The sequence below is a fragment of the Rosa chinensis genome, chromosome 1 (genome assembly GCF_002994745.2).
Source record: "Rosa chinensis cultivar Old Blush chromosome 1, RchiOBHm-V2, whole genome shotgun sequence".
In the NCBI taxonomy this organism is placed as follows: Eukaryota; Viridiplantae; Streptophyta; class Magnoliopsida; order Rosales; family Rosaceae; genus Rosa; species Rosa chinensis.
The window spans coordinates 56,808,328-56,928,261 of NC_037088.1; the positions used below are offsets into that span (position 1 = coordinate 56,808,328).

At 38.0% G+C, this 119,934-nt stretch overlaps 11 protein-coding genes, 2 long non-coding RNA genes, 1 other non-coding gene and 2 pseudogenes across 24 annotated transcripts; 10 read left to right on the plus strand and 6 right to left on the minus strand.

The window, feature by feature from the left end:
- Positions 1-9,239: 9,239 nt before the first annotated feature.
- Positions 9,240-10,074, plus strand: LOC112194784 (zinc finger protein ZAT12). The gene has a single exon (XM_024335017.2). The coding sequence runs from the start codon at positions 9,350-9,352 to the stop codon at positions 9,920-9,922; it is 573 nt and encodes a 190-aa protein (XP_024190785.1). The 5' UTR covers positions 9,240-9,349; the 3' UTR covers positions 9,923-10,074.
- An 8,712-nt stretch (positions 10,075-18,786) lies between these two features.
- LOC112184636 lies at positions 18,787-19,432 on the minus strand. The gene is made up of 2 exons (XM_024322889.2): positions 19,340-19,432; positions 18,787-19,205 (listed from the first exon to the last, which is right to left on the minus strand). Exons 1-2 carry the CDS (start codon positions 19,415-19,417, stop codon positions 19,116-19,118), a joined length of 168 nt encoding a protein of 55 aa, XP_024178657.1. The 5' UTR covers positions 19,418-19,432; the 3' UTR covers positions 18,787-19,115.
- LOC112184615 (pentatricopeptide repeat-containing protein At2g39620) lies at positions 19,304-23,896 on the plus strand. Its single transcript, XM_024322875.2, has 3 exons — positions 19,304-22,460; positions 22,559-22,674; positions 22,822-23,896. The coding sequence occupies exon 1, from the start codon at positions 19,654-19,656 to the stop codon at positions 22,300-22,302; it is 2,649 nt and encodes an 882-aa protein (XP_024178643.1). The 5' UTR covers positions 19,304-19,653; the 3' UTR covers positions 22,303-22,460; positions 22,559-22,674; positions 22,822-23,896.
- Positions 23,897-24,083: 187 nt separating this feature from the next.
- Positions 24,084-24,155, plus strand: TRNAC-GCA. Its single transcript has one exon. It is a non-coding gene; the product is annotated as a tRNA-Cys (tRNA).
- A 1,050-nt stretch (positions 24,156-25,205) lies between these two features.
- LOC112182593 lies at positions 25,206-26,027 on the plus strand. The gene is made up of 2 exons (XR_002929512.2): positions 25,206-25,392; positions 25,618-26,027. It is a non-coding gene; the product is annotated as an uncharacterized LOC112182593 (long non-coding RNA).
- A 404-nt stretch (positions 26,028-26,431) lies between these two features.
- On the minus strand, positions 26,432-27,107 carry LOC112182592 (annotated as a pseudogene).
- Positions 27,108-29,755: 2,648 nt separating this feature from the next.
- LOC112170409 lies at positions 29,756-32,490 on the minus strand (annotated as a pseudogene).
- Positions 32,491-39,701: 7,211 nt separating this feature from the next.
- On the plus strand, positions 39,702-48,612 carry LOC112182640. Of its 2 annotated transcripts, none has more exons than XM_040508799.1 (11): positions 39,702-39,947; positions 40,507-40,600; positions 40,938-41,906; positions 41,993-42,108; positions 42,593-42,769; positions 42,889-43,846; positions 44,134-44,661; positions 44,738-45,063; positions 45,391-45,489; positions 45,570-45,695; positions 46,414-48,612. In XM_040508799.1, the coding sequence occupies exons 1-11, from the start codon at positions 39,831-39,833 to the stop codon at positions 48,178-48,180; spliced, it is 5,277 nt and encodes a 1,758-aa protein (XP_040364733.1). In that variant the 5' UTR covers positions 39,702-39,830; the 3' UTR covers positions 48,181-48,612. The 2 variants fall into 2 exon arrangements, with proteins under 2 accessions (XP_040364733.1, XP_040364734.1); XM_040508800.1 differs by having other exon boundaries at positions 44,738-45,012.
- Positions 48,613-49,549: 937 nt separating this feature from the next.
- Positions 49,550-54,546, plus strand: LOC112182641 (elongator complex protein 1). Its single transcript, XM_024321153.2, has 5 exons — positions 49,550-49,816; positions 49,898-50,237; positions 50,411-53,456; positions 53,639-53,737; positions 53,814-54,546. The coding sequence occupies exons 1-5, from the start codon at positions 49,655-49,657 to the stop codon at positions 54,127-54,129; spliced, it is 3,963 nt and encodes a 1,320-aa protein (XP_024176921.1). The 5' UTR covers positions 49,550-49,654; the 3' UTR covers positions 54,130-54,546.
- Positions 54,547-67,833: 13,287 nt separating this feature from the next.
- LOC112182887 lies at positions 67,834-69,819 on the plus strand. The gene is made up of 2 exons (XM_024321445.2): positions 67,834-68,914; positions 69,334-69,819. Exons 1-2 carry the CDS (start codon positions 67,889-67,891, stop codon positions 69,667-69,669), a joined length of 1,362 nt encoding a protein of 453 aa, XP_024177213.1. The 5' UTR covers positions 67,834-67,888; the 3' UTR covers positions 69,670-69,819.
- A 3,454-nt stretch (positions 69,820-73,273) lies between these two features.
- Positions 73,274-76,195, minus strand: LOC112181667 (39S ribosomal protein L46, mitochondrial). 2 transcript variants are annotated; one of them, XM_024320050.2, is made up of 7 exons: positions 75,936-76,195; positions 75,499-75,564; positions 74,643-74,717; positions 74,003-74,132; positions 73,787-73,912; positions 73,528-73,681; positions 73,274-73,434 (listed from the first exon to the last, which is right to left on the minus strand). In XM_024320050.2, the coding sequence occupies exons 1-6, from the start codon at positions 76,094-76,096 to the stop codon at positions 73,538-73,540; spliced, it is 702 nt and encodes a 233-aa protein (XP_024175818.1). In that variant the 5' UTR covers positions 76,097-76,195; the 3' UTR covers positions 73,274-73,434; positions 73,528-73,537. The 2 variants fall into 2 exon arrangements, with proteins under 2 accessions (XP_024175818.1, XP_024175817.1); XM_024320049.2 differs by having other exon boundaries at positions 73,274-73,681; positions 75,936-76,194.
- A 4,403-nt stretch (positions 76,196-80,598) lies between these two features.
- LOC112170412 (THO complex subunit 4A) lies at positions 80,599-83,446 on the plus strand. The gene is made up of 5 exons (XM_024307700.2): positions 80,599-80,880; positions 81,068-81,199; positions 81,835-81,903; positions 81,991-82,181; positions 83,086-83,446. The coding sequence occupies exons 1-5, from the start codon at positions 80,671-80,673 to the stop codon at positions 83,444-83,446; spliced, it is 963 nt and encodes a 320-aa protein (XP_024163468.1). The 5' UTR covers positions 80,599-80,670.
- A 3,129-nt stretch (positions 83,447-86,575) lies between these two features.
- LOC112178682 lies at positions 86,576-87,332 on the plus strand. Its single transcript, XR_002927494.2, has 2 exons — positions 86,576-86,981; positions 87,139-87,332. It is a non-coding gene; the product is annotated as an uncharacterized LOC112178682 (long non-coding RNA).
- A 763-nt stretch (positions 87,333-88,095) lies between these two features.
- Positions 88,096-96,853, plus strand: LOC112182857 (putative disease resistance protein RGA4). 7 transcript variants are annotated; one of them, XR_005801768.1, is made up of 16 exons: positions 91,259-91,827; positions 91,962-92,336; positions 92,503-92,774; positions 92,917-93,240; positions 93,324-93,462; positions 93,928-94,047; positions 94,306-94,487; positions 94,636-94,734; positions 94,977-95,043; positions 95,136-95,300; positions 95,377-95,471; positions 95,571-95,649; positions 95,747-95,860; positions 95,967-96,111; positions 96,197-96,288; positions 96,424-96,853. XR_005801768.1 is itself a non-coding variant. In XM_040508828.1 (9 exons), the coding sequence occupies exon 1, from the start codon at positions 88,373-88,375 to the stop codon at positions 91,169-91,171; it is 2,799 nt and encodes a 932-aa protein (XP_040364762.1). In that variant the 5' UTR covers positions 88,096-88,372; the 3' UTR covers positions 91,172-91,183; positions 91,473-91,827; positions 91,962-92,336; positions 92,503-92,774; positions 92,917-93,053; positions 93,155-93,240; positions 93,324-93,462; positions 93,928-94,047; positions 94,306-94,487. The 7 variants fall into 7 exon arrangements, 6 of the variants coding, with proteins under 6 accessions (XP_040364762.1, XP_024177187.1, XP_024177186.1 ...); XM_040508828.1 differs by lacking the exons at positions 94,636-94,734; positions 94,977-95,043; positions 95,136-95,300; ... (4 more) ...; positions 96,197-96,288; positions 96,424-96,853 and adding an exon at positions 88,096-91,183 and having other exon boundaries at positions 91,473-91,827; positions 92,917-93,053; positions 93,155-93,240; XM_024321419.2 differs by lacking the exons at positions 94,636-94,734; positions 94,977-95,043; positions 95,136-95,300; ... (4 more) ...; positions 96,197-96,288; positions 96,424-96,853 and adding an exon at positions 88,096-91,183 and having other exon boundaries at positions 91,473-91,643; positions 91,745-91,827.
- A 346-nt stretch (positions 96,854-97,199) lies between these two features.
- LOC112182650 lies at positions 97,200-108,830 on the minus strand. 3 transcript variants are annotated; one of them, XM_024321165.2, is made up of 19 exons: positions 108,330-108,830; positions 107,353-107,432; positions 106,769-106,819; positions 106,054-106,551; positions 105,650-105,907; positions 105,218-105,283; positions 104,858-105,037; positions 104,620-104,671; positions 104,212-104,493; positions 103,031-103,141; positions 102,339-102,530; positions 101,687-101,962; positions 100,626-101,261; positions 99,639-100,123; positions 99,461-99,533; positions 99,305-99,373; positions 98,288-98,682; positions 98,030-98,173; positions 97,200-97,733 (listed from the first exon to the last, which is right to left on the minus strand). In XM_024321165.2, exons 1-17 carry the CDS (start codon positions 108,555-108,557, stop codon positions 98,596-98,598), a joined length of 3,624 nt encoding a protein of 1,207 aa, XP_024176933.1. In that variant the 5' UTR covers positions 108,558-108,830; the 3' UTR covers positions 97,200-97,733; positions 98,030-98,173; positions 98,288-98,595. The 3 variants fall into 3 exon arrangements, with proteins under 3 accessions (XP_024176933.1, XP_024176934.1, XP_024176932.1); XM_024321166.2 differs by having other exon boundaries at positions 98,030-98,682; positions 99,461-99,521; XM_024321164.2 differs by having other exon boundaries at positions 98,030-98,682.
- A 1,760-nt stretch (positions 108,831-110,590) lies between these two features.
- LOC112196961 (enoyl-CoA delta isomerase 1, peroxisomal) lies at positions 110,591-111,622 on the minus strand. Its single transcript, XM_024337469.2, has one exon. The coding sequence runs from the start codon at positions 111,458-111,460 to the stop codon at positions 110,762-110,764; it is 699 nt and encodes a 232-aa protein (XP_024193237.1). The 5' UTR covers positions 111,461-111,622; the 3' UTR covers positions 110,591-110,761.
- Between the last annotated feature and the right edge of the window lie 8,312 nt (positions 111,623-119,934).

Sequence of the window (119,934 nt, forward strand, 5' to 3'; positions counted from 1 at the left end):
CATTCTGATTCCTTTATGTGTTAGTAAACGCATGAATGTTTTTACCCCGTAATCATTCTCTTTCCTTCTAAGTAAGTAAACGTGCCCTGAATCTTTCTTCAATTACTAAGTCCAAAAAAAATTTCTAGTATGGTATGTTGAGTATGGTATGTTGGTAGAACATCAACATCAGAAAAATGCTTCCAATTCCATCTTTAGGATAGAAGTATTTATTAAAATTCAATTGGAATTTATTACAAATTGAAGTTCAGAAAAAAAAAAAAAAGGTAAATGGATGTGGATGGTGCCTGGATCGAGTCTTATAGCATTCTGCACGGATCCACCTACACGGGCCTAGATCAGCCCACAGCGTTTTTGGGCCCAATAACAATGACAGTTTAATTAACCTATACGTTCATCCTCTTGTGCGGTACTGATGTTCCTGTTTGTATTTCATGTTTTCTACCGACTACTTTGGTTTACACATTCTAATCAGATCTCGAGTTACCCAAGTTTAAGTAACCAATTGATATGACATGGTAACATAAGTGCTTAAAAGTTTTTGTTTTGCACATATTTTTTTTCTTGTATTTTATATATTCATCACTTAGAATTTGGAGTTTAGCTCTCGAAATTTTAAATTCTTAACATTAGTCATACAATGAGAAAAATTTTATACATGTAGGATACAAATGACAAACAATTACATGGTGTATGCAATTTACATATACAATTTAGGAATCCAAAGTACATATTGCCTTGTTGACTCCCCTTAATTAAGATAGAAATCTATTATTGACTAATTAGAATTTTGCATCCATACGCATAAACACCAAAACTATAGTAAAAAACCTGCATGAACTAAAGACCTTGCTATTGTAAGTTAGCAAGTAAAATCTCACCAACTTTCGAGTGAGTTCCCAAGTACTTCATCCGAAAATTTGGTTGCGCAGGTGCTATGTCTAAAGTTCTAAGCAAGCAAAAAACCAGTCATAGAGAAATTTATATGATGTAAATCTATTGATGTGATATGTGCATGCAACCTGGTCATATTAGGTCATGATCGATCAATAGTTTTGGATAAGTTAATTGGAAGATACTAAGAAATGAAAAATCAACTTGATTAAATGTAAGTTGACAAGCTACCAAGCCTGGCTTTATGCAGCACTTGTTTATACTTCTTGTTCAAAACGCGGACAATGGTATTTTCACAGCTCATTGTCAAAATCAGCAACACGTTCATGTTATTTCCATAGTCCATACTCGTTTAGTTTTACTGTGTTTAATGAATGACTGTCCAAAACAAACGATCAAGTTAATTAGTATTAATTAAACGATTTGCGCAGTAGAATTAGAGTTATGTTGAATGAATTAGTTTCGCAGAGCTAGTGCAAAGCTAGAGTTTATAATATGTATGTGTACATACGATGATAGAAAGTTCACTATATATATGGGATCATTATACAAGAGATTGAGTACTGATCAAAACTTATATACTTAATTATATGTGCATGTGTATTCTTTCGTTATTTTCCCCGTGTATACACACATATACATATTTATATTGGTGTGGGCTCATTATACGAATGATGAAAGGGTAGCTGATCAAATTTCTTACATAACATGTAATGTTCTTACAATTACTAAATTGGAACATGTTGTTAATATTAATATTCAAAGCATGTTGGAATAACATGGAGTGTACGGATCAACCTATCTAGCTTATATATTATACACATATTGCCTAAATAATGTCTCTAACTTGCCAGAGTATTACTTAGAAAAAGCTTTATAACTACCTGAGTGTGATAGAGGTACTTTGATATATATGCAAGAAGAAGAATAAAGAAGCTAGATTGCAGAGCCTAGGCAATTGTATAGTTGACCAGGCATGAGCAGCTGGTTGTTTTATTTTCTAATTTCCATGTCTAACAAATAAAAAAATAAAAAATAAAAAAATAAAAAATAAAAAAAAGGTTCTTGACCCAAAGCACTAAAATTGGACAAAATTATCCCACTTATCCCACCAACATATTTTTATTTAACAAATTACATATAAGTTATTGAGAAAAGATGACTTAACAAATATATCATTTAAAGATTGAATTAAACATATAAGGACTAAATCTTACAAATAAGGACAATTTGCTCTCCACTTGTCACATGTCATGAGTTAATTTACTTTTTTATCTTTAACTACTTTTTTTGACTTCTAATCCCTTTATAAAGATTAGGGAAAATGATCATTTACCCAATTTTAGGCTAAAAATTGCCCACTTGCTCCACCAACTGTTTTTTAACCCCATTTACCCAAAACACTCTAAGGGATTATTTCCCATTTACCCAATTAATTCTTTTTCTTTTTTTTTTGAGACTTTTTTGCCCTCTCCTTTCTCACTTAGAGAGAGAAGTCACCCTCCACCTTGCTGTGCTCCGGTGACAAGTGGCCGGCGCGGTCTCCGGCGACCGGCGACCGGTGACCGGTGACCGGACTCTGGCGAACGGTGACGGGGTTCCGGCGACCGGTGACCGGAATCCGGCTATTATTGCCCCCCAGTAATCATATTACTGTCCTCCAGTAATTATATTATTGCCTCCCAAAAATCATATTATTGCCGTCCAGTGAATTGTATGAACTCCAAAAACCAAAATGAATACACTACAGGAACAATTGATCAATTTGTAATCATATTACTGCCCTCCAGTAATCATATTACTGCCTCCCAATACAAAGTCCAATGTCTCTACTGCCTCCCAATAGACCACCAAAAATGCACATTTTTGTAGGATTCACAGATAATTTGACTTTAATACACAGAAAACAACATGTAACTTATCAAAACACCACACTATAGTGATCCATGTCCCTCGTATCAAAGTCTACTGGGGGCCAATAATGTTTCTACTGCCCCCCAGTAGACCATCAAACAAACCCCACATTTTTTTTAGTGGGGGGCACCCATGCTTCTCCAGCCTGATTCCGGCACGATTCCGACCGGACTCTTCTCCAGTCTCTCACCTGCAGCCCTTCTCCGACCGGTCCTAGCCCCGACGTAGCCCATCTCCAGTCGCTCACCTGCAGCGCATCTCCGACCGGTCCCATCTCCGCCTTCGTCTTCCCCAGGCCCTCTTCTCCAGTCTCTCACTTGCAGCCCATCTCCGACCGGCCTCAGATCGGTGATCCGTGATTGAGGATGGTCGGCACCAGATCAGTGATCGGCACCAGAACGGTGTTCAGTGATTGGCAGAGGTCGACGAAGATGGGGCTTGGGATGTGCTAGCCGGCGCCGAGATCGAGGTCGACGAAGAAGATGTTGAAGACGTGGTCGCCACTGCCGGCTAGAGAGAGAGAGAGAGAGAGAGGAGGTGGAGATCGGGGGGAGAGCGAGAGAGTTTGGGAAGGAGAGAGAGACTGAGAGGAGATGGATGGGTTTAAATTTAATTAATAGGGGCTAAAATGTCAATAGATGTTAGATTGGGTAAACGAGGTTAAAAAACTCTTGGTGGAGTAAGTGGGCAATTTTTTGCCCAAAATTGTGTAAGTGGTCACAGCCCCTAAAGATTAAATCTTGCAAATAAGGACAATTTACCCACCACTTGCCACTTGTCATGAGTTAATTTACTTTTTTACTCTTAACTACTTCTTTTAACTTCTAATATCTTAATATTGCCTTCTTTTTTCTTTTCTTTTTTAGAATAATCTCTCATGTTACCATGTGTCAATAAGATATTTACAATTTTAACATTTATGCATGGATAACTAAATCTTAATTATTTTCTTTAATCCAAACTCTTGCTACTACACCCACTGCACTCATACTCGTCCAGTTCTGCTACTGCACTCATCATCGCCTAATTCTACTACTGTACTCATACTCATCCAATTCTGCTACTGCACTTGTACTTGTGTTCTGCTACTGCACTCATTATCGCTTATTCCTGCTATTGCACTAGTTCAATCCTGCTACTGCACTCATACTCGTGTAATCCTGCTACTGCACTCATCAATCATCATCGCCTAATCCTGATATCCAATATCACCATTCAAAACTAACTCAACCAACTTCCAAACTACCATCATAATAATAACAATTTGGCAAATTCAAACATGCAAGTTCATGTAATCAGGGAATCCCATTTTCAATCACATCAACCAGGGACATTCAAACCCCAACCAAAGCAACTATAATTCACCCACAAACTCCAAGGCCTTTTCCAATAAAATTTCAACTCACCTTATTTACAGTAACAAGAAATGGACCTTAAGCTGTTGTCCTCACTTCACGACAAGAACACAACAATTCTTGAGAAATTTCATTCTCCTCAGTTTCACCAACTCTGTAAATTAAACGTATCAAGCATCAGTTCTCATGCTAACAGTAAGAATCGAGCTAGTAATAACCTAAGGAAACCCGAAATCAACACCATGAACAATTATTCAAACAGAGACTATAAACACCCAAATCCAACTTCCCCCAAAACATAATCGAATTCAAAATCTATCTACACTAGCATGTAGAGCTCAGAGAGGAGATTAAGTTTCATACCATACATGGCTCAGTCTCTACCCGAATTTGTCAGAACATTCCTAAAAAGCTCGCCTGAAAGCTTGAGACTTCCCACTTCGATTCGACTTCATCTGAGCTTCTCTGTGAAAACTCGAACCGTACACGTGATCGAGACACCGATACCATTCGAACATTGGTGGTCCTCCTCCGCATCACAGCCGGAATTTGCAAAGAACCCGCCGAGATACTCAGAGCTTTCGAGCTTCGAATAGTCGTCGTCTAACGTCGGGTCGAGAAATTAAGGACATGGATCACACCGCTGAACATATGGTTCGATCTCTGTCAGGTAGATCGATTGGGTCCCTGATCTGCAGAGGTTGCAGCCGAGGTAGGGCTGGAGAATGGGTCGAGGTGTTGAGCTATCTTAATGCTTATCTGTTTTGGGTTTTCGTTTTGGGTGTTAGTATTTGGTCAGTGGCATACGCGTAAATATTTCATAAAACTGAGTATTTTGGTAATTTTCCATTAGAATTGGGAGTTAGACTTGCATCATTTGGCTTTTGGGCCTGGGCTTATGTCCTTATTTGTATAAATCTTTTTTAAAGTGAGTTTTCTGTGTTTACATCTTTGGTCATGTGCTACTATGTAATTTTCTAATTTTTATTCCCCCTAACCAAATTCAGAGAGAAATGGCAACTTTGCCCTTAACATAATTAAGAAACCGCAACCACTGTCACTCATCTCTCTTTCATCCCGATCTCACTCTCTCTCTCTCTATCTCCCCCGTCTCTCCTCCGACAAGTCTCTCTGTCTCTCCTCCGTGCCATCTCTCTTCTTTCTAACGACGAAACCAACCTCAATCCACCACAATTTCCTCTTCTCCTTCCTCTCTAGCTTCTTCTTCTTCCTCTAGTTCTCAAATGCGGCAAACCACCCAAGAAAGGACTCGATCCGGCAAGGACCTCAGCTCCGTTTTGCAGAACCACTAGCAGCAGTCGTTTCAGGCTTAGGCTCTGGCGACCTGTCACGGCCAAATCTGTGGTTGTGGGGGGAATCTAGCTTTGAATCACTTTCCGATCAAGTGTGGTGCTGGAGGTGGTGGTTACCAGAAGCATCGGGCTGCTGTGGTGCTTGTGATGGTCACCGGAGTACGTCCGGGTCTCTGTCTCGGCGGTCGCATTCGTCTTGAGACTGATACGTCGTGAAGAAGGTGATGGATCTCCTGCTCGATTCAACTCAGATATCGACTTGGGTGCCCAGAGCATTTTCTGGGTGCCCATATCAATTTTTTTATTTTAATTTTATTTTTAAGTAATGGGGCAGAAGGAAAGAAAAAAAAGTTTTAAATGTCTATCAGGGAGCGATAGATGTCTATTGGAGGGTAATAGACATTTTGAATTGATGTAATCTCCCCGTTTTATTTTTCTAATTTTAAGAACATTAGTTCATATTCCTGTGACCAAAAGTTCTATTGGGGGAGGGGGGCGAATATACGTCTATTGGGAGCAATAAACCTTTCCAGCGACCTATGAGATCACCGACGACCTCTTTTGGGACCTCAGGTGAGGTTTTCAGAAAAGTCCAGCGGGCGACAGCCTGTGACCCGAATCCGGCAACAGGTGACTAGATTCCGGCAAAGTCTCCTATGGTTTATCTCTCTTCCATTTTTTTCTCTCTAAGTAACAAAGGGTGAGGGTAAAATAGTCTTAAAAATAAAAAACTTAATGGGGTATTAGGGAAGACTTCCTTAGAGTGTTTTGGGTAAGAGATAATTAAAAAAACTTAATGGGGTAAGTGGGAAAAAAAATCTCTATAAATGGGATAAATGGACAAAAACCCTAAAAAAAAAAAAAAAAAAAAAAGACTAACAAATTAAATAAGACTAGCTAGCTAGTTGAATTCTAAAAAACACTAATTTTCTCAATTTAGACTAGCTATTGCATGCGCTAATTAACAAGCTACTTTTATATCGATCATTTTCAAAGCTGGAAAAGTGTTTGCAAAGAAAAAGCCCCATTGTTGGACTTGGCGGAAAGCTCGTCATCATTTTCGCAGAAACAATGTACGTAGCAACCCCATCAACAACTCCATAATTGATTTCTGGTCATTGAGACTACTATGAAGTAGCTGAAAAGAGATATATATAACTTTGTAAGTAGCTGGGAAATATATATACAATCTAGTCATCTTTGACTCGCGAATATACGTCTATTGGGGGGCAATAAACGTCTATTGAGAGCAATAAACCTTTCCAGGGACCTATGAGATCACCGACGACCTCTTTTGGGACCTCCGACGAGGTTTTCAGAAAAGTCCAGCAGGCGGCAGCCGGTGACCCGAATCTGGCAACTGGTGACCAGATTTCAGCGGCCGGTGACGGGGCTCCGGCAAAGTCTTCTATGGTTTATCTCTCTTCCATTTTCTTTCTCTCTAAGTAACAAAGGGGTAAGGGTAAAATAGTCTTAAAAATAAAATATAAAAATAAAAACTTAATAGGGTATTAGAGAAGACTTCCTTTAGAGTGTTTTGGGTAAGAGATAATTAAAAAAACTTAATGGGGTAAGTGGGAACAAAAAATCCCTATAAATGGAGTAAATTGACAAAAATCCTAAAAAAATAAAATAAAAGACTAACAAATTAAATAAGACTAGCTAGGTAGTTGAATTCTAAAAACCACTAATTTTCTCAATTTAAACTAGCTATTGCATGCGCTAGTTAACAAGCTACTTTTATATCGATCATTTTCAAAGCTGGAAAAGTGTTTGCAAAGAAAAAGCCCCATTGTTGGACTTGGCGGAAAGCTCGTCATCGTTTTCATAGAAACAATGTACGTAGTAACCCCAACAACAACTCCATAGTTGATTTCTGGTCATTGAGACGACTATGAAGTAGCTAAGAAGAGATACATAGAACTTTGTAAGTAGCTGGGAAATATATATACAACTTAGTCATCTTTGACTCGCAAAGTCAGACTCATGGTTTTGGCTTTCTATTCACACATTTGAGTGGAAATGAAAGTAGCTAGCTAGCTAGATCGATGATGATGAATATGATGATGATCATCATCCTGATCCACGTCAGAATTAGATAGATAGATGCACCTTATAATTGGCATCGATCGAGACTTTGAGTTGCCCCCAGATTGCAAGGCACGTAAAAGAGAACAACCTTTACACACGATACGCCACGTACACCCTTTAATTCTTCACAAACCAAACTAGGGCAACTACTAGGGATCACATTCTGATTGAGTTTCCTTAGACATCCATCCCTTTTAGAGAAGCATCGTATATTAGTCATCGCTTCAATAGGAGCTATCCCCTAAAACTAGTCGATCTCTATTGGGAAAGTGGGCAACCACAAAGGTGTGAGGCCGCACACGTTTATAGACAGCGGATGATCAAAAATGCATGGTCATTGATGGTTGAAAATTCAGGGATTTTATCGATTTTATTTAACTTTTACTTTGTTATTCTCTACTATAAAATTTAAATTTAATAGTTGAATTTCTTATACACAAGGGAATCAGGAAATCACCATACTCGTTCACAGTTATGTCCGACATCTATCTATATATATAAACACAATAATTTTAATTATAATTAAAATATTCTCCAATAAATGTCCTTAATAAACTCCATATCTATACTATTATTAAGAGAATAGAGTTTGCTCTCCAAAACTGAATTTTTTTACTAATTTAATTTGTATATATTAAAAAAATATGAAATATAATTAATCAATAAGGATAATATGGTAAATTAAAAAATAAAGAAAAAAAATTTAAAAAAAAACAAAACAAAAAATGTGATAGTTGTACAAAATTTTTTTCCACTATCTTTAACTTCTCTCCCCGCACAATATAGTGGGTGGGCTCTCAGTTAACAAATGTGTTTCAACCATCCGCTGTCAAATATGAATTTGGTTCCAACAACTAAAATGACCTTAGCACGTACGTGCTTGCATACGTCACTTCTAGTGTTAAAATCTAAAAGCTAAAAAAAAACAAAAAAAGACAGACAAACACGTTTCCTCGGAAATTTTCTTCTTTCCACATGTATAATTGGGCGTACGAAACACACGTGATTCAAGCCATCATTTGTGCTCATTCACATGCATGATACCTTTTTCGTTTTTTCTTCATTCAAACCGTAGCATGTCTAATTCATGTGAACCATTTCCAGCAAAGACAGGATACTTACTATTCCAGGCCAAATGCTAAGAACGGCTGGCAATTACCTCGATACTAGGGCACAGCTGACCCCTTAGTCCTTTTGTTTTATCTTGATTAGTCACTATAGATTTTTCTGCTGACTCATCCTTGAAGCTTCCTCTTTCATAATAGAACAGAGCCAAGATCTGGAAGGATAGAAATTAAGCAAGAAAATGTGAGAGAATCTTCTGGAAGTTGAAGATTCCTGGAAAAAATGATATTGACTCACTCTTTCTAGCTCACCACAGCAGACTTGTTCTGCTGTGTAAGCCAGGTGTCATGCTCACGCCGTTAGTTGTTAACTTGTTTTATATACCAATTTGTTGGCTTTTTCACACTAAACAAACAAACAACTAGTTAAAGCTTATTTTTTTATTTCCTAAAATTCCCTCTTACACTACTCTCTGTTTTCTTCTTATCCGATAAGAGAAACGAGGTCTTAATTGTCATTCTGATCAGATATGTCAACTATATCTCACTGACTAACGTACACACCAAGTTAAAGCACCTCCCTTTATTCCCTATAAATACCAAACCCCCTAAACTCCAGTGTTCCATTCCTTTGCTCATTTCATTACATAACCCAAAAGAGTAAACTACCCTCCTTCCTTAAAAGCACCCCTTTTGCCAAAAAGTTCAGAACGTCACCATGAAGAGAAGCATCACAGAGCTCGATCACAGCGTAACCATGGCGAATTGCTTGATGCTGCTCTCTCGAGGCAACGACTACGACTCGTTGATCTCCACCTCATCATCTTCCTCCCCCAGCCGCGTCTTCGAGTGCAAGACTTGTAATCGTCAGTTCCCTTCGTTCCAGGCGCTTGGAGGACACAGAGCGAGTCACAAGAAGCCGAGGCTAGCCGGAGGAGACGGGTCGAGTTCCGACAGCCAGTCGTCTTCGCCGAGCAAACCCAAGACTCACGAGTGCAACATATGCGGGTTGGAGTTTGCTATAGGTCAGGCCTTGGGGGGTCACATGAGGAGGCACAGAGCAGCCGTGACTGATAATAACAATCATCACCAGAAAAATAACGGAGTACAATCGAATTCTATGATGGGTTTGAATTCTAATCTGGGCCAAGTAGTTGTCCCGGTTTTGAAGAAGACGAATAGCAGCAGGAGAATTTTGTGTTTGGATCTCAACTTGACGCCCTTTGAGAATGACATGGAGATTCTTGGAATAGGGAAAAAAACTCCTCCTCTTGTTGAGTTTATTTTCTAGATAGGTCATAGAATTTGAATTCATTTTGTACTGTAAATCATCACATAGACTCATAGAGTTGCCCAGGGATACCGTATACGGTACGATGACTACGATCCATTTGTATTTGTTCATTACAATTTACATACAATAAGAGAGATTATTTTCACGCATAGGCTTTTTTTTATCTTTTTTTTTTTTTTTTTTACAGAATATCATGCATAGGCTTTGTTTAGTTACATCTTTGCTTTCTTCAGTTAAATGGGTTTGACTTTATAGTTTTAGTTTATATAATTGAAGAAGATAATGATTAAATTGATCTGAAGAATAACTAGTACTGATTATGAGATAAATAACTAGTTAAATAGCTAAAGATGGAGATAGTATTCAATGCACTTATGTGCAATTGTATCAATATGAATAGACTACTGGATAACATCAAGTACATTTTTTAGTTATTAAAAAAATATTATTTATAAATATCAATAGCTCAAATCTGCTACAATGGCTGGTGCATAAGTAGTACTTAGAAGAATTTTACTTAAAGACGGAGAAGAGAAAAAAGAAAAGAAAATATTATGTCGAGTAGTAACCAGCATCACTCAATGCATGTATACATATAATATGGGTGACTTCTTTTTTGGAAAGGAATATGGGTGACTTCTATGCATTAGATAATTTAGAAAAATTTATTGATCATGATATGGGCCCGTGGTAATTAATGAAATCATAGGGCTGCCGGGATCTGTGGAAAAATAAAGATATTTTACGGTTTGACTATCTCAGTACTAGCTAGACCATAATGAGAACAAAATAAAAACAAATGAAGAAGAATTCTTCTTCTTCCTTTTTTTTTTTCTTTTTCTTCTTGAATGCATATAACAAAATATATTATTATCTAGAACTTCCTATCATAAATGGGTAATTAATCGTATAACGTCCACACACACCATATCAACTAAAAATTAAAAATGCTGGCTCATTCAAATAAATCTATCAATTAATTAATTTCGGTGTGTTGACATAATAATTTTAGGGAAATGAAAAGCAAACCCAAATACTACAAGATGTTGAATTCTAGGTTCGCCACTGGCCAAAGAGTTTCAAAATTTTATTTTTCAATGACAGTATTAACCATGTACCATAAACCCTTGAATTAGGACCAAGTGGTGAGGGTGAGGGTGTGAATTAAGTTAGGACGAAGTTAGGTTAGAGTCCGATTTTCTCCAATGTAACAAAAAAGAAGTAACAACAATGTATAAATATTTTTTTTTAGTTTAACTTGTTCTTAAAAAAGAAAAAAATTAAAAACTCGCTGTATCTCTTTTGACGCCTCTATTACACGAACCAAATCAAGGGGTGTGTCGTAGCTTCCAACCTTTTTGTAGAAGCTAGTGCGCAGTACATCACTCTATTTCGACTTTCAATAGAAAGTTAGAACTTGGAATGTCCAAGTTGCAGCTCTCTAGAAGAGAACTTGTTTAGAAGATTAAGCTGCAAAAGTCAATAACTCCTCGGTGCCGTTTCAAGACATATAATCGAAATCTTATCTTAGCTAGCTATGGTTGCTTTCGATTGGGTAAGTCTTTATTTAGATAACTTCTTATTAATGATCGTCTACACACGTCGTTTCAACATTACTTAATATGTTTGATGTAACTTAGGAACAAAAATGAAGAGATTGATGTTATGACGCGTATGTATCAGTTGGTTGGTTTACTTAGAAGATGGGTTTCCAAGAGTTGGTATTTGGAAATTTCATGAGTGGTTGTTGTTGAGTATTGAACCCGGTTTTACAATACATTCCAGTATTCCACGTTAATGATCATAACCGTGATTTTTCTTGAATGCTATCTTTTTTCTAAAAATTACAACATATATCAAAAGTTGTTTGATCAATTATATATCTCTATTAATAAAGAAAACGATCAAGCTTCACCAAAATAAGAATTGCTCAAACTACCTTCCATAATAAAAAATTATCGTAAAATAAAAAAGAAAAATACATAAATATAAAATATTCAATGTGATAAGAATACTTTCATGTTCTTTTTCCATTCATCAACAATACATTCATTGCACGGGTATGAGGCTAATCTATACTATTATTAAGAGAGCTTGCTCTCCATAACTAATTTTTTTTTTTGACCAAATCACCTCTTATATATTAAAAAAACTTTGAATCAGAATAATCAATAGGGACAATAAAGTCAATTTACAAAATAAAAAATAAAATAAATGTAATAGAATTGTGGAAACATAGTGGTGGTTTATGTGAGAAAACTCTTAATATTTTTAACTACCTTCCTACACACTCTTGAAAAGAAAAGAAAAAAAAACGAATTCCATATAGACGTCGTGTGGAGGACCATGTTAGTATTAAGAGAAGATGCTTTGCTAGCTAAAATGAGTGTGAAATTACATATGAATCCTTATACTAATTAAAAATTATATCTAGCTAATAATTAAGGGATAAGAAGGTAAATAATAAAATCAAAATTGAAATCAAAACTAAAAAAATAAAATAAAAGAAAAAATATCACTTCTCTGCAGGTAACTTCCCACTATGTGCATTTCACCCATGAAAGAGTGTACTTCTCATTATCTGTAGTAAATCCCATTTTTTTGATAAATTTTCCTACATCCATTTAATTAATTAACCACACCTATTGAGTCATTTGAGTGTGTCTTTTCTAATTTATATCTATACTATTATTAAGAGAAGAGGCTTTGTTAGTCAAAGTGAACGTGAAAAGACACGAAAACCCTCATACCATATATTATTTTTAAATAATTTCTAATATTTGAAGGGTATTACAGTAAATAATAAAAAACTGATTATCAGTTTTTAAAAGAAAAAAATAGGTTCCCACTAACCCATTATGTAGGTGGATAACTTCCCACTATCTTATTATGCAGATAACTTCTCAAATTTATTTAATTTCAATAATTTTTAAGACATAAATATTACAAAAAGAAAATTTAAAACGAAAAATCTGCTTTACATATGCATAGCATATGTGGGCAAGACTAGTTATATTTAAGAGAAGAGATTCTGTTAACCAAATTGAGTGTGAAAAGACAATAAAAATCTTAGACCTTATATTAATTTTATATAGCTTTTAGTAACTTAGTGGTAGCATGGTAAATAGAAAAATAAAAAATTATATGAAAAAGATTTTTTTTTTTCCAGACAATTAACTAACCATGTATGCAATAACCACCCATAACTCAGGTGACCTCCCACTCGATCTCTTTCATCTAAAATAACTTCTATTTTTTTTAAGTATAATAAATACGAAAATGTTCACCTAATCAGTTATTGACTCATAAAATAATGTTCAACCACCTGTATATGTAAATTTAATGGCAGAGAGAATTATTATTAAATTGAGGTGTTTTGTTTCCACCATTTGATGTAAATCTAAAAGTTGTTAAACATAAATTTTCTGGCCAGCAATTAACCAGGTGAACACCACTAATAATAAATAATAAAATTTTTACACATGCACAACATGTCTTTTTTTGCTCATATACTCAAAAATAGGTAAGCTATATACTCAAAAATAGGTAAGCTATATAAGTGTCTCAATATCTAAATTCTAAACATGCATGGTTAGATTCGTCAACCTAACTAATAGCTCAATAGTACGATCACACGGAAAAATTCAAGTTCCATAGTACTAATGCTAGTATTATATGTACGATCAAACGGAAACTTCCAAATAAGTTAGACACCGTGTTAATTTACCAAGAATTGGACAAGAGAGTGCCGCTCTTATTAAGTTTGCTGACTCGTTTGCCTAATTGCCTTGATCCATAAATTATCAACATAGGTAAGACAGTCCTAAAGGTTGTTAATTACCTGAGCTTATTTGATGTCTTGATGACTTGACTAATAAGATTGTCCCTTTGCCAAAAAAATAAAAATAATAATAAGATTATCAGAGATATAATTATATTGATATGAATGATAAGTAAATACATTTGACTTCGCCTTCTTAATGTCATCATCATGCAGCCATCACTACTAACCTCATTATCGATCATCTTCTCCATCATTGTTGTCGATCATTATTTATAGTTGCCCTACGTCTTGTCCCATAAAGCAAAGAACTAGTTCGCCGTCTGTCACAAATAAACTAATTCACGTATAGAGCACGTTAAATATATAATTCATCGGTCTTTTTATTTATTTATTTAATTTGTTGAGTTTAATTAATTTGGCTTTATTAGAGTATGAACATTCTGTATAAGAGATTTGTTGCAATAACTCAGGGTTCAAGAAAGACTCCAAATACTAGGATTCGACAACTCTAATTCATTTATATATTGGTAATTGGTGTGAACTTGATCTGGTCTAGGATCAAATATATGTGTGTATATTTATGTGTCATGTGGGCATATAGATAATTTAAATTTTCTAAAAAAATAGGGTAACCGGTGACATATGTATCATGTATGATTATGAAATTTAACTCATACGAAGTCAGCTAAGACTACAAGTAATTGATTTGAATTTGTAACCTCCCAACTATATCTTAATTAATTTCAATACAACCGATTTTACTCTTTGTCCCCACATCGTTTTCCATTCGAAATTTCTATTTGAATTTAGCATACTTAATGTCTCAATTAGCTATCTAAGCTTAAACATCATCCCAACACTAATCGAGTGAAGTTCAAAGTCTGCATGTTCATTAATATAATTCCAATAATTTGAAAGGAGAGGTTCGAGAGAGATTTTTGAGCATTAATAATAGTGTCGAAAATTCCCGGAAAGTCATGCATATTCATATATTTATCATACTCGCTCCTCTTAATTGACAGCGTCTCAACTTCTAGCTAGTGTGGAAACTTGACTAGGATAGTATTGACTAGTACGTGATACCGAAATGCTAGACTTAGACTGGCACCAATTTTCCAGTTTCGTCATACTCAAGAGTTGGACCAACACAAGTTGGGGCTTGGGACCTGAGGTCCATCCAGCACTTTGAAAACTAATAGAACTTACTGAGATATTGATCTTAAGAATAATTCTGGTTTTTGTCGGCCCGATCTATAGTTGCAGTTAAATTGCAATTTTAATTTAGTGCGTTCATGTATTCGAGTATGGTTTCTTACTTTCTCATCACAATTTTGGCACCAAGGTGAAATAGATGATGTTGAAGCGAGAAGCAGAGGCTAGAGGGATGATAAATCCAACAATTAAAATGAAATTCTTTTACTGTTAAATTAATGAAGATGACCCAGAATGGTAAAGACTTTGTAACATATGGATCACAATTGCAGACCTCGATCAAAACAGTTTACAAACTGGAAATTTAAGGAATAAACTGTAAAACACGAGAGACTATATCAACGCGCGTGTGATGTAATTTTACTCAAATTTTTGTGCTTCGATTCAACATCAAAGATTCAAAGTTGTTGTTTTAGGAGAACAAAATCAAAAAGGATGCTATATATACGTGGCAATGAGTGTAAATGCTGATTTATTAATTAGAGGATGCCCAGTTAGAGTTTTGGACCAAAGTCCAACTATATGTCAATTTGTGTGTACCATATATTGAAAAGTACGATTCAATAACAACCCCCACACAATCTAGCTAGCTTGTAGCTCACTCCATATATAATCCAAAATTAATGGGACGAAGCACTGCATAATCAGTGAGCAGCGGCCAACGGAAACAGGTCCTTGTGTAAAGATAAGAGCAGCTATTCACCTATGAAACAACTAATTACTATAGTTAATTGACTTGATTTATTAACTACTTTCTGTCATCAATATTACCATCTGCAGGCACTAAAATGATCTCATTGTTGATCTCTGATTGCTTGTCCATGTTAAGAAACCCCTAAACCGATAAGTATAATTAATTGGTTACTAATTTTTAACAATAAGAATTGGGAAATAATTAGTAGCTAGGTTAATTTCTGGCCAGTGGCATAAACAAGGTCACAATACTATTTAGTTAGGTGCCGTTTAACATCTACACAGCTTGAATTGTTATACATACTTCTTCTTTTTTTTATGAATTTTCTTATTTTCCAACTTCAGAAAATCATCAAGAAAAATTTAGTCAAGATTTTTTAGTTCTGTCAGTTCCAAAAGTGCTTAAAAATCATGATTTGAATGTTTAAAAAAAAATTGTGTCAAAAATACAAACATTTGATTTTGACCCTAAAAACGTGTGTTATAGTCCATAGTTTATGATGAAAAAATAAAAATTTTGGACAAAATTTTGTGGAATTTGATTTGAATGTGAAAACACGTTCTTTCTTCTTCTCTCAAACAGAAAGAAAGGACATATGTTACAACTTACAACGATGGATAATATAAACCATAAAATAAAGACCAAGAGACTATAATCTAACTATCTAAGAGCCCTTTTGGTCGATCGACCCCCTGTGTAACAATAATGAGTTTGCTATGTGCTCGACACATGACTTTGTGTTTTTATATTCTTCGATCTGCTATAATTTCCCAGAAACATGTATATGATCGAGCAAGTAGTAGTACTCTAACATGGGTTTGGATAATATATACATACCATACATGCATATTCTAGTTGTCAACTAAAAGAAAAGTATATCTAAGACTACATGTATGCTTTAATATTAATATCAACTGGACATTACTTGCCGACTGATCTAACTTATTACTTGAGAATTCACACCAGAACCCTAATGCAGCTGGAACAACTAGTACTTCAAAATAGCCAGACTCATTCATTTCCAGTGTGAATAATGCTGTTTCTGGTAGCTGAACAATTGGTGCAACTGTATTTTGGTCTAGGTCTGACTTTACCTAACAAGATTATGAATCAGGACCTTTTATATATCTCAATTTCTTCAACTGGTTTTTGCTGCCTGGTCAAGCTATAGTTAGCTGCTCCAACTTTCCAAGTTGACTTCCTCATCATTATTAGAACAGTAGTAACTAACTAACCCAGTTGGGATTTGAGAATTTGAATCTGGTAAGCAGTCTCCAAATTGAATTGAATATGCTATCTCAGTTGTATGTGAACCTTGAGCATATTTTTCTTGTTTGTTTATAGTGCAAGCAAAGCGCCGCCGCCTCCGATCTGGTTAGTTTATGACTTTATGATTATGCGAGCGCTGACGGTAGAGAAAGGGAGTCGGTTTCAAGATGAGACAAGAAATAAGAATAATGTGCTTCAAGATTAGACCAACGACATGGTGTGGGCTTCTAGATGCACCACACTCCTATTACAACTTCAATTCCTTGAAATTCATGTGTTGAAAGATAAAAGATTAAAAATTCATGTGTTGAAAGATAAAAGATTAAAGGATTAAAGAAACATTTCTCATACATCAACTATTGAATTAAAGTTAAATTGTTATGGTTTTGCTGATATTTGGCAATTTAGATTTGGATTCTCGAAGAGAAATTTTACGAGAACAATATGATTGGTATATTGTGCGATATATTAACAAATTGATATTCGTTTCGGGATTATAAAGCGATTGGTTAATTAACTAGCTATTAGTAAAGTGATATTTTTTTACCCACAATATCAATTGAGGTTCTAAGTTTTAAGAGGAGATGAGCGAAGTGTATCATGCGAGGCCATATAAGAGTAGTTTCCATGATTCTTTTTTTATCTTTTGTTTTAGTTTTGATTAGGGTCGACAAAAGGTCAATTTATATACAATAATCTGATTGCAGCGGTTACAGTTCGAAGGTATGTGATTCGTTCTATAACCCCTTATATATTTAAACTTTTGGTTTGATCATGTGGATTGCTATAGCGGTATTAGCATATGAATTCAAGGAACTTTCATTTCCAGAGATGAGAGGTGATGCAAAATGACCTTTTTTTTTCTTTTTTTCTTTTTTTTTCAAGTTACTCATTACCCACTAGCTACTCCATTATTGGTTAAAAAAAAACCGAGGGTAACCTTGAGCCGTGGCTGTCTAAGAGGAGCTACTCCATTATTGGTTAAAAAAGGGTTTAGATGCTTCTTCAGAAATGATTTTAAGTGAAACAAATTTGAAATAACATAGACATGCGCAAGAGAGCAAAATATGATTGTCATCCCTAGACTTTGTATCTTTGAATTTCATTACGAACTTGCAGAGTTGGAGAGTGGGGAGAGATGGTCCTCCATCCTTCTTATAGACTGGATACCATGGAAGATGTACCAACAGATCTTTCTGGTACTGGAGCACCAAGTATACAGGGGCTAGTCTAGAACTGCAACTATGCATAACAGATCAAAGACTTTTGGGGAGAAGAAAGGAAACCAAATGCCAGCAACTTATCAACAGGAGAATTCTACCCATACACTCTTCTATCTAGACCACATAAGGGGTACAAACAAACATAAATCCTGTCTTTGAAAGGAGTACTGGATGACAATGACAAATGCAAATGTGAAACAAGTTAAACACATGGATTGGTTTATTTTGGTTACTCAATTAGGTTTATATCCCAACAGTTCTTCATGACTCAGCACAAGACGAAATCATATAGCACCAAATGGTCTAACATAGTTAGTTAGTTACACAATCTTAACTTCTATGAGCAAAGATTACAGAAATGATATGCAGAGCTCTGAACATAGTGATAGGAAATTGGAGATCAACATGAAAGAATGAGAGCAAGACACCAACATGAGTCAAATTTCATACACCCCCATTCTGCACACAACTCAAAGTTCAAACCGACAAATTTCATGAGAGTTACCACATGATTCAGACACCAAGGCATTAAGCGCACGCAGTATGCAAGGAAGTCTTATATTCTGATTCAAAGTACCATTATTTTCCCATCCGACTTTTTCTATACCATTGCTAAGAATTCTACATTTGCACAATCAGGCAGAGGTAGAAGTAGACAGTTACATGAATTGCTTCAATAAAATTCAAAATAGTGCCAAGCAGTAACACTAAAGTACACAAATACTATCACTATAGTAACAGAATCCATCATCAGTTTTGCAAAAGTTGCAGCAGGCACAATTTTCCTGTCAATATGCAGCTTTGTTTCCCTTTATAGTTTATACACCCACAACTTTTATTTCTACATCACAGTGGATACCTCCACAAACTAAAACTTCACAACTAAAATCAGACTACTCCCTCCCAATTACACAATGCAACTCAGAAACAAATCACACAGATTGAAAAGAACAGAACTTGGGAATTGTTTACATACAATTCTGATGGTAATGGCTCAAAGCTTAGAAGCTAATTATCAGCATCATTGGTATTGGCTTCACTGAGATCCCCAAACTTCTCCTTGAAGGAGTCTTGTCTCTGCAGCCACATCATGTGCCCCTGAAACTCACAAAAGCTCCCAACTTTACTTCCACCACCCAATTGATAAGTACCAGAATTAAATTACAACCCAAAAATCTCAATGCATGTGTGTGAGTTGCAAGAGAAAGAGAGGTGTATAACAAGAGGTATACCTGAAGAGCAGCAGCCCATCCAATCAGGAATGATGCAATCCAGAATTTCTTGTCTTTTAAAAGCTTCCTGGCCTCCATTTCCCAAAAACCCTTAAACCCTAATCCCAAATTCAATCAGAATCAGTTCCAATTCCAGAGACAGAAACCTTGAAAAGGGTGAAGCTTTTTGGGCCTATTGGATCAGAATCAGACATGGGCCTCCAATAGAATTCATTATTTGTGGGCTCAAAACCCAAAAGACTTGAACTTTAAACCTCAAAAGTTAAAACCACCACAAAAGCAGAGCCATTTTAATAAAATTTGGCACCATAATCATGAAACAATTCCATGCAGCTACCAAGAATTATCAACACTATCTTGGCCTATTCTCTTCATGCAAAGATTTGAAGTCCCTGCTTCAAATCCATGCCCAATTGATAGTCTCAGGTCTCCAACAACACCCTTCCACACTGACCCATCTCATAAATTCCTACTCTTCCTTCCAAAGATGTAATTTTTCGCGCTCAGTTTTCAATTCTGCGCAAAACCCAAGTGTTAGATTATGGAACTACATGATCAGAGCTCATACCAGAGCAAAAGAATTCAAACAAGCTCAAGAAATGTACCATTCTTTGTTAAAGCTAGGTCTAGAGCCAGACAAGTATACCTTCAACTTTGCCCTGAAGGCTTGCACTGCTGCATTGGATTTTGAAGAGGGTGTATTGGTGCACCGTGAAGTAGAGCGTAAAGGGTTAGAGTATGATGTGTTTATTGGGACCAGTCTGATTGATGTGTATTGTAAAATGGGGGAGGTGAAATGTGCAGGAGAGGTGTTTGATAGAATGCCTGAGAAAGATGTTGTGGCATGTAATGCTTTGATTGCCGGGTTGGCGAAAAGCGAGGATCCTAAGGAAGCAGTGGAGTTTTTTAGGAGGATGCAATGTTGGGGGATGGGGGTGAATTTAGTGAGCTTGTTTAACTTGGTTCCAGCAGTGTCTAGATTGGGGGATATTGATTCTTGTAGGTGTATTCATGGGTATGTGGTTAGGAGGGAGTTGGGTTCAGAGGTTTCAAATGGGTTGGTTGATATGTATTGCAAGTGTGGAGATGTGGATGTTGCTCGCAGGGTTTTCGAGATGGTGCAGGGTGGTGGTGATGATGGTGGTGTTTTGTGGGGGACAATGATGGCGGGGTACGCGAGTAATAGATGTTTTGTTGAGGTTTTGGTGTTGTTTGATTGCTTGAAAGGGGAGGGGTGTAGAATGAATAAGGTTTGCATCATGAGTGCACTTTTGGCTGCTACTGAGATGAGAGATTTGGAGAAAGGGAGGGAGATCCATCTTTGTGCTTTAGAAGTAGAAGTCGATTCTGATGTTTCGGTTGCTACTTCTATAATGACCATGTATGCAAAATGTGGAGAAATAGAGAAAGCAATGCAATTGTTTGAGAGACTTGGGGAAAGAGATTTAGTTGCTTGGTCTGCACTTATATCTGCTTGTGTCCAGTCTGGTTTTCCTGAAGTGGCATTGTCTCTCTTTCGAGATAGGCAGAATGAAAATCTCAAACCATGTGGCATAACATTGGTCAGCGTCCTTGCAGCATGTGGGGAGCTTTCATATCTGAAATTTGGTAAGAGCATACATTGCTATGCTGTTAAGGCTGATATTGATTCTGATATTTCTACTGGGACAGCCCTAGTCTCCATGTATGCTAAATGTGGATTCTTTACTCCTGCCTTGATTATATTCAACAGAATGCCATCTAAAGATGTTGTGACGTGGAATGCACTTATAAATGCATATACCCAAATAGGTGATGTCTACCATGCTATTGATATGTTGGATGAGTTATGGTTGTCTGGAATAAAACCTGATGCAGGAACGATGGTGGGTATGGTCTCGGCTTGCAGCTTATTAAATGATCTAAATCATGGTACTTGTATTCATGGACAAATTATAAAGAATGGGTTTGAACATGATGCACCTTTGAAAAATGCTCTTATTGGCATGTATTGCAAATGTGGTGACATTTCGTCAGCTGAATTTCTATTTAATAGAACAAAATTAATGAAAGATGTGGTATCCTGGAATGTAATGATTGCAGGATACATGCAGGGTGGATATGCCAGGGAAGCTATATCTGTGTTTCACCAGATGAAATTAGAGAACTGTCAGCCTAATTTAGTCACATTTGTTAGCATCCTTCCTGCAGTGGCATATCTAGCAGCATTACGAGAGGGCATGGCTTTTCATGCCTGCATTATCCAGAATGGGTTTCTATCTAATACACTTGTGGGAAATTGTCTTATTGACATGTATGCTAAATGCGGACAGCTCGATCATTCAGAAAAATGCTTTGAAGAGATGGAACTCAAGGACAAAGTTTCGTGGAACACATTGCTTGCGGCGTATGCAATGCACGGACAAGGGGATCATGCTATTGCACTTTTATCGCTGATGCAAAAGAGCTGTATCCAACTTGATTCTGTGTCATTCATCAGTCTCTTGTCTGCCTGCAGACATGCGGGTTTGATAAAAGAAGGAAAGGAAGTTTTTCAGGTCATGTGTGAAAAGCACCATCTTGAACCAGAGTTGGAACATTATGCTTGTATGGTAGATCTTCTAGGCCGTGCTGGTTTCTTTGATGAAGCTTTAGATTTGATTAATACGATGCCCATGGAGCCTGATGCCGGAGTCTGGGGAGCATTATTAGGGGCATGCAGGATGCATTCAAATGCAAAGTTGGGAGAAGTTGCGTTGAGTCATCTTGTTAACCTTGAGCCTACAAATGCAACCAATTACATAGCTTTATCAGATATACATGCACATTCTGCTAGATGGGGTGATGCTTGCAAGACAAGATCAAAGATGAAGAGCTCTGGGTCGAAGAAAATGCCAGGATGTAGTTGGGTAGAGGTCCAAAACAGGGTTCATACGCTACAGGCGGGTGACTACAACTACCGCCAACTTGGAACAGAGAGCTGAGAGATGAATGCAAGTTAATCGGCGTATTCTATAGGTCATTACAGAGAGCAGTTGACAGAAGAATTTATCTTCTTACCTATGGTAACACATATGGATCTCCTACTGGAGTCTGGCATTTTCCAGAAATAGCTTACGAGTCTGAGGGGACATTGTGGAAGGTAATGGCTGTTATATGATGCTATATATTCTCTTTTTCCTCTTCTCCCTCCACATAAATCACATTTGGCTTTGCTAAGATATATCCCATTATTTTCAGTCTGCAGGATCTACATAAGTCTGTCCTACACATATATTTTTTGGAAATACTCTTATGGGCCCTTTGCGATGGAGTTATCAGAGAATTTTACCTATTCTCACTCTCCATCTTTTAAGGTAGGCTTTTGGAATCATTTCTGTGTCTTAAAATGGTTTGTGCATAGTGCTGATATACTTATATGCATACTGATGTTGCCTATGATTTCTATTATTAAATATTGAATAATGGTGACAGTTTAATCTTTTTTTTTTCCTTTCTTTCAGCAATTCCTTCTTAAGTCTCAAGTGAATGCGATGAAGAAGTTAAAAATTGGGAAGTGTGAGGATTTTGTTTGGGTGACCAAGGATGGATTGATGGAATGTTTTCCCGATCTTGAAGATTCATTTTGTGAATATGCCTAGCTTTTTCTACCATACTTTCATCAGATTGTGCATAAAGATATACCAGTGTGTCGTTTGTCATACAGAGGCTGAAAATCTCGTAAATGATCAATCAGGATTCAGGAGTCGGGCACTCATTTTTGGAACCCCACGTGACAAGAGCTAGGAGCTAAAAGTTTTGCTATTTACTTGCTGTAGTATGCTCCCATTTAAGCTTTTCAGGTCATCTTGAACCAGCAGATCAGTTGGAACATTATGCTTGTTTGGTAGATAGATCTTGTCAACCCTGCTTGTTTATTCAATGAAGCTTTAGCTATAATTAATTCAGCGGCGATGAATCTTGATGCCGGAGTATAGGGGAGCGTTATCAGGGGAATACAGTGCATTGCAATGTGAAGTTGGGAGTAGTAGCGTTGAGTCATCTTGTTAAAGCTTTATCCTTCAAATGCTACTAATTACTCATCTTTATCAGGTATACACGCGCATTCTGCTGTGATGAATAGCCATGATCGAAAAAAAGGCCAGGATGTAGTTGGGTGAGGGTCCAAAGCAGGCTTCATACATTTCAGGCAGGTTACTACAACTAACCCCGACTAGGAGCTGAGAGCTAAGAGCATGTGAATTTGCTCTGGAAAATTTTACAAAGATCGCCAGGACCTAAGAGAGCTGCACAATGCAGATTATCATACAATGTCTGTGGAATGAGTACTCGGGCGTAGTTGAAAGGAGGACTGAAGCTTTGCAATGTTGCTGAAATTCCCAATTTCATTCAGGCGGAGAAGTGGTTTTAGTCCAACTGAATGGCATCACAAAGATATTGATGATTGACAGAGTGGCATTTGGTGACTTGGCCCTTGTTAAGAATTAGGGGTCAGCAAGAGAAAAGAAGTTGGATAGGCACTAAAAACATGACTTCACAATTTATTGAAAATCCGAATGCACTCACATAATGTTGTCTTAGTTATTGGTGTCATTTCAAGGCTCTAATTTTTTTAAATAATTATTTAATTAATATATTAAATATATTAATGTTCGAAGGTCTACTCAAACATGAAAATATTAATTAATTTATAGAAGTAAAAAAATACTTTGATATAATTTGTTACTCTGATATATTTATTAGTATTGATATTGTTGTCACTTATGGGTCCATAGCTCAGTGGTAGAGCATTTGACTGCAGATCAAGAGGTCACCGGTTCGAACCCGGTTGGGCCCTATTTTTTAAAAATTTATGCATTTGATTTTTATTCCCCTTTCCAAAGAAATAACAAATAATGCATTTGATTTTTTCTTCCCCTTTCCATAGAAATAACAAACAAAGAAGTATAGGTCTCAAAAATCTGTTCATTTGACTTAACTCGTCATATTGATACAAAATCCAACTAATTCTCTACACTACAATTGACATTCTTGCATGACTTAAGAAAAATTTGTGGTCATTAATTTAGCTATCAAATACCAGTAGTATTTTAGTGCTGGTAATTATATGTATATGAAAGATTAAAATACGGTGTTGTAATCGACTGGATATAATTCCAGTTCAATCGACTCGATTATGGTAGCTCGATCAGTTCGTAGTTCATGTTTTGATTCAATTTAGCAAGACGTACATCGATCAAAACAAATTCATAGAAATTCTTCGTACTCACAATCTCTTCTCTAGGTTAGAGTGTTGGACCTAATCATACCTGCCACAGCGCCACCTCTTATGGAAAAGTTGCATTCCAAGTTTTAATTTCCTCAAGACTAATCAAATTAAAGTCTGCTGTATTCTCTTGAATTCTCCACATTACACAAGCTAAAAAACAGGTTTTTTCACTTCATTTCATCTTTAAACTTAATAGTCAAACATGCATCCATTTATACGTACTCGGTCAATAAGGATGAGAACAAAAATGAAAATAATGGATTATATTATAGCTGGGGGATATATTTGTTTCTTTTAGAAGAATGAAGGCATGCATGAGTTGATCACATAATGCGGCAGTTGACGTATTAATTAACAATTTTATGTTCTCGCTCTAAACAGATTTATCTGCCACATTTGTCTCACGCACCGATTAAAAAGTGTCGGACCAAATCATAATTGAACTTTTGAGATGACGAATTTCATTACAAATTTTCTGCATGTACCTTTTTTAAAGACCTTGACTTGTTGAATTTAGCCATCAACAATATGACTTTGTCAATACAAGAGAAAACCAACTAGTATATAAAGGCCCCGAAACATTGAGGCTGGCTATTTTTATTCCCTCTTTACCTGTAATTACATGCACTTGTGAAAATACGTAGGTACAGTTAGAGAATATATATATAGGAGCTAGCAGGGAGACCTGTATTTGGCAAAATGGTTCAGAAGGCCTGCGTTGTTTTCATGATTCCCTTCATCTTATTGTTATTGTTCTCGTCCAACATAGTCCATGCTGAAGTTTTCGATATTCCAAAAACCAGCAGTTAGTCTATCGCTCTTTGCTATTGTTTTTATTTTTTTCTCTTTCAAATATTTTCTTAACAAAAAAGAGAAAAGAAAACTGAATCATTGGACTGAACAATTTTCAAAGTTAAACGGCTTATCAGATTTTAATTTTGAGGATAATTTCAGAACAGGGCAGCTAGCATTAATTTCCTTCTTAACCTCCTCTTGTTATCGGTCTTAATTTTCATTATTATCATTGCAGAAGAGAAGGCGAAGCTGCATGTGGACATGGAGGTTATTAGGGTGAAGAGAATAGGCGTACCAGTACCTCCTACACCTAGAGCGGGTCAAGGCCGGCATGGACGTTGACATACATGCATGCAATTAATTTGCAGTTCAATAACTCAAATTAATAAAGGAAAAACAAGCAAATGATAAGCCTGGCCGTACTCATATTGCTCACTGCATGTGAACAAAACTATGTACTGCATGCCGGGCGAAAATTAGATCCCCGTCATTGATCGAATTTGGTGTGCAATACTTGTAATTAGTCTAATATGATTAGTCTTTTAATTTTTGCTGTTGATTTTAGTCCAAAAAGATCTCTTTATTCGTTATCTGTTTTTTCCCTTTTTTTGGCAAGACAAGACAATCTAACCTATGTTATATTTAGGGAAATTCGTCCAAACAGTATTTGAACTTTTCCAGACTATTAATTTTCATACCTATATTTCAAAAAACATCAAAATGGTACCTGACGATTTAAGCCCGACCCAACTTCCGTACCTAACAACAGTAAAATCGTTAACTCTGTTAACTTTTGAAGGGTATTTTCGTCATTTTACTATTCATCTGATCTGAAACCATCCTCATCTCCATCCTCTTCTTCTCCTCCACTGAAACCATCACCAAACCAGACTCTCAGCAACTTCACCCTATGTTCTCTCTTCTGATTTAATAGACTCTCAGATCTATTGAATATTGTTCTGAATTTTTACTTCATTTCACATAAGAGCTTCATGCTATATTTATCATTGGACACCACACAGCAAACCTACCATACAAGAAAATTTTACTCACGTATTTCCAACCTTGGCACCAATAAAGCCTCCAACTCCGTCACGAAATCATGTATCTCCTTGTCCAATACACACCTCAAACACCCCGGAAACAGTGGCTTTGCTTTAACCGAGTAGGTACCATTCTTCAATTTCCTCCTCTCCGATATCGTTGGAGCATAAACCTGAAAACCAAACCACAAAAAAAAACTTAACACATTTACATTACAAATTCGGCAACACACCCAAAAACCACTACTTCGATTAGGACTGAGCAAACTCCTTGAAATCCATATGTGGGTAGTTCCTGGCGAGCAACCGAGCGATTAACTGAGCAGTCTCCTGGCCCTTGACTCTAGAAACTCGAACGATCCACCACTGTGGGCCCTCACGAGCTAGGTTGTTGATGTTGAGCTCTTCTTTCCAGTGAGCGAATTTCTGGGTGAGCTAATTCTCCAGAAGCTTCTCCTCGACCTTTTCTTTCCAGTTGGTGCCGGCTTTGCTCTCTCTCCTCTTGTTTCTGAGCTGCCTTCTCTCTCTGGCGGAGAGCTGCTGCTGCTGTTGTTGTTGGGTGGTGGATTCTAGAGTGGCGGAGATGGAGAGAGGGAGGTGGGTGTGTTTGGTTGTGGGGATGGAGATGGGGAGGAGGGAGAGAGTGGTGGCAAGGACTCCATTGGAGAAGTCCTTGGGTCATCTTTTTCGAGCTTTGGAGAGCTCTGCAACTACTGGGATAAGGGTCGTTGTGGAGTTTTGTTCGGGTGGTTATGGTTTTGTTGGGTTTAGTCAGTCTATGCTTAACAAAACCAACAAAGAAAGAAAGAAAGAATCAGTTATTAATAGATCTGAGAGTCTGGTTTGGTGATGGTTTCGGTGGAGGAGAAGAAGAGGATGGAGATGAGGATGGTTTCAGATCAGATGAATAGTAAAATGACGAAAATACCCTTCAAAAGTTAACAGAGTTAACGATTTTACTGTTGTTAGGTACGGAAGTTGGGTCGGGCTTAAATCGTCAGGTACCATTTTGATGTTTTTTGAAATATAGGTATGAAAATTAATAGTCTGGAAAAGTTCAGACACTGTTTGGACGAATTTCCCTTATATTTATAACTTATATATGGGAGCCCTTCCATTGAGAACCACTAAAATGAGGACCTAGTTGAAGTTTAAGTTTTTTTTTTTTTTTTTTTTTTTTTTTTTTTTTTGTGACTCATTTTTCGATTACATTTCCGCAAATCAACCATTAGATGTTTAAATATTTATGTGTAGATCATTTATGAAATGTTTCTACCAAATTAAAAATCGTTAAGACATTTATAATCGTGATTTATCAGTCATGAACATGAACGGTTCATGTTTGACAAATTTAGTTCGTCTATTGATTTGATCTAGTTCAGTACCTTAACGATTAACAATATAAAAGAAATTTTTGCAAGTGATTTACTCGTGCATACATAAACATCCAACAATTAATTTGTCGAAATGTAATAAAAAGTGAGTTTTCTAAAACATTGATTAGAAAGTCCTCAACTAGTCTGAGTCATGGGGTTTAATGACTGGTTTATCCATTGCCAGGGAGTTGGGTATTACACATATTGAAGTTGAAACTGACTCAGCTGTTCTTATACAGCTCATGATGCATTGTGATATTGATTTTCATCCTTTGGGAACCTTGTTATCCAACTGTCAAACTATGCTTAATTCCTTTGAATTTCATTCCATACAACACATTTGACGGGAGCGAAATATGGTAGTTGATGGCTTAGCTAAAAGAAGTATTGATCAAGAGCTTGGATTATGCAGGTGTCCTTCAGCTCCTTCCTTTATTTGTCAAGCCATGCTTGATGACATTGATGGCTTTGCTAGGCCAAGAGTGTCAGATCAGTTGAGGCTATTTAGCTGTTAGTCTTGTTTTCCTGTGCTGGGTCTTGGACAATATATTGTAGGGCTGGGCACGGGCCGGGACGAGCCGGTTACTGAGTGATACCGAACCCGATCCCGAAAATATATTTCGGTATGGGTCGGGACGGGATTTTGATTTTCCAAAGGTGGTACCGACGGTACCGAAACCGAACAGGTTCGGTACGGGCCCGGGTCGGGTTCGGTACTTAAGCTTCTTTTTTTTTTTAATGAAAAAATGATCATGCTCTCATTTGGAACTGGAAGGCAGTCTAGGTTGGCTCTAGCCATGAATTACAGCCAACTGAATAACATGAATTACAGCCAACTGAACAAAACAAAGCAAGCAAACACCGATTTACAAAGAAATAGACTGTCGAAATCCATATACAACTCAAATATCAATTTTTACAAATCCCGATCTCAACTTTTACGAACCTGGATCTCAAGAAAAGAAAAAAAATTAAAATTACCCAGCATAATTGCAGATTTGCAGATACAATTTCTTTCATAGAACATGCATGTCAAACCCAGATCTTAAAAAAGATATTAAAATCGATGGGAACAGATCTGGAAGGCGTTCCTTGTGCGTGGTGCTGCGATTGTGGCGCCACCGAGGTTGACCGAAGATGGCGGTGGGCCGAGGATACCGAAGTGCAGTGGTGATGTCTCTGAAAAAGAGCAGTTGAATACAGGGTGAGGAAAGAAAGATTAGAAAGCCACATATAGGTGAAGACGGAAAGAGGGGGGGGGGAGGGAGAGAGAGAGCAAAGAAAAGTAGAAAACTATAAAGAAACTGAGAGGAATAAAGGGCCACAGAGAGGGAGGGAGTGTTGCCCTTTTTGGAGCTGCACGTGGTCTCCATGACCCATATTCCAATATAAGACAGACAAGATATATATATATAATATTTATATATATATAAATAGGTACGGGCCGGGCCGAATAGTGATTTTCATATTTTTGATACCGTCCCGTCCTGCCTATTTTCGGTACGGGTTCGGTATTTCGGTTTTACCTGCCCAGCCCTAAATTAACCCACTGCACACGTGCACAACACATGACTCATAATGAGTTCTCCTGCTCAGAACAAGAATGCCTATTTAAGCCTATTTCATAACAATGCAGCCCTCTTAACAGAAACTTGTCCTCAAGTTTCACATTCTGAGTCAAAATCTGGACACCTCTAACCAATGCCTTGAACTGATCAAGATGAACCCTTGCAACAGTCACACTCTCACATGTAAAATTTTCCTTGATCAATTCTTTGTCCCTGCTTGAGAACTCCAGAACATCATCAACTTTAATTATCACCATGGAGAAACAAACGAAACTAATAACAGTCATTTGAGTCTGTACAGATTTTGTATTCTCCCATGTCCAAGTCTGCAACATTTTTCTAACCAAGTCTAGCAAGAGTTGCAAGCAAAGTATATCATATATAAATCATTTTCCCACATCAGAAATTCCATGTGGCAGCAACATAGCTTTCGCAGCAAATTCATCAATGTGTACTTTTGCTATAGTCTTCATCACACCACAAGTAGTAACACACATGACTACTGCCACAGAAAGAAGAAAAGTAGTAACGATTGAGGTAGCTGAAGAAGAACAATACCTCAAAGGAGTTGATGCAGACTTAGTATGAGAAAAATGTTTAGCAAGTTCATCATTGATCACTTTGGTATAGGTAGCATAATTTTTTCTCAGGCAATGGCTACTATCTTTATCAGCAAATTCCCCAATGGCTTCAAAGCTAGAAGAAAGCAATATAGCCAATAAGTTGTTCTGTAATTCTTTGGTATTAATAGAACCAAAGATCAGATTAACTGCACAAACAATATCTTCCTCATTTGCCAAAAGGAAGTGATCGCTCTCCAGACCCTCTGCTATCCAGCTCAATATCTCCAAATTTAAAGATTTATATATCACTGCAGAAACATCTTCACAAACTTTACGCAATGCAGATGCACAAGAACTCAAGGACAGGGGTTCTGATATTCTAGCAGCCCGTTCTCTATAAAAGACTGTTCGTTCGATAGACACTACGGACTGAACTGTTGTCGAATTCTTAATACCGAGAAAGAGAAGCGTAGCATACATAGAACCAATTACATTGAAGAGTTCCATTAGAGTTGTCTTGCCAAATAACTCATTAATTATAATAGCATTCTGCCCATACATCAAAGGTGATATCCAGTAGCCTCATTTCCACCATTTGTTTATATTCCCTCTTGACAGGATAAAGCCTCCCAAAGCCACATATACGCATGTTGTGAATGAGACAAGTGTATTAGCAATAGTTCAGCTTCTACCAGTTCCAGCAATGGATTTGAATAATGCATTAGCCATTTGATGCATGAGTAGGAGGATAAGGTATTGTTTGAACAACCTTCCAACATTTGGATCATATCCAATGACATAATAGGAAACGAATACCCAAACACCAACTTCAACACAAGTGAGAGGGATCTTGAGGATCCACGTGGGAAGTGCATATGCCCATGGTGGAAACAAGAGTAGCTTTCTTTGCTTATAAAAAACTGGAAGCTTCGCTACATTCATCGATATCTTTGCCACTGCATTGAGCACAACAATATACAAGGAGAAGAAAAAAGCACCAGCATAAAGTCCTCCATTAATCACTGTGTCATGGTGCATCTTAGTCCTTAGGAATAGTGTCATTGTAATCAGAGCCAATATTGATTGTTGGGTAGGCTTGAAAAGGTAAACAAATGAGTTCCTCTTCATCAGCAAGAACTCCCTTAAGAGACAAGCTTTCACCAGTTCTGCTTTTTTAACCCCATACATATTGGTTGATAATGCAGCTGAGTGGCTCTTGGTCTTGTCAAATGGAGTTGCAAGTTCATTAGTAATTGTGCCCCTACATGAAAAGATTGGAATGCCTAAGAGAATTCTTCAATTGTGATGAACTTGTAAGGATCATCTCTGCTTCCCCGATACTGCTCCTTATCTTTCTTTGATGTCACTTCTTGCAGAAAATCGGCCACACATTTTCTCTCGGGACATTTGAAGCCCATGGATTTGAAAAAGTCAAGAACATATTCACGGGGACCTTGGTACACGATTTGACCATCAGAAAGAAGAATAATGTCATCAAATAGATCATAAGTCTCAGGTGGTGGCTGCAGCAATGAGATGAAAGCAGTCCCGTGGAGAATGTGAACAAATTGCTTGATTGAATTTACTATCTGATAAGTTGTTGAACTATCCAAACCAGTCGATATTTCGTCCATAAATAATGCCTTAGCAGGTCCAACCGACATCTCACCAGTTGTGACACACTTCTTTTGTCCTCCAGATATACCCCTTATCATTTGATCCCCTACCAAGGTATCTGCATAGCCATCCTGTCCTAAAATCTTAAGAATATAACTTGTTATAAATACTGCCCTTTGGCTTTCTGATGCTATTCCCTTCATGTAGATATCCAAGTCTATATCCAGCTTAATTCTTGCTTCTTTCTCTCTTCTACTCAACTCTTCTAGCATCTCATAACGAGTTCCGGCGCCTTGGCATCTTACCGACAAAGCCAAGGTTTCTGCAACTGTCATTTCCCCAATATGAACATCATGTTGACTGCTATATGCAGCACTTCTCTGAGGTACAAATTCATGCATGTCATGACCATTGTAAGTCACACTTCCTGAAACCTGCTTCTTATCTTCAGCGAAACCATCATCGTCCTGCTTAGCATTGACAGAACATATCACCATCTCATCAGAAGCATCAACAACTTCACGATGAGTAGTGAGTCCTCCCCCTTTGTCTCGAATGCTTATAGGAGCAATAATGGTCCTTCTTGCATTACACAACCCGGTGCTTCTTGCATCACACAACCCTTCTGAGTTCGGCATTTTATCGAACAGTTGGAGGGCATGAAATTCTAACATTCCATTGATGAGCTGCTGCTTATCTTCAATTAAACCTCCCTTGTCCTGCTTAGCACTAATGCTCTCAAGCTCATGGAACTCTATACCAACCCTACTATTCACCTTAACCATCTTATCAGAATTCACTCCCTCCTCAACATCTAATTTCTTATCAAAACCAGTTAATTTGACAGCACCACAATCACCATTCAAAGAGAATTGTGGCTGTTTCTGGTTCACATTTCGATCAAAATCACCATTTGAGAGGGAGTGGTGGGTGTACCTCATGTGGGCTAGGGATGGTGACTCACCCAACGCATGGACGGGGACTGATGGTCTAGGCGGCGGAGGTGGTGGTTGTTGCAGCTCGTAGCCGTAGGGATCCGCGTGCTGCGGCTGAGGGACTAGTGTTCTAGATGGCGAAGGAGGTGGCGGTTCTTCTGCTGGTATGGGTATGGATCCACTGTGGCTGGTGGTGGTGGTGGCGGTTTGTAAGATTCGATGGTCCCAAATTGCAGCCCCGAAGAGACAAACTGAGTCACTGGCAGAGATATGATTGGTACGGAAGAGTCGGCACCGACGGCTCCATCACCTGAGCTATGAGCTCCAATCGAAATTGCCTCAACTCATTTAGTAACTTGGACTTGAACGACGCCATAGTTTTCTCGAGTTCACGGTGCCACGCAGCTGCCTGTTCTCTTGCCATTTGGATCCTTTTCCTCCTGACTTCCTCTAGGTCAGGTGGATGCGGAGGTGTTGACGTGCATGGTGGTGGATTCCCAGCGCTCCTCGGCCCCATGATGTGGGCTCTGATACCAGATGTTAGGGTAAGAACCCCAATGAAGAAAGAAATTGCAGAAGGAAGAAAATAACGCAAAGAAGAAATATTGAAATATTGATAGATGATGAAAGGAGTACAAAGTTCTGGTTTATATAACCCAAGGATGAGCTACCTACCATTGGCTACAATAACAACCCAGTTAATTAACAACTCAACCTAAATTAACCTGATCAACGACTAATTAACCTACTGCACACGTGCACAGCACATGACACATAATGAGTTCTCCTACTCAGAACAAGAATGCCTATTTTCATAACACATCTGAGATGCCCATCTTTGCAAAATGGTTTCTTTTGTTGCTTTTAGTTAGGGGTTGTAGTATTTTAAGCTTTAGTGATTAAAGTTTGTGACTTTAGGTCCTGCCATTGGCATTGGATTTGGAACTTTGAGATCGAGCCTGCTTTAGCTAGACTTACATGTGCTTGATGAATAGACTATGAGGATATGATATTGTAGCCACAATTTGGTTATTTTTTACTCAGTTGATTTCAGTTACAATTTCTTACTAACTAAGGTTGTTTTAACAAGTTCCCAGCTTTTGTTTATTTCAAATATCACTTCCTAGATCCGATTACTCACATTTATTTACTTCTGTTTATTAGGAAACTGAGTTTCAAGTTTGCGGTGGTTCAAGACTTCAAGGTATTACGGGATATAAAATAGGACTAAAGTTAGTTTGCTCCCTCAAACTTCATGACAAACATCAGTTTGGTCCATGACTTCTTTTTTAATCACGATAATCCTTACATTTCTATTTTTCATCACGCACGTCTAAAATTTAAATTTGTATCCAAACATGACGTCAGATGCTGAGCTGGACCCTACAGCATGGCCCACTTTTCAGACTTGTCCCTTAATTTTAGATGAAATGTCCAAACTACCCTCCTCTCATCTCTCCTCACCTCCTAAATCCCACAACCCTCTCTCTAACCCGAAAAATCCAGATTTCTTCTCAGCTCCGCTCAACCCCCACCATGAATGCAACCCAACCCTCCTCTCGTACTTCACTTCCCACTCTCAATCCTCTTCACCATCAAAACTAGTCTCTGACTACACACTCTCTCTCCTCTCTAAATCTCCCCAAACCCACTCTCTCTGTACGCTCCAGAGGCATCCCCACCTCCATTCAATCCGTCAAAACCAAATTTCACTTCACCTGCACCACCCAAATCATCAAACCCAAAATTCAATTTCCCTTTACCATTAAAACCAGATTTCTCCTCTACCTCCAATAAGTAACACACCGGCAAGTCAACTCAGCCACTGGCAAAGTCCACAAAGGTCCAGAACCCAGATTCCATAACTGAGCTAACCTGCGCACAAAAAAAAAAAAAAAAAAAACTGAACCAAAGATTGAAACTTTAGCCAAAATGAAAGAAACCCAGAAGAGAAAGATGAAAGCTTTAGAAATGGGTTACCTTGAAAATCGATTGGGGGAGTTTTTGAGATTTTTGAGGTGGGTGTCAATTGGAGTTGACTCGAATTAGAGTTTTATGAGGCTGAAGAAGTCGACGAGATTAGAGGAGAGGAAGACGTGGATGGATATGAGACCAAAACAAACAGAGCACCACTGCTACACATTTCACATTTGCACACTTATAGTGAAATTCAAGAAAGTGAGGAACACAATCAGATTAGAAAGATAAATGGGAGGCGGGAGACCTTCATATTCTTCATCTTCGTTTTCTTGTTCTTTACAACCATGTCTGCCTATACCACCACCTCGGACTACAAAATTCCACTCACCGAATAGGGCCAAGCATAGGCCTAACTCGCAGGAACCTAGCTCCGGCAAGTCATCTTCGTCGACAGCGACCCCAACTACCCAGATTGGACGGTCCTTCTCCTGGATAAGAGAACAAGATTTATGCAATTTTCAAGTGTAGGAGAGAAGAGAATAGGCATTGTCGGCTGGGGAGAAGAGAAGCGAGGACAGAGGAACTGGATTTGATCTAAGGGACAAAAAATGTCGATCTGAGCAAGCCCCATATATTCTGTTTTTTTTTTTTGAAAGAATTATGGGGTTTATTATTTATTAATTTTATTTTTTGAGATTATTGGGTTTAAATGTCCATTATGCCCTTCGAAGTCTGAAAAGTTGGCCATGCTATCGGGTCCAACTCAGCCATCTGACGTCATGTTTGGAGACAAATTTGAATTTTGAACGTGCGTGATGAAAAATAGAAGTGTGAGGACCGTCATGATTAAAAAAAAAAGATCAGGAACCAAATTGATGTTTGCCCAAAAGTTTGAGGGGACAAACTGAATTTAGTCCTATAAAATACAAGAAAACATGTGGTGAAGTAAGTATAGAATTGGAATTGCATGTTGCATTAATTTAAAGTTGCTTTGTTGTGCTGATTTCGTGCAAATAAGAGCAGCATTTAGAACATTAGATTTACCCTTAAGCTTGGGGCGATTTTTGCTCTCTATGTTGTTGTTTTTAAATTTGCTTTACTGGGTATATCTCTATTTTGCTAATGGTGGCTATTGACTCATTCTTTTATGTGATCTGGGTTTATATATAGTCGTACCTATTGACTAACTTACGCATAAAAGAAAAAAAGAATAGTTGTTTCAATTTTTCATTATGCAAAAGATTGAGGATTTTGGGGTTACATTTGCTATGAACTGTGAAATTGGAATCTTGATTGTCAATATGAACAATGTTTTAATGAGTGAAACAATGTTTTTCTTTTACTGGTACGGTGGTACCAGTGGCCGAGCCATAAATTAATTTCAAGTGGGTCACCCAAAAATTGAAACTTAAAATATATCAAATTTTAATAAAAACTAATAAATTAAAATAAAGTTACAGAAATATCAATTATTTTTTAAAGACAGTTATATATTTTTTAATTAATTCAATAGTTTTCTTTATGATGGTAACATATTTTATCTTTGATTTTTAAAATTATAAGAAATAATTTTACCCAAAAAATATTATAAGAAATAATAGTGTTAATGTTAAAAAAGCAAGAAATTAAAAACAATACTTAGTCTAATGCTGCAAAAGGTCTCGAACATGAGACCTGTAGTTGCATAAGTAGCGGAAAAATAAGGCGGTGCCACTACACCAAATTGGCATTCATTTGATGGATACTCAAACACTACTTATTCAGTAATCCGTAGAGAAATTAAAAACAAAAAACCAGTGGGGCACGAGATCCACGAGTCCCAACGTGGCTTTGCCCCTGTATAATACAATATGCTCTTTATGTCCTATTAAGGTACCAAAGTTATTCGCATGTAAATATTTGTGGTCCAATAGTACCACGTGTCATCAATGTTGGTATTACCTTTTGTGACACTAAATCAGAGTTGAGAAAAGAAGGCAAAAAAAAAAAAAAAGGCTAAATAATGTTTACTGATTGAACTTTCCCGGAAAAACAATTCAGTCCATCGCCTTTTAATTTGACACGTTTACTCCTTGTTCTTTCAATTTTACACCCAATAGGTCCATTCCGTCACTCTCCATCCAAATCCTCTGTTAACTCCACATTTTTAATGATAAAATTACTATAATACCCCTGACTTTCTCATTCTTTAATTTTTTTAAATTGTTTTTATTCTATCTTTTTTTCTTCTGTTCGACATCAGACCAGTATCTACCATATTGAACCCCAGACCTAACATTACTAATCCTTCTTCCAGCCATGGCATCACTAAATCACTCTCAGCCAAGCAGGAAATCCACTCCTAATTCGACCCAAAAATCAACCCCCTTATCACCCTGTAATACCCAGTATCAGACTATCAGTCTTCGATCAAAACTCATTGAAATCCCACAAGACCAACCTCTCTGCATTTCAAGCCATGTCCCCCTTTGGTGTTACACTTCACCTCCAAAACACACCCTTTTCACTCTCCCCCTTACTCTTAACCCAAATTCCCTATTCCCTATTCCCTATTCCCATTCCCATTCTCAACTACCAAATCCTCCCATAGCTCCTCCCCATTCCTCCTCTTAACCAGTTTCGGCTCCCCAACTTCCAGGAACCAGTGAATTCACCGAATCCTTCCTTGTGCCAACATGAACTTCAAATCATCCTATGATCAATACGCATACTCAGGTAATTGAATACCAACTATACAACTATACATATACACAATATCATCCAAAGCCTCCAAGGAAGAACCTAATTAACTAACCTTGATGCCAAACAACATCAGAACAGATGAAGTTGTCCCTTGATGAAGAACACAGTAGCTGGGAAAAATTCTCCCTTTGCTCACGTCTCCACAAATTCACCAATCTTGTAACTGAAATGCAGTCATCATCGTAGAAATCAGAATTCGAGTTAGAATTGGCCGAATAAGAGACAAAACCACCACTGAACATAGTGGCCACAACTGTGGCCGTGTGCACCCAATATGCAATTTCTCCAAAATATAATTGACTTCAAAAATTCATTATAGCCCGACATAGAGTACGATGAGAGGATTGTTTTCATAACTCATGCATCCAAAACCGCCATCGGAGTCGCCGGAAAAGGCATTTGAAAACCGAGAGCTTCTCTCATTTGATTTAACTCCTTCTTTCGTCCTTCGGAGAAACCAAATTCAGTAAGCTGTAGGAGGCCGAGGACTTGGCTATAGCCACGAGGTAGTTGATCGTGACGTGGGTTAGGGTTTCGAGGGAGGAGATCTGGGCGACGGCGGTTCTGGATATAGCCGTGGTCCGTGGAGAACTCCGATAGGGTTGGGTTTTCCGGTGTGGGAATTATGACTTGTTTTGGGTTTTTGCACTGCTGAGATTTTGATTTTGGAGGCATGATGGTGGTGGAAGAGAGGGTTTGGAGAAGATAGATCAGGGTTCTTGTGATGAAGAGGCAATCTGGTCTGATGTCGAACATAATAAAAAAAGAGAGAATCAATTAAAAAAATTAAAGAATGAGAAAGTCAGGGGTATTATAGTAATTTTATCCTTAAAAATGTGGAGTTAACGGAGGATTTGGATGGAGAGTGACGGAATGGACCTATTGAGTGTAAAATTGAAAGAACAACGAGTAAACGTGTCAAATTAAAAGGCGAGGGACTGAACTGTTTTTTCCGTGAAAGTTCATGGAGTAAACAGTATTTAGCCTAAAAAAGAAGAAGAAGAAGACACAATTGGACAAGTCAACATCAACATAATTCCATATTGGTCAATAAAATTGTCTCGAATTCGAACAGGTGGTAGTCCGAAACTATTTTATAATTTTCTTTAAATTAAGTTTATTGAGAAATTTCGATCTTTTGACTCATGTTCTTCTCAAAACTTTTCAAAACAAACCTTGAAATTAAATAACTCTTTTATTTTCGGTACTTTAAGTTAACGGGAATATGAAAAAAGCTCCGAAACCTGCGCCTCATGTTGCCTCAACTCTATTTCCTCCTTCGTCCGGCGGCACGTCCTAGCGACTTCGTCGTCGGACTGGACACGTTTGTCAGGACCCTCTTGGCTGCTCTTTTTGGTATGTAGTGGGAATTTTTGGCCTGAAATTTGTTTAAAAATGGGGAAGAAAATCTTTTCGACGGAGCGTGTGTGTTTTCGGGATTGATTGCGGCGGGATCTTTGGTGGAAAAAGGATGCGAAGGGTCGGATCACACCTGTTAGCATCGTCGGGGCTCGAGGTTTGGGTATTTGGCTCATAGGGTTGAGGCGGAGATCGGAGATCGATCTAAGCTTGGTTGTTTGCAGGTGGGATCAAGGATCGTCTTGGTTGGGAATGATTGCAGGTGGTACCGGAGATCGATCTTCTTTGTGTGGATCGGTGGTTGGCAGGTTGGGACTGGAGATCGTTCTGGTCCAGCATGTGGCAAAACGGGAGCAGCTCAGATTAGGCAGATGGCTTGGGCTTGACGGTGTTGCAGCAATGGTGGGGAGGTCTCGACGGTGGTTGTGGTTCTGTTTGGATGGTGGTGCGACGTTAGGGGTGAGACAATAACGTTCATGGGCCAGTCATGGTCTTCTCCAAATCTTAAACGACTATTAGGCTTGGGTTCAGAAATTGGGCCCAATTTGGGCAGCTACGTTTTTAGCTTTCATTTACTTTGCTTTGTTAGTTGTTACTTATTTACTGTTTTCAATAAGAAGAGGTGGGAGTTGTCCCGATATGGGCACCTTGCGTGTCTTGATTGTCCTAGTTAGGCAACGAGTTCCTTGCTTTGTCAAATGGTCGCAACCTTCTAGTGGCAGGATGAAACAGAGTGTCGCTGGATTAAATTCCATGTGGCAACATAGTAGGAAAGCTTTGCTATTTGTTATGGTGCTTCTCCTTTGTAGAGTTATCTTTCCATTATGTCACCGCTTTGTCAAAGCAAATAGAGTTGCTAGATGTGCACTCTTTGCTAATTTGTGCATGTTAGAATACATTACATTTTGTAACATGAGGTTTAGGCCCTATGTCTCCCCTTGTATTCTATGGTTTCATTAATCAAGGCTTGAGGGCAGCCGTACCGGCCCTCTTGTCAAAAAAAAAAAAAAGAGTTCACGGAAATAAGAGATTAGATGAATCTAACAGAAAAATGAAATTAGAGTCAAGACTCAAGAGGGAAACAAGAAAAAGAGAAAAAGAAAAAATACCTCCATATTATTTCTCACATTTATAATTTTTTATTAAATCATATATTTTAAAGGGTGTGCTGGCCCAATTCCGGACCGTAACTTTTCTGGATCCCCTTGATCGGTTTGCAATTCACATCTCACAGCAATAAAGGTCTTCCCTCTCTCACTCTCCAAATCTCACACAGTCACCCAAACCTTGACCCCCTTATATGCTCGCCGTAATCGCCGCCTGAAATGGAGCCCGACGGCGCAGCGCCGATGCAGGTCGAGTCCGCGGCGGACAAAAGCCCTAACTCGGAGCTCCCTCCCAAATCCAGAGAAGAAGGCGAGCTATCTTCGGATGATAATGACGTAAGATTATTACTCTCCCCAAACCCTAGCCCCATCTGCAACTTGTGTGTTGATTTTTGGTTCTTGATTATCTGTTTGAGCTTGTTGTTTCGGTGCATGAGTATTGTGTATAGATTTGGGGAAATTCTGGAAATTAGAATCGGATTTTTGATGTTAGATTGTTTCAGTTCCTGGATATTGGAGTTTACTTTAGTTTGGGTAACTTATAGGATTAGATTGAGTAAGAGTGTTGAAATTAGTCTCTGTGTACATGAAATTGTGGTTGCACGGTTTTGAGTTTTAATTTATCCGTTACGCTACCGGAAAGCTCTGGATTCAATGAGGGTTTATGGTTAGAACTTAGAAGTTATGTTGGAATGAGTGATAATATAGAGGTATTGGTTGGTAAGATCATAAGGTTCTTCACCAGATTGACTCTGCTTCCGAGCTTCTTTATTAAAACGGTTCTTACCTGATAATGCCTTTCTACCATTTCTATTTTGCTAATGATTGTGTGTTGTGATTATAGTCAGTTAAGGAAGATCCATAATTGTCATTAATGGGTGCTCTTTATCCACAGGAAAATCCTGTTCTCTCGGTTGCACGTTCCACTAGTACTACAGGGCCCATGCTGGTTCCACCAGTGAACAAATTCACCCATGGGAATCAAGCGGGTAAGTCTTGCTTTTCATCACAGGGAAAGATTTCTATTTTGTTTTGTTTGAAAGATTAAGATGGAATATTTCATATATATCATCTTGTCGAGCTCCCACTCCTGCCAAATTGGCAATACATCTGAGGCTGATAGTTCCCAAAATAATTTTTTTTGACAAATTTTAAGTTGGTCTTAGGCATGTGGGTGAAATGAAAATGTGCAGATGTGAACAAATCATGTATGTAGCAGACTAGTGTACTTATTGGTGACTTCCTTTTGTCGCATTAAATTTCATGGTCCCTCATGATTCAGCATCGCGTACTAGATTGTCTGATGGACTTATGTTTATCTCACAGGGAAGGCTGTATCTCCTGCAAGCTCTGCTGATATTCAGTGCCAAACCTCCAAGCAATCTACTTCCCAGAAGAGCAATGATGCAAACAGAGTACCCTTAAAACCTGCTACACCTGGATGGCGTCCTCCACGTGCCCACTCGGGGCCCAACAATAATCTTGTGATAAGCTTCTCAGATGATGACAGTCAGAGTGATTCTGAAGAAAAAGAGCGTGGGAAACTAAAAGCTTTACAAACTAAAAGTAATATGGCTCGAGGGAATGCTAATGGAAAACCACCCATTTCTTCACTTGCAAAACCAAACAAGTTGGGACAGCCTGCCAGAAATGTGAACAAAGTAATGCCCAAAAAGTTGTCTATGAATCGCACATTTATGACATCAATGGCGAATATCCGTGGAGTGAATTCTAGAGATTCTGTGCCTTCATCAGTTGAGCAAGGATCTCGAGCTGGAAATTTCAATTCCATGAACAAAAATATAGTGAACAGAGAGCGTGGATATGAACTTCAAGACTTGCGACAGCAGATTGCACTGAAGGAGACTGAACTGAAGCTCAAGGAAAGTGAACTGAAGCTTAAGTCTGCCCAGCGAACTAAGGAATCAGTTACATGCAAGGATGAGAATGCTAAGGGCCTGCACAGAGATGGACCTGGTAAGTACAGTACAGGATATTCTGATGGTATGCAGACAGAACCAAAAGAGCCAGATAAAAAGCGTATAAAAGTCAGCGGTGCTTTTTCGACTCGGCTAACTACAATAAGCCCACAAGAATTACCTGTTGCAAAACCTTTATTACCGTCAAAAACCCCAGCAATGGAGGACGATACTCAATTGAACACCAGTAAGATTGATCATCTCCAAAAAGAAAATCAAGTGCGTCCAACAGAGTCGAGCATTGTAAAATGGCAAGATCCTAATGATAAAAATGTTGCTGGAATGTTGGGTAATATACATACTGGACTGAAAGAAGGTCAGTAACTTGCTTTCCCTCTATGCACTTAGCCTGGTTAACACTTTCGAGATGCTGCATCAATAAGAGCGGTTTTTGATATGCAGGTGCTGGCATCAATGCTAAATATATCCAGTCCGATGGGAGGGGTAAGCAGATGGATTCTGTTAACCAGGCTAAATCACTGGCAAATATGACGTGCATTGATTTTCCAAATAACTTGGTAAGTGAATATGTCAATTACTACAGTATTGCAGTGTATTAGCTTACTATAACTGTATTGTAGGTTGACCTATTGTATCCCCTCTTCAGCCTGGCCTAGTAATATATCCATAATTGACAGTGTGCTTTTAGCTAAACTATTACAGTCATATTGGATCCTTATACTTCAAATTAATTTAAATGTCATAGAGGTTCAATAAACTTATAGAATAGTATGAAAGAGTTTCCATAATGGTTGAATTAAGCTTGCAGAAAACACTGAGTTTACCAGGGAATAGCTATCATCGCCTTATGTAAATAGGTTTTGCCTCGACTTCCATCCACACTTGTCATGCATATCATATTGTATAATCTTAATTCATCCTGAATGATTTTAACATCAATTTGCCTCGGGTTTAAATATGGGAGACCTGACTTATGTATATTGTGAACTTTTCTAGTCAGTGTATTTAATTATAAGTTTTCATTGTTGTTTGTTAATACAGAATAGTGTGGAGTTGAATCATACAAATACTAACACAAACACAAATAGCGGCCATCCAGAACCTGGATCCTTCTTCAACAATCCAACATCAGGAAAGAATTTAATGGGAAGTGGTGACCATCAGGAAACCATATCCATTGACAAGAGACTTGAACCCTCATTCTACAGTAAATGTCAGGTTTGTTTCTGGTCACTAAGTTTTCATGTGAGGTCCCTTCTTCTGTCCGATTGTATTAATTCCCTCTATCTGTTATTTGTTAACTATGTTAATACTTATTCTTTCTATTTTCCTTCTAGGCACTCCTAAACAACACAAACCTCTCGAACTGTTTTGGTAATGCAAACGTTACAGGAGATGACAACATGAAGATGCAGTCATTGGTTCAAATGGAGGAAATGCTAGACAAGAATCTGGAGGATGCACAAGAGCATAGGCGAAGGTGTGAAATTGAAGAACAAAATGCTCTTAAAGCTTATCGTAAAGCGCAGAGGGCTCTTCTTGAGGCGAATGCTAGGTGTGATGTTCTTTATCGGAAAAGGGAACTATATTCTGCTGACTTCCGTGCTTACATTATTAACAATCCCAGTTTGTTATGTTCCTCAAGGCAGAATGAACAAGCTGGACTTGGGTTGGATCACCCTAATAACTTGTCTGAAAATGTGAATTTGATACCCACGTCAAGCCATCAGATGCTGCCGGACCAGAATGACTGCAATCTAGCGGTTATTGATTCCAACATCCAATGTGTTAACAGCTCTCAGATCCCGAATCCCTACCAGCATTTGAGTGGAGAAAACATTGGCTCAGAACCATGCAGTGAACCTGACGCTAGTACATCTGAGCCAGTGCCTCTTCTGGGCAATACTGGCACAGATGGAGTTTGCTCTCCATCCAATGAACCAAATGGTTCAGCAAATGAAGATGATGATACATTTTCATTCGAAAATGAATCTGTTCAACCCAATGGTGAATGCCATCTTGTAGACAAACAAAAGGAGACAGATAATGAATCAAATAGGATAATGTCTATTGACCCCAACGAGGAATCTTTACTTCTCGAAAAAGCTTTGAGGTCTACACTATTTGCAAAGCTAGGAACAAAAAATGTGTTGAAGAACAGTGTTGTATGTAATGGCACAGGGATTGCAGTGGAACGAGAGGCTGAAAATGATGCGAGAAGTGAAGAACCACAAAAAGTAAACGGCAGTTCTCCCGTCTCAGAGGTGGAGAAAAATCAACAATCTGATATTGAGGGTAATCTCATTTTGGGCTCATATTCTCTTTTAAAAGCACAAAAAAAGGTCCATTTTTCAATTATTAGACTTCTTGTGCATACCAAAGTGTTAATCTGAGTTTAACATGTTGGTCAGTGCCCCATGCTTTAAATTTTTTTGAACTAAAGGGTGAATGTGTTGATGAAGGGCATGCAGAAGTGGTGATGAAGTTACATTTGAGACAATATATGATTTTTTATTGCTCATCACGAGGTCTTTTTTTATCATGCTGTTATTCAGGTTTTGATATTTGTCTTTACCTTGTAGGCGTTGATGTGCATGAAAAAAGTTTCACTGAGGCTCCTCTTGAGATCCAGAGAAAGCATTCCATCGAACATTTGTCTTTGAATTCTCATTCCAGTGGATATTTTGAGGACAGATGTTCCTTTGGAGGTGACCACTCATTGACTTCTATGATCTTTTCGCCTTCCTACATCTTGAGTAGTGCTTTTGGGTATATGAAGGTTATAGACCCAAACAATGTGATGGAACATCAGGACAGAAGTCAACAGAGTGGAACTCGTGATACTAATATTGAAGAAGGTGCTTGTATAAACTCTGGTAAAGTGCAGTTTAGCAGTACCATGGTAGACACAACGAAAAAGGCTCTGGTGAAATTATGTGATAGAGAAGATGGCTCTTATACCACTGGTCCTGCTGTTGATCCCTTTTGGCCACTTTGCATGTATGAGCTACGAGGAAAATGCAACAATGATGAGTGTCCTTGGCAGCATGTTAAGGACTACTCTACCACCGATATGTCTCCACATCAGCATGATCATTCTGAAATTGCTGGTATGTCTAATCCCTTCATGAAATTTTGACTAGCATGTTGTTTTTTGCATTCTTGAAAAGTTTTTTTTTCCTGCAGGTTGTCAGGTTGGACAAACGTTTTGCAAAGAAAAGTGTGATGGTTCAGCAAAAGTTCCCTGGCGTCACAATTGTATGACTTTACCAACTTACCTTGTTGGCTTAAGTACTCTAAAAGCTGATCTGCATTCATATGATTCTGTTCTAGCACGGAGAAATGGTGAATGCTGGAAGAAGTGTTTCAGCCTTTTCTTAGCATTGTCAAAGTCGTTTCAAAAAGATTTTCCTACAGATGGACCGGTCTCGCATGGAAATGACGGCCGCATTGAGGTCCCTGTGAGTTGGAACAGACAGTCATCGTATTTCCAGAGTAGAAATAGCGGAGTGGTTTGTTTATTGATTTCCTCTTTTCACTCATTCATTTGCCTTATCTTGCATGCTTGTATTGTTCCTATACTTAGTGTGTTGCATTATCTAGTGCTGTGAAATATTTTGTAGTTTCTAAACTTCTATGTTCCCTGTATACCAAGCTTCTAAACTTCTATGTGTCTTTTCAATCCCACCCTCTTCCCTCCTCCTTTTTTCTTTTCTATCTGGCTTGCGTATCAATCATAAATAATCTGCAATCTGTAATGCTCTTCAACTGTATTGCTGTTTCAATAGTCCATCACCCTGTTTTGTACTAACTTTCCTTCTCACAATTTGATTACTTAGAATCAACCGGATCAAGCTTTGGCTGACAATGAGCAATACCTGGAAAAGGCTCTTTTAATTTTCAGTCAGGAGGTCAATGCACTTGAGGGTATGAAAAAGGTAACAAATGCTCGTGTGACCACAATTTTTTAGTTCTGATCAGAGACTTTAGTATTATCTTATATTTCTTACCTTTGCAGGCTCTTCCTGTATTGGCACGTGCTCTTGAGGCTGATCCAACATCCGTAGTTCTCTGGGTCTTTTATCTACTTATTTACTATAGCAATATGAAGTCAGTAGGGAAGGATGACATGTTCTCTTGTGCGGTATGCTATTACATAATTCCTACTCTTGCAATCTTTTTTTCTTTTCTTTTTTTGAAGCACGAATACTTGGGGCAGTTACACATGTGGATACATCCCTATAGACATTTTTGGCATTTAGGAGTTGGTGATACTCATTGATAGCTGGAACACGCAAGCTATGCTTATCTTCATTTACTTTATCCCTTTTAAAATGTTATACTTTAATTTTTGTGAGCTTAGGTTTAACCCCCTGGCCTCCTGTATGGATATTTTGATTCTTAGTTGCACTACTCTTCACATTGCGTTCATTAAACAATTGTTTTTATATCTTTCCATCCAAGACCAAGCAATCTGATTGATATGCTGTAGTGTTTTTGGGGTGCATATTAATTTCTGATAGCCTGGGGCATACACATCATGCAGCCAGATGATGTGTATGTAAGGAAAACATATACCTATACTATATTTCTTACCTAGGTAGTAAGACCCCCCTTCTCTGAATTATATTCCATTGAACAGTCTATAACATGATTTATGCAATTTTTGGCTTGATTATCTCTCGAAATAAGTTTCATCCTACAAGCTTTTCTCTTCCATTTTTGAGGTTTTCTCCCCCTTTTTCCCACTCTTGTGTTAGTTATCTACTATTCTAGTCTTTTTCAACATGCTGTTTCTTTGTGCATTCTAGATATGAAATTTGAAACTTTTGTCTGGAAACACTTCTCCTCTTCTTCCTCAGGTCAACTACAATGATCAATCTTATGAACTTTGGATTATGTTCATCAACAGTCGGGTGCGGCTAAGTGACCGATTGGTTACCTACGATCTTGCCCTCTCAGCACTGTGCCGCCATGCTTCTTCTGCCAAAGATAAAGTGCATGCTAGTGCTTGTATCTTAGACTTAGTTTTGCAAATGGTGGACTGTCTATGCATGTCTGGGAATGTTGAGAGGGCCATTCAGAAAATTTGTGGACTCTTCTCTGCTGCCACAAATATTTATGACCCCGATTCTCCATTGCTTACTGATATGCCCAAATGCCTAACAAGTCATGACAAATGTATTTTGGGGGTGTGTTGTGTTTACTTGGTTATCTATAGGAAACTTCCTGATGCTGTAGTACTGCAGTTTGAATGTCAGAAAGAACTGTTTGCAATAGAATGGCCTTCTATTGAATTAACAGATAATGAAAAGCAGAGGGCTGTCAAACTGATGGAAGCAGTAGAAGATTCTGTATGTCAATCGCTGGATAAAGGTGATTTTAATCTCAGTTTGGCACATTTTTTTGCTCTGAGCCACTTAAGGTGCATGGCAGCTATTGACAGCTTAGAAAGGTGTAGTAATCTTCTGGGTAAATATCTTAAAATGTTCCCGTCCTGCTTAGAGCTTGTTCTAATATCGGCAAGGGCCCAAAAACATGCTCCTGGTGATTCGCTTTTTGACGGATTTGAGGAAGCCCTAAATAATTGGCCAAAAGAAGTCCCGGGAATTCAATGCATCTGGAATCAGTATGTTGTATATGCCTTTCAGAAAGGACAATTTGATTTTGGTAAAGAACTTATAGGCCGTTGGTTTCATTCTTTTTGGCAAGTTCATTGTATTCGAAATGGTACATTAGATGACATGGAGTGTGATAACTCAGATGGCTCACTAGGATTGGCTTCGGATTCATTTCTGCAGACACTTAATACTGATTCTAAGCAGATGGACGTAATGTTTGGATATCTTAATCTCTCGCTGTATAAGTTAATCCAAAATGATCAGATAGAAGCTCGCTTAGCCCTCGAGAGGGCATTGAAGGCTGCTGTGCCAGAATATTCAAAGCATTGCATGAGGGAGCATGCATTATTTATGCTAAGTGAGGAATCAGGATTTAAGGAGAATGGTTGTCCTAGTGTCATGGAGAAGATTTTGAAACGTTACATAGGTGATGCCGAAGTTTTCCGTTCATCTGAGCCATTATCTAGGCAGTTTATTGCCAACATCAAGAAGCCAAGAGTACGACAGCTGGTTAGTAACGCATTCAGTCCATTCTCATCTGATTTTGCTCTTGTAAATTCAGTTCTTGAAGTGTTGTATGGACCTTCTCTTTTACCGAAAAAGACTGGTAAGACAAAATGTCTGGTGGATTTTGTTGAAGCTATCTTGGATATAACTCCATCCAACTATCAGTTAGCTATTTCTGTCTGTAAGCTGTTAATTACTGGCAACAATGTGACTGATATTACTTCAGTCAGTGTTTTGTTCTGGGCTAGCTCAAACTTGGTCAGTGCAATCTTTCGTGCAGTCCCAATTCCGCCAGAGTATGTATGGGTAGAAGCTGCAGACATATTGGGCAATATGGTGAATGTTGAGGTTATTTCTGAGAGGTTTTATAAGAGAGCTTTATCTGTATATCCTTTCTCTGTCAAGTTGTGGAAATCGTATTACATGCTTTCTATGATGACTACAGGGAATATGAACACTGTTGTGGAAACAGCAAAGGAAAAAGGTATAGAACTTGATTAAAGGTTCTTTCTCTGCATTTCTAAAGCTTTTGGGGCCACGTTTTTGAGTATATGTGGCGTGTGGAGGCTTGATCTTGTATATGATACAGTGGTAAATTGGAAAGTCGGCAGAGTTGATTTTCTGATGCAATTTTGCTAACAGAAGGTTAAATGTGAAATTAGGAACTACAGAAGCTTGTACATGATAGGAGCGCAATCAAAGAGATTAAGGGTTCAGCAACTTCGCTACACTTTCTGAAATTTGATAGAGACAAAGGAATCTCTGCACATGAGGTGCAGTGTCTATTTTGTGGTGAACTTACTTTGCTTGCTTTATATTTCATGTTGTCTTCCTTCTTCTTAGTAACTTCACACAATCTGTTGATTTATTGTAGCTGCCAGATTGTTGTACATGAATCACAGAAATGAAATGGGAATGTGTTTAGTTTTTGAATTTCTGTTGCCCACCAATTTTTAACTTTTTATGCAATTTTTATATACATTTCACTGATCGAACCCTGTAGAAGTTGGGTGTAAGTTGAGGTAGTTCTGCATGTATCCTGGTCTCATGACCCTCCTTGTCTTCTCCTTGGTCATTGTACATTACAAACAGCCACTCTAATAATCGACTTGGAAGCACTTCTCCTGGAAGTATGGTCAGGTGAAGCATTGGAGTTTTTCTAAAGCGTGGGATTAGATGTTCATCGCCTCTCAGGTTTTCTGGCAATCTGAACCTCCTGGTGCAGTCTTCATGACTCATGATACTCACGTTGTCTGTCTTCTCTACTGGGCTCTTCTAACATAAACAGAAGCACTATAATAAAAATATGCAAACAGTCTTAACATGTCAGCACAATAATCTGAACTAATGGCTGATATTTTTCCTCGGTGATCTCACCTCTTTGGGGCTTTGTGCATAAAATCCCTCTCCCATTTTAAAGGCAAGGGTTTTGTGGTTTGGAGTGTTAAAGAATCGACTCTTTGACAATAAAATCACAACTTAAAAATGTAATGTTAATTGTTAAAGACAATTTAATGAAATTTCATGATGCTGACGTTATTTGATTCAAACATTGTTCAGTTCAACAAATTAAATTAGTTTAACACGAAAATTTAAATATGTGCTTAATGCGACTTCATTAGAATGAACAATTAAAACCACTAGAATACTAAGTTATTAACATTCTTTCAACTAATTTTCATTCAGGTACCAATTACTTAATGATCTTGCTTAACTACAACTATACAAGTCCTCGCTATTAAACTCGGCATTGTTTATTTCCCATTTCCCACAAAAAAGCCAGGAAAAGAAAAAGCGATGAAGGTTAAAAAAAAAAAAAAAAATCGGCAGCGACATGTCGTTCAATACCACACCATAGAGTAGAGACATCATCTTCTCTTCTCTGTGGAAACCATTTTTGCTTGGGGCTTAAACCCTCGCTGCAAAACCCTAACCCCAGTCGGTGTACGACTAGCTAGGGCACAGATTTAGCGCCATGAATAATCTGAAACTCTACTCGGAGGTCTCTCTGAACCTCCAGTTACAGTCCCCACAAGAAGAGCTCATCCTCTTCTCCGCCTTCGACATCGAGCAGAGCCGCCTCTTCTTCGCCTCCTCCGCCAACAACATCTACGCCACCCACCTCTCCTCTCTCCAGGTTCGCCTCCCCTCCTCAATTCCTAAACCCTAATTTCTGATTCCCAAAACCCTAATTCGGACTCTTAAATTTGCTTTACAGCATGAGAGGGCGTGGAGCAAGACCTCGATTCCCGCGCACGTCACTCGGATCGAGCTGGATGAGGCCGAGGACTCCATCACTTCGTTTGTTTACCTCATGGAGAAGGAGGCACTCTTGGTTGGGACCAGTAAAGGCCTTCTGCTGCTGCATAGTGTCGATGACAATGCCTCGCAAGTCGTCGGCGGAGTCGACGGCGGTGTGAGGTGTGTTTCGGCTAGTCCGGATGGAGATGTTCTGGCTATAATTACAGGGACTGGGCAGATACTGGTGATGACTCTGGATTGGGACTTGCTTTACGAGACTGCACTTGAGGATGTTGCTGAAGATGGCAGCCGCATATGTAAGGACCTCTCTCTCTCTCCTTTGCTTATTAATTTTCCGATTTTCGCTTTGATTCGATGCGTAGTTGCTATTGTTTGATTGGGGAAATAGAAATGTGTGAACTGAAGGTTAGTTAGGGATAACTTGTGTGGCATTGATGTGTGATCGAAATGACTGGACTATGGTTTTCAGGTGATCTAACATTGTCGAATATTGAAAGCCCCATTGCTTGGCGCGGTGATGGGAAATACTTTGTCACACTAAGCGAGGCGTTGGATTCTACCTCTATGCTTAAGAGGCTTAAGGTTTGGGAGCGACATTCAGGGGCGTTACATGCTGTTTCGGAATCAAAGTCGTTCATGGGTTCAGTGGTGGACTGGATGCCAAGTGGGGCGAAAGTTGCGGCTGTTTATGATAGGAAAGCGCAAAATGAGTGTCCTGCAATCGTGTTTTACGAGAGGAATGGGTTAGAAAGAAGCCTGTTTAGCATTAATGAGCAAGCTAATGCAACCGTAGAATTTCTCAAGTGGAATTGCAGTTCAGATCTTCTTGCCGCCGTTGTCAGATGTGATAACTATGACTGTGTCAAGATTTGGTATTTCAGTAACAATCACTGGTACTTAAAATCTGAAATTAGATACCCAAGACACGACGGAGTGAGGTTTGTCTGGAATCCAACAAGGCCACTGCAGTTAATATGTTGGACTCTTGGCGGCCAGATTACATCTTACAACTTCATATGGAATTCAGCCGTGATGGAGGACTCAACTGCATTGGTAATTGATGACTCCAAGATACTTGTAACCCCCCTTTCTTTATACTTAATGCCACCTCCTATGTATTTATTCAGCCTTAAATTCTCGAGTGTTGTCCGGGACTTTGCCTTCTACTCCAAGAATTCTAAGAACTGCTTGGCTGCTTTTCTATCAGATGGCTGTTTATGTATTGTAGAGCTTCCTGCAACTGATACATGGGAAGATCTAGAAGGAAAAGAGTTACTTGTTGAAGCGTCCAGTTCTGATTCACCATTTGGTTCAGTTTTGCATCTAATATGGTTGGATCCCCATAAGATTCTTGCTGTTTCTCACCATGGGTTCAGTCATAGTAATTACTTGCCTCAGACTTCACTTGGTGAGGAAGACCTTGGTTTTTATTTGCAGGAAATTGAGCTTACATGCTCTGAGGATCATGTCCCAGGTTTATTGACATGCTCAGGTTGGAATGCTAAAGTCTCCAGTCGAAACTCTCTAGAAGAGACCATTATTGGAATTACTCCTAATCCTGCTTCAAAAGGTTCAGCATTTGTTCAATTTGATGGTGGAAAGGTTTATGAGTATGTTCCAAAGTTAGGCATCTCCCGAGGGGCTTCAAAGCTTGATTGGAGCTTCTCATCAACTTGCCCTTGGATGAGTGCGGTTCTAGTTGGAGATAGTGTGTCATCGAAACCTCTGCTTTTCGGACTTGATGACAGTTGTAGGCTGCACGTCAGTGGAAAGATAATATGCAACAACTGCAGCAGTTTTTCATTCTACTCAAATTTGGCTGATCAGGTGATCACACATTTAATTTTGGCAACTAAGCAGGATTTGCTTTTTGTTGTTGAAATATCAGATGTATTGCAAAAAGAACTTGAGATAAAACATGAGAACTTCATCCATGCTGGTAAGAAGAAAAGAGAAGAAAATAGAAACTTTATAAACATATGGGAAAGAGGTGCCAAAGTTGTTGGTGTCGTTCATGGAGATGAAGCCGCTGTCCTGTTGCAACCATCTCGTGGCAATCTAGAATGCATTTACCCAAGAAAGTTGGTCCTGGCCTCTATTTGCAATGCATTGGTCCAAAGGCGTTTTAGAGATGCACTTCTCATGGTGAGGCGTCAGAGGATAGATTTCAATGTCTTGGTTGACTATTGTGGTTGGCAGGTGTTTCTTCAATCAGCGGCAGAATTTGTCAAGCAGGTCAATAATTTGAACCACATGACTGAGTTTGTTTGTGCCATAAAGAATGAAGATACTACAGAGACGCTATATAAGGAATTTATTTCTTCACCCTCTCCTAAAGAAGCTAAAGATGTGCAATCGCAGGACTCCAAGGGTTTTGATTCCAATAACAAGGTATCTTCTGTGCTGCTGGCCATTAGGAAGGCTCTTGAGGATCAATTACCGGAAACTCCTGCAAGGGAGCTTTGCATTCTGACCACTCTTGCTCGTAGTGACCCCCCTGCACTTGATGAGGCTTTAGAGAGAATAAAAGTTATCCGTGAGGCAGAATTGTCAGGTTCCAATGACCAAAGGAGAATGTCTTACCCCACTGCTGAAGAGGCTTTGAAGCATCTCCTATGGTTATCTGATTCGGAATCTGTTTATGAGGCAGCTTTGGGCCTTTATGATTTGAACCTTGCAGCTATGGTGGCATTGAATTCTCAGCAGGACCCTAAAGAATTCCTTCCTTTTCTTCAAGAATTGGAAAGTATGCCTGATACTTTAATGCGCTATAACATTGACCTTCGGCTGCAGAGGTTTGAGAAGGCCCTCAAGCACATTGTTTCTGCAGGAGACACTTGCTATGCAGATTCTATGAACCTGATGAAGAAAAATCCTCAACTCTTTCCACTGGGACTTCAGCTGATAGCTGATCCTAACAAGAAGAGGCAAGTTCTCGACGCTTGGGGAGATCATCTTAGCAATGAAAAATGCTTTGAGGATGCTGCTACCACTTATTTGTGCTGCTCCAGTTTTGAGAAGGCTTTGAAGTCGTACCGTTCTTGTGGTAATTGGGGTAAGGTGCTTACAGTTGCCGGGCTTCTAAAACTGGGTAAAGATGAGATAATGCAACTGGCTCATGATCTATGTGAAGAATTGCAAGCTCTTGGTAAACCAAAGGAAGCTGCCAAAATTGCGCTGGAGTATTGTGGTGAAATTAACAATGGGATGAGTTTGTTGATTAGCGCAAGGGACTGGGAGGAAGCTTTAAGAGTTGCTTTAATGCACAGTAGACAGGATTTGATCTCTGAGGTGAAGAATGCAGCTTTGGAATGTGCAGTCTTGCTGATTGGTGAATACGAGGAAGGTTTGGAGAAAGTAGGGAAGTACTTGGCTCGCTACTTAGCTTTAAGGCAAAGAAGGTTACTCCTTGCTGCAAAAGTCCAGTCAGAGGAACGGTCAATGAACGATCTTGATGATGATACTGCTTCAGAAGCTAGCAGTAATTTCAGTGGAATGAGTGCTTACACCACTGGGTATGTCTTTTACATACTTTTATTCATACAGGTCTACCTCTTTAATTCATTGGGAGGATGATTCTCCATTAAGTCTCCATTAAGTACATCTTAAAGTTTGTATTTTAAAGTTTGTACATCTTCAAGTTTATTCGCACATCTTAAAGTTTGTATTTTAAGTGTGTGCCTAATCTTGTGAGCAGGACTAGGAACAGCTCTGCCACTTCCATGAGATCAAGTGCAGCTAGCAGGGCTAGAGATGCCAGGCGTCAGAGAAAGAAAGGAAAAATCCGTGCTGGCAGGTAGTTAAATGCTCTTTTCTGGAATGTTTCCATTGTTCCTCCTCATTCAGTCTCAAATAACTACTTGACATTGCAGTCCTGGTGAGGAGATCGCTCTTGTTGATCACTTGAAGGGGATGCCTCCAACAAGTGAAGCACTACAGGAGCTAAAATCCTTGTTGCATACGCTTATGATGCTTGGCGAGGTTGAAACTGCAAGAAAGCTGCAGAAGGCTGGAGAGAACTTTCAACAGTCGCATATGGCAGCAGTCAAACTAGCCGAAGATACAGTATCCACTGATGGCATAGATGAGCAGACACAGACTTTGGAGCATTATACACAAAGTACTAGAGATGTAGTGCAAAACTCCGAGGCTTTCTTTTGGCGTTGTAAAGTATTTCTTTCTCCTTGAGTCTTCTGGTAAATTTCTACTACAAGATCTTTTGAGACAGCTTGGAGACTCATTTTATGTGGATGAAATGTACATCTCTGCTACCAAGGTTTTACAACTCTGCAGACTTCTATATGATGCCTGTATTGGGGTCGGGCAGACGGTGAAGAATGATCCTTATTTGAAGTGATGGGCACTTTGGGACATTTCTGGGGGAGCTTGCACTCCTGAGTCCTGATCCTCCCATTCCGCCCCGATTCGGTGCACTCCATGTACTGTTTTCTGAAGGAGCATAAAGGGAAGGATCCGGAAAAGAGCAATTTCGAATTCCAGTTCTATCAATATAGTAATTGACGCTCATTTTTATCTCATTATAATGAATACTTATTTTCATTAACCTAGATATGCATTACCTCTATATACATAGATTTTTTCTTTCTTTCTATTATTGTTGTTATTGTTATTGTTTATTTGTTTTTTTATTTTAACGTACCATATACATATACAACCTATAAGAACAAAATTTCATATATGTGACTAGCTCTATCAATTAGGGAATCTTTCTAATAAGAATCACTAAAATGAGGATTAGTTCATGAGGACTTTTTTTTGTTTTTTTTAGTACAATATAATGTTAATTAGTAGTTGATCAGGTTAATTTGGGTTGAGTTGTTAATTAACTAGGTTGTTATTGTAGCCAATGGTAGGTAGCTCATCCTTGGGTTATATAAACCAGAACTTTGTACTCCTTTCATCATCTATCAACATATCAGTATTTCTTCTTTGCGTTATTTTCTTCCTTCTGCAATTTCTTTCTTCATTGGGGTTCTTACCCTAACAAGATGAAGATGCAGTCAAACTATTCATGAAGATTAGTTCTTTACAATAAAGTAAAGGTCAAAGAAGCAAAATTCAGGGACTCACTAAAAAGGGGGAAGGCTCAACAAACAGAGCATTGCAGCTGGGCCTAGAGTTGATCTTCGGTTCTACATAAGGAGGAGGTCTCTCTTCCCTTTCTTCATGCCCAACTTCTGTAATCATCATATTGCTTGCTCTAACCCCAAATTTTCTACTTTTTGAGTAGTCGGAGCAAGCTTTATGAGCAATACGCAATCAACTGTGGAGCTTAACTAAAACACATTATAGAAGAAGTCAGACAAAGCAATTTGCTTAAGCTGACACTCGGACGAATAGTTTTCGTCAAACACATGGCAAGCAACTATCAGTCTACTCCTGAACAACAGAAGCAGGCAAACGACTTGTTGGCTACTATGGCCACAGGTGTTACTCAGTTGGACATCCCATTGATGATGGCAACAGAGATTGAAGAAATGTCATATTTACTGTGCCAATAAGAAGTTAATTCCAACTCAAACCCAAGTTTAGGATTAGACGATATGGGTTATCAAAATCTAGAAAATGTTATGGAAGCGTAATGGACCCACACGACACTTCAGCAGAAATGACAACAAATAAAGAGTCTTTGGTCGCTTCGAACCCGGTAGAAGTTTGTAGATAACGTTAGGTGTCACTTTGACCTAACCATGGTTGGTGACTTGATAATTTGTAATCCTAGTTAGGACAATTTTGTAATCATAGTTAGTTAACTAGAGCTAATTTTCAATTGTATACGTAGGACTCATTGTTGTGAGAAGAGGATCATCGATCCCTTCACCTCTTTAGCTTCCTTGTAGTTATAAAAACTTTCCTTCTTTGTCTATACCTCTGTAAGAAATTTCTAGCTACATCAATAAAAAAGTTCCTTTGTGTAATTGGTATCAGAGCTAGCTTACCAAGTTTTTATCCTTTTTGTATATATCCTACGAAGCTTGAAGGCTTGAGCAAACTCAAGTACAAGTTTTATCCTTGTGCATATCCATGTAGCTTACCAAGTTTCATCCTTGTTCACACACACATATCTGCTCTAACGCCCTAATCCTATAATGCAACCCTCCAAGCGCATGAAGTGGTGAATTATTTCGAGCTTGCTACTTGCAAATTCAGTTCCAAGAACAAGCATCTTATTGCTTCAAGTTTACCGCATCATGTATATTTTTTCCAATCCATTCAAGTAGAGAAGGACACAGTATAGGATGATTGGGGGCTGTGGCCCCAGTGCAATTTTGGCTTTTATCAGTTGGGGTTCACCATTTTTGTTCAGCTTCGCCCCCATAACAAGAAAATCATGCAATCATCTCAAAGCAAACAAACAACACAAAAATGCAAAAGACAACAAACAAAGTGCCAGTCACAGTGAGATTGGACAGAGAAGAACCAATACTCAATTGGCAGGATCAATGCAGTACCACAAAGATTTCCCACATTAAAAGACCCATGACAATTTGCCAAACAAATATGTAGAACCAAAAGAAAGAAAGCGCTGAGAAAGATCGCAATTGGAATTCCAAAAATATGATAATTGCATGGCATCTATGTGAAAAAAGATCGGAATGGTTCAACATCAAATTGAAAAGTGGAACAAGGATGATGGACAAATTTTTGGTTGCGATCAGAGGTAAAGGACTAAAGGCGGTGGGTTGGGTGGCGGTTTATGGTGGGGAAGAGACGGGAGAGAGAGAGAGAGATTTTAATATGTATAATCTCACCTTTTTTTTACGTATAAATTCAAGTAAAAAAAGAAAGACAAACACACGCATCACACGGTCTATTACCTAGTGTTCATCTATTTACTTAGTGATGCTTGCCTCTTTAGCACAACATCAAAAGACCAACCAAAGACTAAAGACCTTATTTCTAACGCCATCTTTTGAACATTTCTTTGCTTGGTGATTGAATCATATAACTATCAATCTGCATTAACTAAACAAGCATCAGGAATCAACAGGGAATATGAAAACAATATACCAACACAATGGGCGATTATGAACAGGGAATCAACAAGTGCCAACACAAGTTACTTGGTCCACTGATCAGGGTTTACATATATAAATTGACCTACTACTAGACACTATGAACACATCGGGAAATATCCTGATCATTCCACACGCTAATGTGAAATTTAGTTAAATTGGCAAAGACCCCCCAACAATAAATTTTATATGCGACTGCACCTTTAGGATTCAGGATTAGATTGAGGGGAACATCCAATGTGCCTGATAAAAATAGAATTGAAAGAAGCACCATTGCAGAGTATGCAATGCAATTGTGATCAAGTAGCGACATAAATTACAATAAGCAATCAACTTTCAAATCAAACATCAACTAGCATTGGAACTATCTAAAGTCGCCACTGAAACTTAGGTGGCGTTCGGTAATGTTTTCAAGTCATCTTTTTCATTTTATAAAATGAAAATGGCTTGAAAATGTGTTCGTTGGTCTGTTTTCAAAAATCCAGAAAATAATTTTTGAAAATAATTTTTTATTTTACTCGTAAAACAGGAAAACGACAAATAGACGTTTTCACATTTTCATTCTCATATTTTAGAAAACATGGAGATATATTTTCCAAAACGAAGAAAAAAAAGAATGTGCTCTCTTCTTCCATATTCTCACGTCGTTATCTTCTTCTCAGGTCTCTCTCTCAGCTCTAGTCGCAATTTTCTCTCGTTTTTGAAAATTATTTTCAGAATAAGCTACCGGACACATTTTCGGATCTCAAAAATCCAATCTTGTTTTCTCGTTTTTATTTTCAAAATAGGTTTTTGAAAAATCATTTTTAAAAACGTTACCGGACAAGCCCTTAAAATCCCAACTACAATCATCTCATAAATAACTAGTTTTGAACTATAATATTAAATTGGGCACATAAATCACGGATTTCTTGCCTTTCAAGCTCAGAGGTCATGGGGGTGTCATGGATCCTAATCTGACCACCAAAGCCTAATGGTCGGATTTCATTCACAACAACCACCATTTGCCTTAGTGTTGCCACTGTAATTACTGGAAGAGTTGCTAAACCATGCCCATACATCTGCACTCGTTCCGAGGCTCCATCACGAAGGGCCGCAAGCTCTTGTACTCTACCTTTCAACTCGGCTAATTCTTGATCAGCTTGCTGAACTCGGTGCTCGTAGTGGTCAGCGCGACCTGCGTGAAAATCACGTTGCGTTCGCAGGTGTAGGAGTTGGTTATTGATAGCTGCTCTATTAGCTAGGAGTACATTCCTTTGTTCCTCGAGTTGTAGTCGAGTTTGTTCGTGGTCTGCCGCTGCCTGTTGATGTTCGCCAATCCTTGACCTTGCGGCAATCAAGCCTGTTAATGAAACTAACGATTGTGGGGCATTGTGAACATGATTGCCCTCAAGAATGTTGTGTTGAGCCATATATAATATCCTGAAAACTCAGTAAAGAACAGCAGGCATTTCACAACTAGTGTAATAATTCATTACATATATATGCTTCTGAAAACCCAGTAGGAAACACCAGCCATATCCTTGTAACCACCAATCACATAAATTAAACACGAAGGATTTGATTATGCAACTGCGAATTGAAAAAAAAAAAAAACAAAAACGAATTGAAAACAGAAGAGGAGCAAAAAGTCATACCCAAGAGGTTAAACATTTCTATGAAGAGGGAAAACGGCAGAAGAACCAAAACAAATTTGGGATCTGCTCATTTCATTTTAGAAAAACAAATTTTGAGTAGACAGAACTCAGATCTTGATTTCTTGACCAACAATAAAACCCAAAACTTTGATAGAGAGAGAGAGAGAGAACCCAGATTTGTTCATTATCAACGAAAAAATTACCAAAATTTAATCAAGGAAATTGAGAGAGAATCTGCAGTTACCTGAGACTCGGTGATTTGATTTCCACCACCGAAAGAAAGAAATAGAGCAGAACACAGCCGCGTCTCAATACTAATGGTTAATGGAGCAGGGGGTGTCCATTAATAGGAGTCTGGGTTTAAAAAAATAGAAATTGCAGAAGGACTGGAGAAAGAAGAAAACGAAGAAGGCAAATTCACGTTCCTTGTAAACAGCAGGGAATACATGACTTATAGAGGTCACGAGCCAGTCATGCTCAAAAGGGACAGTTGTCACCATCTACATCCTACATCAGTAACTAATTAAACGCAAAGTATTATGAATGAAACGGTACACCATCTAGAATGGCCTCACTGGACAAGTTAGTCCTTTAATTGGTGGGAGGCCCATCATCCATCTTAGAATTCAGCCGCCGTAGTGGCTATGGGTGAATAGTTAATGGAGCTTAACTACTAAAGGTGTACAGCGGTGCTGCACAGGGAAGGGATGATTGGAATGGGCTGGGACACAGGTGGACCTTGGGTTAGGGTTTTCTTTTGGGCTTTCGGGTTTTTTTAAGGTTTTTTTTTAAATTCCAATAACTCCCTAGTTTGTTTGGGGAAAATAGTGGGTTTTGGCCCAAGTTAGGCCTGCTTTATTAGTGGGTTTTAGTCTATATTGCTATGGTTTCTTCTTACACCAAGCTAATGAATCTCCTGAAGTACCACAATTGAGTGCATTGACGAAGGGAGATTCGAAATAGTTTTCTTAGTGTACTATGAGATTTGTAGTTGTGTAGGCTCGTAAAATTCAAATGAGCATCATTGTACTAGTAGATGGTACCCGTATTCCCTTATCTGCTTGACCACTGATTTAGGGTACAAGTATATAAGATTTATTTGTATGTGCCGTTCTGGCTTTGGGAATGAATGAAATATCTATTACTTTGTCAAAAAAAAAAAAAAATCAATAATGATTTGTTAATTGATATGATCAAAGTTAGGGATTTGTATTGAACCAACATAATAAAAGAGCCAAGGAGGAGAATCGCTCGCTGGAGTGAGGGAGGGAGAGAGAGAGTTTAAGTAGAAAGAAGAAAAATAATAAAGCTGTTAATAAGCAATAATTAGAGGCATATTTGGAAGAAATGAAATTCAGCTTTGACAAAATTAATATTATGGTTTTGAGTGACAAAAGAGCACACATAGCGGTTAATAAATGGAGAAGGTTACTAACATTTCTCATTCTGAAATCTCACCAACGGGTAGTCCAGGACAAAGCCATTGGGTGCCCTCATCATTCAGCTTTGTGAATTCTATCAAAAATGTTGTTTTGTTCCTCATGACTAATACTAGCACCACTCGACTTGACTTAGAATCAATGGACAAACTTTGCTTTATCCAATAACAAGATGGGAGCAATGTGTATGTACGTCAACCTTATATGGAGGTTAATTCCCAACTTGAGTCGAAGCATGGTAAAATACCCCATGTTTAATCCAATTAGCCTAACTAATCCATAATGCAGCTTATTACCATTTGATCTACTAGCATAAGTCTCTCATTTTTAAGTGAAAGGTTGTGAGCAAGGTTCTAAATCTCTGCGATATTTCTGATATATCCCCCGATATCTCCTTTTTTGACGGACCGATATATCTAGGGGGGAAAATATCTTATCTGTCACCGTTTCTGCGAAATTTTTCCGACATCGTCAAGTATCCCCAATATATTAGATATTTGCGATATATCCCGATAAAGTGAAAAAATATCTGTAAAATTTGAGGTAAAAATAAAAAAAAAATCAGTAATTCTCTAAATGAAAAATATGTGTGAAGAGAGATTTCCTAAAGCCAAATTTGAGTGAGGAGAAATCCCCTCAAGGTGAATCTAGGTGAGTAGAAAATCCCCTCAAGGCGAATCTAGGTGAGGAAAAAAAATCCCCTCAAGGCGAATCTAGGTGAGGAGAATTGGATAAATACCCTCAAGGCGATTTTGGGTGAGAAGTAATTATCTAAAAGTCTAAATGCAAATCTGTGTGAGGAGAGATTTGGAACTGTGTAGTCTGTGACTATTTCTGTAACTCTGTATGTAGTTTGTAACTCTGTAGTTGAATAATAGAAAGAAGATAAAGCCATAAAGGTTCAATTATTCAAATGAGGCCAAATGACATTGCAGAAGGAAGTCAAGGAACCATATATGGATAATATGATGAGAAGAAAGTGCAGAGTACGGAGTATTAAATTTTGGCTATGCATCTTGAAAAAGTGAGGAATAACGAATCTACTGTGTAGTATGTGTCTTAAACTTGAAATTTTTTTTTTGGAAGTTGTCTCTTGTTTTAGTGGATCAACATAATTAAAAATAGAAAGTGATATATGATATGAAGCAAACTACAGACGGTTAAATAGTTAAATGTAATTCATCTTTTTTATTGATTTTATTTTGTTAAGTGCAATGTTTATAAAACTATACAAAGGGCCCCAAATTGATCAGGGCCTCAAAGTGCCACCGGAGATCAAAATAGAGGTGATAGCATGGATAAAGAGAAAAGATTCTATTAAGCAAGAAAAGGCAGCTGTTCAAGATGATATTAGAGAAGAACTCCGCAATGATTATCTTGACAATCAAACAAGTCTGTACAATGACGATGACGACAATGATGATGATGATGATGGATTTCAGTATCCACCAGACATGCACCCTGCAGAACGACAAGATTATCTTGCTGCAGTAAGACGATCAACCGTAGATTGTGATAAGAACTCTCAGTTTAGTAGAAGTGCAAGATTTCAATTTCCAAAACTATCGAGAGGCGGTAGTAGCAGTCAACAACCGCAACAAGTTGATCGATCAAAAACCTATCGGTACTCATTTTCTGAGCCTCCAATAGCAATGCCATCAAAAGATAGTCGATCAAAACAAAGCACAATTAAATCATTACTAAAAGGTGGTAGAGAACTATTGGCAACAATGGTGTCTAAATACCACATATATGATGCTGTCCCTTTTAACAAAGCTGATTCTCCACATTTCCAAAACATGTTGACTACAGCTGGAAGCGGAACAGGTGGCGGATGTGAAAGATATGAATATGGACTATGTTCTGTGGATGGAGAATTCCAATTTACCTGTGAAGGTAATTTTGATCATGTCACCCAAGATGAAGACCACGAAGTGAGAATAGCTGGTCATGGTGCTCAAGAGAAGACCCGATATGGGAGGAGGACTAGAGGTGCAACTGATGATCAAAGTATCCCATAAGATGTTTCTTCAATTGCCTTAAGTTTTGACTCTATCAGTTTAGGCACAGAGCGCAGTGGGATTTCAAATGAATCTCATGAAAGCAACAATCAATTTGGTTATAATGCTTATGGATATAATTAATATGGAGAAGTATATGATCAGTCATCTAGTTGGGTTCATCCTTATTATCCCCTTATAGGGAAAACAGTCGGCAGTTCTAAAGAGATCTATAACTATCATGTTCATCACTACAATTCGCACTATATGGGTCATATGTCTTGGTTTGATTATTGCATTTTCGTAGACCAGCGAGCGGCTTTTCAACCGCCTAGAGTCTCTTTTTGGATGTAGATAAAGTTGACATTCATATATATATATATATATTTATATGTAGTTCTAAATTTCTAATAAATTGACTTTTTTCAAAAACGATATTTTCGTACACTGTATCCCCAATATATCCGATATCTCCCTTTTTCAAAATATTGATAGATATGAAAATATCGATATTTAAAACCTTGGTTGTGAGATTGCTTCACGAAATGCTAGTTGTAATTATCATAGATATAAAAACTAGAAAATGGGTGGAGAATGTACAAAGGAGGGCAAAACTATTTCATCCATGTTTCTTCAACATATGTTGCAGGTTTTCGTTCCTATTTTGATTAGGTTTTCTATTTTTATTTTGATTAGAACTTCTTTTTTTGACTTATAGTTGTTATGTTAGCAAGTTGATAACACACCCACCCAGTCAGTATTCAGACCGAGGTTCACGAGAGTATCCCAATAAAGTCAGACTAATCTCCCACTGTAGGCACATGAACTCGAAAGCCCCTCAAACCTTACTGGTCACAAATTGGTTGGACTTGAGACTCAAACTCTAAACATGGGGGTTCCATACTAGGTATAGCTCAACCAACCTTACTACATGCGCCAGGTGGTTTTGATTAGGACTTCTATTCCACATAGATTATGTTTGGTCATAATATAATCTATAAATACCTACCTTCAAGATAGAAGAGAAGAAGAAACAAGATTTTGATTTCCGATTGCACCAACGAAACCCAGAAGCCGATTTCTACCGAGAAGACCAAAACACGTACAGACAGACCAATACCGAGAGAAAGAGGTGCTCTGTGATGGAGATGCTATGGACATGGCTTTTGAGTATCTTCTTCATCTTAACTCTCTTATACCTTGTGGGTTATCAGCTTTTGTGCCTAATGGACCTCGAGGACGATTACATCAACTCATATGATTCATCATCTCGGATAAACCGTATTGTTTTGCCAGAGTTTATCGTTCAAGGAGTTTTCTGCGTCATTCTTTTTATAACGAGACATTGGTCTATGCTTCCATTGGCTCTCCCGCACCTATATTATAACGTCAATTCGTACATGAAGGGGCGGCACTTGGCAGATGTGACTGAGATCGTAACCTGCTAAGCTGGGAGAAAAAACAACGCATCTTCAAGATTGCCTATCTGTTCATCCTGGCCATCCTCTCTCTATTCGGGTTGTTTTGGAGCATTGGAGATGAATAAGATTAACCATGCACTGTTGCTCCCACTGAGCTCTACCATTGTTTTTATGAAGGAGCCATAGTGGAGATGGTCTCGTGTGGATTTGAAATTTTGAATCAGTACTTGTGCAAACTCAGCCTGATTTTGACACCTGATTTCTCATTTTTGTGTTGGTAGTTAGGTGCTCCACCTATTGTATGTATATTACTTGCACTCGTCCCTTTATATATGGACAACTTTTTTTCCATCATTTACAATGTCAAGCAGTATAATCTTTTAATGGTTGCAAATGGGCGAATGGCACTGCCTCATAGTGATTCAGAAGTTCGTGACATATAATAAAATTTTCACCCCATAATTTAGGAAGAGACTACTCTGACCCCAGTATAATTTAGGAAGAGATCATAAATCAATGTTATTGTCAACTGCTGCAAGCTAATAACATAATATGCATGTCTCGTCTTTGAGATTGATGCACGTGCTGCATAATGTACTATAATGCACGTGCTGCATAATGTACTATAATGCACGTGCATCTATCTTCCCTAACGATAAAGCATGAGTTTAGATATAAAATAACTTCATGAGGATCCCATTTCCAGGAAAAACTTTAACTAGTTTGATTAGACTAGTTACTCGCCAGAAACAAATAAACATCAACTTTAACCACCTTTAAGGTGTGGGAGCCATTGAAACCAAAAAATAGACTAACCTAATACTGGACACAATATGAACACATCGGGAATCAAAAATTTCCTGATCATCATGCACGACAGTATGAAATTGAGTTAAAATGGCAAATACGCCCAAGAATACTTTTTACTGGGAAATGCACCTTTACGATTCAGCAATTAGAACAGAAGGCAAAAGCCACAAATGTGCTTGATAAATTAGAAATAGAAGGAGGGCCATCATTCATATGCAATGCACTTAATTGTGATCAAGTAACAAATCCAATAAAGTAATCAGCCTCTAAAGCTCACCTAGCATTAGACTTGTCTAAAAGTTCATCTGGATATCTGCGTTGATATTGCTGTCGCCACCGAAACCTACAATCCCAAAGGCCAAAACAACAAAGTAACATGAGCTCCACTAAACAAAAAAAGCACACCACTCACAGAAATTGAATCAAAATTCTACCAATTCAGGTATCACCATAGTACACACTTATTAAAGCAAAACACTGAATTGGCATTCGTCAATCTTCTGAAACTGTAAAACTGCGCTTAGCCCCAGCTCAAATCAGCTACTCCATACACTCTTCTACCATATAAACCAATCAAATTTTCAAACTTTTCTTTCACTTCTCTTCCAAAACAATCAAAATTTCACTTTTTTCTTTCATTAATCAAATTCCAGAGCAAAACACAATCATCAAATCGCATCTCAATTCAATTTCTGAGATTAAAGACAAGAACTTACGATAACTCCTTAAATGCATAGACGATGGGGTCGATTTAGGGAATAACAACCAGGAGCCTCTCGAAGAGTACGGACGGGATGATTTTCTCCGGCGACGAGCTCGTGCTAAACCCTCGGCAAAATGTCGAGGGACCCACCCAGGCTCGCAATCGACCTCCGCATTCTAAATCTAACTCCGGTGAGGATCGACTGAAATTTTCTTTCTGGCAAAAAGCCCTCGTTAAACCCTAAATCACTCTCACAGTGCTACGCTGAGAAGTAATAACGGAATGAGAACACCAATTTATAACAAATTGAACTCATGATCGCTGTGACTTCTCCATAATTATTTTTCTTTTTGTCTGTCGTATCTATCAAGATAAGTGCAACAAATCATCTAAACTATATTTTTCTCACACTTGTCCATTGCAAATCAAGTGTAAAATTTTCTCTGAAGATGGGTTTAAAGTTGCTTGTTCTGCTTTGACTGAACTTCAAAGCATCACATTAGAGAGATAGAATGACCATGCTAGAGAAGTTTTTGATGGAAAAAAGAATCAAAAAGAGTTTTGAAGTCCTTTATCCCTGCGAGAAAAGAAGGGCACATTTACTTGGAATTGGAAGGAATGATTACGGGGTAAAAACATTCCTGCGTTTACTAACATATAAAATAATAGGAATGATTCCGGGTAAAAGAATTCATGCGTTGCGTTTACTAACACATGAAGGAATCAGAATGGGTGTAAGTCCCACCTCCTTATCAGGAATCGATTTCTGAATACTTAGGAATTTGATTACGAAGGGGGGAGATGTGTTTAAGAATCAATCATCCGGAATCAATACCGATTCCTTTCTTCTCTCATTCCACTTGTCTCCGATTAATGATTATTTTCCATTCAAAGTAAGTAAACATGTCATTAAAGGTTTAGGATTTGTGGATGATTGAATTGCCAACTAGAAAAAGAAAAAAGGAAAAAAAAAACTTAATTGCAAGAGAGGGTAGTTGGGGTAATTTATAAAAAAATATTATTTAAAGTAATCGAAAAATAGAAGGGGTGTGTAAATAAAGAAAATAGGTGTGTGAATAGCACCACCCTTTTTTCTTTCTAAAACAAATTTGTTGAAGGTGAGTACCATTTGGTCTACTAAGACTTATTTTGTAATAGACTGACTGTTTATGTTATAAATGAGAGAGAAAAAATTGTCCGAGAAAAGAAAAAGGGTTTTTGTCCATTTACCCCATTTCTATGGATTTTTTTCCCACTTACCCCATTAAGTTTTTTTTAATTCTCTCTTACCCAATACATTCTAAGGGAGTCTTCCCTAATACCCCATTAAGATTTTTTTTTGTTTTTAATTTTTTTTAATACAATTTTACCCCTCACCCCTTTGTTACTTAGAGAGAGAGATAGAGAAAATGGTAGAGAGAGAAACCATAGGAGACTTCGCCGGAGCCCGTCACCGGCTGCCGGTCGCCGGAATCCAGCTGCAGGCCGCCGGATTCCGGTCACCTGCTGCCACCAACCGGAATTTGCTGAAAATCTCACCGGAAAGTTTTTTTGCCCCCTAATAGACGTCTATTGCCCCCAATAGACGACTATCAGCCATGTATTGCCCCCCAGTAGACGTCTATTGCCCCCCAATAGACGACTATCAGCCATGTATTGCCCCTCAATATACGTCTATTGCCCCCAATACACGTCTATTGCCCCCCAATACACGTCTATTGCACCGCCAGAATATAAACAAATCTTCTTAAAATTAGACAAATAAAACTTTAATTAAATAAATAAAAGGAGAAAATTACATCAATTCAAAACGTCTATTGGCCCCCAATAGATGTCTATTACCCCCCAATAGACGCTTTAACAGATGTCTATTGCCCCAATAGAACTTTTTTTTTCTTCATTTTTTCTTTCTATCTGGGCATTCTGCACCAGTAGCACCATTTACCCAAAAAAAAAAAAAAAATAGAAGCAGCACCACTATTAGGCTATTGGCCAAGAACCTGTACACCACAAAATTTCAAACCCTGAGACTCAGAAATGGGCGACAGCTCCTCTGCCGCAAAGAGACGGCAGTGACACTGGACGGAGCTCCCTGACATTGCCACAGAGTCGAAACTCTCGCGGCTGGGTGCCATTGACATCTTGGAGAGCGCTCAGAAGGTTTGCAGGAACTGGCGCAAAATCTATAAGAACAACACTTGGATTTGGCGCACCGTCGACATGAGAAATGATGGTGATTTTCCATACGACCTGGAGATTATGTGCGGCCAGTTTGCCACGCCGTTGATCGCTCCTGCGGTGAGCTCGTCGATATTAACATCGAGCACTTCGGCACCGATGAGCTGCTTTGATCATTTGTACACCACAGCTGCCCGGAAATGAAGAGAGGGCCGGAGCGGACCCAACCCGGAGATCCCCGCTTAGAAATCCCCCGAAATGGGACCTGAATCTCACCGGAGATGACTGATTTGCGGTGGCTGCAGTGGAATCGAGGCCAAAGAAATCGCCAACCTTCTGATCGCAAAAGCCGCCGTCGGCAATCATGGAGATCAGCGCCTTCGAATGTCCGACTCCGACGAGGAAGGAGCGACGGGGAGAGGGAGGGACGGAGGGGGAGGGGGGAGAGAGAGAGAAACCGGATCGGAGGGAGGAGACTCGAAGAGAGATGAGAGAGTGGCATGTTGGAGTTTTTTAATTATGTTAAGGGCAAAGTTGTCATTTCAATTTAAATTGGGTTAGTGGGATCAGAAATTTCTTGCTGGAGTAAGTGGGATATTTTTCCCTCATTTTGGGGCTAATTAACCTATCCGACTCATTAGGGCAAATCTAGAGCGCGGCCATCGAGTCAAAACTCAAAACTGAATCGGCACCCATAGCCACTACGGCGGCTGAATTGTAAGATGGACACCCCCTGCTACAAAAAGGCCGGCCGGGGAATTCATCAGGAGAGGAATACAGTTGAAATCTTTGGTATTATCTTGTCCCGGTTGTCACTAAAGGATGCAGTGGCTACTAGCAGCCTTTGTAAGGAATTTCGATATATGTGGAGGTCTATTGACTCGCTAGATTTTGATGCGGCTGAAATCCTACGGGGATTCTTGGCGGAGAAGGACCGGGAAGTGAGAGACCGGAAAACCCTTGATTATGTAAACTGGGTTACTCGTGTCGTGAGACAGCTTAAGGAGGAGGATGGCAATTTGAAACTTTTCAGGGCTTGTTTTTGTGGAATCGATGAGAGGTATAGGAGTGAAGTTGATGAATGGGTTCAGTTTGCGATGATAAGGAGGGTTGAAGTTCTGGTATTGGAATTTCTGGCAGATTGTTCTGCTAACTTTTACCTCTTTCCACACAAGTTAACAGGCTTTGACAGCCTCAAAGCTCTAGAATTGGAATTTGTGGATGTGACACAAGATACCCTCGACGACTTGGTGCGTAACTCCCCTAGTCTTGAGAGGTTAAGGGTGTCGTTTACCCATTCTTTGATCAAGGTAGCGATAATTGGCAATCGGAACCGCCCCGTTGCACTCAAGTCTCTGGTGATGAGTCGTAATCGGCACCTAAAAGCAATTGAGATTCGTAATGCCCCTCTCCTGGCTTTACTGTCATATGTTGGGCATCCTATAGATGTGGTTGTTGAGAATGTGCCACTATTGAGTGAGTCCAACCTTTCCTACCGTTCATCCAACAAAGATTGCATAGCACTCCCTTTCAGCCAACTTTCATCTTGTATTTCTCAGCTGCACACTCTCGTGATGGACATCCATTGCATGGACGTGAAGGTCTATAAGGAGAATCATGAAATCCCTGAATTACCAAATCTCAAGTGTTTTGATTTGGTAGTTTATGCAGATAAATGCTGGTCTAGTCTTCGTATGTTGACCTCTTTCCTCAAGGCATTCCCTCGTTTGGGCACTCTTGTGTTGAAGGTATATTTTTGAAATTGAGTTATTGATTGCACAAATTGAGTTATGATAGTTTTTGTGCACGTTCTGCCATCATGTAGTGGTTAATGACTATAAGCGCCAATGCCAACATTGCACTCATATATAAGACATGCATTTTTTTCTTCTTCTCTTCATCATGACTGTATATAAAGTTTTAGTTCTAACAATGCTACTGGAGGCGGTTTTAATCTAGCTGGTAATATACCCGACCCGGCCCTAAACTAGTTTCTATTGGTCTGTTTGAGTCGAGAACTTTCAGTACTAATCTAGTGTCCTTTGTCGGCCTAACCATTCAGTTGCATGCATATCAGTTTCTTGTTAGGTTAATGATGATTCTATCTATTCAATGGTCCCTTTTGTTCTTTTTGCTTGTACACTGAAAAATGGTTGTCTTGGTGCAGATGGAATTCTTAGATTCTTATTTTAGTTGTGATCCACGCACATCATACAGACCGAGATATGAAGAGAAAGTTACCACATACCCACATCGTTACCTAAAGGTATTAGAAATAGTAAGGTATCGCCATCGTTTAAATGCTGTGGAACATGTGAGACACGTGATAGAGACGGCTATTGCTCTGGAGAAAATTGTTATTAATCCTGTTCATTGGGAATTTCATCACACTGGAGCTGACAGGAGAAAAGAACATGCCTTGATGGAGGAAGTTGCAAGAAAAGGTGCTGTGGACATGCTGAAAAGAGAAGTGCCTTCAACAATAGAATTCGTGGTTCTGTAGACTATGCTCTGTAATGTGTCTGACTTTTAGTGCCTTCAACTTTTAACTTCCATTTGACTCCAAAATTTTATCTGCAAGACTTTTAGTGAGTACCACTTCTTTAGAGCTGCTTTGTTCGAATGTTCAACTTCTAGATTTTAGTTGACTCGAAAATTTGTATTGCTATGTCATGTTTCTATCATTCTATGAAGTTGATTTCTGTAATGAGCGCGGAAGCCATATGAACTATTTGAATTAATGTCAGATATTTTTCCAAGTTAGAATGTTGTACAAATTTATGCAGAGATCATAAATTGAAGTTATTGTCAACTGCTGCAAGCTAATAACACAATATGCTTGTCTTATCTTTGAGATTGATGCATGTGCTGCATAGTAATGTACCTGTATCTATCTACCTAACGATTTTTGCCTTCTAAAGCATGAGTTAAGATAGCATAACCTGAAAGGACCAACCAAACACCAATTCCCTATTCCTCAAGCAGTAAAGCCTACTCTTGAACTATATTACTATGGATTCGCTTCTGCCTCTGTGTTCAGCACCTCCATCTGTTCTGTATATAATCATTGTTACAGCCCTTTAGCGTTCTAGTTCTTATTCTCCCCCGTCTATTCTGAAATCCCACCTACTGATAGTCCAGGATAAAGCCACTACTGGGTGCCCTCATCATTCAGCTTTGTGAACTATCACAAATGTTGTTTTGTTCCTCATGATTAATGTATCAACAGCCTCAAGCACCACTCGACCTGACTCAGAATCAATGGACAAACTTTGCTTTATCCAATAAAAAGATGGAAGCAATGTGTATGTACGTCAACCTTACATGGAGGTTAATTTCCCAACTTGAGTCGAAGCATGGTAAAAATACCCCATGTTTAATCCAATTAGCCTAACTAATCCATATTGGGTTGGTGAGCCATGGCTTATTGGTTGGCTAGCCTAACTAACACCTTGGAGGTCACGGGTTCAAAGTTCAAACTGACATCAGAGTTGGGGTGGGGAGTTACACTGTCGTCTAGAGCCAAAAAATTAATAATAATAATAATCCATATTGGAGCTCATTACCATTTGGTCTAATGACATAAGTCTCTTCTTTGTAAGTGAGAAGTTGTGAGGTTGCCTCAGGAAATACTAATTGTTGTAATTCTCAATTATTTATGTAATAAAATAAAATAAAAAACTATACCATATTGGATAAACTTTCTGGGAATAAAAACAACATAAATAAAATAAAATAACATAGAAATAAAAACTAGAAAATGGGTGTAGAATGTGCAAAGGAGAGCACTGTTTCATCCATACTTGTTGCAGGTTTTCTTTCCTAGTTTGATTAGGTTTTCCTACCTCCAAGATAGAAGAGAAGAAGAAACAAGATTTTGATTTCCGATTGCACCAACGAAAACCAGAAGCCGATTTCTACCGAGAAGACCAAAACACAGACAGACCAATACCGAGGGAAAGAGGTGATCTGTGATGGAGATGCTATGGACATGGCTTTTGAGTATCTTCTTCATCTTAACTCTCTTATGCCTTGTGGGTTATCAGCTAATGTGCCTAACTGACCTCGAGGACGATTATATCAGCTCATATGATTCATCATCTCTGATAAACAGTACTGTTTTGCCAGAGTTTATCGTTCAAGGAGTTTGGTGCGTCATTCTTCTTATAACGAGACATTGGTTTATGCTTCTATTGGCTCTCCCACACCTATATTATAACGTGGCACTTGGTAGATGTGACTGAGATCTACAACCTGCTGAGCTGGGAGAAAAAACAACGCTTCTTCAAGTGTACCCATCTGTTCATCCTGTGCATCTTCTCTCTATTCGGGTTGTTTTGGAGCATTGGAGACGAATAAGATTAATCATGCACTGTTGCTCCCACTGAGCTCTATCATTGTTTTTATGAAGGAGCCACAGGGGAGAGAGTTTCTTGTGGATTTGAATCAGTACTTGAGCAAACTCAGCCTGATTTTGACACCTGATTTTTCATTTGATTTTGTGTTGGTAGTTATGCTCCACCTATTGTTTGTAAATTACTTGCACTCGTCTACTTTATATATGGACAACTTTTTTCCCTCATTTACAATGTGAAGTAGCATAATCTTTTAATGGTTGCAAATGGCACTGCCTCAGAGTGATTATAATAAATAATGAGGTTTTCAACTTAAAAAAAAAAAAAAAAAAAAGGAGAGAAGAACATCGTACGTCGTTGAGATCGAGTCGATCTCATTCACCCCAGCGGGGCAGAGATCTTAAATCAAAGTTATTGTCAACTGCTGCAAGCTAGTAACATAACATGCATGTCGTCTCTGAGATTGATGCATGTGCTTTTCGGTACCATAATGCATGTGCATCCATCTACCTAACCATGCTTGCCTCCTAAAGCATGAGTTAAGATATAAAAAAAACTTCATGAGGATCCCATTTCCAGGAATAAAAAACAACTCCCTTTAAGAAGAAAAAAAAAAACAATAGTTATGAAACTAGAAAATGGGTGTAGAATGTACAAATTAAAGGAGGAAAAACTATTTCATCCATTCTCTGCATGAGGAAGGTAAATTGCAATATACATGTTTCCTAGTTTAACATGTCTTATACTAGTTTGATTAGGATTTCTATTCCTAGTAGGATAGGATGATGTTTTGTCATAATATGTCTATAAATACCTACCTGCAAGATAGAAGAGAAAAAGATTCTACATCCGTGACTACTCGATCTCATTCACCCAGCACCAAATTAACCCTAGACATGGATATTTCTGGAATCACAGTGAGACCAGCAGTGGGCAAGGAGAAGGAGAAGTACTCTGAAGAAGGTCTAAAGGCTGCCGCCAGAGTCATCAAAAAAGAAGGATGTCAGATTTGTATTGATGATCACCAACACATTATTCGTTGCCCGTACTTCCACCTGGTGCAGCTGTTGGCCCTGACTATCTAGTAATATGTGACTTGTGTGGTTATGAGTTATTGCAGCCTACAGCGGCTCACTGTTGGATGTGCGGTAAGTGGGGAGCACGTGCGGTGGAGGCGTCTACCTTTGACGAGAGCTATCGTAACCATCTAGAAGAAGATTACATAGCAGAACCAATTGTGTATGCCGAGTACATGGACCTAGACAACTACACAACACCAGAACCAGTGCAAACTCAGAAGACTGAACATCAAGATCACATAAAAGAAACTTGATATAAAAACTAAAAGCCGGACTCTGAAAAAAAAAAAAAAAAAAAACTAAACTAAAAGTCGGACACTGAAGAAAAAGAAATGATTTTATACCAGAGCCGGAGACCTTGGCACAGGAGATCTTTGCTATTGTTTATATGCTTGTTGCGTGGGTTCTATACTTGTATGCATACTTGTCTACAATAGCAAGTGGATGTTAAAAGTGAATAAGCAAAACTTTCAGCTCCTATTTCTTGTAGCCTGAGTTTGGAGAATGAGCGCCTGATTCCTGATTGATCTACAAGGATTTCCACCTTAACATGACAAATGACACTGGTATTCTTATTCCTAAAGATGTAGAAAAAACCAAGCACATTCAAAAAATGGAGCTTCAAGAGAGGGACTCTGCGAACATAACATACAATCATAGATCAACAGCACCATTGCAGTAAGTAGATTTATTACCAAAAAGGGAGGGAAAATACATGAAAAATCCAAAAGGGGCAGCATTGATGCAACAACTATCCAAAAATTCCAGTGCTGCCAGGCTTCAGCCAGTCAACAGCAAGCCCCACAACAAACTTTAATTGCAGCATTCTACAGCCTATGATTCACTATGTCAGCTTTCACTCTTTAAACAACAGTCTATATAAATTCCTAGTCTGAATTGCAAAGATTTTATGCAAAAAGAGATTACATGTGGCAGATCAGCTAATGATCATCTTGCTGAGGAACTCAGCTTTCTCAGGAAGATATTCCATCAATTCATCCTTGGTCACCCAAACAAAATCCTCACACTTTCCAATTTTTAACTTGTTTGTTGCAATCACTTGAGACTTGAAAAAGAATCGCTGAAAGAAAGGGAAGAAAAAGATGTAATTGTCAGTATACATATAAAATTATTATCACTATCAGCACAAGCCAGTGTAAAACTGAAAATGTTGCCAAAAGCCAACCTTGAAAGATGGAGAGTCAATCACATTTTCTGATGACTCCATTGTAATATGTCCCATAGGAGCATTTCCAACAAAATATGTGTGGGACAGATCACCTAGGACAGACTGTAATGCAGATTCTGCACACTAAAGAAAAATGGTATTTATTTAGCAAACACAAATGTGATTTATATGGAAGAAGAGGAAAAATAATATATATCATATAACAGCCATCACCTTGCGCAATGTCTCCTCAGACTCGTACACTTTTTCTGGAAAATGCCAGACTGGCTTTCCATTAGGAGATCCATGTGTGTTACCATAGATAAGAAGATAAAGTCTTCTGTCAAGTGCCCTCTGCAATGACCTAAAGAACAAGACAACTAACTTCAATACTAGGAACTTTTGTTTTCGTGTTCTGATATCAAAATCATTCACATAAGTTTTACGTATAAAAGATCTAATGAGTTATCAATTCTTCTAATTTTTCTCTCAGCAATTAAGTTTCACCCACTACAATAGTTTTTTAACCATATCATAACTCAAAGGCAGGGACACACATGATCTTCTAATATGATATTACATACAGACCTCTGAAACACTATAATAGCAATAAAACTTAACTCACATTACATTTAACCCATAAAGAACAGCCAACTAAGAAGTAAGCACTAAAAACAAATTATCAATAGTAATCACTCAATATCCAACCATTACCAGTGCAAAACAAATATCCACCTTAAATCCAAGACGACTGTAGAATAGGTTTTTTAAGAAATTCATAGGCAATTTTTAGGAGCTCTTTTACTTCAAATAAAGTGAAAAGTTGAGAAGGAAAACTAGATTCTTATAGATAGACCAAAATCATACTCCATACTTTCTATCATTTTGTTTGTCAGCTTCAGTGATCCGTGGAGCCGGTACATAATCAATTTGGTAGTCTCCTTTTCCCCTGTTCACCAAAAGAAAGCGTCATACTAGAGTTGTACATTTTATTTGCACCATTTTTGTTGGTGAATCATGTAAGGTTAATGCAATAAGGGGAACAATTGCATATGAACTTTATCAATTAGATTTTATAAAATAGCTTTGTGCGTGGATGTATGTTTCAGTGCCTCCCATAAAACTAGAACTGGGTGAATAAATAGACAGGTCATTCTCAATGATGGTTTGCTAGATTCATGAATGCAAACCAGAAGAAAAACTAGCCACTCTTTATGATGCATCAGTTTACCAACATCATGTTTCCTTATACTCGTATCAACATTATATCTTTTTATAACTCTGAACGGTTAGTCCCTAAGAATGCTTGCAAAGGTTTCCTTATATTAAGACAATCACATTTTGCAGGACAATTAGAAAGAAATAATAATTAAAAAAAAATTGAACTTGCCAGAAACAAATAAACATCAACTTTAACTACCTTTAAGGTGTGGGAGCCATTGAAACCAGAAAATAGACTAACCTAATACTGGACACAATATGAACACATCGGGGAATCAAAAATTTCCTGATCATCATGCATGACAGTATGAAATATAGTCAAAATGGCAAATACGCCCAAGAATACTTTTTACTGGGAAATGCACCTTTACGATTCAGTAATTAGAACAGAAGGCAAAAGCCACAAGTGTGGTTGATAAATTAGAAATAGAAGGAGGGCCATCATTCATATGCAATGCAGTTGTGATCAAGTAACAAATCCAATAAAGTAATCAGCCTCTAAACCTCACCTAGCATTAGACTTGTCTAAAAGTTCATCCGGATATCTGCGTCGATATTGCTGTCGCCACCGAAACCTACAATCCCAAAGGCCAAAACAACAAAGTAACATGAGCTCCACTAAACCAAAAAGTACATCACTCACAGAAATTGAATCAAAATTCCACTGATTCAGGTATCACCATAGTACACACTTATCTAAGCAAAACACTGAATTGGCATTCATCAATCTTCTGAAACTGTAAAATTGAGCCTAGCCCAGCTCAAATCAGCTACTCCATACACTCTTCTACCATATAAACCAATCAAATTTTCAAACTTTTCTTTCACTTCTCTTCCACAACAATCAAAATTTCACTTTTTTCTTTCATTAATCAAATTCCGGAGCAAAACGCAATCATCAAATCGCATCTGAATTCAATTTCTGAGATTAAAGATAAGAACTTACGAGAACTCCTGAAATGCATAAACGATGGGGTCGATTTTGGGAACAACAACCGGGAGCCTCTCGAAGAGTACGGACGCGACGATTTTCTCCGGCGACGAGCTCGTGCTAAACCCTCGGCTTTTGACGAGGGACCCACCCAGACTCGCAATCGACCTCCGCATTCTGAATCTAACTCCGGCGACGATCGACTGAAATTTTCTTTCTGGCAAAAAGCCCTCGTTAAACCCTAAAAATCACTCTCACAGTGCTACGCTGAGAAGTAAATGCGTTTTTTTAAAATGTAAAATTGTTTTGAGGCCCTTGTTGTTTTGTGAATTTTATTTTGGCTCTTGGTTTAAAAGTCCCTAAATTCTCTTACTATTTCATTTCTTGATTGTCTGAGCTCCGTTTGACGTGTCTTTAGGTTGGTCGGCTTGTCTAAATCTAGCATACTTCAAACTTCAAAACGGTGGAAATTTTCTGCAGTAAAGGGCGGGCACGTTTTCTAGTATAATGTAATTGTCGATTATAACATAATAATCGTAAATTTGTAGTTGTGTAAATGTGTGTGATATTAGGACTACCTCGTCAAACAAAAACAAGAGACCTAATTTGGGTTTCCAAAAGAAAACGTCATCATTGCTGTCATAATACAAGATTTTGAATGCCTTTAAACTTACAAAAAGATTAAACAACTAACCATTTAATTGGCACTTTAGCTTTTGCAAAAGAAGGGACCTAAAAGTACTTATGTTTCGTAAAAAGAAGACTTACAAAACTAAGATTAATAAGATACAAGTCCAGAACGAATCAAAACATATACTATTAACTCAGTACGTATATAGTGCGATTACCAATTATACTAGTATTGTAGTTGTGTAAATGTGTCTTTGTGACATTAGAACTAGCTTACCAAACAAAAACTATGGATCTTTGTTTCGGTTTGGGGTTTTGGAACAAAACACTAAAGGACAGCATAAGCACCACCAGTATGATACGAATTTTCGAACACTCTTCAACTTCTAAAAATACTAAACGGATAAACTAAGAAACATATTGGCTTCTCATGACAATAAGATTTATGAACTTAAAAGTCTTCAAGTTTCGAAAAAAATGGAAGCTATAAAGCTAATGACTATAATAAAATTTATGAACTGAAAAATACAAACAATAGGCTCAAAATTGCTAAGTTTTCTTAAATAATATCATTCAAAAGACTTTAAAAACAAGTAAAAATAAGAATGATTAGGGTATAAACTCAGACACTCAGACATTATTCGTAGTAGTAACTCATTCGAACTACACAAAAATTAGATAATTCCATACACCATTTCTAAGAGATGTTTGGGATAGCATTTGAGTTGAACACATATAATTATGACAGAGGAATGATTAGGGCATAAACTCCACCCCGTTTTCTATTATTAGATTATGTATACAGTGTTTTTCGAGAACAGTTACAAACGAAAACATAGCAATTCACTTTTAGTTGGGGAATATATGATCCAACAGTGATGACGTCTACATCCATCAACTGTTGTTGAAGTTGATTTGCAAGATTAGTATCTTGTTCAAGTAGCTCGTTCCTGTTATCTTTGGCATCAATAGACTTTTGTATACTTAGGTTCAATGCATTCACCTATCCATTAATTTGGTCCATTTCATTTTGCAGACCTGTTATTTGTCCATTCAACAAGTTTAATTGCTGATGATGATATCGATTTAATTCCTGATAATAATTTCTTTGGTTTTACCTGTGGCCACATAGGGTCTGTGCTCAAGTGTGCGCCACACAATGCAGATTTAGATCGTGCTGAGCATCCATGTAATTCACTAGAGATCGATATCAGTGTATCTGGGACGAATACATGTTTGTCCTGGCCTAGTTATTGGACATTTAGATTTTCAGGAGCCGGAAGATCCATATCCTTTAAAACAATAATAAAAAAGTATTTAAAGGGAAAAAGAAGCTTTAATGTTTATAAGAGTCAATTTTTTATCACTATGAAGCGGTACACTATGCAGTATGTACAACATGACACCTTCCTCATTCAATAGGCAAGAAACGCTCTGTAAAGTTCCTCAAATATTATTTTGGCCCAAAAGCTATGGTACCTCAAAGTGAGTGCATATAGATACATTCAAATTGCAATTCACGATAGAGATTTCATAGTTTGTGTGATTAAAAATTGTGAATCAATACGTTAAACCTTGATAGCTTCGTTCTATTAAAAAAAAAAAATTCAATAGTTCATTCAACAAATATGGTGTAACAAACACTAAAGCCTTGTTTGGTTCAAAAATGAAATCAATTCCTTTGTGTTCATATGAAGGGAAAATAAACGTCTCGTTAGTTTTTCTTTCCGGTGTTTTGGAACGTTTTCCCAATAACAAGGAAAAAAACTCACTATAGTGTTTGATTTATGTAAGGAAATGAAGATAAATAATATTAATATTTTATTAATGTTATTATTTATTAAAATATAAAATTATGCAAATCTCTTGTCGCAGTGGCGGCAACTTCCAACTCCTTATGTAATCTTTCAAATGAATAGTAGCACCAGCTAAATATTAAAATTCCCTGACCTAGAAAGGCTACTATTGTCTGCTCTTTCTTCCCTTAATTTTGGGGCTAACTGCCCAACCATTGGTGGGCAAAAGCCAATAAGAAAAGGTCTCAAGCTATGTATGATGCATATACCATTCTTATGTTAACATTTGTTTTGATTTACTTCATGTGTTGGTTTAATTGTGTGAGTTACTTTATTCAATGGAAATTTCATTTTGATTAAAAACATTCATTAATTACTATCATCTTATGAGAAAGTTTGCAACTTTATTTCTTTTTTCATCATTTTGAACATCGTTTCTTTCATTTATTTTTCTTATGTGAGACATGATTGAAGAGATGTTCCAAGAGATCATAATAGGAAACAAAGAATTATATATTTTCTTCCAAAAGGTCGACCAATTTGTTTGCCTTTTCAGATGTTATAAACATGTAGGGAGAGGCTCTAATGAGACCATAAAAGTGAGAACTTCATGAGAGCTTTCAAATGAATGATTTTGAGACCTACGTTTTGATCACATCTCAACAAATACTCTATTAAATATTTATGTCTCCATGAGTATATCATTGCTGCAAGTTTTCTTCCATATTGCTAATCGTAAAGGTGACGAATTATATCAAATCAACAGACAAACCAAATATGTCCATTTTGAACCTTCCGTATTCATAAATGATAAATCACGATTATGAACGTTTTTACGATTTTTTATTTGGCTGAAAATTTACAAAAATTATATACTCATGAAGATCTAAACATCTAAAGGTCGATTTGCTAAAAAAGATTGAGATTTAAAGATAAGAACTTATGAGAACTCCTAAAGTGCATAGACGATGGGGTCGATTTTGGGAATAACAACTGGGAGCCTCTCGAACAACATGAACGTGACGATTTTCTTTGGTGACAAGTTTGTGCTAAGCCTTCAGCTTTTCACGACGGACCCACCTAAATTCAGTGTTTTGAATCTACTCATGTGAGAATCGATTGAAATTTGTTTTGGCAAAAAAGCCCTCGTTAAACCCTAAATCACTCATAGTCTACTCTTGGTGTCCTGAGAAGTAAATGCGTTTTTGAAAATGTAAAATTGTTTCAAGGCCCTTGTTTATTATTATTTTTTTTTTGTAAATTTATTTAAGCTCTTGGTTTCTTCTTTTGGTATTTTAAAGTCCCTAATTTATTTTACTATTTCATTTCTTGATCATCTGGCCTCTATTTGGTATGTCACATGTTTTTTTTTTTTTTTTTTAAAGGGGTTTGGAACCTAGCCTAACTGGGAGACTCAGCCCCACGCTCGAATATTATTAATAGAAGAAGGATGATAATTTACTCTAAGCGGTTTAGCTCTTGAGCTGTTTCAAACATTTCACTAGTCATGTCAGGTTATTGGTTATTTCTGGACTTATTTCCAAGGTGATGTTGCATTTTAGGTTGCTTTAGAATGGCTCAATCTTGTCGTAGCCCGAGGATTGGGTGAACTGTTTCTCTGTAATGTTACCTACATATTCATTATTAATGGATTGACAGCCCATTCTCTCTAAAAACAAACTTATTTTAAGTGATGGTAGATTTTCTTTATAAATTCATCATATATCACGAATCATAATATACATAGATTTAATAAGTATATAACGCGACTATCCAATTATAACAAAATAATTGTAAATTTATAGGTGTGTATATGTGTGTGACATTATGATAAACTAGTCAAACAAACTCAAGGGACCTTTGTTTGGGTTTGGGGTTTGAGAACAAGCACCAAGCGGCAACATCACCATTGCCGTCAAAAAAAAGAGATCGAGGCTAAACTAATAAACATATCAACTTCTAATGATAATAAAATCTATGAACTAAAAGAGCTTGAGTTTCGAAAATGAAAACCTCATAAAACTAGTGACTCCAGTAAGATTAATGAACTGAAACTGAAAAATAGAAACAAAAAGCTCGAAATTGCTAACTTTTCTTAAATAATATCATCCAAAAATGACTTTAAAAACAGGCAAAATAAAAACACATATTTTTCAACGTTCGACACGTGTCCCTAATGAGACAAATCTTTCCCCCGCCTTTAAACCACGCCAGTATTCTCCTTCCTTCACCACCAGAACGTACTGTAGAGATTCTGCAAAACCAAAAACCCTGCTTCACTGTCCTCCAAAACCCCTCACCTCTCTCTCTGCTTTTTACCCAAAATGCCCTTCCCTCAGGACCGCCTGGACCTCCCTCTCGACGCCCTCATCGCCGAATCCAAGCAACAACGCCGTCACAACAGCCACGCTCACCACCCACGAGGGCATACCGGTCATTTCGGCGGCAGAGGCCGTGGAGGCTCCACCTCAGGCCCCGCTCGTCGGCCGATGAACCACAACGCCTACAGAACGGCGCCGTATCCCACTCTGCCAGTGAGCCACCGTTTACGCTTCCCCACATTCTCAACTTTTTTGGGTTTTAAGTTGTTTTCCGAGCTTCTTTGATTTTTTCACTCTCTTCTGCTATCAGGAACCAAAAAGGCGTAGGCTTTAGGGTCTAGGGTTTGCATATATGAGGTTTTGGTTTAGTGTTTGATGTGTTTTAGTGATTTTGATGCAGGAAATGCAAGGACAGCCTGGACCCAGAAGGATTGAGCTGCCATTGGCTTTGAGCCAAGCGATGAACAGAGAGGAAAGCACCAAGCTTTATATATCTAACTTGGACTATAGTGTTACCAATAGAGATATAGAGGTACTTCTTTATTATTTTTGACATGATTTTGATTATTTTGTGTCCTTTCTCTGTTTGTGTTGTGGTGTATAATCCATGTGGGAAAAGAGGGGGCCTTTTTAGTCCCAGAGCTGTCAAAGATAGCTATATGATTCAGTGAAGTAAAGTGGAATTGGGGTTTTAACTAAAGAGTGCCAAAGATCCCAACTTGAAGTTTTGGTTTGCAATCTTTTATGAACTCTGTTTGTCGTGGTAGGAGTTTTACTAGACGACCCTGTATCCCCTGTTTCAAAAGAAATATTGGTGTCTTGCTTTTGATATGGTTACTGTAATCTGTGACCCTGAATCACCTGTCTGGGTTTCTAAAAGGAAATAGTGTTATTCTTTTGATATGGGCACTGTAATCTATGTAGGGGTGTGTATATGTAAACATGTTTGTGGGGCAAATGAATGTGCATGTGTTCATAAGGTCAAGTTGTATATATAGGATGCTGCTCAATCTGCCAGTTTGTATGAGTGATTGTTCTTATTCTTCTTTATGTTGTTTGGTCAGTTTTAGACTAAAAAAATGTGCCTTGTAATTGTTTGAACTTTCTGGTTTCACAACTCTTTTGGCATTTAAGTTGAAAAGGTTATAAGTACAATGCAATATGCAGTTGCTCTTCTCTGAGGTTGGTGAGTTGGAAAGGCACTCAATCCATTATGATAAAAGTGGAAGATCTAAGGTATCTTCACAGCTTGACATCCATGGAATTCTTTAAAGAATGTTTTTCATTTCTGTGGCTTAGAAGGTTTGCATTGCTTCTGTTCAGGGAACAGCTGAAGTTGTCTATAAGCACCATTCAGATGCTCTAGCAGCAATCGAGAGATATAACAATCAGCATCTTGATGGAAAGAAAGTGGAAATTAAGCTTGTGGGACTCAATGTTGTTTCTCCTGTTCCTCTGCTTCTGCCTCCAAATACAAATTTCTTGCAAGAACATCCAAGTCCCATCTTCCAGAGGTATAGTGTTTCTTTCTTTCTGCTTCTGTGTTGGGAATTGGGATTATGATCTCTCTGTATGTTGTGTCTGTGCAATAAAATAGAGGACTTTCCATTGAGTTGAGTTACATGAAGTCATATTTATCTGGTCTGAAATGGTTATCTTGATCTTCCTGTGCATTTGGAAAATAAGCTAATGAGGAAAATATCAGTCCCACTTCACTTTGGTCTGAGCTTTCATTGATGTTCTGTTCACAGTTTCATCATAAAGATTTGTTTTTATTTTGTATAAACTTAAGCCAGTGATTTCAAGCCACAAGGAATATCTGTGTATCTATGATTTTTTTATTTCAGACTTTATCCAGTTTTCACTGGTAGTCAAACATGTTTATACCAATATATTGGCTAAAGTATTTCTAAGGCAGCATATTGAAAACATTTTCAATAACTTGAGCTATAGTTGTTCTCTTTTATGAAAATTTTTCTATTAAGCACCTGTCTGAAATAGCAGTTTAAAACTATTGATGGAACCCGCTAAAAAGAGGGAGAACATTATTCAAGGAAGTGAAAGAAATGTGATGACTGATGTGTGTATGTATAATGTATAGGCTGTTACATATTGTGTGTGTGAAACTTTACATGTGAATGTGTGAACACTTTCACACAGATATGAAAAATTTACTGATATCAGCATTTGCAAAATGCAGTCTATATATTGTTTGCAGACAATTATTTTGATTTGGAGAAGTGGGAAAGAAAAGACATGTTAAGTAGAACTCTGCTAGCTGATGTCTTCCTGTTGTTGCCATTTACTTGTGTTCACTATTTTTTTTTTTTTTTGCGGCTTAACTTCACTGGGAAAAGCCATTACTGAGGAAAGGCATAGTCATGAACATGATCTTTTTCTTGTTTTCTTGGGGAACAGGCTAGGAAGAGTTGGTTCAAGGAGATCGTTTCATGGTCATGGTGGTGTTGAACTTGAAAGAGGCCGTGGACGGGTGAGAAATGGTGGCCCGAAGGTTACTACAGAATCTCAGCAATGGAAGAATGTGACTCCAGAATCTCAGCAATGGAAGAATGTGACTCCAGAATCTCAGCAAAGGAAGAATGTGACTGCAGAAAATCAGCAAAGGAAGAATGTGACTGCAGAAAATCAGCAAAGGAAGAATGTGATTACAGAATCTATTAACAGGAAGAAAACTTTTTATGGAGATACAACTGTGACTTTTGAAGATCTGGATGCTGATTTGGAGAAATATCGCCTAAAAGGTAGGCCGGTAAACTGAAATCACAGTTAGATGACAGACATGGTAGTTTAGGGGAAGGCAAACTGGTAATATATAACATATAGATGGATATGGATCACTACCTATTAGCATTTCTTGCTCCCTTGAATTATATCTTACAGTTTGTCTGGTATTTAGTACCACTTTTGTGCTGGGATGCAAAAGAAGTTAGTTACGAAGTTATCCCTTCAATTAGTAACCAGGACACCACAGATACCTCAGTGCCATCTGCTATCAAACATATATATCCAAGGGGGATTTCTACCTCTGCTATTATTTTTGGCTGGTCATCTCTGTTATGATTGATCATTTTTATTAGCTTAAGCATATATTCAGTGTGTTAATTGTTTGAAATTAGTCTATGTGTTTAGACTCTTTAGCTACTTTGGTTTGTGTTTTCAACTCGGTCAATTTGATTCATGTGTTATCTTTGTTAATCAATGTAGTCATTTCCGTTGATTTGGTGTTGAAGTCGGCACCTATTTCCTCCGCATTGATTAGTAGAGATAAAGCTATAGATCAATTTGACAAAAGTAAAAACGGAAAAATCTATACACCAAGTTAACTAAACAGGTGAAGCACACGGACAAGGAATGTGATTAACTCAACAATTTTTTCATGTTTTGCAATTGCGCATGATGACCAAAAATTAACTAAACAATTTGGAGTTGAGTTTGGGCCTTGGGCTTCCAAACCCAAGACTTAATGGAGAGGCCAAATATAAATTGAATTTGCGCGCCATAATTCGTACGGCAACTCTAACAAGTCACTAGTGCCTAAATATGAAAGATGTAACCCCAAAGTAGTCTCCTTCAAGTTCAGGCACTCAGACTCCTCCATCAGTGACGATGATATATCCCTCCCACGTCATCTCAGCCTTCGATGACCTCAGCATCACCCTTGACTTCCCATCCTCCAATCTCACATTCCCTCTCGTCCGGGGAAGCCCATATCTCACATTCTCTGTTTCGAACCAGACCTCAATAATATCACTCTCAACCATCCACGCCATTCTATCTTTCTCTTCGAATCAAGATCACACCAAGCACACCATCAAGCTCAATAACGATCAGACATGGCTGGTCTACACCTCTTCGCAGATCCATTTGACTAACCACAACTTGTCTGTGATTACCTCTTCTGGGTTATCCGGCATTGTGAGAGTTGCAGTGCTGCCGGACCCAGAATCCGAGGCTGCCCTTGATCAGTTCAGCTCTCGCTACCCATTTTCGGGTGAGGCTGTGTTCGGAGATGGGTTTAATTTGGAGTATAAGTGGGAAGCAAAAGGGTCTGGGGATTTGCTTATGCTGGCTCATCCTCTACATGTGAACCTTCTTAAGAATGATGACAATGTGGCTTTTTTGGAGGGTGTTAACTGTTAAGTATAGGAACATTGATGGTGAGCTTGTTGGTGTTGTAGGGGACTCATGGGTGCTGAGGCTAGAGCCTGTTTCGGTTACTTGCCATTCGATTAATGATGTTAAGGAAGAGTCGAAAAGTAAGATCATGGCTGCATTGTGCAAAGATGTGGAGGGTTTGAGTTTGACACCAGTTGAAACAGAGCGTGAATTCATAACCTTTTTTGTAGAAGAAAACCACTAGGAAAGGAAGTCTCTCTCGCAGAAGAAGAAAACTTTGAACAATTACCAAAAAAAAAAAACTAAAAGATATTTCAGGAACAAAATTTTGGCATTCCCAGCTGATAGTCTGACAATTCATGTTAATTATTGCAAGAAAGTTACTAAAATCAATACTTTTCTCAGAAAATCAATCGCTGCGATGTCACTACATGAGCAAAATTTCTCAACAGCCATTTTACAACAATCATCAGTTACCTGAAGAATAACCTATTTACAGTCAAAAATAAACCATGCAGGTCCAAAAATCATAGCAGGCACACTTTAAGATGCCCTGAAAAAAGGGACACTCTGTGACGCCCACAACAATAATGGAATTAGAGAGCAGAGGTGAGGAAAGAGATCGAGAAGATTTTCTTGGTTTAGGTAAGCAGTCTCTGAGTTTGGTAACCAGTTGCATTATGATTGTAGTGAGTACTTGTAATCACCTATTGATTTACTGTCATAACTGATGCGTTGCTGCAGGGATGTAGTGGAACTGCTGTTACTTGCGAGTCAAGTTGGAACTGCATGCAGCTGTATTTTCTGAGAAATGTCTACTCACTTTTTATTTATATTCAATTACGAGAGAGCATTTTTTTTTGTCTATTATTATTGACTTTGAACATTAATTGTTCTGTTAGATTATGACTTATGAGTAGCACTAAATCCAGCACCAGAGGTTTCTTTGAACTTTCTTAATTTGGTAGTTCGGTTGTACCTAGGTGGAGGATGCATGGGAATAATGATCTGTCAATATATATTTGATTGTAATTCCAGCTTGATAAACTTCGAAACAGTTGTGACAGAGTGATAGAATAACATCGAATCACCAACATCTTTGAACCTGCCTTAGAGATTCTCTACTTATGCAGAGAGGATATGCACTACATTTTCCTTCATCAACAGAATGAATCGTCCTTATAGTTTGTCCGCCAAATTCTTCACTCATTTCAGCTCGTTGGTACTGATACATTAAGGAAGAATTGTTGACTAGCTTGTTGTCGAAGACAAATACATTAATTGCCACAGAACCAGTGACTGTTTCAGGAATGAAGGTACAAATAACAAATTTCTTCATTACATTGTTCTTGCACCTTCTGGATCCCACTTCCTCACACCAAAAAATGTCTGCTTAATATTGTGTCATTCCAATTGAAAAAAAAGAAAGAAAAAAAAAGTGATGGACGGCAGGGAAACTTCTTTACATGGAACTGTCGATTACTTTCAGAAGTCTTGACAGGAAGATATGAAGAACCTTCATATTGAACTTTTAAGACAATTTCATAAGCAAGATGGTATGCATCTGCTAAACATAATTACTAGTCAGCATTTAGTAAGTATTTATACATTACATTATTCATCAGCCTGTTAAAATTCTATTGGTAGATTGCACTTTTAGGAGATGCTTTTGCACGGTTCCATTCTTTTGACCCATTTCCTTCGATCTATGACTTCAACAGACCTGTATCTATCTAGGGCAGTATTTGTTTCATCAAACATGCTTCAATGTATCTATTCCAGAGGATAGGCCACATCAAGGTCATTTGCATCTTCGGACTGCATACAACCATTAGACATTGAGCATGATGCATTGTATTGGATGGTTTTCTTGAAAGATTAATATCAAGTCTATCAGTGGAGGTCACAAACAGCATCAGGCAGAGACATGTTCTTGAAGCAGGATCGAAAATCTTCCTGGTTGACTGTGATATTTTTTTTTTTCCCTCAGATGCTTGAACTCAACTCCTAATCGAGTACCCCCACATCCTGACATTCTTGGTCAGATCAGTTATCCATCAACGCTATATGGCCATGAAATTTGTAGAAAGATTGCAACAACCCTTATGTAGGGAATTGGAATGTTAGCCCCAAATTCGTGATGGCTAGACTCCCCAAGACAAGATGATTACCGTTAGGTACTATTGATTTTGTGTGCATGCAAATTTCCAGATTATGTAATTTGAAAGAAATCTTAAGGCAAGTAGTTCAAGAAAACCTTTATGTTTCTGTAGAATTGATTATTTAATTGTGTTTCAGGATAGTCAAAGCCCTCTAACTTTGTATCTATTGCAGAATAAATCACCTCATACACATGTACAGCTGATATTGAAGCTCAAAGTATTGAGAATGGCATTGGAGTTGTAAGGCATGGATGGGAGTGGAACTGTATGCATGTCACCTGCGTTAACTAAGTTGCAATCGCAAGCGACTGTATTTTCTTAAGATACACATTTTCATATCAACATCCTTTTTGTCATTATCTTTTACCAATTTTTAGACATAGAGCAGCTTGCTAGTATTTGTATTCTTGACTTTCATCATTGTTCAACATAGTCGAGCATTACAGAGAGTTTCTAAGTGATTTTTTTCGGTTATTTGGGTGTACCTAGGTTGAAGCTGAGTCAAGCAGCTGAGGCACCAATCTTGGCATTTCCCCCCACTGTCCTTTCTTTTCTGGTATGGTACAGGTCACTCAAAAACAGTATTGAAAGAGCAGAGTCGACCCTTCTTTTTCTCTCCATTATTCATTCGAGACCTCATCCCAAAAGCAGCAAAGTAAATGTTCATTTGGGTCCATGAAAGATCTAAAGCAGATATACTCAAGTGCATAGATGTTGATGCCAGACAGGGCCGGCTAACTTCTACCAAAATTTTTAGCGTGTTAGAACATCTTCAGGGAAAAGGCAAAACAAAATTCTAGAGCTTCATGTTACTCAAAGAATTCTGACCAAAGCAAAATATGAAAGAAAAAGCATTATTCTTTATCATTTCTTTTGGACAACTCAAAAGAAAAAAGAGAACGAATTTTAGAATGTGGGCATCCTTTTCTGAATTTATTTCACCTGTTATGGAATGTGGGCATAGATGTTGATGCCAGACAGGGCCGGCTAACTTCTACCAAAATTTTTAGCGTGTTAGAACATCTTCAGGGAAAAGGCAAAACAAAATTCTAGAGCTTCATGTTACTCAAAGAATTCTGACCAAAGCAAAATATGAAAGAAAAAGCATTATTCTTTATCATTTCTTTAATTTGGACAACTCAAAAGAAAAAAGAGAACGAATTTTAGAATGTGGGCATCCTTTTCTGAATTTATTTCACCTGTTATGGAAGGTGGGTATCTTCGTTGGAGAAGTTTTGCATTCTTTGCCTTGTCGACAAAGTCATGTATCAGCAATCAGAGAGGGTATCTATAAGTTGCCGAGACAATCACGACGATAGCACACTCATTATTCTACATTCTCTCCTTTCAGTTTTCCATTTTCGATCACTCTCAATTCTCAAACCCTAGCTAGCTATTTCAAGAACATGGCTGCCGCACTAGTTGACGTTCTGTTAGAGCGTTTGGCTACGCTCGCCCTTGACAAGGTCGAACGGGAGCTGAAGCTGGTGGTCGGGGTTAAGCAAGAAATCCAAAATCTCACCCTGAAACTTGAAGCTATTCAAGCTGTACTGGAGGACGCAGAGCAGAGGCAAGAGATGCAAGCCAGCGTGAAACTTTGGCTGAAGAAGCTAAATGATGTTTCCTACGACATGGATGACGTGCTGGATGAGTGGATCACTATAGTTCTCAAGCATCAATTGGAGAAACAAGAAAAACGAAGTGCAAAAGCTCTTGTTACTATCAAGAAGAAGGTATGCTTCCCCTTTACTTCCTCTTGCTTTCGCTTCGGCCAAGTCAATCAGTTATTTCTTCGTCACGAAATTGCTGCGAAGATAAAAGAATTGAATGAAAGATTAGGTTTGATTGATCAAGACAAACAAAGATTTAGCTTTCAAAACATCACTGTCCCCGAACTACATCAAGAAACTACTTCTCTTCCCAATGCTAAAACATTTGGTCGAGATGAGGAAAAAAAGCTCATAGTTAGCAAGTTGCTAAGTGAGGGTAGTGAAGGGAATGAGGTTCCTCTTATCATCCCTATTGTAGGGATGGGGGGGCTGGGAAAAACATATCTTGCCAACCTAGTCTATAATGATGACCGGGTCAAATCTCATTTTGACACGAGAGTATGGGTTTGTGTCTCAGACCCTTTTGAAGAGACCAAGATTGCTCGAGCTATCATTAAAGGTCTAGATAAAAATAAAAAAACAAATAATTCAGATACGTTGGACGCTTTGTTGCAATGTATAGAGGAATTGATTCAGGGTAAAAAATTTCTCCTTGTTTTAGATGATGTCTGGACCCCAAAGTCAAGTCAATGGGAAGAATTAATTAAACCTTTACGTAATGGTGCTATGGGCAGTAGGGTATTGGTGACCACTAGAAAGGAGGAGGTTGTTACTTTAATGAAAGCAACAACTCAGTCGATCCATTTAAAGGAGTTGGGTGAAGCATTTTGTTTGTCATTGTTCTATCACAGTGCAGACATGGATGAGAGTAGTGTGTCTAAAGAGTTTAAAGATATTGGATTAGAGATTGTGAAAAGGTGCAATGGGTTGCCTCTTGCTGCAAAGACGTTAGGTAGCCTCATGCGCAATAAGAAAAAGATTCATGAATGGCGAGCTGTTTTAAATAGTAAGACATGGGAATTGACAGAGATTCAACAAGATGTTTTTCGACCACTACTACTAAGTTATCATGATTTGACTCCAGCAATCAAACGTTGTCTTTTGTATTGTGTTACATTTCCAAAAGATTATGTGTATAATAGGAATCGTTTGATTGAGTTGTGGATGTCGCAAGATTATTTGAATGTCAAAGAAAGTAAAGGAAAGATAGCAGTTGGTCAAAATTATTTTGAAGACTTAGCAATGCGGTCATTCTTTCAAGATATCGAGGATGGTATCGAGGATGAGTATGGAAACATAACCTGCAAAATTCATGATATAGTACATGACTTTCTGCAATATTTGACCAAAAATGAATGTTTGATTTTGGATGCTAGTGAGAGAAGGGATGTGTCAAAGGATGAAGTTCATCATTTGACCTTAGCGCATGCAACCGAGAGTGATTCTTTGAAATCTTTTCTACCTGATTATAAAAAATTACGAACATTCACAGCTATAGAATCATCCTATAATTCCATTGGCCCAATATTTGAGTTGATAACACAATTGAAATGTCTCAGGACATTAATCTTAAGTGATCCCGGGCTCCGTGAAATTCCCAAGACGATAGGTGGATTGATACATTTGAGGTATCTTGATTTATCCCGTAATTACGGGTTGAAAGAATTACCCAGAGCCCTGGGCAGCTTATACAACCTGCAAACCTTGCGACTTGTTAATTGCATAGATCTAAAAAAAGTAGATGTGCGAAGGCTGATTAACTTGAGGCATCTTTATGTTCGTAACTGTGGTGCCTCAAGGTCAATTAAAGGGATTGAGAAATTAACAGATCTGCAGAGGCTGGATGAGTTTGTTGTCCCAGGTGGTGATGAAGGAAACAAGTTGGAAGATCTGAAAGGCTTGAACCAGCTTCAAGGGAGTCTTGCTATTGAAATTGGGAGAAATCCAAATAGGGCGGAGAATGCAGCAGCAATTATGGTGAATAAGGCTCACCTCCTGCACTTGAAACTAGTGTTCTCCGAGGGTGATGACGGAAAAATAATGAATGGCTTAGAGCCGCATCCAAGTTTGGAATCTTTATACATCCATGGGTATGGAGGCAGCGCCTTCTCCCATTGGTTGTCGTCTTTACACTGCTTGAGAGTGCTCACCCTTAACTATTGCAACTGTGGGGTTTTGCCTCCTTTAGGGAAACTGGAGTCCCTTGAATCATTGTTTATTCACCTTCACGATGGAGTCAGAAAGGTAGGAGTTGAGTTTTTGGGAATAGATGATGGGCAAACCTCCTCGTCGTCTTCCATTTTCATATCATTCCCCAAGCTTAAACAACTCGAATTCATGCTCGTGTCCTCATGGGAAGAGTGGGTAGGAGTGGAAAATAATAATATTACAATCATGCCATGCCTCTCTCAGTTGACACTTGAGTACTGCGACTACCTAAAAGCACTGCCGGACTTCCTATGGAAGACACCACTACAGAAATTGCACATCAGGGCATCTCCAATTCTCCGAGACCTTTACAGACAAGGAATAGGTGAGGAGTGGGCCAAGATTTCTCACATCCCAACCATCAAGATAGAAGGCGTTTCTGAATGACGCATCTCAAAGGTACATTTGATTCAATGTTTAGAGTAACAGTTGCTTCATTTAATTGGATATTTCTTATTAATTTGGATTCATGTGTAATTTCTCTATCATTCGTCACAGTCCAGGCTTCAGCTTCTCTTGAAACAAGCACATTTCTCTATCATTCGTCATATATATATACATATATTTCAACCTAGTGAGCTTAATATATGCACTTATCTGTTATTCTTTGTATCACATGGGACTCTTAGTTATATATGTATCTTTGGATTTATAATTGAATCATTTCTTTTACCATTATGTATTCTAGAGATGCATGTCCAATATTGGAGGGGACAAGGAAACATCAATTGAGCATCAGGCATTGTCTTCCCCTACCCTTCAAGGAGTTCAAGCACATCAGTGATTAGTTGAGCATGAGCTAGCAGAGTTATAGCATAGACCAAACCTAGGAGGGTGCTAAAGAGGTCAAACACTTGAGGTGGTCATACATGTGCTTCCTCAGATGCTCAACTTCAATGCTCTGATTTTTATGCCAAGTCTCTGTATTTCTTTTAGCAAAGCTAAGTCACTTTTATACAGCAGATGATGATTCATGGCCACGTGAATAGCTAAAGGGATTGTTGGACTTCCAATTCCAATACTAGATGATCTTCACCACTAAGGTTTGTTTTTCTTTTGTGCTGACGTTCCAGATGGGAAATTTCCCACAAATCTTTCGACAGTTGGTAGTTTATCGATTTTCTTCTGTAAACCAAGTTATAGATAAGTCCTCTAATTTATTATGTATCTATTGTAGATGTGAACCACACCAGGCTACTTGTACTGCTCGTATTGAAGCTGCATGCATTTATCATGGCATCTGAATTTGGGAAGCTGCATAAGTACCAATCTGTAGATTATATTATAGCTTGAAGTTCTTGGTTTTCAAGTTGGACTATTAGCAAGTCACGTAAAACCTTTTTATTAATTACATGGACCGAGGATGGTCTTAGTCAAGAATATCTCTTCCATTGTCTGGACTTTATTAGACTTACTGGGAAGCTATGCAAGGTTGTGACAATGAGCTGTCATTGGAGAAGTTAAACTTGGGATTGTTCCTTTGGTCTAAGTAGGTTATGCTAGCTTGTGTATCCTTCTGCTCGGCTAAGTTATATCGTCATTGTTTATATAGGTACATAACTCCTGCCATAGAATTCTAAATTTACATGTTTTAGTATATTTGGTGTTTATCAGTAATTAGCAGGGAAAAAGAAGTGAGAATATTGATGCATTATATAGAGATGAGAATGATGCATCGGATGGTTTTCTTGAGAGATTAATGTTTGAGTGTGATATAGGTGATCATGACTGTCAGGAGCTTAAGAGGTTACAAACAGCACCAGTTAGAGACATGTTCTTAAAGCATTGAAAGAAGGCATGAGGGTGCTGAAGGCTGCCAGTTCGAAGACCTTCCTGTTTGGTTATGATACTCTTCTTCCTCTTATGCTGGAACTTGAGTCCCTATCAAGTACATTTCAGAAAGATTGCAAGCACCCTTCTGTGTATGGAATTGGGAGGTTAGGCTTCAAATTTCTGTTGGTTAGACTCCTGAAGATGAGATGACCCTCAGGTACTCTTCATGTTGTGTGGAAAGTTCCAGAATAATTCAAAAGAAATCTTTAGGTAGCAGAACAAAACCTTATGTTACGTAGAATTATCATTTATTTATTTATTCAAGATATAGCCAAGTCTAACTAATGTATGTATTGCAGAAGAAAATCGCACCAACATACATGTACAGCTCACACTGAGGCTTCATTTAGAATGGCCTTGGAATTGCAAAGCTGATGCGATGCTAATATCATAAGCTCTCTATGTCATAACTCATAACCTGAAGTTCTCAGTTCATGTGTGTTTGTGGCACATATATGGCTCTGTAAGACTGTGACTGTGAGACTGAGTTAAGGATCACAGATTGCTTTAATTTTTTGGTTATTTGGGTGTACCTAGGTTGGACTGTTGGAGCAATGCATCTGAGGCACCAATCAGACCTACATTTGACAAGCTGTGGGGTGGCCATGATAGATCAAAGAAGGGTAATTTGCTTGTAGACACAAAGCCTGCTTCATTTACTTTTGTTTCCGGCCCCCGTCACTAGGAGATTAATTCCTTTTTGCAGAGGATTGGGCAAGTACTCATGCATCCAATATTTGATTGGGAGCGCAGCCCAGGTCTCAGTTCCCTATTCCTTTTTGCTGATACGAATTTGCCTGTATGCTGAATTGCTGATCCCTACTTGTGCTGAGAGGATAATCAAGGTATGAGTAACAGATTTTATTATTATTTTACATTTAGATAAGTTGATTTTAAGGAAAATATATAGATAGAAAATCATAGGGTGCAAGATTGTTATATGTGCTGTCATTCCAACTAAAAACAGTGATGAGCAGAGAAAATTCCTATAGAAATCTGTAAAGTAACATGACTATCAAAACTTCTACTGATATCAAAAAACTTTTATGGACTTTCTAGTACTAATTATTTACAGTATCATAAGCCTGTTACAAGTATACTATCAAAACAGCTACATGCCTGTATATACTTGCTTGAAGTTCTTGAGTTTTTGAGTGTCTGTGGCATTGGCTTGAAATTCTTGCATCCAGCTTTATTTGATTCATATCTGTTTCTTTCAAAATCATCTTGTACTATTTAAGACAAGTGTGTCTTCATATTCACATTATTTCAAGCAGGTTTCTTACCGTAATCCAATTGATATATTGTAGGTGCAGTCAAACCACCATTCCTTGCAGTAAAATGTCAAGCAACAATATTACAACATGCAATTACAAACTTATTTTGTGTCACCCATTCGACTGATGATGAGGCTATCTTACCTAAACTAGGTAATTTTTCATAACCATCTTAAGTAAGCCTATGTTACAAACTGGATTGATCCCATGGCATGAAAGAGTTGTGTTATTGGCTTAAGATATTCGAGGTATGGAAGAAAAGAGTGGATATGACCATGAGGTCCATTCCATGAAAATTCACTTTTGCCATGTATTGAAGACTGAGATTAGCATTTAGCCCATTGCTGCAACAATGTTGTTCCACATAGATTTATGAGTTCAACTTATTATCTATTGGGTTCGGTATCACAGATTGCTTTTAACCTTTTGGTTAATTCGATGTATTAAGGATGGTGCCTAGCCAAGCAGCTGAGGCATCTCTTCGAGTGTCTCGACTTTATTACGAAGCTATGCATGGTTTTGAGGTGTGAGGTGTGACTATGAGCCATCATAGAAGATTGTTCAACTTGGGATTGTTTCTTTGGTCTACCTAGGTTGTGCCTGTGTCTTTTCTGCTGATTATAACTTATATCTTCATATACTGTTAATAATATTCTGCTTCCTCTGACACAAGTTGTTTAGAATTTATTATTTTCTTTTGATTCAGGTTACTAAAGTCCTCTGATTTTGTATCTAATGTAGAAGAAAATCTTACCAAGATACATGTAAAGCTAATAAATACCGATGCTGGAAGCATTTAAAATCGCCTTGGAGTTGAAAGCATGATCGAATTGTACTTTGGTAAGCTATTATATCATAAACTGGTGCCTTGCGGCATGGAACTGCTGTTACTTGTGACTTAAGTTGCAACTGTATTTTCTGAGAAATGCCTACTCGCTTTTTATTTGTATACAATTACTAGAGAGCATTTGTCTTGTCTGTATTTTTGACTCTGAACATTGTTCTGTTAGATTATGAGTAGCGCACTAAATCGAGCACCAGATATTGCTTTTAACTTTCATTGGTTGTTTGGTTGTACCTAGGTGGAGGATGGGAATAATGGTTTGCCAATATTTGATTGTAATCCCAGCTCGACCAACTCCCAAACAGGTCTCACTTCCCTATTAATGTGACAGAGTGATAGACTAACATCGAATCACCGACATCTTTGAACCTGCCTTAAAGTTTCTCTACTTCTGCAGAGAGGATAAGCACTACATCTTCCTTCATCCACAGAACCTTCCTCGTAGTTTGTCCGCCTAACAAAGACAGCATGAGCTGAAATGAGTGAAGAACTGTTGACTTGCTTGTTGTCAAAGACGGATACATTAACTGCCACAGAACCAGTGACTGTTCCAGGAATGAAGGTACGAATAACAAATATCTTCATTACATTGTTCTTGCACCTTCACATCAATTGAACATCAAGCATCGTCTTTGTAGCTATTAGCTAGGCAGCTCATGGCTTCCGCACTTACTGAACTGAACTCCCTATCAAGCTTTAATTACTTCTGCGGCTTGATTTCTTAAACATACAGGTAATTGCAGAGCAGTGTGATTACTATGTTTGTCTGCAATGTCTGATTTGTGTATGAAGTCTCTGGGCTTATTAGCAAATTTAAGTTGCTTATATACAGGAAATGATGATTCTCGGTCATGTATAGAGCTGAAAGGATTCTGGACTTCTCAAGGACAAGATGATCCTCACCTCCTCAGGTTTGTCTTTCTCTTGCACTGACATTCCAGATACAAAATTTTCAATAAATACTTGGATAGTTTATAAATTGTAATTGATTATCCTCTTCAAATTCAGGTTATAGAATTTCTCTATTTACATAATTCGGCATATATTGTAGACGCTACTACATTGAAACTTGAAGCATTAAGACTGGCATCGGAGTTTTCAAGCTGATGGGATGCTAATTCGGTAAGCTGTATATAATTATAATAATAGCATAACTTGAAGTTCTTCGTTTTCATACTGGAGTGATTAGATATGTTACTAATTTCTCTTTACCTTTTTCGTTTATCAGATACCGAGGTTGGAGTAGCTTAGTCAAGCAGTTGAGCGTCTTATCAAATTATGTATATATTGTAGATGAGAATCGCACCAGGCTACTTGTACTGCTCATATTGAAGCTTGATGCATTCAGAATGGCATCAGACTATCAGAGTTTGGTAAGCTATATGCATACCTTTTTGTATGTTAGATCGTAACTTGAAGTTTTTGGTTTTCAAGTTGGACTGATTAGCTATGTCTCAGAAAATCTTTTGGTTAATCACATGGGCCGAGGATGGAGCTGAGTCAAGAGCTTCTCTTCCAAGCGTCTGGACCTTATTAGAATTATTGGGAAGGTATGCAAGGTTGTAACAATGACCTGCCATCGGAGAAGTTAGACTCGGGATTGTTCCTTTGGTCTAATACTACATCCTGCTAGCTTGTGTGTCCTTCTGCTGATTTAACTTCTAATAGGAGATTTTCTTTTGCAGAGGGTGGGCAAATGATCTTGCATCCAATACTTGATCCGAAGCTCGACTGATATTCATCAAGTTCCCCAACTCTGAAATTCACCACCCTGAACCAGCTCTTAGTAGAGAGGGTGTTGGGGAAGGATAGAAAGTGTTTGTGTACTCTTTGCAAGGGGTTTATGACAAGAATGGTGCTTTGGAGAAGATTCGGAACTTGAATGGTCCACCATGATGGCAACTCGCTTTTCGAATCTGTTATGGTGGAACCACAGCAGAGGTGAGGAAAGAGACGGATGCCGAGACGGAGAGAAGATTTGCTCAGTTTAGGTAGGCAGTCTCTGAGTTTGGTAACTAGTTGCATTATGAGTCTATGACTAGTGAGTAGTTGTAATCACCTACTGATTTACCGTCATTTTGATCGACATTTTATGTAATTACTCAGTATTCAGTATTTTACGTATCAGCCTTTTTCATAAAATTACGTACTCATCCCAATTGATGATGATAACAGAATAGCAAAGTACTTGCAATTTTGACTTTGTTCTGGACTGATATTCATCACAACCTTTTTTCCAGTTGAAAACCAGATAAAAATAAAAATAAAAATAAAAATAAAGTTTTTCTCGCAAAAGACAAAACCTTGAACCTATATATACAAATATATATAAAAAGTTGAACAATTATACTGCTATGGTCAGTTCCCTGATCGTGGAAGACAACAAAAAAAAAAAAGTTAGAGAGAGAGTTTGGCATTCCCAGCTGATACTCTGATATCAAGTTTTCAAATATTGCAAAAATTTTACTAAAACCAATACTTTTCTTAGAAAATCAATCACTTTGATGTCATACACGAGCAAAATTTTTCTACAGCCATTTTACAACAATCATCAACTACCTGATTTAATAACCTATTTACAATGTCAAAAATAAACCATGCAGGTCCAAAAATCATAGCATGCACACTTTGAGATGCCCTGAAAAAACGGACACTCTGTGATGCCCACAACATAAAATGGAATTAGAGATCATAGCATTCAGTCTACCCTCCAAAACCCTCTCGTATAGAGTCCCCACTGAACATACAAGACGAGACACGATTCAATTACGTCCTCGTTCTTGTCGCTGTCAGGATAATGAAACTCTTATGTTAGGGAATGCGAAAAAATGTTATAATCGAGTATGCCTTCATAAAAGCCAGCATCAAGATCGCCTTCAGGAATGACAAAAAATTAGGTGAAGGCTTGGAGGGAAATGGAAATCTTGATTCTGTACAGAGTATAATTTCCAGAGTTTCTTCCAAGTCTCTCGTTACTGTAATGCACATTAACTGCCTGCATGGAAAGAAGAACATGTTTTTAAAACAAACGTATAAGAAGAGATGAAGGAACAAATATAGTCAAGTACAGCATTATGTCATAATCATGTCACAACAACAAACCCAATCATGCCAAATTCAGAATATTCAGAAAATTGAATATTTATGAAATAGGTAACCAATTAGATTACCTAAGAAGAAATTTAGACGGTTCAACTAGATGCAACATCTTATATCATAGATGTAATATATAACTTTGGCAATTGATATATTTGCATATATACCGTTGCCATCGAAGGTGTGTGGTGGTACCTGGTGATAAGTTGCATGGCTGCAATCATGACTCCCAATGTCCAGTGGCAGAATGAAAGGCAGAACGGCATTAAACATGTCCAAAACTTTCCTGAACGAACTTGTAACTTCTTTGTCAACAAGCCTCCAGTGAGAATCCTTCAGCTGAACATGAACTTAATATTTTACAAAACAGAGCGTCTCCCCCAACAACTTATTACATAACTATACAATAATCTGGAGAGGAAGATCTGCAAAGTAGATATCAATCTGGCTCACCATTTTCTAATAATGTTAGCAAACACAACCCCCGATTGCCAATCTTGGAGCGTTGTGTTCCATTGGCAAAATTTCCAGCAGTATCCAACCTATGAATGCACCTTCTACTCTCTGGTTTATTTTTTTGGCTAGAATCTCTTTCAAGAACATTCAGAAATCAGATCCCAATGAGTATCATGCATTTTGAACTTGCCAAATTGTGACAGCGCAAGATAGCATGAGCATTACAGTGGCAGCATGAAGCTGTGCTTGGGAGCACCTTCTACAAGGTCCAGGAGAATTAACATTTACAAATCTGCATTGCCAGATTACAACCCAGTTCCTAGATCGTTTGCCAGCTGAAGTATGCCACGCATCTGCAGGTATGGATTTTCTAACAGCTTTTCATTGTTGCTCTGCATGGAGAAAACAGATGTCAAAAGACTCAAAACTAGCAGTAATGGAGTAATAAAGAGACAACCAGACTTCAAAGCAAAGAGAGAAAGATCTATATTTCTGCCAGTGTAGGCAAGAAGTATCATTCAAAGCAATCTCCTTAAAATCTTAACAGTTAGAAATTAGCCAGCCATATAACATGACCCTTATAAAGGTTAAAATGGAACAACTGGAATGCAGCTTTCAAGCATGGTCAGCAATAGAAAAACATATTCAAAGATAAGTAGTTCACTACAAAGCCTTTGTATACTTGGGATAAGGGTAAGATAGTTTCATAACAAGGTTCAGTCTCTTTGAAACATTCCATACAGGCAGCAACAAGGAATAGGAATCCTATCTACAGTAGTTGCTCATTAATCTGGTCAACGTTATCACATCTTCCAACTGTGGTAGCTCGTACATAATTTTACAATGTCATCATACAGTTTAATGTTTCTTTCTCATGATTGCATATTCTGAACACCACCATATCAAACTAAAAGAATTGGCAATACAATAATATCTATGACAAAAAAGCACATATATTGTTTAAGGACTAATATTGAAAAAGTGACTGCATGCAAAACACAGAACAAGGCTCACCTGCTGAGCTCTAACAACGAGATTCTGAAGCATATGTTGGTACTTTTCAGGTTTCTCTGTCATCATTCGCTGCAAAATACAGAATTAATAGGTTAGCAGAATCGGTTGAACCACCTACTTGGTACTTGTACATTGTAGGGGAAAAAACACTCTTACCTTTAAAAGAAAGGCTGAGGAGTAGTATGCTACCCTCGAGTCTGTATCATCTAAGAGTTCCCTGAATTGTTTTCTACTCGTATATCAGCCATAGTCACATAGCAAAAATAAAATAAAATAAAAAAGTAAATAATAAGAAGAAAACTCATCAAAGGAAAGCCTGGAATTCCAGAATCACCTAAAAAATTCTTCCCCACCAACTTCCTGGAAAGCAGTAGGATCTGCAGTACATTTACCGATAAGAAGTAACAGAAGGGTAGCCCGTATGTCAGATGTGGCCCCGGGAAGGTTCCCTCGTCCCTTGCTTCCAACGGCTATACCCAACGCTATGTTATCTGTAGCTGCACCAGCAAGTTGAATCAATGGCCAATAGAACAAAGCAGCAGGAACACGTGTAACCAATTGCATGGGAACTATAGCTTGTCCTCGAAGAAGCAGTGCAGCCATCGATTCTGTCTCATGTTCTACAGGATTGTTGTTACCCGGGCCAGATCTGCCACTAGTTTCTTCGGTAAAAGCATCCTGGTAACTCTCCTTATCATCAACCTTCTTATTACCATCCATGCGAAAAAGAACCCTACCACGTTGCACATCATCTCCTACCTCTGTTGCACTTGCAGGAGGAACTCTCAAGCACAATTGAGAAAATAGTATGTCACACATCTGTTTAAAACAAGATAAAAGTTAGGGGAACGCGACATGCAATTCTCCAATACTGTTGAGAAACAGATTGACACTAGGATAACTAAATATGAATTTTCATTCTTTTGACAGAAAACAGTACCTGACAGAACAGCCAATAAACCTTTTTTTTTTTCAAAAAAGTAATGTCAAAATGTGAAGCGTCGTCAACTTCTACTAATGTCATTTAGCATTAATAAATACCTAATATGATGCACAAACAAATATTTTAGGTTCTCGTTGTACCCTACAGCGGGGCAAAAGAGAAGTCCATGTCCCTACAACATCATTTCTCTAACGATTTTCATAAGTACCACACCATATGCGTTCTCCAAGCATTGCAGTCAAAAGGGCTAAAAACTGTTAAGCATATTAGAAGCCTTTACAGTCGCATCCCCCTGATTTGTAACTATATGCATCTCTGGAATTGAAAGACCACATGCATAAGATCTAGTCAAGAGATTTCTAGTCCTTAAGCAATTACCTTCAAAATATTCATGCGATCTGTCTCATTAATCTGAAAAACCAAGGATAAGGCACTACTCATGATGTCTATCACTGCATTAGCTTTCTCAAGACGATTATCCTTGTGTATATTCCCAACATCACTGTCATGTGATTGCTGGGTTTTAGTTTCATTTAACAAAATTTTACACCTCATGAGAAGCCTTTCAAGAACAAACAGAAAACCCCATCTGATGATGCTGTGCTTTGACTTCAAAAGACCACACATAAGAGAAATGGGCAGAGGAACATCTGAAGGAATGTCTGAAGCAACTGCAGAATCATGAACAACAGCATGGGAAATTTTCTGCTGCATGTTTTTAATATTTGACCATATACTTGAATTCCTTTCATCACTAATTTCTGCAATAAGCAGGTCAGCTAACCAGACATACGCATTCCGATGGTAAGCAATATTCCCAGAATGAAGTAGGGAATGCAAAATGGCCCATGAGAGCTTTGCTTTCATGCCAACACCATTTCTTAAAACTGCACCTTCAATGCTATCCAAAGACTTGTAGGATTTTGTTATTTGCATCATATGTAAGAACTCCGTGTCCAAATGAGTAAATGAACTAATGGTTGCACCAAATTTCTCCAGTACACTCTCCAACAGCTGTAAAGTTGAATAAACTTTAGAAGCAGCACATTAACAAAGATTAATTGACTTCAAAATTATAGAAACAAAAATAACTATCCAACAATCTCTGAAATTAGTGAAAACCTCCAGTAGAAACCACACACCTATTTACCACTTACAAGAGGGGAAAACCAAATGCATATTTATCGAAACAAGTGTGAATAAAATATGATATACGTGAAACTCCCTAAGAGCTCATCAGTCAGTTCACCTCTGTCCATGCCAACAATAGATAGCAAACAGGCTGATGAAAAAGCTCACAGAAGACAAGCTGGGTAGGAACATAATTGACTTAAATATTCCAGTGACAAAACTTTTGAAGAATGCAGCTCCCCTCCTTTATAGAGAAACATACACAAACACCAACTCAAACACACCGCACACACACTTTTGATACATACCATATTTAGCCGTTCACTGTTTGGATATCTAGACAAGGCATCAGAAATAGAATTCCTCATAAGTTCCCCAATGCCTATCACCCCAAGCTTAATACAGATATAAACGGCTTCAGACGCATCAGCCATTGTGAGAAGAACAACAAGAGGCTGAATCTCATCATCACTATACTCCGTGCCTCCTGTAGCTATGCATGCTTCATTAATTTGATGCAAAACATAGTCAAAAAGCACCAAAAACAGATTTCTTCTTTCATCCCTTGATTTCGCTAGTGAATACTGCATCGCACAAGCATCATGGCTTGGAATTAGATATTGCTGGTTGAACAAAACCATACAGAAAGTTTTATAGTTTGGTTTCATAAAACAAGAATACATTACATAAGCATTTCAATAAATCTTATTTGAAAAAACAGATCCATCACCATTCATCAATCAGCTAAAGTAATCATTTACATCAGATTATTGAAGTGTTGTTTGACCTCACCAATGATAATGGAACTTCTTTACAACGCAGATGATAATAATATTCTGATTACCAAGGGCCCTTAGTTCTATGCTTCGGATTCAGTAGCTTCAGAATCTTTTTTTCTTATAATCAAGCATTCAAGCTTCTAACTATTGATTTCAGTGTCAAGAAAAATTAGTAGCATACCTCAAGAAAAATAAACTCAATTCCACCAATCAGATCAACTTGCTCCACAACAAATAAACGGGTACTTGAGACAGTCTCATCGGTTTCTTCAGGTACTTGATAAAACATGTTTGCTAACATGCTAATAAGCTTGCAATGAACTACTTCTGCCCAAGAATTCTTCCTGCTAATTACTAGTAGCGCCTTAACAACCTAAAAGTAGACATTAAAACAACAATCAAGATAGAAACTCATAACTGTTGGGATATAAATGAATCAGTAAATGGCATTGTAGATGATAGTAATCATGGCATCAGGATATGTAAATTTATAGAAACCAGTTCTCTTTTTTCTTTTTCTTTTTCTTTTTCTTTTTGAAACCCAGGAATCCCCAAGCCCGCTTTCGCTGACTGGGTGTCCAAACCCTACAATCTTTAGGCGGCAGGAAACTATATCATATGGCTAGGTAGGGGGTATGAACCCTGGACCACATGCGAGAAGCCCATGAGGCTGACCATTCCTACTAAACTCTTGTTGGTAAGGTAATAAGCCCCATTGAGAGTAACCTTACATCTAGAGGCATAGATGGTGTTACAACATACACCAGGAGAATACTGGAAAGAATTCCAAATAAACACTAATAAAAACAGACTCACAGTTGAATATTCGTAAACCTTGCAGTATGATTTTATAAAAATTGCAAAATATCTCACCCTTATGTCAAGTCCATTTATCCGGTTTCTCAATATTTTGCCTCTATCACAGACAAAATAAAGCAAGCAGCTAAGAGCAGAAGCCCATACAGATTCTTCTTTCTCTTCTATCTACAAGAACGGAAAAACTAAAGGTTAAAGAATGATGACAATATCTGCATTGATCAACAGAGATATAAATTGAAACATTGATGCATAGTGAAATTTGTTCTAAAGTGCTTGTTAGGGTGGAAAGATACCGCAAAATTTATTAAGATAAGAGAGGTGCATTTTCACTGGGAAAGGAACAGATGTTTGGCATCTTTGTAATTTGTCCAAGCATTTAGGGATATTACATTTAGTTTTGTAATTTTGATCGAGTAGGAGCTATGTTTTAATTGCAATCTATCAACTATGACATTTTACTTTATAGTTGGAAACTAGTTATATTTTTGTCATTCAAAATATACAAACTCTTTGACCAATATATATATATATATATATATATATATATATATACAAACTCATTTGGTGAACTATATGCCTTCTTCACTACAATAAGCCCAACAGTACCAAGTTTCCTTCCACCAACTCATCTTATTTCATGCCTACTTTTTCTTTTCTTATCGCTTTCAAAAAGAAAAAACAATTACAATTTCCCTAATTCTTTGACTCAACTGACCCTCCTCATAACCCCATCTTCAAGATGGAGAAAATAATTTATTTTCTGTAGACCAAGTTATCCTAATTAAAAAATTAATTAATTAATTAATTTTAAAAAAAAACATTTTCTGAAATCCACTATAAACTAATCACTAAATAAATCTCATCAATTGCAATCCAGTAATAGATAAACCGCAAACCAGAAAAAGAAACAAGCAATTAAATGTAATAAATTTTCTTAAGTCCAAAACTAAACTATGAAGCAAAGAGAATGTTGGCAGAAAATATCATAATACAGATTGAATGGAAACAACAAACTGTCTCCCAATAAAGACTCATATCTAGATGCATATTTATCAATGTTTTACTAAATACTAAAGAAGAGTGCATCTTAGAAAAAATGCCTCCAATTTTTCCAATAATAAAAGAAGGGTTCACAATATATATAGGATCAGAAAAATAAAGACAAGTTAACATCACTATTTTGTAGCTTCTTAATGTAACCCAAGCAGATAATTCAAATATAAAAGAAACTATACCTGAACAAGAAGAAGCAAAATCTCATATAAAATATTTAAAATCCATGATTCAAAATTATCAATAGCTGAGGAGCTGCCCATCAAAACAGAATCTGATCTTCTCATTTCTTGTGTTGCAAGCTTAGCTTCACTGTCAAAATATGATTCTTGAGAATAATCTTCTTCAATTGTGGAAGCATCATCCGTAACCATTGGCTCTAGTAAATGAGCATGAACTCCAAGGTTCAGAATGAAATCAAATGCACGAACTCTACATGTTGCTGTTGGAGAATTAAGCATTTCCTGAAAGATCATACAAAAAAACAGAAAAACAATTGGAATGATGAAAAAAGTCAGAGGGGGGTGTGGGGAGAGAGAGGGAGGGAGAGAGGCACATATTCCAATCACAAAAAGTCAACCAGTAATCACCTGAAGCATAGACAAAGTGAGAGGAGCAGCAGTCCCAGAATCCAAAACATACCTACAAAAAGAGATTTTCAATGACTGCTATCCATGACCGAACACAACATAGTATGCAATTAGAGCAAAAAGCAGAAAATGGGACATTAACATGGAGAGGGAGGGAGTTACACACACAATCACACAAAATAGAAGTAGGACATCAAGAATGACTGTAATATTACTGGCCGTAGTCATGGAAACATACATGTCAATAACAAGTTTGATTAAGACGCTCACTGCTGCATCCATTGACGGCTTTCCATAGTTATTATTTAATCTAGATGATAATGTCATCACATTAGCAGTTGGTGAAGATGCCTCAGAGCAAACTGCAGCAATGACCTCACAAACCTCAGCTGGATTCAAGCGCAAGGGTTGTTGTTCACTGATCCACATAAAAAATATGGTGAGAGAAAGTAAACTGGAACAAAAATGCTAGCTACTTGAATATCAATTCAAAAGACACGAGTGCTATAACAACACTCACAGCCAACATCAAAAAGTATTTCCAAGGAATCAAGAATATTAAGGGATCTTGTAAAACAACCAATCTCCTATTTGTTACCTGTAGTGACGATATTGGAATAGCGGTTTAGCCCTGGGACGAAATGTGCTCACTGGAGATTCGTCCCTGAAATTTTACACTTAAAATATTCAGAACAGCATTTGTTTGATCAAACTTCATTATCATGCTAAAGTTATAATTTCATATGATGTATGACTGTGAGTGTAAGTTAACTAATAAGCCTCTGAAAACAGGGATTAACAATAGATTAGCTTAAATGTACAGTGTACACCCTCGGTAGTAAAATAAGTATCTTCAAAGGCCACTAATCATACAAGAAATATCTTTAGATTTCATGTTTCTATCCTGTGGTAATTTTATCTATGCAACAAAATTAAAGAATTCAATTTGCATCGGAGTCCTTCTATTTGAAAATGTCGAACAAAGTTCACCAAAGATGTCATAGAGATTATAGAAGATGGAATGGCATACCATATCTGACTAGGGCCGGATTTAGTGCGTTTTGATGCTGTTATTGCCCTCAAGTGGGCACGTGCAGCGGAAGAATCGGTAATTGCGGTTACTGGTGAAGGTTGCAACAGTTGATCAAGATAAGGCATATCAGCAGTTCCAAAAAACTTCCAAGGTTGACCTTTCATTTTAGCTTTCATGTCTCCAACAAGTAGAGCTGCTGCACCTACTTCTAGGAGATTATATGTTCTCATTTCTTGAGAATTTACAACGCGATCACTTGACGATGGAACATGTAAAGTACTTGAGTTAATTTATAAGCAATACAAGAAAGCTAACATAAAGACAAACTAAAACTGAAAACTGAATAGGAGATAAAGAACAACCCGCAGAGTTAGAAGGTAACAAGCCATTTCTGTGTGTACCTTTCAGTTAGCAATAATGATGACTGCTGTTCTCCAAGCCAGCGCCACCTGAGAACGTCGAGTGCGAGGTATTCAAGATCTTTCATTCCATCAACCTTTTCAATATTTGATAGGTTCAAAATAGACATAGTAGTGACGTCTTTATTCTCCAAAGGTTCCCCAGTGTGTGCAGGGCTTAGCTGCCCATTGAAGGATCTACTCAACAAAGAAGACAAACTTGGAAGGGATTGTCTTGTTGCAGACAGGGCTCCAGAAAAAGCACCCGGGTGGAATGATCGCCTTGGAAGATGTTGAGACACCAGAGACCGCACATAGTTTAATGACTTCACAAGAGTCCCAGGACTAGGTACAGACAAAGGGGGAGTATTTGTAGATGCTGTTGACGCAAATGATTGTGACAATGGAGACAATTTCCGGTTTGGACCAATATCACATTCGGCAATAGTGTTTATACAAAACCGATCAATCTGCAGTAATGTCTCTTCGCTGGGTTTGTACCTTCAAAGTAAAACAAAAGCATGTCTCAAAACTCTGAATTTAAAAACACTAAAAATAACAAAATCAACACCAAACAGAAAAGAAAACAAAATTTACACATGTTAGAATAACTGGTGCAACAAGGGTGAGATACAACATTGTCTACATGGTATCTTTAATTTTTAAATCCAATGAGATCAATAGAGGAAAAAAATATCTCAAGATATATAGAACATACCTTAGGAGGTAGCGTTTCAAAAGTGCCACACACCTTGAAACAACTGCAGGGCTGGCATAAAAGAAAACCAACATCAGGAAAAAGGATCTATACCATAACAACTATTTTTTATACAGAGCTTGATGGAAAATCCATTGGCAAAAATCAAGATATGATTAGCAAGTGCAAATGGAGACAATTTACATGCATTTGGAAGACAATAGATGTATATACAGCCAGACACACATACATATGTGTATAAAAAAATTTGTAATCTTATTAAATTCCCTTGGTGTGTTATGTGAGTGTGAGTGCATTATCTATTCTTACTCTGTACATATCTTCAACTTATACTAAATGCCACAAAAGCTCTTTATCAATAGTTCTTTACCATAAGCTAAACCACAAAATTTACCCCCAACTTGAAGTTTCACGAGTATGCACATGTGAACTCACACTTGGTTTGACACAAGCATAATAATTTATGGATCATAAATTCTCTCACTATTCCTAGAAACATTCTGTTTATCCTGTTGCTGGATTGCATGAAGCATTCAAGTTAAATCAAGAAGAGAAAACCTATAAGAGTTACCTACAGGAGTTACCTGCGCTCCCTCTCAGCAATGGTATGTTCTAAAATCACATTGTAAGACAAGTCCATCGTTGTTGGGGATGCTAGATAATCCTGCCAATCATAAGTTTAATTTGTGAAATGTGAAATTGCAGCTCATGCAAGTCAATCGAATAAGATGAGCAACGACATGATAAAGACATCTCAATAAGATGTCAGCTCTACCTGCCTGGATAACTGGACAGTCCAGTATCCAGAAAGGGCAATAAAAGCTGGATGTAATTACAAAATGAACAGAGCTTCCATTTCAAATAACATAATTGCTACTTCAAGCCAAGTGGGGCAGTGATATCTAGATGTCCTCTTTAACCAGAACTTTTGAAAACTAATCAATAAAAAAGTGCTGACATTTTACTTAAGACATAAAGAGAGCATCAAATCAATTGCAAATGCTAATATGTAATCCCGAATCATCGAGAGAATACAGTTAAACAGCTCCATGCAAAACCAATAATAGGAAACCACTTCAGAAACAGCTTCTCTTGTTGCCGTTACGAAACAATTCTTACCAAAGAAATAAAACTACAAATTAACTCTGGGGAGTTCTTAATTCTACAGATGGGTAACAAATCGAACAAAGTGCTCTTATAAAAATAATAAACTATTCAAACAAAGTGCAACAAAATTGCATTTCCACTTTTCCCCCATCATAGATAACTAAAGAAGCCAATTAAAACTAAATGCAACGAAGTAATCTAAGCCAGCAACAAGTGCTTAAATTGGGTAAACCACATTTAATTACTATCTCTTTTCTGTTCTAATCTCTGCTATTGTTCAAACAGAGTTCAAAGCTCCATAAGCACTCAACTCATCCAAACTCCACCAATTCAAACCCAAATCACACACACAGTGAGACCTAGATTCCACAAACCAAGCCAGCATTTCAAAGATCCAAAAAAAAAAAAAAAAACGAAATCAGAAACCGCGAAACCACACACAGAATTCACTCACCCTCAGAATTCTCGAAGCTTCGGAGAGCAGCACAGAGGACGAACTGCTGGCATGGTGCAAGCTGGCCGCCGACGACGCCAGACAATCCGCCACCGCCCGCCGCAGCGGCTCCGGCGGCTTCTTCATCGACGAAGATCTCAGCCTCGCAACTCCTCCCACTCCTCCTCCGCCGGCCACCTGAAGCCTCGAACTCCCGGGGCTCCGTCCCGGACTGTAGACCGACGACATCGGGTCCCGCTCCGAATCCAACACACACTCGAAAACTCGGATTTGCTCTCTCTAACGCTTTCTCTGCAGTGGGGCTTCACCGTGGTGAAACTCTACATTTGAGGAATCGGATTATAACGAATCCGAGTGGGTTCGTTCGTTCATTGAACTTGGAAATGAATCAGAGGAATAGAGAGAGCTGTAATTTTCTTCTTCTTTTTCGTTTTCTGAATTGAAATTTTTTTTTTTTTGCTTCTTAATTTTGGGATTAGCTGTACGTATTGGCGTGGTTTTATGAGGACTCATTAGCTGGCATGCGCTAGAATTTGTCACCTTTTTAGTAGTGGGAATAAGGGCATTTTCGGGATTATGAAAGTTGGCCCGGACACAGAAGAGCACTGGATTCTGGTGTTTTTGTCGCTTTTTAGCTTCCTGGGTTAATTTTTCCGTTGGTGTATTAATTTAATGGGAATGGGGTGAGTTGGGAATCTACGCTTTGTAATGGTGGGCACTAGGGTTTTGTTTCCAGATACAAGGAATTTCTGTGAATGCCCCTACTGGATTTCTTTTGCTATTTTTAAAAAAAAAACATTCCATAAACATCATATCCAATAATCCAAGTCATGGCTAATTCAAAAATTACTCATTTTTTAATGTTTATTTCAGACTCGGAGTATGAAAAACAGGGTAACTAGGGCTTTGACCACTATTTGAGCAAGCTTAAAATTGACTGAACAAATGTTTTGATATGCCTGTAAACTATTTGTGTTCATTTTTACTTAACATCGTGAAGTATGTTGAGTGTCATATTAACATGTCAACTGACACAACCTTGTAAACCTTGTGTGCTCTAAGGGTGCCAAAACTCTATCAAAGTTTGAAACTAAATTTTATATAATTTCATCTTAAACGTTACAAAATGTAAGCATCTCAATCGAATTTAGAGACTAAACTCTCTGGTTTCATTTTAACGTAAAATAATATATATATATTTTTTAAATGTGAACCTTATACACATATTATCACTCGTTAATAAGGATGACACTATTGTGTAATAGTGATTGTTCACTCTAATTTGACAAAGTTTTATTTATTAGATCCTATTTTTTATTAAAAAAAAATTCTTAAGTAGCCTTAACAGAACTGTTATTATTTCACGAGTTTTTCTATTGGGACCTCTATATTTGCTCATTTGACCTCTTATCTCTTTACACCTTCTATTTGCGTTTTAAAAAGTAAAATTTGTTGAGTAAATCTCTTTTAAGTTTTAAATACCTAACTTAACCTTAGTCATAAAAGAAAATGTCTTGGAGCATTAAAGATGAGTTTTAATGCTCCTTTAATTATTTATTTACCACAAAGAAACTTGATATTGTTAAAAAAAAATATATGAGATTTTATTGAAAAAAGATAGCATAACTAATTAACAGAAATTTATCATGGGTTTTTCAAGCCTACTATTTCATGCTTAATTATGGATTTTCAAAGCTTAATTTTATGGTTTATGGTTGCATGCTGGATTCTACATAGGTTGCAATATTAAATTTGTTCATGCTCTATTTTTTTATCATTTATTTTTGTCTTATATGCCGCTTCACAAACTTATTTGGTTAGTTTACATGAAGGCTATCGATCTCATGTTTCATGATCCTTATAATACTTTGCATCATTGTATTATATTTATATAATTCACCACGTAATTTTGAATGCATTTTCTCTTGTTTTTTCTTCTTCAAAAGTTTTTATAAACAAAGAAAATGAGAAATGTGAAATAAGAACTAAAATGGAAATGAATAATTAAAGTACTGTAAATGTGTTTCCATTATGATAATTCTTAATAGAGGGAAAAATATTTTCCTTATTAATTTGTTGTCTGTAATCACAAATTCATCAATGAGTGTCACGTAGTACCTTGAGCCTCCTAGAGATTGTACAGGTAAAGGCCCCCACACGTCAGTATGAACCAGTTCAAACTTTGTAGTCTTTGGCTCTTTTTGTATAAGGACACATATGTTATTGAATAATTAAAAAATAAACGAGATCTAATGAGTACATTAAAAGATTGCAATAAAAATTATCTTATTTCACAACCATCATAATATTACACGAATTGGACCGATTACAAACACAAAAGTTAATCCAACAAAGCCCCATATTTATTGTATCCAACCAAATCCAATAACCGTTAGGGCTCTGAGCAAATGCATGCCGGCCTGACTCAATCTCTACAGTAGGGATCTAGGACTGTCATGGTTTCGCATCGCCTCCAAGACCTCCGACATCAAGCCAAGGCGAATCTGAGCGTACACGTGTCCCTTCCACTTCCTCCTAACCAACTCCTCCCCCAATCTAACCGCCGCCTCAACGGTCTCCTCCGCGCCATTAACCGCCGAGTCAACAATCCCCTTCTCCACGGCCACCGCCGCCGTCATCTTATCCGCTCTGAGCATCAAATCGCGCCGCGCCGCCGCCGACCCGACCTTATTCTTAATCAGCGCGTGAACCGAAGCCGGAATCACAAGCGCGATATCCATCTCGCTCATGTAGACGAACCCCCTGTCCTTCCTCATAAAAACATAGTCGTGGCATCGCGCGAGGATGAAGCCGGCGGCGGAGGCGTGGCCGGTGACTGCGGCGATGGTCGGCAACGGGAGGGAGATGAAGTCGGCCACGACCGACCGGAGCTTCGAGGCCATGAGCTCGCCTCGGGCTTTGTCCGATCCGGCCCAGTCCAGATCGAAGCCGTTGGAGAAGAATTTGCCGTGTGCGGTGGTGATCAGGGCTACGGAGGATGACGTGGCGGCGGCTCGGACGGTGTTTAAAGCGGATTGGATTGCATCCAGTAGAGTTGGGTTGAGCCTATGCTCACCTGGCCCAGTTAGCGTGAGGATGAAGATGTCGCCTTTCTTCTCCAACGTGCACATTTTTGAAGTCTCACTCTGTCAGAGAATCAATTTTCTTCAAGCTTTGAAATTTGTTATGATCAATTGGATGTTGAGATTGGAGTGTGGCACAAGTTACTTCCTTTTTGCTGGATACTTGTGTGAATATCCTAGATATTGGATAGTACTTCCTAGAGCGTACATTGCCGTTTGGTCCCCATTTAATCAAAATAAATACCAAATTAAAAAAATTATGTTATGTTCAATGATGGAACATGCGGCTGCTGGGCTTGAGATAGGCCTCATTGTCAAGCTGGGGTAAGATCTTATTATATTTTTAAATAATAATAGGTCTGACTTTATTGTAAATCGTCAAATTTAAGCTCGTCTTTATAAAGAAGGCCTTGAGGGCTTTTTTAGGCCGAACCTAGTAATCTTCATTTTTTTCGGGCCAGGTCGGACTTTATTTACAAAGAAATATTTAAAGATACTATTAGAGATTACAATTAAAACAAGAATCATCAATTCATTATCAATTCATTCAACAATTGGATCGATGAAGTTATCGTAAGGGTTTATCCTTTGAACCATAGGTATTCTTTCGGGAGCATTATGAGCTAATGAAGCATGGGGATCCTATTGGAATTGGGATCCAAAAGAGACTTGGGCATTTATTACTTGGACCATATTTGCGATTTATTTACATACTGTGAGTGAAACTATGAGAACCCACAACCATAAGTGGACATGTCTAATTTCTGATCAACAAATAAAGCCATTAGTAAAATGAGTTAATTACATATAAGTGCATATTTGAATGTTTTTTTAGTCATAAGGCCACCAACTATTTTTTTTCCCACATAAGGCCACTAGATTAAAAAATGTGTTATATTTTGGATACAAAAACCAACATATTTACATATATGCCACTAGAGTAAAAAGTCAACAATTATTCTCTCTCCTCTCAGGTGAGGTCTCCGGCCAACTTCCGGCGGCTCTCCGGCCAACCTCCGGCGATCACAAAATCTACTGTCACTAACACCAAAAGCTACTGTGATGATCATTCCGGCAACCTCCGGCGAGGTCACAAAAGCTACTATTACTAACAATAAAAGCTACTGTCACTAGCAACAAAAGCTACGCTGGTGAGATTTCCGGTGAGGTCACAAAAGCTACTATTACAAGCAACAAAAGCTACACTGTTGAGATTTCCAACGAGGTCACAAAAGCTACTGTCACCAGCAACAAAAGCTAAGCTGGTGAGATTTCCGACGAGGCATAAAAGCTACTGTTACCAGCAACAAAAATTACTGTCACTAACAAAAGCTACGCTCTACGAAACCAAAAACTATTATCTCTACCAACAAAAACTACTGTCACCAATACCAAAAGCTACTCTCACCACCAACAAACACTATTGTCACCAACATTAGAAGGCTGCTCTCACCATCATCAAAAGTTACTCCTAACAATGCCAAAAGCAATAACTAAGCAAAACAAAAGCTACTCTGAGAGACTGAAAAAGTCATTCTCAAAGATTAACAAAGATATGGAAATCTAAAGGATACAACCAAAATAAAAAAGCTACTACAATTGAGAAATGAAAACATATTCAATGCTATAAAAAGTATGCAGGGTTCAACAATGATATAATTATGTAAAAAGCTACTATCATAGTTGTAAAAAACCACTACCATAGTTGTGAAAATCTATTACAATAGTTGTATAAAACTACTGTCAAGCTCTACCACACTACACGCTAACCATAGACATTATTTTGCCACCTTCAGCATTAGACTTCATTTCAACATTTCTTGGTTGGCCGGATAATCTCTTGGTAAATGGAGGGTTCAGTACTCAAATTCACATGATTTTCGGAATCTACTATTGCAAATGTAAAGGGAAAGAATTCTGCAAGAAGATACAACAAAATATTAGTATTTAAAATGTAGACTAAAAACAAGCAATCTAAAAATCTACTGACATAGACACAGAAAGCTACTATGACACATGTACAAAGTTACTAAACCAGTAATAAAAATCTACTGACATACATGTTGATTGCACAAAACCAGCTGATTATCCATGTTGATAGTGTAACAAAAATCCCAAACAAGAAATGCTAGAGATACAAAATCATAACAAAAAGAAAATTAAATTTAATTCAGAATCATGCTTTTCTAAATTTGATAAGCTATTAACAAAAGACCACTTGAAATCAATAAAAATAAAAATAAAAAAGTTACTGACATCATATTGAAAAGATACTAACATAGATATAGAAAACTACTATCACTGTGTTAAAAAGCCACTATAACAGTTATAGAGAGGTAATGACTTCAAATCAATAAAAATGAAAGCAAAAAAGCTACTGAGTACTGACATCAAATTGAAAAGCTACTAACATATGGATAGATTGCTATTATCATTGTGTTGAAAAACCGCTATAACAGTCACAGAAAACCACTATAACATATATACAAAGCTATTGAACCAATAATAAAGAGGCATTGACATAGATACTGATTGCAGAAAACCAGCTAATTATACATGTTGATAGTGTAACACAAATTGCAAACAAGAAATGATTGAGAATTAAAAACTGTATTGTGATCTTTTCAAGAATTATCATAATTGCAAACTACAATTAAACGTTTGCAAACTATGGAACTCATCATAAACAGAAGTTCGATCCAAATATACTATTGAAACCAAATTAGTCCAGAAATCCAATTACAGAAGAGGACCATTGGAACCCAAATGGACCATCATTAATAAAAACAGAGCATAAAACTTAAGATTCTGGCTATAAAGATAACAAACTTTGTTGGCTTTCCACAAAAGTGAAGTAAAATAGAATAATAAAAGAATCAATCTGACTGCCAACCAGACAAACATATATATATGAACACAAATCTTGATACAGTAGTAGTATTCTACTAACATACATGCAATAGCATATAAGATAAGACAAAAATCAATCAATATAAAATGGCAATAGCCAGAATGTCAATCTTCTCGCTTCCTTTGAACCTAACATGGAATGCATTGTAAGCTAGAAGACCTCAAAATGCATTTTTCAATTTTGATACGATTCTAAGAACCTATAGCATTGAATACTACTCATCATAAACAAATCCAAATATACTACGATCGATTACTTCATAGTTTTCACCAGGCAATTAAAATTGAGGTTTTCAAAATAATTTGCAGCTACGAATTCAAATTCAAACGAAATGGAAAATGTGAATTACTTGAGAGACGACGGAGCCGAGGCTTGGAGACGACGAATCCGAGGCTTGGAGACGACGAAGCCGAGACAAGTCCAGAAGAAGCATGAGAACGCGAGGAACGTCGATGGCGAAACACCGAGAAAAGCCAACAGTGCTCAGATCTACACTGAGAATGCGATCCGGAAGCACACCAACACCAAATTCAGAGGACGGCGGCGTCGGCCTTGCACGTGACGGCGGCCGGAGCTTGTTGACTGACCTAGAACATCTACACGCCCTGGTGGAGCGACGGGAGCTTGTTCGCGCTGTGGATCTTCGAGTCGCAAGTCAGATACAGGTAGGCCGAGTCGGTGAGGCAAAAGAAGGCCGCCGGCAACGACTTGCCGGTGTCGTAGTGCTTGGGGAAGAGGCCCGGCAAGATCCAAAATCTGTTCAAAATGAGATTAGAGAGCTTTTTTTTTTTTTTTTTTTTTTTGGCAACAGACAAAAGCTCTCTTCGATAGAGAGAGATCTATAAAGCCTATGCAATTGGTTTTCTTAGGTAAGGGCAAAATCGTCAGAGAAAAAATAATGTAAAGATATAAGTGGCCTTAGATGCATAAAAAAATATAGATGGCCTTATGGCTAATTAAAGTTTCAAAGTAGCACTTGTGAGTAATTTTTTATAGTAAAATTAGTAACGATTCACACACACATACACATATACATATTCTATATAGAAGTATGAGAACTGTTGTAACTTTAATGCATTATGCTTGAACTGTTGTAACATACTCTATATAGAAGTATGAGACCTTCCAGTTTCACCGTCCGTCAAATTACGGGCTTATGGCCCTGGACGAGTTTCAAACCCTTAAACCAAGCCTGGCCCTCTACCCGCCAGGCTGGGCCTATTATGGGTTTTTATACTGGTCGGGCTGGGCTTTTACCATGCAGACCTTGTGGACCTCCATCGGCCCACTTGATCCCCAGACCAAATGATGAGGCCTAACTTGAGAGCATCTTCTTGAATTGACCATGCATGTATGAAGTTATTGGTGAGTCAATTGAACTATTATATAGATTCATGAGGATTCGGGATTCCCATGAGTCAATGACATACTTTTATAGTGATGGTATCGTTAGGGTTGAGCGGAGCGCATGGTGGTTGAGGATTCCATAGATTCATAATAAGTAATAACCAATGTAGCAATACTAAAGGGCCTCCTCCCACGTCCAATCCCAGTACTTAGGGCAGTGACGGGCCACGTGGCCTGATATGTTGCATAGGATTGGGATCCTCTAAAGTGAGTTCTCTGCAGTTTTGAGAATTTCATAAAATCTCTTCCATCAACAAAATCCAATGGCTTAGGAGCTCGCCACATTATCTTGCATTTGTATACTACAAAGTTGACGACAACTCCTGCTGTTACGACTCTTTTCTCTATTTCAGTTCATCTCCGTATTAAAGTAACAAGTTCTTTTGAGACTTTCTCAAGAACAGTACGTGATTCCCCTTTGCCTATTGTTAGCATATGAGGATTCTTCACCCAATATTTTGGTTGAGTTTCTGATTAATTTAGGATACACCTGACATTATAAATGCACATGGCAAAGGAAGAATGATCAAATCCTAGACAAGTTTTGGTTCGAAGATTCATATGAGATCTTAGAGTTGTCGGCAGAAATGCATATATTATATTCAAGTGTTTTCAGAACAATTTTCCATCACTTAAAAATCACTTCTCATATAGATTTTTTTTTTTTTTACCAATCTGAATAATTTTTAGCAAACGGAACAAGAAAACTAGAGGGGGAAGAAGATTGATGGTAGATTCGGGTCAGTAACAGACAAAATCTTTTGCAGAAAATGAAAATGAAACCAGAGAAAAGGAAGAAAGAAGCAAAGAATGAATGCAGAAGAACAAAAACAAAGAGACCTAGAAAACCACACTCCCCGAATTTCTGAAATTTCAAACCGCCATCTTCACAGATCATCTTCCTCACCTTCTCTCTCACCATTTCCATCCCATTTTCAATTAATTTTGAAATTCCATCCGGAAGCCCATAACCCAATGTCGAATTTCATTCTCGAAGAGTGGAGGTGCATTTCATTTTTGATTTTGGGTTTTTGGGGGAGCCCTGAGAAGAAAAGGAACTAAACGGGGTAGACAAATAGTGACGACGGAAGAATAGGAGATAACGAGAAACAATATATTTCGGTGATGTGGCTTTGTATTGACCATTGGATAATGTAGATGGCTGTGATATTATGAAATTCACAAAACTGCATGGGCTCCTCACTTTAGAGGAGCCGGATCCTGTTGCATATAGGTTAGTCACTTCGTTAGGGCCGTAACAGTCACTGCAAGGCCTCGCTTGCGGCAGTTGTTGCATGCAGGTGACTGCAGTATGATCTAGCTTGCAGCAGTTGTTGCATAGCGTTGGATGGAAGATGGGATCGAGCAATCATGAGACAGGTGACCCATCTTGCCACACATTGATGGGGCATTGGGTTGCTAGATGTCTAGGCTCTTTACAGTTTCGACATGTGGCGAAATTTTAAACAAAGAAATTTGTATTTGCAAAATTTCGATTGGTTGGTCTTAGTCTGTTGGCTAAAGGTTTAGATTTTAGGGGAAATGATCATTTACCTAATTTTAGGCACCAAATTGCCCACTTGCTCCACTAACATTTTTTTAACCCAATTTACCCAAAACATTATAAGAGATTATTTCCCTAATACCCAATTAATTCTTTTTTTAATTTTTTGGGGACTTTTTTGCCCTCTCATTCTTTCTCACTTAGAGAGAGAAGTCATCTTCCACCTTGCTGTGCTCTGGTGACCAGTGGCCGGCAGCGGTCTCCGGCGACCGGTAGGGATGACAATAATCCCCATAGGGTAGGGTACCCATCGGGTATTCAACCCTAATGGGGAGAAATTTGGGGGAAATCGGGTAACGGGGATGAGGATCCCCAGTATTCGAATTCTGAAATCGGGTACGGGGTGGGGATGGTATTTTGATCCCCATCCCCATACCCACCCAATAAGAATTATCTAAAAAATATATATATATTTTTGATATTATTTATAAATATATATCTATGTAAACTTCATCTTTTTGTCAATAGTTAAATTCTCTCAATACATTTTTGATATTATTCAATTCACCTTGTTCGAGTGAATAAGTAAGTTGTTAGGTTACACTAAGCAGTTGATTGTGGAATTTTTTGTCGAATGCAGACTTTTATTGTTTTTTTTTAAGCGAGACTTATATTTGTTTTTGTTTAATTGAAATAAAAAAAATTATTTTATGTTGATGTTTGATTTTAACTTCATAGTTTACAATCGATAATTATTTAAATGAATTTTTATATAATAAATTAGTAATATTGTTAACGGGGATTGGGGCGGGTACGGGGACCTAATCCCCAATGGGGACGGGGATGGGGAATCCCCAATTTCTTATTACGGGGATTGGGGCGGGTAAGGGGATGGGGAATGAAGTCGGGTATGGGGATGCTAATTTAATCCCCTTACCCTACCCTCCCCATTGCCATCCCTAGCGACCGGTGACCGGAATCAGGTGTCCAGTCACCGGAATCTCTAATCTGACTACCGGACTGGTGACCGGACTCCGGCGTCTGATTTTATTACCCCTCAATAATCATATTATTTCCCCCAGTAGCAAGTTTATTAGGGATCAATATTAATTACAAATGAAGATGTTTATAATTTTGAAAGTTTTTGTAGGTTTATCCAAATAAATAATCATATTATTACCTCGTAATAATCTGATTACTGCCCCAATAAATATGTTATTGCCCTCCAATAATCTTTTTACTGCCGCCCAATAATCTTATTATTGGTGGGTGTAGGACGTGTGGGACGACAACCTAGAGAGAAAGTGAAAGAGAGAGAGAGAGAGATGGGTTTGGTTTTCTATTGGGTTTATTGGGATTTGAGAGTGGGGTTGGGGGTGGAGGTTCACGCGTGGGGGGTAGGGAGCGGGGATGACGCGGGAGAGTGGATATGCTGCGCGTGTAGCTTCTACCATCTCCATTAACCATCTCCATCATTCATCATCATCTTCTACTTTGGTCAACTTCAGTTCAATTCCATCCACATCATCTTCTACCCATAACCTAATTAGCCTCAAAACCTTTGAATTCGTTGAAAACAATCAGAACCCCTATTTGGTTATTTACCAAACAACGTTTTTCTCAATTGGGTCATTGAAAACTCCTCCTTCGTGGAGCTCAAGTCGGTCCTGAACGCAAACAAGAACTGCCGCTCACCTTGTTCGATTGGAACGAGGCTGCCTGGATCGCATCGGATCGGACTGATCCAATTTGGACTGGGTTTCACAGATGCCTCGCTGTACTTATCTGCGAATGGCTTAGAGGTGCAGGTTTGAGGTTTGTCGGGCGACATCAAATCTGTGGAGGCCTAGATCGCATCTGATAGGACTGATCCGATTTGGATTGGGTTCACAGATCCAAGCTGGGGATCGATTTGCTTGGAGTCGGCGGCACTTTTATTGGCGGGACGAGGATGACGGAATGACGGCGTTGCCGGATTTCGAGGATGGAGGAGAGAAATCAGTGGGGTGGGGGAGGGAGAGAGAGTCGACAAGGAGAGAGAAATAGTTAGAGAGAGAGAGAGAGAGAGAGAGAGATAAGTGTAGTTCATTAATTAAAATGAGGGCAATACTGTCAATAGATGTTAGAGAGAGAGAGAGAGAGATAAGTGTAGTTCATTAATTAAAATGAGGGCAATACTGTCAATAGATGTTAGATTGGGTAAATGGGGTTAAAAAACTTTTAGTGGAGTAAGTGGACAATTCTTAAGCTGAAATTAGGAAAGTGGTCACGGCTCCTAGATTTTAATAAAAAAAACCCAAGTTCGAAACCTGAGACTCTCCCATTGGACCTACCTTATTAGATTATTTTTCTTCTTTTATAATCTCATATCCACGACACTCAAAAAACACTTTCATAAGAATATTTAGCACTGAATTGTCATTAGAGTTTCCAATCTACCAAAATTCTTAACTCCTATATAAAATCAATGGTTTTGTAGAAAAACTCTCACCCAAGAAGTCCAAACTTGATGCTTAAGTAAACTATTTGTGTTGATTTTCACTCAGCATCATGAAACATGATGAGTGTCGTGTTATTATATTAACACATCAACTGATGCAACTTTGTAAGTCTTGTGCCTTCTAAGAGTGGAGAAACTCGATGAAATTTGAAAAATAAATTTCATGATTTTATTTGAAATATCATAAAGTGCAAGAACTA

What these genes read in the sequence shown, in the direction of transcription:
- LOC112170412 (XM_024307700.2), top strand. Translation starts at nt 80,671, where the DNA reads ATGCCCTTCCCTCAGGACCGCCTGGACCTCCCTCTCGACGCCCTCATC. An exon ending in TTACCAATAGAGATATAGAG is followed by an intron (nt 81,200 to 81,834) that starts GTACTTCTTTAT and finishes TGCAATATGCAG; the next exon opens with TTGCTCTTCTCTGAGGTTGG. An exon ending in ATAAAAGTGGAAGATCTAAG is followed by an intron (nt 81,904 to 81,990) that starts GTATCTTCACAG and finishes GCTTCTGTTCAG; the next exon opens with GGAACAGCTGAAGTTGTCTA.
- LOC112182887 (XM_024321445.2), top strand. Translation starts at nt 67,889, where the DNA reads ATGGACACCCCCTGCTACAAAAAGGCCGGCCGGGGAATTCATCAGGAG. An exon ending in TGGGCACTCTTGTGTTGAAG is followed by an intron (nt 68,915 to 69,333) that starts GTATATTTTTGA and finishes GTCTTGGTGCAG; the next exon opens with ATGGAATTCTTAGATTCTTA.
- LOC112184636 (XM_024322889.2), bottom strand. Translation starts at nt 19,417, where the DNA reads ATGGAGGCCAGGAAGCTTTTAAAAGACAAGAAATTCTGGATTGCATCA. An exon ending in GATGGGCTGCTGCTCTTCAG is followed by an intron (nt 19,206 to 19,339) that starts GTATACCTCTTG and finishes TGTGAGTTTCAG; the next exon opens with GGGCACATGATGTGGCTGCA.
- LOC112182857 (XM_040508825.1), top strand. Translation starts at nt 88,373, where the DNA reads ATGGCTGCCGCACTAGTTGACGTTCTGTTAGAGCGTTTGGCTACGCTC.
- LOC112184615 (XM_024322875.2), top strand. Translation starts at nt 19,654, where the DNA reads ATGAAACAATTCCATGCAGCTACCAAGAATTATCAACACTATCTTGGC.
- LOC112196961 (XM_024337469.2), bottom strand. Translation starts at nt 111,460, where the DNA reads ATGTGCACGTTGGAGAAGAAAGGCGACATCTTCATCCTCACGCTAACT.
- LOC112181667 (XM_024320050.2), bottom strand. Translation starts at nt 76,096, where the DNA reads ATGCGGAGGTCGATTGCGAGTCTGGGTGGGTCCCTCGTCAAAAGCCGA. An exon ending in TTAGACAAGTCTAATGCTAG is followed by an intron (nt 74,718 to 75,498) that starts GTGAGGTTTAGA and finishes TTTGGTGAACAG; the next exon opens with GGGAAAAGGAGACTACCAAA. An exon ending in GACAAACAAAATGATAGAAA is followed by an intron (nt 74,133 to 74,642) that starts GTATGGAGTATG and finishes CTTGTTCTTTAG; the next exon opens with GTCATTGCAGAGGGCACTTG.
- LOC112182650 (XM_024321165.2), bottom strand. Translation starts at nt 108,557, where the DNA reads ATGTCGTCGGTCTACAGTCCGGGACGGAGCCCCGGGAGTTCGAGGCTT. An exon ending in TCATTATTGCTAACTGAAAG is followed by an intron (nt 105,908 to 106,053) that starts GTACACACAGAA and finishes TCCATCGTCAAG; the next exon opens with TGATCGCGTTGTAAATTCTC. An exon ending in TTCCAATATCGTCACTACAG is followed by an intron (nt 105,038 to 105,217) that starts GTAACAAATAGG and finishes TATGTGGATCAG; the next exon opens with TGAACAACAACCCTTGCGCT.
- LOC112182640 (XM_040508799.1), top strand. Translation starts at nt 39,831, where the DNA reads ATGGAGCCCGACGGCGCAGCGCCGATGCAGGTCGAGTCCGCGGCGGAC. An exon ending in CACCCATGGGAATCAAGCGG is followed by an intron (nt 40,601 to 40,937) that starts GTAAGTCTTGCT and finishes TTTATCTCACAG; the next exon opens with GGAAGGCTGTATCTCCTGCA. An exon ending in TCAACAATCTGATATTGAGG is followed by an intron (nt 43,847 to 44,133) that starts GTAATCTCATTT and finishes TTTACCTTGTAG; the next exon opens with GCGTTGATGTGCATGAAAAA.
- LOC112194784 (XM_024335017.2), top strand. Translation starts at nt 9,350, where the DNA reads ATGAAGAGAAGCATCACAGAGCTCGATCACAGCGTAACCATGGCGAAT.
- LOC112182641 (XM_024321153.2), top strand. Translation starts at nt 49,655, where the DNA reads ATGAATAATCTGAAACTCTACTCGGAGGTCTCTCTGAACCTCCAGTTA. An exon ending in TGAAGATGGCAGCCGCATAT is followed by an intron (nt 50,238 to 50,410) that starts GTAAGGACCTCT and finishes TATGGTTTTCAG; the next exon opens with GTGATCTAACATTGTCGAAT. An exon ending in ATGAGTGCTTACACCACTGG is followed by an intron (nt 53,457 to 53,638) that starts GTATGTCTTTTA and finishes TCTTGTGAGCAG; the next exon opens with GACTAGGAACAGCTCTGCCA.